Source organism: Rhamphochromis sp. 'chilingali' (genome assembly GCF_963969265.1).
Source record: "Rhamphochromis sp. 'chilingali' genome assembly, chromosome: 2".
Classification (NCBI taxonomy): Eukaryota; Metazoa; Chordata; class Actinopteri; order Cichliformes; family Cichlidae; genus Rhamphochromis; species Rhamphochromis sp. 'chilingali'.
Genome location: NC_137930.1, coordinates 45,132,507 through 45,276,685, shown reverse-complemented (window position 1 = coordinate 45,276,685; position 144,179 = coordinate 45,132,507). Strand labels below are relative to the sequence as shown.

At 40.3% G+C, this 144,179-nt stretch overlaps 4 protein-coding genes across 4 annotated transcripts; all 4 read left to right on the top strand.

The window, feature by feature from the left end:
* The first annotated feature begins 451 nt into the window (after positions 1–451).
* On the top strand, positions 452–5,183 carry cav2 (caveolin 2). Its single transcript, XM_080875626.1, has 3 exons — positions 452–697; positions 954–1,141; positions 2,178–5,183. The coding sequence occupies exons 1-3, from the start codon at positions 548–550 to the stop codon at positions 2,326–2,328; spliced, it is 489 nt and encodes a 162-aa protein (XP_080731752.1). The 5' UTR covers positions 452–547; the 3' UTR covers positions 2,329–5,183.
* Positions 5,184–9,145: 3,962 nt separating this feature from the next.
* cav1 (caveolin 1) lies at positions 9,146–18,049 on the top strand. The gene is made up of 3 exons (XM_080875126.1): positions 9,146–9,451; positions 10,410–10,577; positions 16,028–18,049. Exons 1-3 carry the CDS (start codon positions 9,416–9,418, stop codon positions 16,367–16,369), a joined length of 546 nt encoding a protein of 181 aa, XP_080731252.1. The 5' UTR covers positions 9,146–9,415; the 3' UTR covers positions 16,370–18,049.
* A 14,243-nt stretch (positions 18,050–32,292) lies between these two features.
* Positions 32,293–104,836, top strand: met (MET proto-oncogene, receptor tyrosine kinase). The gene is made up of 21 exons (XM_080876061.1): positions 32,293–32,546; positions 34,013–35,210; positions 57,863–58,066; positions 66,974–67,102; positions 67,192–67,365; positions 68,391–68,548; positions 69,164–69,278; positions 70,561–70,697; positions 71,149–71,313; positions 73,034–73,133; positions 81,557–81,766; positions 83,963–84,112; positions 88,921–89,074; positions 89,597–89,731; positions 90,752–91,030; positions 93,518–93,598; positions 98,999–99,180; positions 99,298–99,407; positions 99,676–99,841; positions 99,930–100,066; positions 101,747–104,836. Exons 2-21 carry the CDS (start codon positions 34,014–34,016, stop codon positions 102,024–102,026), a joined length of 4,263 nt encoding a protein of 1,420 aa, XP_080732187.1. The 5' UTR covers positions 32,293–32,546; position 34,013; the 3' UTR covers positions 102,027–104,836.
* Positions 104,837–120,267: 15,431 nt separating this feature from the next.
* On the top strand, positions 120,268–143,326 carry LOC308391556 (F-actin-capping protein subunit alpha-2). The gene is made up of 10 exons (XM_080874195.1): positions 120,268–120,363; positions 135,420–135,483; positions 137,034–137,085; positions 137,429–137,492; positions 138,451–138,657; positions 139,522–139,601; positions 140,794–140,872; positions 141,353–141,424; positions 141,657–141,719; positions 142,209–143,326. The coding sequence occupies exons 1-10, from the start codon at positions 120,325–120,327 to the stop codon at positions 142,347–142,349; spliced, it is 861 nt and encodes a 286-aa protein (XP_080730321.1). The 5' UTR covers positions 120,268–120,324; the 3' UTR covers positions 142,350–143,326.
* Positions 143,327–144,179: the final 853 nt, after the last annotated feature.

Below are 144,179 nucleotides of genomic sequence, written 5' to 3'. Positions count from 1 at the left end.
TCAACAGGTGGAACATTGTGCTCAACAATAATAACCAGGCTTTGTACATTACAAATTATTGTGGCAATAAACATCTCGGTGTACCTTTCCAAAATAAAAGGCCTGGAGCAAAGCAGACGTGGAATGTAGGTGGATGCATTTCCCAAAGCATCGCTGTTTGTTTTGGAAAAACTTCACAAATAACAAACCTTTTATATATATAAATATGAGTTTTGGGGCTGTGAGAAGAAAAGCCTTGCAGGCTGTGTAATAATCGCACTCAATCACATGTCTATAAAAGGCTAGTTTGTTTAGCCAGTAATTAACCCTGAGGACTGTTGGGACTCAATGGCTCATGATACAAGTCCAGTAAAGTGCACAGTGGCGTCTCTCATTGCTAAAATGTTGAAATGCTCCAGGGAAGTGACTTTGGGCTTGTTGTGTCTCCTCTGCTCCACGCTGCGCTGACTTCCGTACGGGGCGGGGTGCCACTGAGTCCGGCGCACAGCTCACAGCGCACCGTCACCAGCCGCTCTCCCTGCACCGTCTCCCGGCCTGACTCGACAAAATGGGTTTAGAGAAGGAGAAATTGGATACCAGCATAATTATGGACGAAGATGAGTTCAACAGATCGATAGAGCCCATTCTATCGAACAAGGGGAAAGTGTATACAGCGTCACCCGACAGAGATCCAAACGATATCAACCCACATCTGAAGGTAAAGTCTGTGCGATGTGTTGGGTGATACTTTGAAATTGAAACTACAAAAGGTGAAGGCTGTCCAGATGAATTATTTGTATAGCCTATTGCACTATTATTGGATGGTTTTTGTAGTCCAGCAAGATTGTTAATCTGCAGTATGAATACCTGGAAGTCGCTGCCTGCGCATTAATCCATCACATTCAAACACTTTCCTGCCTCTGTTTACTTATTATGTTTTTATTGCTTGCCCTATGACTTTTGTGACCTAACAGGTGGGCTTTGAAGATGTCATCGCGGAGCCCATTTCCACACACAGTTTTGACAGAGTGTGGATTGGAAGCCACGCCACCTTTGAGCTGGTCAAATTCGGTTTTTACCGCCTGTTGACTACTCTGCTTGCTGTGCCCGTGGCTTTCATCCTGGGGATAGTGTTTGGAGTGCTCAGCTGTGTTCACATCTGGTAAGGAGTTGTTCTCAGGCAGCAAGGTCCCGATGTTGTGCTAAACAGTATTTTCAGACAACAATATGTGAACACACAAATGATCCCACTGTAACAAGTTAATGTTGAGAAGCAGTGAACTTACAGTAGATTAGTAGAATATTTGTAGAGAAGACATCTTAATTCATAAAGATTAACTAGTATGCAAAATATCAACATTTCCAAGAGCGTTACGTTAATTATTACCTTATTCTGTTTACCTTGTTTAGATCATCGCATCAACATTATGAACTCCTGCGGCTTTCCACTATATTTGTTCTGTTCTTTAGGCAAACATTGACACAGGTTATTTTTACAGTCAACATCATATCCAGTGTGGCATTGAAACATTATGTCAGCAATTTGTTCTTATATTTGGAAAATTATGTCATGCTTATGTCAGCTCTATATGTCTGCAGCACCCAGGTGCTGCTAGGTTTTTAGCGCTCATGAGCTTCAACCAAAACCCAAAGAGTCTATTTGATGAAACAACATTTTATGTGGAGTAATGAACACCTTATGGAAAGTTGTGAGGAACATTGAGTTCCCCTAGTAGTGATGGAAAAAATGTCCTATGTCCCATGTCAGTTAGAGGGTGCTCTAGCAGCATTTGGAGCCTGTTTTCAGAGCAGAGTGGGACATTCTTTAGATGTGCACGGAGCACTGTAGAGTAATTTGTACATGACCTTTCACCTAACTGAGCTCTCTTGGGGCTTATAAGCTTAAGAGAAAGTCAGGCACAGGTAGGCATCACCAGAACAGGGCAGTGTATCAGGAGACCATACACAGGGGGTGTTAGTCCAAGGGAGGAAATAGCTTCACAATACACTGAAACAAACTTCAAAATGCAGTATGATGACCATCTTTCATCTTTTTCCTAGACAGGACCTATAAACTTTTTTAACAGCTGAGACAATAACAAGAGCAACTGTTCTGGCAACACAAATTAGTTTAAAACAGAAATCTGTGATGAAACCTCCATGCCTAGAAAAGTGACCCTCTGACCTTCTTCCTCCAGGGTGGTGATGCCTATGATCCAGAGCTTCATGATGCTCTTACCGTCTATCCACATTGTGTGGAGGAGTCTGACGGACATTCTCGTAACACCGCTTTTCCACAGTATGGGGAAAATCTTGTCCTCCATTCAAGTCAAGGCTACAGAAAACTGAAACTTCTGTCCCTGGGGAGAAAGAAATGTGCCGGGGGGACTGGAGTCAGTGACGAAAGAGTGACTGAAGCAAGTCGGATACATCAACTCTAAGTGAAATATGATATCCTGGTGGATGTTATTGCAAAGTAATATTCTGTAGATTTTTTTTTTTTTTTGAAAAATGTGGCCATGAGGGCTAAGTTTGTCAAACATATAATCTGATCTGCTTTTTCTCAGAACACATCAAATGAATGGTTTGAAACAGCAAAAGCACACCTGTGTTCAGTCTGAGCGAAACAAGGTTAAAACATTAGAAAATTAGAAATTTAAGATATGCTATGAACATATTTCACTAACCCTTTTCAGTGTATCAAGCAAAGACACAATGCAAATAACATGACTTGCAAATAAGCAAATCTGCACATGCAGTCATCTAATGAAACCCTCATATATTTGCAGACAGCTTGTGTGCACCACCCAAAATGGAGTTGTTTTGCTGATTGTGACCAAAAGATGTTTGTCATTCCATTCCTTTGTGGGTGGCAGAGTTGTAAAAATTGTTGCTGTTCAACCTAACATATTGCTGACTTGCTAAGAGATGTAATATTTTTGATTTTTTATCTATATATATTGTGTATATTATTAAGCATTCAGCTGGAAGTTTAATGTAATGAACCGAATAGTTTGCTCAAGAGCAGTTTATTGGAATATTAAGCGCTATGAAGCAGCTTGTTGCACATTTGCAGCCTTATTTTACTGTATCAGCAATAATAATGGGCATTTGCTTATGTATGGAGCATACAGTTATTTAATTATGTTATATAAACAGGATTGTAGATCATTTTAGAAGGGCCTTTCTAATTTATTATTTATGGGACAACTAGTTCTTGATTGACAGACACTGACATCAAAAGACTTTACTACAGTGTGATGAAGGAGTTCCGTATTTCATTCTACTGAAGCCTTGGTTGAGCTGAGTGAGACTGTGGTACATGCATTTTGGATAAGCTTAGTGAGCTGGGATTTGGAATACTTCTACAGCTGGAATTCATTTAAAAAATGACATGATTTTTACCATTTTGGAGTGGTTTTGATAAATGTTTAATTTGAAATATAAGCTTGCACAGCTCCTACTTGCAATGATCTGCACAGTCCAAAGTTTAAAATGTGTTATTGAGAGCATCAGTGCAGCAGTCAGGTCTGCGTGTCAGGTACATGCTTATATGTCTGTTTGCTTTTGTACTGTTTTCACTGTGCACTTCTGTCAAGTGCAAACCCACCTTAGACACTCACGGTCTAAAACCAAACTTTGGTATAGTTCGCACATCCCTTCTCATTCCCAGACCGTCAAAAGAAATTATTTCTGTCAAAGCCACTGACAGAACTGAACAACATATGTTCATTCCAGTAATGAGATGGTTGTTACATTTCCTCTTCTTTAGAAATCTGTGACTACTTTTGTAACAACATACAGGGAAGCACAGTGGGTAGCACTGTTGCATCGCTGCAAGAGATATGAATTTGCTGGCCAGCTGTGGCCTTTCTGTATGCAGTTTGCATGATCTCTTTGTGCCTGCGTGGGTTCTCTCCAGGTGCCCGGCATCCTCCCACAGCCCAAAGACATGCATGATGAGTTGCTTAGTGGTTCTAGATTGGTTGTAGGTTTGAATAAGCCTGGATGACTGTATGTCTCTATGCTAGCTCTGGGGTGGACTGGTGATTTATAGGATGTACTCTGCCTCCCACTCTATGACAGCTGGGATAGACTCCAGAACCTTTCCACCCTGCAGTGGATGGATGGATGGATTATCACACTGAAAATTCAAAATAGCCTTTAAGGTTTTGCATCAGCTCTCATAAAAATACCTGATTAGGATTCCAACTAAGGAAACGCTAGGTTATTTGCTGCCATTTGGACTGATCTTCAGAGCTTTAGTTTATAATCTTACACTACCAAGCAGTGAGTGATGGGTATACATTTCCAGCTATACCTCCTGTTTGGTGCCTCGGGATGAGAATGTATATGTTGTTGCTTGGTTAGTTGCTTTTACTGTTTGAAGTCTGAAAAACTTGACAGCAAGCTAAAACGCCTGTATACCTCTCACATACTGTATTATCTCACTGTTGTGGCTCATGTTATAAACAGATGCTACATCCAGGTGACACTGACCAACATTTCCACATATTTGAGTTTCTGCAGTCCTTTGTAGTCTTGTAACAAATATCAGAATTTTTAAGTAGATGCTATAGTTTCATTAGAAGCTAGTCGCTAACGTTGTAGTCTCTTGTTGGAGATAGTAAAATGGGTTCATCCGAAAGGGACACACAACAAAAGTTAAACTTGTTCAGTGCAATTAAGTTTATAGTAGATCACAATTCAGATTTTTCAAGGAAGATGAATCAGTTGAAATAAAAGCTACATTGGCATGTACTGGTGGTTGCACTGCTGGCTAACCTGCTGAACATTTAAATCAAAAAGCTGAACGCTGTATGATGCAATGCTTTGTTTCAATGCATTTTGTTGGGCTTTGTGGTCAGCTCTCGGATGACCATTAAAGTAGAGTTGTACAACTGAAGGTGGAAGACAGTTGTGTGCAGCAGCAGCATGAAACCACAACATTTTATCTGGGCTTTTTAGTCTAGCGCAGGCTATATATTCATTAAAGACAAAAAGGTTATAATACTGTAAGGTATTCACTTGTCACTAAAGTAAAACTACTTAAACTACTTTACTTTTAACAGTAATGATGCTACTTTTATGAGTTTGATTTTAATTTTTGTAGTTACTGTTTTACACAACATTGACACATTTTGGAATGAAACTCTTATTTTAACAATATGTCCTTCATGACAAAAATAAAGATCTTTTTTTTCCTTAAGGTAATTCTTCTGTGTGTGGTTTCTTCTTTCTGTCACAGTAGATGAGTGTGGTTTTGATGTGCAGGTGAGTGCCAAAATAGTCTCATAAATCACTTTGCTGAGATTTCATAACACACTTTCCTATACAAAGATGAGCTGTGCATTGATGGAACATGACCTGAGGCTTTAGCTGTTAGATTTGCACGCCTGCGTGGCATTAACACTCATAATGCTACACAGAAGTTTTTTGTTTGTTTGTTTTATGAAGAGTAGTCTCTTATCCAGACATTCATGATGTTCCCCTTTGACCAAATGAAGAGACTCAAACACAGTTCTCTCTTGAACTCTGTCCATCTAAAGCTGAGTTTTCAAATTATAAAATATTTTGAGGTGCAAGTTGAGCTGTTGTGTCTGGCATTTCTCTTTTTGTCTGATAAATAGCTTCAGCTAGCCAATCACAGCCCAGCCTGAAACACAACGCTGTATTATTGTATAATTACAAGGAAATTAAAGGAACGTCTGAATGCAGTGAAATTTTTTCTGGCGTGTTCCAGCAACCAGTGCCAGAAACAAGCCAAAGAGTTTCTTCGCTTTGACCTTTTGACCTCCAACTCTTGTTCTTTGTGGATTAAATCAACCCAGAACATAAGCAGTGTAAAGACAGATAAGCACTGATGCTCATATCCACAACTACAACCACTTATTGCATTTGTCTGGACTCTGGAAGGAAGCTAGAGCACCCAGAAGAAAATCCACAGGGACATATGGAGTTGAACATGCATACTGCACACAGAAAAGCCCCACCTGGCTGTTGGATTTGAACCCAGGACCTTCTTGCTCTGAGGTAATGGTGCTAAGCACCACACTGCTGTTGCTGCCCTATGCATATCATGCAATGTAAAAAATTTCATTTCATATATGTTTAAAAAAGCAATAATTTAAAAAATGATCCTGCATTAACCTGATACCCTTATGGCTGTTTATTCTCCTATCACAGTTAACTCCGTCCTGATACTCAACAATGTCTATTAGTATTGTTTCCACTTAATTTTGCGCAAATGCAAATTATAATAAGTTTGCTTGTAATTTCTAAGCAATTGACACTAATGTGTACTGAATCCAGTTCCTATTCCATATCCTCATGACTTTTTACCTCTGGCACTGGTGCTGGATGAGTTGTTTGAGATTCTGTCTTCTCAGTGTTCTGAGTGGCAATTAAGTGTTTTTAATATTCTCAGCATCAACTTAAACTGCATCATCTGAAATTTGCCACAGTTCACAATGTTTTTTGCACCTCAGCTTACATAAACAAAGTCATGCTAGTGCACAATGTGCAATCTCATTTGCACAAATGTTACTTAAATTTGCTAATATTTTCCACAGTGTTAGTAGCAGATTGTGTAAGCTTCTCTTCCAGGCTTCAGCAAAGTAACATCTTTGTTTGAAGCAGGTGCTCATTTGGTTATTTTGATCTCACTTCAGTGCCACACCCAGTGAACTCAAGGAGGCTAACCAGGTGTTTATTCATAGAATAGCTTTCTAAAAAAGAAAAAGAAAAAGCATTACAGTACTTCATAATAAATGAAAGCAAGAAGAAAAATGATGCCTACACAAGACTTGTTCTTTTGCAGAGACAATGAAGCAAAATGCAAACAACTGAAGTCTACAAAACCTTCATTGGTGCACTCTTTTATCTTAACATTATGCGCTAAGGAAACATTAGTGCTTCAGGTTTTTAAAAATAATTTTATTTGGTGTCTTGTATGACATTATACGTCTGCACTTTACTGTAATTGTATTAAACTGGAACCAACACAGTCCTGTATCCCTACATGGCGCCATGTTCAAACGTGTCCACTTGAACTCATTCCACTTGAATTTATTGAAGAAGTTTATACACCTGCTCATTGAAATGTTGAGGAAAACAATCAAATTGTCACTGGTGAGTTTGGTCAAAGCTATTTATTCACTTCCATACAGATTTGAGCATTTATGCATTACTTTTAGCCTTTTCAACAATTTAGACATATACTTATACTATTTAACCTCTAAATGCATTTTAAACATTTCTGTAATATTTTCTTTTTTTTCTTTTTTTTTTTGTGTCCCGTTTGGATCTTTAGCCATCAGAATTGTTGTCTTAAGGCCAAGAAAGATGCCAAGCGGATTTATTTTACCAAGTGGATCATCATGGCCTTGCCATATTGGTCCATTTGATTGACCTTTATTATAATTATGAATTTATTTTATTTTCAGTTGCTACAAATGGGACAGACATGACTGGGGGATTCTGAAATATTTTCAGCTTACAGTATATATTTGTCATGGTTCCAGCGTTTTGAGTTTTGGCATGTTTTGAGTTTTCTGTGAGTTTGTTTTGTTTTGGATTTTGTTCTTGCATCCAGTCCTTTCAGCATAATGTTTCCTTGTGCTTCTTAGTTTCCCTTTCTTTCCAGTCTGTGTTTCTCATAAGATTATGTCATCTTTTGTTATCATCTTTTGTGTTCCCTTTCTCCTCAGTCAGTCATGTCTCTGCAGTTATCTCCTGCAGATGTGTTGGTCTCAGTGTTTGTTGCTTCCTGCTTTATTCTGATTGTCACTCATCTCCTGTAGGTTGTGTTAGTTAAGCTTCCCATTGTCTCCTTAGATTCAATTCAGCTGTGTTTCCTGGTGTTTCCTATCTCCGTAATTACCTGGTGTGTAAGTTGCCTGGCTTTCCCTTTGTCTTCTGCCAAACTGTGTGTTTCTTTCTCCTGTGTCTCAAAGTTAGGTTTCTCCCTTTGTTCATTCCTCGTGTTATGATTCTCAGCAATAAAGCCACACAGCAATATTTTCTCAGCTATTATGTTCAACTAATAATTTTTCAGTAATGGTTAGGTCTTGTAATAATTCATCAATAGCTTTTAGCCTTTAGTTTTAATCATTCATCACTTTACCTACTTCCACTGTGTGGAGATACTATTAGCTATTACTGTTATTAATACAATTGTTTAATTACGAGAAAATATTCATCCATTTTCCCAATTACTCATCTACTTTAATCATTTTTGCCTCCCTTGTTTATAGATAACTTTCAATGAATTAAAAATGGTTTTAATTTTTATTAATTTGTATTATTTTCTTTCTTGCTCCTTAAGTTCATTCATGTTGCTATCACAAACAAATGCACACCAGTTTTGTTTGTAATAGTTTATTGGCGCTACAATCATCAATAAACAATTGAAATGAAGTTCCTGGAGATAGAGTAGATAGCAAAGTGTTTAAATTAAATAACAGAATAATTACAGGATAAAGATAGTAAATGAATAGCCCAGAGTTAATAAGAAATAAGGTGCTCCTCAAAATAAACAGCAAAGAGGAGTTACTCTTCCTTGAACTGAGATAAGCTTTCACACTGAGGAAGGCAAGAGCTGACATCTCTGTGCATGTTGCTCTAAAACTAAAAGCAAATGAGAGCTTTGAAAAATGTAAAAACAACTTCATCATTGTGCCAATCCGTTTCTTTTATTGACACGCCAGTGAGACGCACCTAAAATTTGTTTCTATTGCAGTCCCTCTGGCTGAAAACAGCAAGGTGCCAGCTGGCGTCTCTCCACGATGAGCTGACACAAGAATGTAAACAGACCAGAGTGGCCAGCACGACTTCAAAACCTGATGAAGCTGACACCTTGAAAAACTGGGTTCACTAACCAAAATATAAATGTGATCTTATGAAGCAGCTGATGACAGGCGTGACTTTAGATGTGCTGAAATAGCTGAACTACATATTTCTTTCTTCCCTCTTATAACCACTTGGATTTTTCCCCGTAGGCTAAGGTATGGCAAGTGTCCACACCTTGCCAGGTTCAATTAACTCCCACGTTTCACTGAACAAAAAACTTATTATACTCTGCTGTGATCCCTAAATATGAAATTCCATGCCGGCTACAAACACCCTTTCAGTCTGAGATCACGTCAGTCTCTCCTCCAGCCGAGCAGGTTCCAGGGTGGCTCTCCTGTCTGCTCACTGGTGACTCCCCAGCTGCGCTCTGCGGTATCCGAGGAAACACTGGAGGTTTCCCCGTACGCGCTTGTCCACTGAATTTTAGTCACGTCCAACAAAAAGGGCAGGAATAACTTCACTATACAGGACTCTGAGAGAAAGACCCCGTCCTCCCAGTTTGCATCCACGCCTCCCTCTCTGCTTCCTATATTATCTTTTTTTTTGTCTGTTTCAACGTGCTAATCTCTCCAAACGTGAGGACAGCATGACAGGAGGACCGAAGGACGGCGAGACAGAAGAGGTACAGTATAGCTCTCAGCTGTAGTTCTTTTAATTTGTGGTTGTTTGTTTGTAGCTGACATTTACTTTTCTTACAGAAGCTGATTATCCCCCCCCCCCCCCCCCCCCTCAAAAAAAGAGAAAAAAAAAGAAAAGAATGCGTTCACGAGGGGGAAATGAGTGCGCTATGTTTCTGTCCTTATCTTGCGCTCTGGCACCCAGTCATGAGCACTTCTCCCACACAGGCTAAGAGAATGCGAAGGTCGATGCAGTTTACATTAGAATGTGGGTGTGAGGATTTTACCTGTTAGGTCCTCTTTCAGCACAGTAACCGATTATTTACGCACAAACGTTTAAACTGTACATTTCCATGCGTTATACAAGGGGGAAACAAATCCATTTTTTTTACCGTAAAATTCTGAATTTCAGTCACAAATCTCCCCTGTCCTTTAATGCCAACTGAAGTCGTGTGGTGTGCGTAATAACATAAGGTGCTTGACTCGTAGGATTGAGGAGGCTCATAGAAGCCAAAGGGGTCTTTACGCATTTTAAATGAAGTTTTTGCATACGTAATGTGAACATATTACAAATGACATTGCAAATATAACTGAATTCGTGATTTTCTTTACTTTCTAAATATATATTTTTCGTGTAGGAAGAGTATTAATTGGATATTCGTTCATATTTAAAAAATAACGCCTTTGCACGTTTCTTAAAAGTGTTTCCATTGCCATGGGTAGACAACACGTTGAATCAACTGTATGTCATGTTAACATACTGGATTAGTGTCTGGGTGGTGAGGACCCCTTGCGGCTGGATGAAGGGGTGTGGTACTTTACTTTCTATTCACTTAAACCCATCCCTGTTTGTGGGGAAGCCTGGTAACTTGCAGCTCCAGTCGCTCTCTCTCTCAGCGCGCTACACACTATTCCTTCTCCTCTTCACCCTCTTCTCCTTCTGTCTCCCCCGGCTCTTTGCAGGAGTTTCTACATTCGCCGTTTATCCGAAAACAAGGGAACATATATAAACCCAACAACAAAGACATGGACAACGACAGTCTGAACGAGAAAACGATGGAGGATGTCCACACCAAAGAGATCGACCTGGTCAACCGGGATCCCAAACACATAAACGACGACGTTGTTAAGGTGAGTTAAACTTCAAAGACTGGTAACTTCTGAACTTTATGTTTTCGTCCATGGCAACCGAAACCACCTGTTCCCGAGTTTACACAGGGTTTACCTGTATCACAGGCGCTGCAAACTGAAATAATCTCTAATAAACGATGTCCATTTTATTTCTATGAGCTGTCAAACAAGTTATCTGCGCGTCGGACACGCATGCAGTTTTGCGCACCTTTGCTATGCGCCGTGTCAGTGTTACCACTCAGTGTCTTCCCCTATTAGGAAGAAGCTTTGCAAACGTATTAAAGATCATTGAGCTGCAGCGATACAATGGCATGCAGTCCCCTTGTGTGGAGTGGGCTTGAAACGTGAACGTCCCAACTTCGCTCCAACAGAGGAAATATAACCTATTTCCTGTTGTTGGAACACACATTTCCCACAGTCCTCGCTGCACACGCCTGTCTAATGGGAAAGTAAAATTCTGTCCATAACAGAGAAGTCTCGCCGGATAAATACTCAGTACTTATTTTTGTTAAAAGCACAGGGAGAGATGTTATAGCGGCAAAGGAGTGGTGCGCTGCAAGCCACCTGATTCATCTGTGTGGGAGAGAGGAGCAGCAGCCGTGTGCGCCCGGCTGTGCTCCTCTCCAGCTGGTGCATCTGGCTACATCAGAGTGGGGTCAAGCAGCTCCCTGCGTGTTCAGGAAGGGTCAGATCTTTGAAATGCCTGAACTCTGCCTTGTTAAAACAGGGAAACACCCAAGTGGGCGATTAGTATGAGGGGATCCCTCACCACTCCTTATCCTCCCTTCTTTCCTCCCATTCTGCCACTGCCCCCTCCGTTTCCTCCCCGCATGCCTATAGTTGCGTCAGAGGAGTGAGTCCATTTGTTTCTTTTTGTTGGCAAATACAAGGTTTTCAGTAGAAATGAGTGCCTGTCGCTGCTGATGTAACTAATCAGACCATAACTACTGAATATAACCTTTCTCTTTAAAGAATATATAAATGTGGTAAAGTTTCATCCCCTGCCAAATTGACTGATGAAAACATACTGACAGAACATTTTGATTAAAACAACCATAATACACATATACAAGGAATCCATTAAAAATGTTGTGCTCATTTAATTTTCTGTTATTACATGACACTCGTTTCACATACAACCTGCCCAAAAAGTACATTTTGTCTTCTATTTCTCGTTAAATATTTGAAAACACTTCGTTTTTATGGAGTTTATCACTGTCTGAGAGGCATGTGTGTTACTGCCAGTTTGTGCATTTTTCCCATATGACGCACAAGTCTATATAAAATGTGCCATGAACACGATGAATTCACATGTTTGTATGAAAACACTTTTACAAAATATTTGTTGCTGGGTTTGGAAAGAAAAAGACTCTCATTCTCTAGTTTTCCTGTTTGCTGCTTCTATCCCAACTTCTTCCACCACTCTCTGGCTGCTCTCTCCCTGCTCTATTCCATTGTGACAGTGAGTCAGACTCTCCTTCCAGTCTCAGAATAGAATGCAGCTTCACGATTGTCCCACCCCTCGCTAATCAAGCCAACAGACTGCTGCTGAAATGACCTGACAACACATGTGCATACACTGTAAAAATGAACATGCTATAGGCAGCGTTTAACGTAAGACGCCTGAAACCGTTCAGCTTTTAACTAGCAGTAGTAAACATCTATTGGTAGTAATAGATGTTTACTAATAATACAACGTAAACTGATAGTAATACTTAATACCTTGTCTTCTTGCGACATAGAGACAGTATCAGAATCCTTCTTTGTAATAAATTATACTTAAAAAAAAGACTTTCATATTGAGTTAATAAATCCCAACAGAGAAGCCTCTGGGTATATTTTATAACGAGAGGCCCTTAGGTACTCATCGCCTTCCTCTGGATTTTGAGAGTAAACACTGATAAGTTTGTACAGTGTGCTGTATACAGCAGCTCTGAGGTGCTTTGAGGTCAGTGAAACAGCTCAGCCAAGTGGAAGCGTGCATTCAGTATGCCCCGATGAAACACACAAGCAGGGAATCCCTTCCAGCGACGCTCGCTCTGCAATCCACCATGACCACACGCAACCCTCAAATGCCGGACTACCATATAAATCTGTAAAGCACGCATTCAAACACACTGCTTAGATAGCACACAGACGCAAACACACAAACACTGCATTCTTATAATCAAAGGTGCACTCCTGTTGCTGCTGCAGCTGGCCTCAATCACCTGGCCACATCAAACAAGTTCCATTACTGCCATGCGTTTGGAGTTTCTCCTGCAATGATTTTTTTTTTCCATTTGGAGGAGTTGTGGGATTTTATATGGGAGAGGAGGAGCTTAGGCCCAGCAACGAGAAGACTGAAAATGCCCCCAGTGGAGAAAGTTTTTTAGAGGGAGTTGTGAAAAGTTTGAGCTCTGGCAGCAGATCTGAAGTCTCTATGGTAAAACTGAAAGGAATGAAACACTCCCACTAGGACTGCAAAGTCTATTTTTGGTCCACTCTTAGTGGTATTTTTACTTATCTGCCTCATTCTGGGATTTTTAGTTGATTACAGATGCCTCTGGGTATGGGATCTTGTTGTATGTAAAGCTCACATGTCCTGCTTTGATAATGTCTGTGCTTTTTATTAGCCTGCGCACTCCGCTGTGGGCTGAGACATCAGGCGCTATTAAAACCTTTTTGAACTCAGTGTAGATTTGTTTCCGTGCAAATGGCATGCAAATTTAACAAAGCGTGTAGAGCTATGACAATAAATACATGCAAAAGATTCCGTTTTATTTTTACTCGTGTGGCGCCAAATAATAGCAATAATCATTCCAAGACACTTTTATATTGTGGTATAAGCTTGTGTTTTGATCCAAAACAAGTCGTGTGTAAATCATTGTGTTCTGCCACCTAAAATCAAACACACTGACCACTAAAACCCTGCAAATAGTTCTGTAGAGCACTACACTCTGACCTTCTTCTCCTGGAGCCCACTTTGTCTATTCAAGCATAGTCGACAGCCTTAAGACAGAGCTCCAGAAATAGAACATGACCTTATTTACTCAATAATACAGTTGCCTTGCTGACTGGTCACACATTGGTCTCGAGACGCTATTGTTTCATATCAAACTTCTCAATGGAGGTCCCCTTTTTTATTTAGCACAAAAGTGATATTTTCTTAATGTGACTTGCTTATTTGCTTATTGAACTAATGTTCTTCATTCAGGAACTGCTAATCCCTAATCCTTCTTTGAACATGTAAATAATTAGATTAAACTGCCTAACATAACTGGATAACAGATGTTTTCTATAAGGGATGCCCATATCACTTTTGGACAGTCGGAATTCAAACAGCATTCTTGCCAAAATCCCACTTAACACTCGAGTGGCTTACAAAGGAAGCCTCTCCTGAATTACAGCAAAGGTAGTAATGATAACTTTCCTCAGAATTGCAAATGAATAACAATACTTTAAAAAAAAAGAAGAAGAAGAAAAAACCCAGGAAAAACACCAAAGAGCACCGTTTTATGTCAGGAACTCCCCACCACCCTGCTGTGGTTGTTTGTGCCTCTCTGAAGAAGGCTCTCATTTAGTCTCAAAGTTCTGGAAACTGGCGCCGAGTTGGCCCACTTTAAAATTTGTAGCTGTGGAAAAATTAAATGGACGGCGGGCTGGTTTTGTGGCTGCAGTCAGTTTTATATTATAAGGCTGTAGTGAGCTTCGCCAGTTGGTGTTGTGAGAGACGCTTTGTGCTGCTTTCAGGATAAAAGAATTGGACTTACAAGCTGATGTTTCAAGGCAAGAAAAAAAGGCTGGATGTGAGGAGTCCTTTTGCTAGGACTGTAAAAAATATTACATTCACCCCAACATAAAGAATAACAGCATGGCATGAAGTCCTAAGACACTCACTGTTATGGACTTCAGTGACTGGTATGTGATTTGGAGCCGTGCATTATATTACAGATTTCTGATGTATGGATGCTGTTGCAAAATTAGAATCTTCAATCCAGTTTATTTTTTCCAGATTTTATATAAAAGTTGCACTCTGGTTGCTGTTATCACATTATTTGTAATACAAAATATTACATAATATTAAATCACTTGGAACATTCTTATTATATTGGCGAATCTTAACCGATTGCTGACAGTCTGCAAATTTACATTACATGTAACATAATAATGGCAAGAAAAGGGAAGATTAAAAGCAAAGTGAAAATATTAAAAAGATTTTTGAGGATAAATATTTTCAAGTTGACTGGTAGAAAATAGAAGGAAGGAGTTGCAGGAGAGCTATTTTTTAGATCTAAATTTCTATTTCATGCTACTTTAAACAGGAGACAAAGAAATGCATTATTTATTTAGCTTATACCAGTATAGCTCTCTAACTTTCTATATGTATTTTTTTAAATCTAAAAATTACCAGAAGGTTATATATTGTCAGCTCTGGATTAAGGGCAGTTACATATACTATTGCTATTATCAATAAATATCCCTATAGAATAATAAATACACTGCAGAAAATCTGTATCACTTTTTAGTAAGATCTGAAAGTGGTCAAGGTCAGACAGTTTGTGTAAGCAGGAGTCACATCTTCCAGATGGTGCATCTCCTAGGAATGAAGCACTTCACTTTTCCATTTCATTGTTAGTGTAACACTAGATATTATCTGCTTGACTTATTGGTATTGCAGCTATTAGCCCTCAGTAGCCCAACTACTTTGACATGACACAGTCTCCAAGTAACTGTAAAATAAATATTGATTTGGGGCTCAGAGGCCTAGGAAGAGGCTGACCGGGAGAGGAAGGTAGGTTGAATAAGCACTGAGATGCCACTTTTCCCTCCATTCTTTAAACACCAGCAATCAGCCTGTGCACATTTGCATTGAGTTTCCTATTAAAAAGAAACCTAACAGGAGATGGAGGATGTAGCAGAAGCCCAACAGCCCAACAGTTCATCTACCAGTAACATTTCCTATTTTTTCTGTGTGTCCGGTCATTTCCAATGTAGGAGGCACGGGAGAAAAAAGCCCCTGGGCTGATTTTCAGAAATTGAAGCTGATACCAGAGATAGCATTTGTGCAGTCAGTGTATTGGGTGGGGCAGATGCTGGATTGCGTACCAGTCCCTGCTAGGAGAGGTATAAATCTTGTCAAGAATCCCACCCTCCAACTCTGCGAAGCTGACATATTAACAGGGAGTGAAGTTGATTTGTGTGGAAATAATGAGCTTGGATTTGACAGCGTTAAAGTTTCCATAGTGGTTTCATTTGCGCCATATCAGAACTCTTGTGAAACTCTGTTGGCAGGGGATGAAGGTATTTAACAAGTCAGAGTGTTGAGTTTCAGCTGAATGCAGTGCTGATATGTTTTTCTGTGTCTTAAAATTCCATTTTTCACACAGGGATAGTTCACCGAAAGCTTTGTATTCTCATACAAAGTTTTTACCAGCAATTTCTAACTCGTCTACTTTCATCTTCCTTAGGTTGAATTTGAAGATGTGATTGCAGAACCCGCAGGGACCTACAGCTTCGACGGTGTGTGGAAAGCCAGCTTCACAACCTTCACTGTCACCAAGTACTGGTGCTACCGCCTGCTGACGGCACTGGTGGGCATTCCCTTGGCGTTGATCTGGGGAATTTTCTTTGCCATCCTGTCCTTCCTGCACATCTGGGCCGTGGTGCCGTGTGTCAAGAGCTACCTGATCGAGATCCACTGCGTCAGCCGCGTCTTCTCTATCTGCGTGCACACCTTCTGCGACCCGTTCTTCGAGGCCATGGGCAAGTGCCTGAGCAGCATCCGAGTCAGGATGACCAAGGAGGTGTAGCATCCCAAATCAGGAGGAGGATTCAAAAGAGGGCCAGAAGAATGGGCGCAATGGAGATGGGAGGGGAGTCAGAACAACAACCAAAAAAACCGAAAGAAGACGAAGAAAATAAATGGAAAATGTGTTGAGACTTTTCCAGAGTGGGGTGGGGGCTGGGTGGTTGTTTAGAGGTAAAGGGGTGCTGTGACATGGCACCTAACCCCACCTTTTTCTAACAGCTGTTTTCTCCTGTTTTTTCTTTTTCTGTCTACGTTAGTATTTTTTTTTATTTTTCACTGTTAAGTTTGTCAAGCAGGCAGCCAAGCTCCATATGTTGTTATTAATTTTGCTCCATCATGTAAATTCCTTCCATTCTTACTCTTTGTAGAGAGCCTTTCAAACGGATCGATCCGTGCAAAGAGGGGACGTCAGCATCTGCTGTAACCTCTCACGCTCGTGTTTGTTTTTTGGAGCCGTAGGGCAGAGTAGGATAGTCGGGAGGGGGGGGGGATGCTGGGGTTGCATACGTTCAAACAGGGAGAACGAGTGAACGCTGCCAAATTCTGTCTGACTCAGCAAAAAAGAACAACCACACAGATCCAGCAGCACAGAAGCACCCCTCCCTATGCCCCACACGCCCACTAAAGTGACCTCCCACCCCTCCCCTCTTTGCCCTGCTTTCCAGCAGTCTGACACACTGAACCTGCCCCCGTTTCTGCATGTACCTGCACCGCCATGCCAGCAGCTCACCGTCCACCGCGCCCGTGACACAGCCTGACTGAAGCTATCTGCATCTTCGCTCACTCGCTCTCTACACCAGCTTTTTGCTTCGCCTCTGCCTCAAATGAATTTTCTCAAGTCTGACAGAGAATGTCTGAACCTTACAGAACCTGATTTGATTTTTTACTCTTTTGTTAGTTTTGTTTTGTAAGACAAATTTAGACTTTTTATTTTTCATTCAGGCTCCACGTTTTATCATCATAGCTCCATAGTGAATGAGGTTTTTTTCTCTACACTATGAAAATGAAGAACTTGAGGAGGCTTGATTACAGTGCCATTGTTTTGATATCCTGTATGTACTGTGTGGGTGTTTATTCATAAGACAAGACTTCCAAAATGATTCCAGTGCACTAATCTATAGAAAAGTATTGGTAGTGAACAGCACTAATGAAAGTCTCCATGTTCCTCCATTTCCTAATACAGCAGAGTGCAAGCAGTTAATTTTGCACACTGGAGATTAACGCTGTGCAGTGAGGAGCTCGTGTGGAGATGTTCACATATTGTGGTACTTAGGTTAATGCATTGGAATAAAGACAATGTTTGGTGAAATGTGCCCACTCCCCATTTCGGTTTGCTTTTTTTTGTTTTTTTTGTCTACAGTTTTGTTATGTGGCCTTGCTTCTTGACTGTGGACACAATGCTAAATAGCATTAAAACGACACCTCCCACCCCAGGATGGGTGAATTTGTGGATGGGTGAGAATGGGGTGGAGAGAGGGTTGTGTTTAACTGAGACACTAAGCTCGCTTTGACTATATCACCTTTAGTCTACCTGCTGTTTTTTCACAGGGATGATAATATCAAATCGAGATGTTTTTTTTAAAGCTCTGAAGGTGATATTTTTGTATAAGAAATGATTTTTTTTTCTTCCTTGCTTTTACTGTACCATATCACGCTGTGCACATTAAAATTTAATATAATCCGTTGTGCATTTGTTTATGTTTTATTACCTACAGTTTTACAAGCATGGATAAAGTGATCACTACTAGCATGTGCTTCCCCATGAAAGTCAGAACCTAACAGTGGGCTGCTTGTTCTTTTATACTTGTGATATTGAGTCATAGCAAATCTAATTGTGTAATGATTCACAGTAGATACTCGGTGACTGGTTTCATTGATGTGCAGTGCAGAAACCAGCCAGCTGGGATTACTTTTGTGGAAAAAAAAATACATACAGTAAGAATGAAGCTGGAGTGAGAGCGGAACAGAAAAATCATTTCCAGCAGCAGTGCCCTGCAAACCCTCTCTAGTATTTATTTGTATCTCTGTCTCTGTAAATAAGGTCTAATGCCTCCAGTGTTGCCCATAAGCTGTTTTTCTCCAAGAGCCTGGCACACCATTTCCATGGTTACTTGGAAAACAAATAAAGTGTTGAGCAAAGCTCGTGAGACTTGAGTCCACTCTCTTAAATGTATTCAAGTTAATTTACAGTAAGCAAGCACATAATTATGCTGCCCGAGGCAGACCTGGATTCACACTTTAAACAGTATTGTTCAGCAGTTACATCTGAGGAATGAAGTCATGTTAACTTAACAGTGGTTCATTGTTTTAATATGTTTTAAGTTATTTTTAAACATGAAATTAATATTAAAAAAAGGAATCACTGATGAGCTGCTTAATGCTGCTAACAGCTCTATAATATTGCATCACAAAAGTATGTGGGCAAACAAACAAACATTACATGCCATGAATCTGCTGCTTTTAAAGCCTGTTTTCTACTTCCAGCACATCTTAGAACTCAGCTGCAGGGATTCAGCCACAACACTGGAGAAATAAGCCCCAGAGATGCTGGATGGAGTTAGGTCAGGGGTTTTCATCTTTCACTCTGTCAGGTTTTTCCACACCAAACTTGGAAGCCGTTTCTTTGTGGGCCTTTTTTTTGGGCACAGGGCCACTGTCCTATTGACAGACCTAAGACCTAACAGACCTAAGACCTAAGCTAAATCATGTTCCAAGCTGGATGTACATTAATGTCTTGAATAACACTGACAGAAAAAGTATTAGGTTATCATATTAGAGTTATGGAGAAAGCTAGATCCCCTTCATGAACCCCAGTAGAGTCGTGCCTTGTCCTTCACTTGTTAGGTAAACATGCAAATCATTACATTATTTAGCCACACAGGGATTGTTAAAAAGCTACAAACCAAAAAAAAAGAAAAACCCCAAAAAACATCCATTCGCTTCCGCTTATCCTTTTCAGGGTCGCGGGGGGCGCTGGAGCCAATCCCAGCTGTCATAGGGTGAGAGGCGGGGTACACCCTGGACAGGTCGCCAGTCTGTCGCAGGGCCAACACACAGGGACAGACAACCATTCACATTCACTCGCACATTCACACCTAGTGGCAATTTGGATTATCCAATTAACCTATCCCCACAAACTGCATGTCTTTGGACGGTGGGAGGAAGCCGGAGTACCCGGAGAGAACCCACGCAAACACGGGGAGAACATGCAAACTCCACACAGAAAGACCCCGGCCTGATGGTGGAATTTAACTCAGGACCTTCTTGCTGTGCGGCAACAGTGCTAACCACCGTGGTACCCCAAAAAAACAGAAAAATAATATAAATATATTTTAAGTTTAGTCTACAAATTTACAATTGTCTAACAGTACATCATCATAGCAGGGAGAGGATGGTAGAACACAGAGACTGGGGCATTGTCCCCCAGCACAAGCCCAGTGCATCTCTGTGCAGCAACAACAAGTTTATCTCTGATGTGTTTGGTGAAAAAGTGTTAAATTAACTGTAGCAGGTAATTTGCATTTTAAACTTCCTGTGAATCTCAATTTCATTTACATTTAAGATTTACTCTCTAGGTAGAAGAAATTACATTCAAAACCCTAAAATGCAAAAGCATGTTTTCTGAATATCTTTGACATATGTACATATAATTTAAATGATTTATAGGTAACATGCTTAAATCTGTTGAAACATCAATATTTAATTGAACAGGTATATTGGCTGATTCTTGCATTGTCTGTGCCTGAGGTTAAGATGGACCCCCATATACAGTGGGGCAAAAAAGTATTTAGTCAGCCACTGATTGTACAAGTCCCCCCACTTAAAATGATGACAGAGGTCAGTAATTTGCACCAGAGGTACACTTCAACTGTGAGAGACAGAATGTGAAAAAAAAATCCATGAATCCACATGGTAGGATTTGTAAAGAATTTATTCGTAAATTAGGGTGGAAAATAAGTATTTGGTCACCTCAAACAAGGAAAATCTCTGGCTCTCACAGACCTGTAACTTCTTCTGTAAGACGCTTTTCTGTCCCCCACTCGTTACCTGTATGAATGGCACCTGTTTGAACTCATCATCTGTATAAAAGACACCTGTCCACAGCCTCAAACAGTCAGACTCCAAACTCCGCCATGGCCAAGACCAAAGAGCTTTCGAAGGACACCAGGAAAAGTATTGTAGCCCTGCACCAGACTGGGAAGAGTGAATCTACAATAGGCAAGCAGCTTGGTGTGAAAAAATCAACTGTGGGAGCAATCATCAGAAAATGGAAGACATACAAGACCACTGATGATCTCCCTCGATCTGGGGCTCCACGCAAGATCTCATCCTGTGGGGTCAAAATGATCATGAGAACGGTGAGCAAAGATCCCAGAACCACACGGGGGGACCTGGTGAATGACCTGCAGAGAGCTGGGACCAAAGTAACAAAGGTCACCATCAGTAACACACTACAACGGCAGGGAATCAAATCCCGCAGTGCCAGACGTGTTCCGCTGCTGAAGCCAGTGCATGTCCAGGCCCGTCTGAAGTTTGCCAGAGAGCACATGGATGATACAGCAGAGGATTGGGAGAATGTCATGTGGTCAGATGAAACCAAAGTAGAACTTTTTGGTATAAACTCAACTCGTCGTGTTTGGAGGAAGAAGAATACTGAGTTGCATCCCAAGAACACCATACCTACTGTGAAGCATGGGGGTGGAAACATCATGCTATGGGGCTGTTTTTCTGCCAAGGGGACAGGACGACTGATCCGTGTTAAGGACAGAATGAATGGGGCCATGTATCGTGAGATTTTGAGCCAAAACCTCCTTCCATCAGTGAGAACTTTGAAGATGAAACGAGGCTGGGTCTTCCAACATGACAATGATCCAAAACACACCGCCCGGGCAACAAAGGAGTGGCTCCGTAAGAAGCATTTGAAAGTCCTGGAGTGGCCTAGCCAGTCTCCAGACCTCAACCCCATAGAAAATCTGTGGCGGGAGTTGAAAGTCCGTGTTGCTCGGCGACAGGCCCAAAACATCACTGCTCTCGAGAAGATCTGCATGGAGGAATGGGCCAAAATACCAGCTACTGTGTGTGCAAACCTGGTAAAGACCTATAGTAAACGTTTGACCTCTGTTATTGCCAACAAAGGTTATGTTACAAAGTATTGAGTTGTATTTTTGTTATTGACCAAATACTTATTTTCCACCCTGATTTACGAATAAATTCTTTACAAATCCTACCATGTGGATTCATGGATTTTTTTTTTTTCACATTCTGTCTCTCACAGTTGAAGTGTACCTCTGGTGCAAATTACTGACCTCTGTCATCATTTTAGGTGGGGGAACTTGCACAATCGGTGGCTGACTAAATACTTTTTTGCCCCACTGTACGTGGTCATACATGCTTTTTCCTTTTTTTTCCTGCCCAATGCATCATTTGAGTATATGCCAATTCAAAAGTGTAAAATTAATTTAAAGTTCTTGTGAGGATGATTTTGAACGGTTTGGTTTTACATGTAGGTTGATGTCTCTCCACTCACTTTGTGAGGAGCATCACTCAGCTTTTAAAATGCAACAGCCTCCTCTAGTGGAAAACACAGAGAACTGCATATTCGCAATGTAGACAATCAAACAGGAAACGCTCTGCACCTTTATAGTGTCTTCAACCTTAACAGGACTTAATAATGATGTTGTTGGACTTGTCTTTTTTGTATGGCCTTTATTTTACTTTCGGTTTTTCTGAAGTTAGTTTCATGATTTTTTTTATCCTGATCTATTATTGCACTTTGTATTACAATTAACATAAAGTGTTAAATAATTACAAAATATAATTTTTTTGCCCCAGTTATTTTGAGACATGTTGGTTCCATCAAATTCAAAGTGTGCCAATGTTTCTCTTAAAGTGGTAGATATTCTCAGTTTAAATATTTATATTCTATATTCAGCTGTCAATAAAATATGGATTTATGAGATTTGCAAATATTGCACTGTATCGTGTGTCTTTTGTCGTGTCTCCCTCCCCTCATCCCCAATTGATGCTCAACAGGGTTTAAGGAGACATGCTTGGCCAGTCAAGACCCTTTACCCTCAGTTTATTGAGCAAGGCAGTGGTCATCTCAGGGGTTTGTTTGGGGTCATTATCATGTTTAAATACTGCTCTGCAGCCTAGTTTCCGAAGGGAGGAGATCATGCTTTACGTCAGTATGTAAAATTACATCCCGAGGTTCATGGTTTCCTCAATGAACTGTAGCTCCCCAGTGCCGGCAGCACTCATGCAGCACTACCATGACCATTCACCTGGTTCCCACCACCTGAAACTAAATAAGTTTATCTTGGTCTCATCAGACAACAGTAATCTATGTCCTTAGTCTGCTTGTCTTCAGCAAACGTTTTTTGCCTTGTTTCTCTTTCTTGTGCATTATCTTTAGAAAAGGCTTCCTTCTGGGACTACAGCCATGCAGACCAATGCATGCAGTGATGCATTGTGCAGTGTATGGTCTGAGCACTGACAGGCTGACCGCCCCACCCCTTCAACCTCTGAAGCAATGCTAGCAGCACTAATACATCTATTTTCTAAAGACAGCCTCTATGACACTGAGCAAGTTTGAATGTGAGAGCAATAAAACCAAATTTAACACACGTGGTCCCCATTCACACCTGAGATCTTGTAACACTAACAAGGCACATGACACCAAGGAGGGAAAATGACTAATTGTTTAACAAATATGTCCTCAAACTGTTTAAGGAGGTCAGACTTCCCACTCAGGCACATAACATACAAATTCCACACGAAAGGCCCAAGTTGACTAGAAAGTTCAAAGAGGAACCTTGTTGCTGTATAGTGACAGTGCTAAATTTTGCACTACCATACTGCCTAAAACCATGAACCATCCATTGCAAAAAATATGTAACGGAGACAATACAAGACAGAAAAACTGCAATCAGTCTATCAATTGTCTATAAGTGGCTTTCACACATGTGTTAAGAACTGAGGTACCAATCTTTTCACTTATATTTACAACATTCTATGTATGTATCTGTATTATTATGAGAGTGGCCTCTAGCTATTGCCTGATGCATTTTCCCACTTGAATTAGGTCATTACTGGCTAAGCATACATAAACTTTTTTTCAAAGTGAGAACTGCAGCAGAAAAAAAATGAACAGCTGTCAGTAAGCTGTAAATGAATGAGGTATCAGACATGACTTAGACATGAGGTTCAGTCTCCTCTCTTCTCCTCAGGTCAGAATGACTAACCACCATCACAAGTGTTTGTCAGTTGAGAGGTGGAGACCAGGTGAAGTAAACCACCTGGAGGGCTGGAGAGTCAACAGCTGTTTCCTATCACAGCATAAAGTCATTGGTGATTCTGTGATTTGTTGGATATATCAAGAGAGAGACATTCAGCTTCTCTGAAGATGATATTTTGATCTCTACACTTGTTTACATTGAATCTTTTAAGACTCTTGGCTGCAAAAGTGCTACACCTTTAGGGGTTTATACAGAAATAAACATACAAAGAAGAGTTGTTTACTTTGCATTCTCCTTTAATACCTTTAATACTAGCAAATAAGTGACATTTATTTATATAGTGCTTTCGGGACGAGTAACAAAACACAAAAGACTTCAAATCCACTGAAGACAAAGCTGACAGAAATGAAAAGCACTCAAGACAATTCAGAAACTAGTCTTAATAATTTATTTTAACTCTATTATTTGTAGGAAGTCTATATTGCTCTAGGATTTATAATTTCTTTAAAGTCTTCTTTTCTTGCACTTTTCTACCAAACATTTTTAGCTTTTCCCCCTAGAATACATAATATCTCTTGCAGAATGTCACTGCTGGCCCAAAACCACCAGTGGATACTGTGACTGAACGTACATTTGTCTAGGAGATTTCATTGCTGTCCTGGTCTGTTAACAGACATCTGGAGCTGAAACAAATTTCAGAGGGTTTTTATAAATCAGGTCAAATCGTAAACACCATCGTCCGTGTTCTCTCCTCGTGTGTGTTCAGCAAACAACTCCTCAGGGAAGCTGCTACTGTCCTGGTTTGCCCCAACCTCACACACGAGCTCTCAGGCTGATTGCCTGTAGGGTGTCATGTCAAATTTGTCTAACTAAAAGACAAAAATCTGGTTTGTTTTGTTTTTTTAAAGATGAGTTTTAATTTAATAAAATATCACTCAATTTGATCAACGTCGTTTTTATATGTGTGACAGTCGCTGCAGCATCTCTGATGGTTTCCGAGCCCCATATGTTAGAAAAACGAGACACTCATACTGTATTTTAATGGCATGCTCTATTTGATCCCCTTTATTGCCCTGTAGAGAACATATTCCCTCGAGCCTCCTAATTTTGCAATGGTCAGTGATGTTTACAGAAGTTCCTTTGTAGCCATTCTTGAATGAAAACAAAACTTCACACACACACAAAGGGGAAAAACACATGATTTTTTTCACAGGAGGAATTTGAGTTGTTTGTTGGCCTGATGCTCTGTCAGCTGTTGCTGCAGTGAATGCTGAAACTGATAAAGCTATGACATCAAGCAAGAAAAAGGCTGGCAGAGAACCTCCCACTCAACCACAAAAGCTTGTTACAGATGTTCCTCTCTCCAGCACACCTGGTCTCTAGAAGTCAGTGACTGCACTATTTGAAACGATACGTCACTTAGACCTCTGAGCATAGCTCTTAAGAAAACATAACTTGATCCACTAAAGCTTACAAGGTGAATCCAGGGCATCTTCGTTTATGCCATGCATAGCTTCTTCTTTGTTATTTTTGTACTTCTCAGTAATTACCTGTCAATCAAATACTGAGAAAACGCGGTATCCTTGGAACTGGTCTTGATATATCTTGAACAGTTACAGTGGGGCAAAAAAGTATTTAGTCAGCCACCGATTGTGCAAGTTCCCCCACTTAAAATGATGACAGAGGTCAGTAATTTGCACCAGAGGTACACTTCAACTGTGAGAGACAGAATGTGAAAAAAAAGTCCATGAATCCACATGGTAGGATTTGTTTTTTTTTGTTTTGTTTTGTTTTTTTTTTTGTTTTTTTTCTAAATGACATCAGAAACAGCAGTATGCGACATTACGTGATGGCAGAGCTTCAGTTCATCCTTTGTCATTTTTTTTTTTTTTTTTTTTTTTTTTAATAAATAGGACAGGGGGAATGAATGAGAGAAAGAGGGGGAGAGAAAGAAAGAAAACCAAAGGGGAGAAGAGACGGTGAGAAGGGGGGGGAAGAGAGAGAAAAAAAAAAAAAAAGAACTAGGATAGGTAGGATTTGTAAAGAATTTATTCGTAAATCAGGGTGGAAAATAAGTATTTGGTCAATAACAAAAATACAACTCAATACTTTGTAACATAACCTTTGTTGGCAATAACAGAGGTCAAACGTTTACTATAGGTCTTTACCAGGTTTGCACACACAGTAGCTGGTATTTTGGCCCATTCCTCCATGCAGATCTTCTCGAGAGCAGTGATGTTTTGGGGCTGTCACCGAGCAACACGGACTTTCAACTCCCGCCACAGATTTTCTATGGGGTTGAGGTCTGGAGACTGGCTAGGCCACTCCAGGACTTTCAAATGCTTCTTACAGAGCCACTCCTTTGTTGCCCGGGCGGTGTGTTTTGGATCATTGTCATGTTGGAAGACCCAGCCTCGTTTCATCTTCAAAGTTCTCACTGATGGAAGGAGGTTTTGGCTCAAAATCTCACGATACATGGCCCCATTCATTCTGTCCTTAACACGGATCAGTCGTCCTGTCCCCTTGGCAGAAAAACAGCCCCATAGCATGATGTTTCCACCCCCATGCTTCACAGTAGGTATGGTGTTCTTGGGATGCAACTCAGTATTCTTCTTCCTCCAAACACGACGAGTTGAGTTTATACCAAAAAGTTCTACTTTGGTTTCATCTGACCACATGACATTCTCCCAATCCTCTGCTGTATCATCCATGTGCTCTCTGGCAAACTTCAGACGGGCCTGGACATGCACTGGCTTAAGCAGCGGAACACGTCTGGCACTGCGGGATTTGATTCCCTGCCGTTGTAGTGTGTTACTGATGGTGACCTTTGTTACTTTGGTCCCAGCTCTCTGCAGGTCATTCACCAGGTCCCCCCGTGTGGTTCTGGGATCTTTGCTCACCGTTCTCATGATCATTTTGACCCCACGGGATGAGATCTTGCGTGGAGCCCCAGATCGAGGGAGATTATCAGTGGTCTTGTATGTCTTCCATTTTCTGATGATTGCTCCCACAGTTGATTTTTTCACACCAAGCTGCTTGCCTATTGTAGATTCACTCTTCCCAGTCTGGTGCAGGTCTACAATACTTTTCCTGGTGTCCTTCGAAAGCTCTTTGGTCTTGGCCATGGCGGAGTTTGGAGTCTGACTGTTTGAGGCTGTGGACAGGTGTCTTTTATACAGATGATGAGTTCAAACAGGTGCCATTCATACAGGTAACGAGTGGGGGACAGAAAAGCGTCTTACAGAAGACGTTACAGGTCTGTGAGAGCCAGAGATTTTCCTTGTTTGAGGTGACCAAATACTTATTTTCCAACCTAATTTACGAATTAATTCTTTACAAATCCTACCATGTGAATTCATGGATTTTTTTTTTCACATTCTGTCTCTCACAGTTGAAGTGTACCTCTGGTGCAACTTACTGACCTCTGTCATCATTTTAAGTGGGGGAACTTGCACAATCGGTGGCTGACTAAATACTTTTTTGCCCCACTGTATACTAACAACTACTGGTACAGGAGCTTATATAGCCAATGTTGTGAAGGTGAGGACGAAGCAAGGAGATACAATTTTAAAAAAGAAAAACAGTAATCATTCAATTAAAAAAAAAGTCTGAGTTTTACATTTAATGGATCTGACGCTGAAGCTATAGTCCTCTAGTCTTTTTTAACTGGGTCTAATTCTGTGCTTACTTATATCTGTAGGGTAACTACTGAGTAACATGTACCAGTTGTGATGAGACAAATACATATGGGACAACTTCAGCCTCTTTAAAACACAAATGAAAATATACACGATAAAAAAAGAACATAGCTTGCTAATGTGATATTCAAAGATTTAAAAAAAAATAATGGAAAAATGTACGAGTGGTCAGAGGTATTATTGGGATTGAGATGCAACTGGATATCATCTGCACTGAAATGAAAAGCAAGCGTTTGAGTGTGATTTCACCAAAAGCGAACATAAAGAAAATAATACCAGGCCTAACATTGAACCTTAGGGAACTCCACAAATCATTTATGCGAGCATTTATTTGTTCGTTTTATCAATACAATAATTCTTACCATGCACTGTAGAGCTTTCACAAACTGAATATTGAGCACTTACCCATGAAAAACATATGAAGTCATTTTAGGCAGTTTTAGGTAATCTACACTATATATCAGGATTATATATTATAGTGCAAGAAGAATGACAAATTGTGTGCTGGCTAATATAAATATATTATCCCATTTGTAAAGCAGAAGGCTGTATTGCAAACAGAAACAAACCCTATTGTTATTGTTATCTTAAAAACTGTCAAAAGTGTGCACGGTCCTCATCTAAGAATTTGTATTAAGTATTTTTTGTTCATTCAGGCACTAAAGCACAAAGATAAGCTGGGTGTAGAATCATGTAAAGCAGTCTACCAAATTAAATATCACTAAAGTTTGCACATTTTAGCTGTCAAATTAATATGTCTTTGAAAAAAAAACTGGAAAAAAAAACCGAACAAAGCAAATAGACATTCAGCATGAAGGCCAGAATCTCTGCTGCACTTTCACGTGCTCTTAAGTGTGGTTTGTTTTAGTCAAAGCTTCCACACATAAACAACCAGGGTGGGAGAGTAAGAGCTCTCGAATCATTCTATAAACTGTTTAAGAAGAGGGTGACACAGCAGAAATGGAGATGAAAACAGAGAATCTTGCAAGCAGAGGAATTTTGCAATCTAATTCGATTGTATTGTAGAAACTACTTGCAAAAAAGAATAAGGAGAATGAGAATTTAAAAGTAGAGTCAAACTACTTAAACAGAGAAAGAGGGTTTTTTGTAATCATTTATAGACGTAGCAGATATCATACTGAAGGGATATAAAATGTTGCATTTGTATATTTTAAGTCATTCTTGGTTGTTTCCAGATACACTTAAATCTGAGCATGTCTTAAGGATGCAAACATTTTAAATCAACAAAGTTTTTTGTTTGTTTTGTACACAGTAGAAAAATTTATGAACTACGTGGTTTAAATTTTGAAGACGTTGGACACGCTTATTTTCTTTTCCTTCATTATTTTCTTACCTGCACTGATGGCCTTTAGTGTGTGTGGATATGAGCTGTGTTCTGACTCCATCCATGGTGAGTCAGATTGGCAGATACAGACATAGAACGTGGCTTATTGACTGGCAGTCCTGCCCATCTGTTGCGAGAACCATTTCCTATGATGTGTGAGATTTTAATCTTTTGATTTCCTTTTTCATTAACAGCCCTTATATCTGAGACACGGGTAGTGGAAGATGAGCGGCCTGATCTGTCTCTCTCTGTATATGAAAATCTGGAGTCTGGACCTCCAGCGCTGGGGTTTGATAGCTGGTGAGGAAGCACTGTAACCAAAAGGTGACTAAAGGTTCATTTTAGACAGGAAACAATATGACTAACAATGAGCAAGACCAGTGTTTGTAGAAGAAAACAGAGTGTTAAAGGCAATACTGTGCAATATCTTCTCTTTCTAATAGTAACTGGATTTGATGAACAAAAAAACACACTTTAAAGTATGAGGGTGATAATTAACCACTTTAAAATAACTTGTTTTCCTGGCATCTTTTAAAGCAGTCTGCTTATTTATTTTCTGCAGACTGAAAATAAATCCATGTGCCATATTGCTTAGGATCATGGTGCAATGATATTATTGTAATATGCTGTGTATGTGACATATGTAAGATTTATGTGCGTTAGATTGATATTCTGGAGGAACCTTTATAGCACTGTGCAGGGTTTTCTATTGAAGCTGATCATAATTAGCCATACAATGCATTAATGTAAGTACATATAGACAAATAGGGTGACAAGATGGGAAATTTTTAAGAACAGAAGCAAGACAAATTCCACTGTAGTGTTTTTTTTCAGGCATCAACATGCTGAACTAAGAATTATGCCCTGTGTTCATTTAACCTGTAATGAACTGTTCTGTTGCGTTCTTTTATGAATGATCCCGCTGATCAACTGAGTGATCAAAGCGGCACACTCTTAATCATAGCTCTTCTCCATGAGGTAAAGAACTCCGAGAGGTAAACATTCCATCTGGAGAATGAAACAGCCGGGACCTTTGATGGGTCAACAGCATCAATCAGAGTTTACTGTCCTGATCAGCGCTGAACCAGGGATTTTATTGACTGTGCAGGTGATAAATAACCTCCACTGAACTATATTTGGGTGAAGAAGAATGATCCACCTCCCTGGTAGTCTCTCACTTTTGCCTATGAGATTATTCCCTTTAGTTTCCATTCAGTAGCTTGTAAATTATTCTGGCAGTGCGGTCACTTCATGCTTTAAGAAAAGACGCCTGTTTGCTTCAAGTAACAGCAGATGGCGTCATAATAAGTCAGATACACTGACTGAAATAGATTGAAATAGATGAAATAGATTTTAAATGGTTTAGTGCAATCAAAATTGGCAAACAAAAAAACATGTTCTTTTTTTTACTCGACTTTAGCCCTGCAGAATTTTTTCTCCCATATCGTATGTTGACGTCCAAACATTGCACATTGCAAACATTGCAGCCCTTGTTGAAAAAGGCTCAGATTTGCTGGTCTAACACCAAAATAGTTTTTTCAAGGTTTTCCATCAGAGTTTGTAACCATGGCTGTGGAATTGGCTCTAATTCTTCCACACTTACAGAGGTGTACCACTGACATTTCGCAATAAGTACAGCTTTGTGCACTGGAGACCTGTCAAGACATGAAGACAGAAACAGTTTTTTCTCCACACTCCTTTAAACCAGCAAAAGGGTCAGTTTTTCTCTTCACTTTCACGTTTTGATCTCAGCCAAAGTGCAGCCTGGACCACATGAACAGAAAATAGAACTTAGTTGTTGTGTTGCAGGTGCTGTGGGTGCAGATGCAGATCATTCCTGCAGTGCACGTCATACACTGAGGTTTCCAAACTCTGTGTGTGACCATGGTTCACCACCAGACCAAGCTTTTCCATCATCGTCTTCTACTGCTACCCAGCACGACAAGAACAAGAGCCAAAACAGAGTTCACCACCACAGGAGCCACACAGACACACCCCAGGGGTATACACTCACACAAATGCACACGCCCTGTGTCGGACACACCCCTTGCCAAGCGCATCAGAAATGCCCCGAGGTATGGCAAAACACAGTTGCTCCATCAAACATTGGCTACAGCAAGCCAAGGAGTGTATGAAATACAGTCTTGCATGTGAGACTAAAACCTTTCTATCTTCTCATGCACAACAGAAGGTACTAAAACAGCTGAGCTGAACTGAAACTTGATCCTAATTGCACATAAATCTTGCTGTGATTTCTAGCTTCATTATGTTAGTGCATGAAATAGCTCACCAGAAAATAAAAACAGAAACTGTCAACCTAAAGCTTTGAAGCATCAAAAGTTGCGCTGTCCATTTATTATGCTCTACTTGTATAATCGGTGTTCTCAGTTTTAACTTTGAGCTCTTTTTAGAACTGTGTCATGTATATGGTATTTAGGATTTTGTTGCTTTATGAGTTTTTCCTCCTTTGACAATAGTCAATGAATGATGCACATTAACAGGTTAATTGCTCTCTAGTGTTGTCAGAGATAACCATGTCGTCCTCTGGGAAATCAAGGAGGAAGGCTTACTGTTAAAAACTGAGAAAAGTAGTAGGAGGAAGGGAACTATTACTCTGTCACGTTACTTTTCATAACTGACATCATTGAAAGAGCTGTAAATCCAGTTTAACACTGAAAATGTCACAAATTCCACCACTGCAATGCATTCTTCCCCATCTATTAGCTTCATTAAAGCCTCACTGTGCAGTGAGTGCAAAAAGCCACCACCTGTGCAGATCCACAGCAGACTCCAAACTATTAATTCTGCATACACACTCTCTGTTTTCAGGCTTTCCAGTCTCCAGTCCGAATGCCCTCCTTTCAGGAAGTGGGACAAAGGAATTTTTTGAGCTGCCCACTGTGATTCATTGCTGACACACACACACACACACACACACACACACACACACACACACACACACACACACACACACACACACACACACACACACACACACAGTAGGTTTAGCCTTTATTTTAACTTAGCTCATTATTCATGGCTGAGTTTTAACACGACGACCGGCACTCTGACTCAGAGGGCTTCTGGAGGAGAGTCAGGTGGAAGTTGAAAGAAGAACTCTTCTTCTAGAAAGAGTTTTGTTCACGTTTTCTTTGTTTTACTGGCAAGCAATGCAGCATCAGAAAATCTAAGTGTGCAGTTTTAAATTGGTTTGGTATCGTTTTTTTAGTCCTAAGAAGTAAAAAGGAAACAGATTTAATATATATATATATATATATATATATATATATATATATATATATATATATATATATATATATATATATATATATCGGCTAGTAAAGAATGTACTATTGCTTTAGTGCAAAAGAGCTGGAATTAAACAAATGTAGGTTGTTCGAAGTCACAAGATAATAATGCACAATTATAACATTTTATTAGTGCTTGATATTCCCAGCTCGAACACGTCGTTAATGCTTAGTTTAACAGCTCCTTCTTACATGGGTGTCTGCATTGCCTTATAGTCATAGACCGATTAGCTTCTGCAGCACCTGAAGAGCCGCACGGAGCTCCAGTGGAGGAAAGGAGGCGGGGCATTGCGCACCACGAGAGGAACTGAGATGTGAGCGGGTCTCTCTGCTGGATGCAGCCAGAGTTTAGTCCCACGCGTTTCAGCAACAGCAGGTCCACGGGCTTGCCTAAAACCGAAGGGTTTAAAACTAAATTGGAAGAAAAAAAACTTTGCAGGGGGTTTATTTGTTTCACCGGGAAGCGAGAAGAAGAATCCCGGGTCACTCTGGATTTATTGAGAAAGTCTCAGTCTTGAGAGATTGTCCAGCGGAATATGATTTGAATCAACAAGACGTACCGCACTGTTGCTCACTAACAGAAAAGCAGGTAAGTTTGTTTCCAACTCCGCTAGTTTCCAGGATTTTTTTCTTTCTTTCTTTTCTTTTCTTTTTTTTTTTTTTGGATATACTGTATATTCGTGGACCCTGACCCTCTCCTCCTGCTCTGTATATCGCAGCCTGTTTGGAAATGTTTTTTCTGGCCCCTCACACCATTTCACCAACTTCCCATTTGTGTTTTCTGAGCCTCTAGCCATGACTCACTTTCCTTTCAAACTGAAAACATTTTCACTGTTTTCCACCTCGCCTTTTGTCTTTTGGGGAAAAAAAAGAGAAAGAAACAGTCATGCTTAGAGGTTGTGATCTTTTTGTGTTTGGTGCAGGTGCACACTAATGTGCCCCCAATTACTCATAACAGATAAAAAGCAAGTCTTTGCTTCTCTTGACCCTGTCCTGGGATGAGAATGTTTTATAATAGAATCCTACATTGTTTAATGCTTATTTTCTTTGGCACACTATCGTCACCCTGCTGTGTTATTCCGTTTTTGACATGTATGAGTACCGCTTCATGTTTTCTGCCTTCAAGCACCTGTTAGTGCTGTCAGTGTGAAAATCTTCTCCGTGAAACATATGTTGCATCTGAAAGCTGAGTTTTCTCACCCAGACTTGCTCTACAATAGCAAATGAGCTCGTACCGTTCAGACATGATATAAATCAGGCAGATAGCGCACACTGGGGGGTTCTGAATGGTCTTACGCATAGCTGTGGGCATGAATATAAAACCCAAACTAACTGTGCAGCACGTTATTGGCTTATTTTGGTTTACAGCCTGGGTCTGTGTGTATGAAGCCACATCCAGACCGGGAGCATGAAAATGCGCATTTTGCCAATTCCCTCTGGTGTTGCTGTTGCCCCCCCACCTCCCAGTGGATTACCATTTAGTTGGTGGGGTTATTTATCATTTTGCTGGAAGGTGCCCCTTACCTTCTCCCTCCCACCTCTCTTGTTTTAATTGAGTTTATCTTTGCTCCCTTGGGTACTTGCTGTCTAAACTTAGGCCAGTGCCTGCTTCAGCGTGTAGAATGGCCTACACTGCTTTGCTTTGTGCTGTGGTCACATGGGAGCAGAGCAGAACAGAAGTGCTCGCCCAAGTCTTGTTGCTTGTTCATCCAGTGGTCAGTGAAGGCAGATGTTCAAGTGTCCATGATAAGAGGACTGATATCAAAGTTTTGTGTCACCAAAATGCCTCCAGTGACTTGAGTATGACTATATTAATTGCTTGTGGTGATGTGAGTAAACCCTGACTTTACTCCCTGACAGAGTTCTACTTGTGAATCTAAATAAGGGATTTGAATCTTCCAAATCAGCACAAACTGGAGCTTTTTCCCAAAAGTTCACACTCTACACAATTAAGGCCACCTATTCAGAGAGGCATGTGATGAATGCTTTAGTGCTTGTTGTTATAGCAGCGATGTTTTAATAATTCATTTCCCGTGTCTCTTATTTCTGGAACAGGATGAATCTCTGTTTGCTTCATGCCATCATGTTGCTGTGGGCTGTTCGCTCCAGCGTGCAGGGCCAGTGCGATAAATCATCAGAGGATACCAAACTCAACCTCTCGGTCACCTATGAGCTCCCATCGTTTACTGCAGAATTCCCAATCCAGAACATGGTGATACTGGATGGAGTCATCTATGTTGGTGCTGTAAACCGAATATATGCCCTGGCCCCAAACTTGAGAAAGCTGTCGGAGTACCACACAGGTCCGCTGCGTGCCAACGAGACCTGTGGCCAGAAGCTGAACGGAGCAAGCAGCAGTGGAAGAGTAGACAACCACAACATTGCCTTAGTAGCAGAGAACGTTTACGACAAGGGGTTGTACAGCTGTGGCTCAGCAGATAACGGTGTTTGCCGCCGTCACGTCGTGGATGATGGCGTGAGAAAAAGTGTAGATGAAGAAGTCTACTGCTTTGCCGACAATAAGAAACTAGAAACCGGGCAACCCGATGACTCAGATGTTGTAGTCAGCCCTTTGGGCTCCCAAGTGCTGAATGTGGAGAGCAATGTCATCAAATTTTTTGTTGGGAACTCAGAAATTCCGGGCAGAAGAAACATCTCAAGCAGTGCAAAACATCCCCATACCCTTTCTCTGCGGAAAATGAAGACAAGCCAAAATGGTTTTACTTTCTTCTCAAACAGATCATACATGGACCTAATTCCATCTCTACGTGGAAATTACTACCTGCGCTACGTTTACTCCTTCCAGAGTGGACCATTCACCTACTTCCTCACCGTGCAGCAGGTGAGCAAGAACTCTCAGGCCTACCACTCCCGCATAGTCCGCATGTGCTCCACAGACTCTGTGATTCGTCGCTACGTGGAAATGCCCCTTCAATGCATCAGCACCAACAAGCGACGGCGGCGCTCTGGGACAGATGTGAAAGTGTTTAATATCTTGCAGGCAGCCTATGTCACTAAAGCAGGAATTGACCCGGAATTCCAGAAGCTCATGAAGTTGGAAGAGGACGATGATGTGCTGTTTGCTGCCTTTGCCAAAGGAAAGCCAAACTCTAAAGACCCAACACCTAATTCAGCTGTTTGTGTGATTGCCCTGAAAAATATCAACGCCATGTTCAAGACCTACATGGGAACGTGCAACACCATAGAGCCATACCACTTCACTGGTTTAGACAACATTTCCTGCTACAATGGGGTAAGATCTGGGAATGGGAGGGGCTTACAGTTCAGTAAAAGTCATTGTAGACCAGAGGTAGGGGAACGCCAGGTCTCAAGGCCAGTGTCCTGCAGGTTTTAGATGCGTCCTTGATCCGACACAGCTTATTTAAAGGGCTAAATTACCTCCTCAACATGTCATGAAGTTCTCAAGTGGCCTTGTAATGAACTAATCATTTGATTCAGGTGTGTTGGCCCAGGGTGAAATCTAAAACCTGCAGGACACCAGCCCTTGAGGTCTGGAGTTCCCCACCCCTGTTGTAGACTTAGAGGGGAAAAAAGAACAATCCCATTTAAATAGAAAAAAATATTTGGAAATAATGTTTGTCTTGCTTTTTATAACTTCATAGCGTTTCTCCATTTAAAAAAACAAAGCAATGTCCATGTATTGTTTCAAATATTTGGTCTTCCTAAGATATAATAGTTCTTGCAGTTATGTTCCAGTACAAGTCTGCAATGACTATCGCTGCATTCACATGTATTTTTATGGCACTTTTTATGACTAGAGTGAGTTTTCCTGAAGGAAGTTTTAGAAGTGTTCCAGTGAAGTTTTACAAAGATGTCTGATTTTAATCTTTTGGAATTATAGACTTTACCTGTTAGACTAAATCCCATTTAGTTTGTTGGACGTAGAGACTGTAAGTTACTGGGTGGTCTCAGGTTCACACAGGCATTGTATCTACTTTGTGCTCGTCTAAGTTCCCTTGAGCAAGACATTGAAACATAACTTTGACCTCTGGCACCTGTTTTTAGGGGTGTACAGTGCAGTCTGTTGGTCAGGGGCAATTCTCGCATTGTTGTGGCTCAGTAATCCAGCACACTGAACATGAAATTATAGAATGACAAGGAGCCAAAAAGTCCTGACCTTCAACTTTAATTTGAAGTTGTTAACGTACATATTAGATAAAGACTGTACAGCTTGTTGTCATCTCAAAAGACTCATTCCACATTTGGAGCGAAAGAACAGCCATGTAGATTGTTTTTATGCCAAAATCACCAAATGTTCTTGCCCAATCTGTCCAACTCATGATATGCTTTTCATATGCTAATGAAATATCATTTTCTAAAATAAGCAAAAATAAGAAAGAAACAGAAAATGTTGAACAGCAAAAGATCAGTGTGGATCTTTCCGTGAGAGAGTTTATAGTTTCAGTCACTGAAAAGGACCGAAGTATTAAATAAAATTACATTTTCATTGTATGTTGATTGGATCAACATTTAAAAACATCTGCCTGATGTTGTGGGCCCTTTGCTCTGTTCTTCAAGTCAATACTGAGAAGGTTTTGGTGGTTAAGCAAATTTCCTGCTCAGAGAGGCTGCTACTGTCAGAGAGTGCAGTTGTCAAGTTAGGAGATGGTTTGCTCAGCAGCAATTTTCAGGTGGGTGCAAGTCAGAATAACATCCCCATAATGGGAGCCCAGGTTCCAGCATAAGACTGCATTGTAACGAGATGAGTAGCAGTAGTTACTTAACTAACTGCTTAGTGTTTTAATGTTGTGGCTAATGGATTTTTTTGGTTTCTTAAAATTTCTTTACTTTAATCTGATGTGGAAGGATCTCTGAATTAAATCTGAAAGTCAGCTGTAGCTAATATGCTAGAGAAGTCCCCCCTCCTCCATTGCTGTTGCAAAATTGTTGAAGCTGGTCATCTTTTCTGCTTCGCCTCTGTCCTCTGATCTATCAGCAATGGCCCAATCAATCGGCTGAATCACCTGATCAATAACGACATGAAGTTAACTGCTGACCACCCTGACAAAGGGCCTGTCAATATGTGTACTAGAGCTTGCCCCTCCGTGACTTCATCTTTACTTAACCTCGGCATCAGTCAGTACTGTATATCACCAGTCAGGCACTGGATTACCTCGATATATTATGCAGTGAATAGGTTGTCAAAGGGCAAGCACACACAGGAGTAATGAGAGAGTCAAGTGGAAACAGCCAACACACTCCAGAGGAAAACTGCTGTCAAAACACTGGGCGTGTGTGTTACTACAGAGGCTGTTTTTGTGTCACGAATTGGCTTTAAAATCGTTGGATTAGCCTTCATAGTAGCAACGTTTATTGCCGCTTGACTGCAAACCACAACCATGCACCATATCTGGGGTTAAAAAGCATTTCTGATTGATGAGGTTTGCACAATTGATCCTTTTTGTTATAGACTGTGTACTCCAGTGAGTGACTTTTGCATACTAGGCTGCTGTGTTTTAGACATTTTCTCTATCTTTCTAAGTGTCCTTCTTGTACAAAATAAAAATCAATAAACAGACAGTTTAAATTAGCTTGAAATGCATAACCCGTTCCAGTAAACAACAAGTCTGCAATATAGTGTAATCCTCATGAGCAAAGATTTGTTTACATTCAGCTTTTGCCATTGCTTGCATGCTTATGGCTTAACAATCCTATTTAATGAACCTTTAGAAATGGCATGTTTGCAGAACTGTGTTTTGAATAGTCTACATACTTATTCCATTCCATTTCCCTCACACAGACTTTAAGAATTGCAATTTAGTTTTGAACAATCACCTTGCTCTCATTTAAAAAGATTCAGTCAGTGCTAAGTTGCTAGCCTTCCATCTCCTGCTCCGTGAGAAGGAAACAGGAGACAACTGAATGTATCGGCCGTAGCTTGTTATCACCAATATCCGATTCAGCTCATCAAAGAAGGATAACTGATCCGGATCAGTGCATCCCTAGTCATTTAGAGAGTCTTTTGTTCTGTGGTCAGAGTATCTCCAGCTCTAGGTTTGTAAACTGCAGGTGCCAACAGTTGTTCTTTTGGTCTAAAGATCCATTGGACTGCCATTTGAACCAAAACATACAACTGATGGAGAACTGTGTCATGTGCTGGTACACATCGTGCAGCAAGGCTGCAGAGAAGGACAAGAATACCATCACTAGTTGAATTCTAAGACTGCAGAGTTTGGTGTCTATCCATGGGATGAGGAGCTCACCAATGAGGCAGATGATCAGATCATTAGTAATTGCACAAAGTGTGTGTAGTATTATATATTTATTGCTCTAAAAGGTGTGAGTACATGTCCTAATGCATGCAAATTCAACCTCATCCTGCTGACACGTATACAAACTTTTCTTGCTGTGTATCAGTTTTCTTCTGCAGGTCTTTTTTTCTGATGGATTCGTTCTTTTCTGGACACATTACCTCGACTAAATGTTCATTAAATGTTCACTGTTCCACTGCATCAGCAGATGCGAAATGAGCAGAAATGTAATTCATAAAACATTCCTCCAATGTGCTACAAGTGATCAAAATCTGCAAAGCTGTATCTTGCCAATCTGCGGTCTGATCTTTTAGTTCTGAATGTGGTGATTTTTTTTTCTTTTCTTTTTTTTTTTTTTGATGGGACCTTACAGACAGATATGAAGAGTGACACGTGGTTGAAAGGAGATTGAAAGCAGCTTTACGAATACATGCACATACGTGGTGGGTGGGTGTTTGTGTACATCAGTGCAGTCCTGACAGCTATCAGCAGCAGAGATCCACAGGGGAAAGTGAGGAATGCTGGGAGCAAGGGATGGTGGGGGGGCGGGGGGGATTTGAGGGCAGTGCATATCTGACTCTCAGTGAGCTGTGATGAATGGCTGGGGGATAACAGGGCATCAGCAGCTGGGTGGAAGATGATCCTCTAAACCCGCTGTGGCGGCCAGCCACACTGGCAGTGTCTCTGCCCTGCTTGCCCTGACCCCCACCTGTTACCGGCACCTGTGGGAAAGTGCAAAATGCATCCACGGCAAAACAGTTTCATCATGATGAGCGCAAATTTGCAAAAGTGCATTGGTGTTTAAAAATTAGAAGATGCGCTTTTAAAGTTTGTGTCATTGTAAAAACAGGACTCCCATTGGGAGAGAGCGGGGCGGGAGGGGGGAGTTTAAAAATGGAGAACTCAAAACAAACCACAGACCAGACCTTGTTGCTCTGTGCATCACTGCTGAACAGATGTGATTTTTTTTTTTTTTCCCCCGCTGCTTAACAGTGAATACATTTGGATCCTGAACCATTTATCTGCTGTAAGCTCACAAAGTTTGTTGAGCTACTGTGCGCGGGATCAAAACAAAAATCTTCCTGTTGCAAATCAAACAGCTCCCACCTCAATCTACTTCGGCTCCAAACTTCTTGAAAAGGAGACTCATTTATCAGATGGCAAACACCGAGCATACCCTTTTCTCTCCTGAAACCACAAACAGCAATTGTCTGTTTCCTCTCCTTGACAGGCTCCATAAAAACTGCTGTTTTGATCACTGAGTGAGAGTGCACTATTCCATTATTAGACATTCTTTCCTCTTGACTCAGTTGATTACAGGGTGACATCAGTTTTTGCTGGAGGTACAGGAGCATCTCCGTGCTGTGTAATTATCAGAGGACTCCTTCTGTTGTCTCTTTGTCATTCACTGCAGTGCACACATTTTGATTTAAAAGTTGATTTTAAAAACTGCGCCTCGTTCTTTCTTTTGCAACTGTTTTGGTATCCTGACACAGACATGCAGCCACTGTTGACTTTGTTTCATTCGTCTGCAAAAAAAAATCTGGGGTTTCAAAGTATCTCAAAGTTTGAAACTAGAGTTGCACAAATGCAGCAGTTCAAGTGCCGAATTGCTGCTGCCAGAAGAGCTTTTACTTTTGAATTTCTCTTTTATTGCTGACAGTCCTCGTGTCCTCGGCTGCCAGGTTAAGAAACAAGCTGTAACAACAAAAGGCTATCGAACAACTGTCCACCTGATGCTCGTGCTTTAAGTATGGCGTAGAGTCATGGCTCCCCTTAATAGATTTATGACCTATATTCAGTGGCATATGGCAGGTAGACTCTGTTATCAGGAGGTTTGTGAGAGTTAAGCACAGCCATAAATTCATGAGCTGCAGACATTTGGAGGATTCATACTTAGGCACACAAGAGGTTATTTTTGTCAGTTGCTCCACCAAACTGTGTGTTTCTGATGGAAGACTCCCAATAGGGATCTGGATGAGGTTGAAAGCTCAGTGTAAGAGCATGTTTGAAGTTTTTAAGTGCTGGTTGTCAGCTCAGACGTGCCTCTTAACTCCATTTCAGGCAGCAAGATATGATAAATGTTGTAATGATGAGTGGCCCTCTTTTCAGCTGTCTTTGTGACAGAAAAAATCTGCTTTTTAATTATTTCTGCAGGCTTATTTCTGTCTGCACGCTCCTCTCAGTTGCATGAAAGCCATAAAACTGAAAAAATAATAGATAATGTTAATCATGAAACAACTGAGCAACCAGGAGCAACTTCTATTTACTTTAATATTAGTTTATAATAAATTAGATCTATTGAGGTTGTATAGAGCAATTAAAAACTCCTAATTATCAACAGGTAACTGCTAATGAATCCATGAATTTCTTCAAAATTGAAATAAATACGATTAGAATTTGTGTGCATGCTAAATCCAAACAGGTTTTTGAGTGCTTAATCATCCAGTCTCATTCTTTTAACTAATTATCTTCTAAACACATATGCTAAAATGTAATCTCAGCTCAGCGATTGAATTTGATTAGTCAGATTTTATATTTCACTTGTCCTCCACCTCTGAGAGAAATTCACGAATATCAAAAGCACTCTTTAAACTATTGATCCGGCCCCCAGAATGTGCTGTGTCCTGACAGTATTGCTTTTGAAAAAGACACGCGAAGCCATTTTCTGGGGTAATGTAGTGTGCAGGCCCGTGGCAGGGATTTTTGAGCCTTTCCTTAAGTCTACTGAGGGAGCAGAAACACTTGAGACTAGAAATAAAGAACAGCCACATTCGGGGTCAAAATTATCATCGGATTACCATTGATCTGAGAAAACCCACCAAAGGCTGATTGCTTTTAAATTGAATTTTGGGCCTGATTGATTATAGTGCGAGTAATATAATTCCAGGAGGGAGACAGTTTTGACCGACGATCATTTTAATTAAGCTTCTTGTTTAAATGAACAGGTTTTAAGTGGTGGCTTGAAGAAAAAAAAAAAACTGGCAAACAAGCTGCTACAGATACTCACCCAGTGATATTTTGTTATGTGTCTGATTATAAAATAGTAAACGTCATTTTATGTGGTTTCAGGAATTCACAGGTATTTAGTTGCTAGATGAGATATAATTTCATTATATTTGCAGATAAAATTTTTGTATACAACACTGAGTACGTACTGTAACAGCTACCTCATTAAAATATGGAACACAAACACTGCTGGAAAGTGTTTTGTTCCTTATTGCCTCAGTTTTTAATCATTAAAAACTCTATTTCTTCTACTTTTTGCACCTACACTTATGAGGTTGTTACTTTATTTTACAAATAAAGGTTAACATAGTATAACTATAAAAGTGTAACTATAAAAAAACACTAATAACTCACATGACCTACACAGGTAATTTCATTAGACTTGTCTTTTTTGAAAAAATGTGCCTGAAAACTACAAAACAAACTGGATGTAGCTGAATTGTGTCCCCAACAAAGTAAGTGGGTAACCTTTATTTATTCACAGCTTGTAAAAACACAGAGAGGTTTAAGTATGGGGGGGGGGGGGAACAAATGTGTATGAAACTGTAAAATGCATTATGTCAAGAAAATACCAAGACACATAAGAAATGTAATGTATCTAATGTGACAGCAATTACTGAGAAATCAATCTTCACTTTACGTGTCCCAGATGTTTCATAGATTTTTTTTTTTTTTTTTTGTACTTTTCCACTGACCTAATGAGAGTTTCAGGTGATTAGATCCACAGCTGTCAGACAATAGATGGACTTATTGCTGCAAATCTCTCAGTGGTGCTGCTGATTCACTGGGTTCTGCAGTGAATGTCATGATTTTCAGCCCCACATGCCCAAACCTGCTTATGACATCACTAAGCTGGTTTTTGTTCATTTAAACATATGCATGAAACAGATGTGGAAACAGCAGGCTTTATTAAAGCAAAGGACATTATAGTCATCATTTAATGAAGTCACTTAGTTGTTGTTGTTTTGTTTTTTTTTTTGCATGTGTGTTGGGAGGAATTTTTACTTTTATTCACAGAGGACAGTGGTGATGAACAGGAAATGTGGGGAGAGCACGTAGGGGAGTGACATGCAGTAAAGGCCTGTTGGCTGGATCGACTCCATCTGGCTGTGATGAGATTTTACTCCAGTGGTATGTGCCCTAAACATTTGGCCATAGGGTTGACCTAATACACCATGACACTTGAACAATACCTAAACATTTACCACTAATGGCAGCCAGAAAATGCATTATCAGTGACTGTTTTCTTCACAAGCTATGGTGGATTTAGCTCTTAAAGAATTTTCCATTTCACTTCCAGGATAGACAGACATGTAACAGGTGCCCGCATATACAGAGTAGAGAGAAGTGGCGGTAACAGAATTACAGAGTACAGACAAATGTGCATGGGTTTTCTCACAGCGCTCCATTTTCCTCCCACAATCCAAAGACATGCACAGTAGGCTAACTGGCAATTCTAAATTGGCATAAGTGTGGACTTAGGTGTGAATTGTTCCCCTTTGACAGAACAACAGGCTTGGATACTCACACCCAGTGATTCTGAATAAAAAGAATTGATGGATGATATGATAAAAGGAAATGATCTTACATTTTTGTGGTATCTGATGAGTCTGTATGTTTATGTTACTTTTGGTTTGTGGCACATGCACCTCCATCCTTTACACATTCTGCGTTACCACTCATGCCACAGATTGTGTTCACATGTCCGGGCCTGTTCGTGCCATTGCTCAGTTGGGTGCAGAACCCGCCGCTGCTCACAGCAAGTGGGTGCGTCTCCGTCTGTGTACAAGAATCGACAAAAGAATGAAAATAGCAAGTTCTTGTCCTGTCCTGTCGCTCTCTTTTTACTGCTCGTAGGCCAGTGTTTTGATAAAGAAGACATTGCATGAGTGATTGTGAGAACGATAAGATCAGAGCTGTGTTCCAGTAAGTTGCATCTATCTCTTTACATATGTTAACGCAGAGCTTTTGTGCGTGTCTGGACACCAGGTAAATAAAAAGCAGAGCTGGCGAAATAGGTTAGGTTTGCTAACGGATCAACTGAACACAGCAGCGTAAAAATGAACAGAAAATAGGATATCCACATATATGATTCAGTGATAATTGTAGGGACAGAAACTAAATCATCAACTATCCTTTGAGTGATTCCAGCTGCTCAAAAATGAGAAAATCATATATTTTATTGATTTCAAAGTCTGTGTGAAACTCTGATCTATGGGCAAAAAGAAAAATAGAGAAAATAATCAAGCAATTTGCTGATAGTCAAGATGTTCATTTGGCTATAAGGGTGAATCCATAATAATGTTCAACCCATGTAAAGTACTTTTTGTGTACCATGACATCTTGGGAAATTCTTCATGCCCTAGAGCAAAACATTCTGACTTGCTGTGAGGCGGTAAGAGCTGGCAGCTCTGTATTCCTCCATTCTCAGAAGGGCATTGCATCACCTGACAGCCATGTTGGGACAGGTCCCCTCTTCAAAAGGAGAGGCTTGGTCAGCACCCACTCAGGAAAAAAAACATGTATCCGATGTCTTGGTTTCCAAAGTTTTACCCTCAAATTAACCTCACCTTGGAGTTGTGCCAATCACGACAAGTTGTGCTGCTACTGTGAATCATTAATTTTTGACCAATACGTGACTAACGGTCACCTTACAGAATCTTTTTTTATTTTCTTTCAGTTTTTTTTGCTTGTTAAAGATAAAACTGTTGTGCAAAAGTTTGCCTTTTTTTTTCTTTTTCCAACGCTTGCAGCGGTGGTGGGTCATTGTGAGCCTGTTCACGTCTGCAGGCATTTCCAGGCAATTTTCCACATGATTCCACATTCAGTCAGTGTTAATGTTTAGTTTGAATCCAAATTGTTAATTATTAAACCAGGAGTTCAGTTTCTTGTTTTGATGGAAGAGTGCGTAAATTGTTTTTGCATAGTCTTTTGTATGGATACCTTATCTTTGTTCCCTAGATAAAGACGGGTGTAGTAAATATGCAAACGGTTGATGCCTGCAAGCTGTCTTTCAATAAGCAAGGTAGGAAATTACCATCAGCCAAACAGTGGTAAAATTAGGCCACAGCTGTTAGGATTTTTATTGCTAACTACAACGGGGATGAAACAAGCAATTTAACCCCTTAACTTATTTTATTTTCTCTATTTTATTTTAGAGTTGTTAAATTCATGTTATTTCTTCTTGAACAGCAGTGTGAACTTTAACTCTTCCTTTAATCTCAAGGATGATTACACTTGGAGACGTTTACAAGTTTTTTCTTTTTAAGCACACATTTATACGTTTTCTGTAAACATGCTATCAAATGGAAATATTCTACATGCCTTATGCATCATTTTAACTTTCAGGAAGACATATATGGTATCTTTGGAAATTTTACAGTCTGCACTTTAATTTAAGACTTTAAACATTTCTAATTTTGTTTGGAGGCACGGCATGAATTTGCAATGACCAGTTTGCATGTGACACTGTTTTCAGTGACGAGAAAGAATCTGTGGAGTGTTTTTCTTTCTTTTGTGCGCTTTTTAAAACAATTTGATGACCATTTTCAGATGTTGATGTTTAAATAAACCCAACTGCGAAACCAGTATTTTTTTTTTTTTAATGGTTATTTTTGAAAACATCTTTTTCTGCGGTTCACTGATATAATTCTGAACAAATTCTTTGTTTTTCCAACCAATCATTGGTGATCACTGTCACACTCATGTCATATTTCTGTTTTGACACGGTGATGCAAATTAGATACTTTCCTCATATGCCATGCCACTGAGTCTTTCATCTCCAATCTGATTTTTTTTAAATGCTTCCTTTACCAGCATGGAGACACTTGCCAGCAGTGCCAGAAGCCATTTATGATACACTTGTTTAATGTCAAATATGGAGGCGTTTTGCTCCGTGGAGCTTGTGAATCAAGGCCTCCAAGCTATTTCCTAATCAGCTGCATGCCTACTACTCGTCTATGTCACCACATAGTGATATCCTGCTCTGAAATGAAATAAGGTATGTGTCTGTCAGGAGCACCCCCCCGCTTCCCTCGTGCTCGAAATAAAGGACCAAAAGCCTGTCCTGAGCAGTGGCCTCACCTCGACCCCAGATCACTCTTACTTCCTTGACTCTGGGTCCTTCGGGCTTTGTCATAAGGTCTGTCTCCCCCTTTGAAAAGCTCATAATCGCAAAGTTCACTGGAGCAGCAAATGATCGTGGCAGGCCTGCAGCCACATTAAACTGGAAGGACAAAAATACAATTTTACCTCATCTCCTTATTTCTGAAGATATTGGAAAAAGGCAGTGTGTGTAGATTTTCTTTCTTTCTGATTCGAGTCTGGTTGATGAGCTCCTTGATACCATAAAGGCCCATTGTAAAAACTGAGGCTTTTCTACCTCTAAATGCATGATAGCTCAAAAGAGTCAAACCAAAGTGAAATCACGACCCGTGGAGTCATCTCCTTTGCCCTGTGTGGACTTCAGTCCTGCAAAAAAAAGAAAAGAAAAAAGATGCATATTGTCACTGGATATAAATTGTGGCTCTCAAGCTTTGCAGATATTGGTTTTGTGATTTTTCACTCAGCCCAAATGAAACAGAGGGGAACTGTATTTTAAACATTTCCCAATTACAAATAAAACATTAACAGAAGTGACACCATGTCATTCAACAGGAAGGTCTCACCACACATTAGGACTGATCCTTCTCCATTCCATTCAACCAGTAATCCGCACACAATGCAAGCAAGGGATTATGCCAGAATGTGTACTCAAGTAATGGAGGAGGTCGGAGAACAAACCCTCCCCTCCATCTCACTGTCTGCACACTTGTATGGCTTTTATCCCCCTGCTGTGCCCCTGAACAATGCACCACAAACAGAAAAGGTATCTTGCCAATCCCTGGGACACCGCAGATATTGTCTTTGCAGGCTTTGATCTCACCTTCCTCATCAGGGATCATGGTTTGAATCATTTAGCGGGAAGTGGGTAAGCTCACACCTGAGGGCTGAGTAGCTTTTCTTGGAAATGAATACTGTGTTTTACAGTTAAAAGCCACGCTCTGTACACAGCTGGAGCCTTCCAAGATTGTTTTGATCATTTTAGTTTAAGGACTCTTTAAAAAAAAAAAAAAAGTTATTTCCCAAAACAACAATTTGCTATATTTAGTTTGTGAATATAGAATTATTCTTCATTATGCCTGCAAATTTGACTCAATAAATGGTTTTATTGCTTAGGGAACAATCTGATTACCAGTTTGCATGCGAGTCAGACAAGCATTGTGTTTGCTAGGCTGCATCATACACCTACATCTTAATTTTCAAAGTTAAACATGGAACCAAGCCGTCATCATGGCACAGTCTTACTTGGATCCTCCATTAACAATTTCTGGCTTTCCAAACCTGATCCCTGAAGATCTTTATTTGTGCAAGGCGGTGAAAAGGAGGGTTGAGCAACTCTGCAAAGTTTGATGCCAACTTCCAGGACTTTTACAAGTGAGAAAAGTAGCACAATGCTGCATTGTTGTGTTCAAGGGCTGCTCTCTGAGGACAGACGCAATGCTAATATTTCTTTTGTTTGCTTTGTCATGCAGTCTTGTGTCTCAACTGCACAAATGGCTGCCACCTGCAAGCTGTCACGACAAGCTATGAAATATTTTATGGTGACTTCACAAAGATCTGCATCCATAAAGTAAAGCGCCTGTTTTCAGGTTTTTTTTGACAAGGTTTTGTGTGTGTTTTCATGGGATTTCTTGATTATATTTTGTCTTTTTATCACGAAAGCAGCTGGAGTTCTATATTTGCTTTTCTGTCACTTGGAGAAAAGACGCAAATATGAAAGGCCATGCAGCTGAGCAATAAAAGCCATTTCAGATTTAGTTGCGTTTGTTTGGTCCTCTTCAGCTGAGGCTGATCTGAAATCTCTGTGTGTAGAAGCACAGTGTGTCTGCCAGCACTATAGTGCAAGTGATCTTAGCTCATTCAAGACCACACTGAGTTGAGGAGGCCTGCGTGTGCAGACCTTATGTTGACCCTCAGCTGATAAGCTGTCTTGCTGCGGGAGCACAGGCTGGTGTTGTTTACAACCTAAGGTTATCAGGCTGCTCCTCAACGCTTGTGACTCGGTTATCAGGCTTCTCCTCAACGGCTGCTGTTGGGCTGCAGCTCTCCAGCTGCTGTTTCTTTTCCACATATGTGTGTAAGTCCTGCTGCCTGTAAGATGGAAGTTCACCTCTGAAATCTGAAAAAAGATGAGAAGCAGAGAGAGGCACTTGTAGCTAAGAATGTTCTGAGCTTTACATGGTAGCAAGAAGGGCACAGGAGCCGTTTTTGGAAATTTCGGTTCACAGTGAAGTCTTCACTGTGAAGATTCTGCCAAGTGTCTGCACCGGTGGATGGATTTGATTATTCCAGACTGCTGGGAGGAGGAATTTCAGGGAAAAAAAAGATATTTGGCTGAATAACTTGTCACTTTAAATCTTGTGTGCATATCCCTGCTTCAAAGCCGATGTTGGCCTTCTCAGCATAAAGTGCTTGATATTTTGACATTTTCAGTGAAGCTGTTTTTAAGCCTGCCTCTCTGACTGAAGTAATCAGTGGGAAAGGGTAACGCTAATGCTAATAAAATAATGTAAGTAGATGATTAGCGCTCCTCGAATCTCCCTGAAAAAATCTCGACAATAAATCAGCCTCTCCTTCATGCGTATTTATGCCTGTAATTAAGAGCACATGTAGAAATGGCAGCTGCTTCAGTAAATACAACCAATCGTTCCACTCGGCTGTCAGCTTCAAGATCGATGTGATCTCAGAAAGACGTTAATGCTCTAAAATAATGTCTTGAGTGACTAATATCAAGGCTGAAAAAGCAAAAAGCAATGTGGTGCTCATTTACACCCTAAAATTAACTTTTGTCATTCCTCATTGACTTACAGCGCCGTCAGCTAGTATTAGGACAGGGTGTTTGGAGTTGTTCACATCTATATGCACCCACATTATACTTCTTGCCCTATTTTCTTTGGGGGCTATATAAAATGATGAGTGCATTTAGACAAAGGTTAACAAATACATATTTTCTGCAAAGGCACCCAGACTTTCTGATGGTTTCAGTTTATTTCTCTTGGTTTTGAGATATGTGTCTCAGTTTTGATTCTAGTGGTTACACCATCTGAAAAAAAGTTACATTATCTGTGAAAAATGTCTATTTTGTAACTATTCTCCTCAAGGGAACTTTACTTGTGAAATCTCCTCACAGCCAAGATGGGACACTAGTATAGTGTGCTAGGGTGCTAGGGACATTCACAAAGGAAGAGACTATCATACTGTGGCTATCAAAGACCAGGTAACGTCAGTGAAAATCACTGAGATACTGTAGCAGTTACAGGGGGCGTAACTGTTGGCTAGTGGGGGATAATCACATTTAATGAATCTAAACTTTGAGGTTAGTGATTCCTGCTGACTAGCATATGACACGGTGGTGTAAATGGAAGAGGATTACCTGTGCAACTGGAGCCTGAAATGTCCCCTAGCGACCAACTGTCAAGTACAAAGTAGGGCTTCCACGATTAGTCGACTAATCACGATTACGTTGACTATTAAAATCGTGATTAGTCGACTAATTTAATAGTCGACGCGTCGTTTGAAGGTTTGTAAGATCCCAAAAGACGCAGGAATAAGTAGTAGTATTTAAGAGTGTAATAACGGACTGAAACAGAAGATGGCAGCACTGCATGTACAAGGATGCCAGCTGCCGTTAAACCCCGAAGAAGAAGCTGTGTCCCAGAATTCATAGCGCGGACCAGCGCAGTTTCCAACAATGGCAGCAGCTAGTTAGTTTTAATATTACTCTTATTATTCTTTTTGGGTCACAAAATAAAGTTTAACATATTTTCAGGCGAGAATGTAGCTGTGTAAACCTCAAATATCTGCTCAGTTCATCAAGACAACACATATTTTCAAAAGCGCTCCGACGTTTTCGGAGGCGTCTGTTACCCACTAGCTCGTTAGCTAGCCGGGGTTCAAGGCTCAATAGAGCCCGTGAGAACACCGGACTCCAGGAAAATTGTTTTCAAACCCACCGCTGTCTTTCGCTACTCAGGTTAAACATGTAATATAAGTCACTTAGATAACTTAAAAATGATATTATTTGGCTTTTTTAGTATTTTATTTGTTCCTGCGTAAATCGGTTTGGCTGAGAAATAAAGTTATAGTTTTTACACAGCTGACAACTGATTATCAGAAGTGTGAGATGCTCGAGAATCTACTCCGGTGTCCTGTTATATTTTAGATAGCAAGGAGTTTATTAAACTCCACCGAAACAATCTGCAAATGTCATTAAAATTTAATAAACTATCATCTTGTCTTTATTTTTAGTTAGCACATACCTTAAACACTTCAAGCTGTAAGCTAATGATAGTTATATAGATGCATGCTGGTGCAGTAAGCTGTATGTTTTACGTCCAATGGATGCATGATCTGATTAGTCGACTAATCGCAGAAATAATCGGTGACTAGTCGACTGTCAAAATAATCGTTTGTGGCAGCCCTAGTACAAAGTGACATGTGGGCAGGGATTCTAGTTAAAGCATTGCTTTCCAACTGTGGGGTAGACCTCACTGATGAGACCAGAGCCTCTGAACATGGGGGTGGACCATTTGAATGAATAGGAGTTTTGGCAGTGAATAATAAGCTACCAATAAAACTGTAGTAGTACTTAACAAATAAAAGTCAAAGGGTAAAGGATTAGTCTACCGTATTTCCCGGACTACAAAGCGCACCTGAATATTAGCCGCACAAGCTAAAATCAGGGGAAAATCCTGTTTTGTACATACATTAGCCGCACCTGACTAAAAGCCGCAGGTGTTTCAATGTTGACTTATCATATGTAAGAGAATGTGCACAAAGGGAATTGTCAGGAAAGAGATGGCTGTTTGGAGACACACCCCTTTTATTAATATTTTGAAAAACAAGTTATGGGTACATATTTGCACATGTAGTACATAACAGTAACCTACAGCACACCAGGAAAATAGATTCGGACTACCTTTTAGGCTCAGGTGCAGTGACACGGCTGTAACAAGAAGAAAAGTCAGTCATTCACCATCTTTCTCTTCTTCCTGCGCTCTAAAACCACCAAAGTCCTCTCCTCCAATGTCGGATACAAACAGGCTCAGGATGGCTTCGTCATCCACTCTCCGCTTCTCTCCTTCGTTGTCACTTTCAAAACCAAAGAAATCCTCGTTGTCAGTGTCAGAGTCGAACACCCTCAGAAGGGCCGTGGCGGTGTCCTCCTCTCCATCATGCAGCAGTCCAGCCCTTCAAAATCCGTTGGTGATCGTGGATGTTTTCGCACTTTTCCACGCTGTCAGAATCCACCGGTGGAGTTGGGCATAACTTGCTTTTCGCAAGTTTATCGCCGCTCGTCATCCACGCCTCCCGCTGAATGCGTAGCGCTACTTTGAAGTTTGTTTTTCGCGCTACTTCGTACGGCACTACGTTGCCTGGCGGACGGACATGTGACTAACATACCACTCTTGAACCCCGATCCTTCCGCCAGGCAACGTAGTGCCGTACAACAGCGGAACAAACAAAACAAATCGTCTTACGATATCACAAAAATCATGGAAAATCCATAGAAAAGCCGCACCTGACTAAAAGCCGCAGGGTTCAAAGCTTGTGCAAAAAGTAGCGGCTTATAGCCCGACAATTACGGTAGTTAGTGTTTGACATGATGTTTCATGCACAAAATGCAAACCAAGCATGAAAAGCCTAAGTTTATATGGTGTTAAGTATCTCCAATATCCAAAGCTTTTATGAAACACCTAGGACAAGAGCTGTATGGAACAATACCTAATATCAGTCACGCATGGGGAAAAACGACCCATCTGTTACTGAAATACTATAGAAATTGGTCTCGTACAGCAATTGCAAAACCTCCTCCTTCTGTATGTGTGAATTCAAGAATGTATTAAGAAGTCGATCCCTCTGCTTCCCTTTTAATCTCCCTTTTTTTACTGTAATTGAAGCTACTGTGTCAGTCTGACCAAAACGTATATTTGAAGGTCAACTCTGGAAAGCTCATCTGAAGAATGTGCCATTGCCTTTCGGGAGAGGTGGAATCAAAGACATTCTCAGTGAGAAGAAAAAGTATCTTTTGGCTCCCAGTCTTCAAACTCAGCAGTCCATCATCCTGTTCCTTATTTTGAATTGTGCAAATCCCCAAGAAGAAGAGGAGAGAAATATGTTGATTCATGCTGGAGAAGAAGTTGCTCTGTCTCACAGAGGTGAAAAATCATCCCTCGCCGTGTTTTCTGAGATTATATTTTAGTCTTTGACTGGAGGGAGAGGAGACAGGATAATTATTCATCCGGCCAGGTTTCAGACAGTTAAGGTGATTTACTAGGGCTGAGAGACTGGAAGCTGCATTGTTCCTTTGTTGGAGAAAACACACACAACCATACACACACACACACACACACACACACCAGCAGATTATTTAGAATGAACTGAATCTGTGTGTGTGGAGGGAACTAAAGGAAACAGAAAAAAGAGAGGAAGGCAGTTAGTGGACAGAAGAATTAAAGGGGGATGAGGAGCAACATTTAGCTCAGGGACAGCTAATGGAGAATAGTAGAGGAAGAGTAGCTTACAAACACTTTCAGCATTTCCATGAAACAATAAGATTTGTTTTCATTATCTTGGCTGAGCAGAGAAAATGATATCCTCCTGCCTGTGTTGTGTGAGAATTTTTAGTTTAGTCAGGACAGGAGGTGATTTGTTTGGCATATTAGATAAATAAAGACAACAATCAAGCCATCTTTCCCCTTTCTTCATTATAAGAGTGACTTTCGCATCAAAGGATCAAAAATTGTCATGAACTGAGCGTGGCATGGCCTCTGAAATGCGTTCATGAAATGTAATTTTGTACTATATATAGTGAGTTAGAATAGTGTAAAAACAATACATTACCTCATTGTCACTTACCACACTGTCGTTTTCCTCTGTGTGGAGTTGTCAGCTAACTCTCGGGCAACTTAAATTTTTTTGGTTAAATGAGTTCTCCAGCAGTGCACAGCCTGCTGACTTAGTTCAATTTTGAAGTGACACCAGACATGACTCACGTGTGAATCTTCACTCACCCAGTTAATCAGAGCTGGTCAAATTGGTCCAGTTGGCAATTTTTCTGTTGCCAAGTAATTATTGCAAATGTACTTTTTACAGCAGGAATGCGAGCCACGTGTTTAATATCCTGACAATGGTGATCTGCTTTTACAGCTGCATACAACTGAGTGTCATCCTTGTATCTGTAGAAATCGAATAGTTGGCCGATATACTGCTCAAAAAAATGAAAGCAACACTTAATAGGTTCTTAATAGGGGAAAACCCATGCTTGATGTCTGTATCATATGGATTTTGGAATGTGTTAGGAACAAAAATTATTTGACATTGTTTTAAATGAAAATGATCAACCTACAGAGGGCTGAATTCATAGATACACTGAAAATCAAAGTGATTTTATTCCAGCTACTCAAATGGTACTCAGTAGTTTTTATGGACCCCCAAGTGCTTGTATGCATGCCTGACAACATCAGGGGATGCTCCTAATGAGACACCAGATGTTGTCCTTAGGATTACCTCTCACATCTGGACCATGGCATCACTGCGCTCCAGGATGGTCTGAAGTGCAACCTGGTGGTGTTGGATGGATCAAAACTTAATGTCCCAGAGGTGTTCTGTTGAATTTAGGTCAGGGGAGCTCGGGGGGCCAATCAGTGGTGTCACTTCCTTCATCCTCCAGGAACTGCCTGCATACTTGCGCACATCAATCACTGTTGTACACCTGGAGGCACCCAGGATGCACTGCTCCAATGTAGGGTCTTACAATGGGTCCAAGGATTTCATCCCAATACCTAATTGCTGTTTTCCAGCCTGTAGAGGTCTGTGTGCCTCTACATGAAAAAGGCCCAGTGATAGCCTGGGTCCTCGGCTGAAGACGACCCAGACTATCACTTACCCATCACCAGTCATGGTGAACGATTTTAAGGGCGCCGTAAAGACGCTTTAACATCTATCACATGTGCTCAGGGCTAGCCTGCTTTCATTAGCGAAGCACAGGGCAAGAGTAGTTGACCTGCCAATTCTGGCATTCTGTTGCAAAAGCCACTCGGGCTCCACAGTGAGCACAGAGCCCACTAGAGGACGTCGGGCCCTCAGACCACCCTCATGAAGTATCTTCAGTCACACCAGTGGCCAGCGGGAGGTCATTTTGTTGGGCTCTGCTCATCCTATTCCTCCTTGCACAAAACATCAATCCTACTGATGGGTTAAGGACCTTCTATAGCCCTGTCCAGCTCCACTACAGTAACTATCTGTCTCCTGGAATCTCCTCCATGCTCTTGAGACTGTGCTGAAAGACACAGTAAAGTATTAAAGTATTACTAGTATAGTAATATATAAAGAAATATAAGAAGAACAGGGGGCAGAGATACTCCATACACAGAGAAGGAATTAGAGTATCATTAACAACTTTAGTAATTGTTTCAAGTGACAAAAGTGACTAAAATGGTTTGGGAAGTTTGCTGAGGCAAAGTTATTCTTCTTCAATGTGTTTAGACAAGTTAATAATTAGAAAAGCATTGAGTTGAGATTCAAATTGATCTTACTATCCATTGAAATTCTGCAAAAATATAACAATTAGCAACAGCTGTTAAACTAAAATTAAACTTTTATAGCATGTATGGCACAACTGCAAGATGGTAAGTTTAGAATAAGTGCTTATTGACATCTTCCTAACTCAGTGTAATTGATTTTGAAGTTGATTGAAAAATGTATTGCTGTTTGTTTTATTTGGTTATCCATATATAATTAAACAATAACAATGTTTTTTTTTTTTTTTTTGTTTAACACTGATTCAAAGCACATGGGGGAAGCTCAAGAATTCTGAGTACTACATAACCACAAGCTCTACAAATATGCAGTGGTTGTTCAGATTAATAAAACTCAAATATGCCATACTTGTGTGGTTTAAGTATTTGGTTATTGACAAATACACATATGCCTCACATTTTTAGAAGACGTGGTCACATTTCACTACAATCGTCACATATTATTCTCCCTGTCTTCTGTTGGACCTGTTTATGTGTGCAGATGTTTTTCTCTACAACACACACTTTCAGACTGTATATTGGTACCAGCCACCTGTGCATTTTAAACACACACACACACACACACACACACACACACACACACACACACACACACACACACACACACACACACACACACACACACACACATACATACATACATCATGGTTGTTACAGCTGTTGAGATCAGGTTGCAGAGTATCGTGCATACTGACTCCAGGTGGGGTACAGTAATGTGTGTCCCAACATAAGTGCAACAATACCCTGCTGCAAACATACACACACGTGTACACAGACATTCTGGGCCCATACGTGCGCACATTGCATTTGCTTTCTATTTCTCGAAAAACTGCATTCACACACACCCCAACGACAGCCAAACCTCCCTGCTGTCTGGAGTGTGCAATCGCACACGCGATCAAGAGGTCAAAGGTTATTTGAGGGAGAGTGCCAGCTGAGAGGCCAGCAGTGACACAGACCTCCTGAATTTCATGAGTGCAAGTTTGCTAACACAGTGTTATACCCCCACAACAACCGTTACATTTTTTTATATTAGCAAAAGTGCCTTTAACCTTTTTTTAATCATTTTCCCCTGGATTGGCACTGAACACACTGTCATACCGAAAGCCTCTGCTGGCTGTAACCCAGTCCATGCTTTATAATTCAGGTATTAGTGTATCTCTTCACACTGGACCCAGGAGCAACAGCGAGAATATGAAAGTGACATTGAAGCCTATGTGGATCACCTTTCACCCCTCTCTTGACTCTCCTGAGCAGTGCCCCAGGCTTTTGGGAGCTCCACAACGCCGAAACCCTATCGCAGGACCGTTGTTTTGGGGACAATAACTGCTGGTTAAGTACAGAGCAAAAGGTGTACAGTATCTCATGTATGTGCCCCGTGGTGCCTGTTACACGACTGGAAGACATGTTCACAAAATGGCTTGAAAGATGTAGAACATCTTGCCAACACCATAAATCTTCTAAAAGATGAATGTAAGAAAAATGTGAAAATGTTGGTTTGAACTTAGAATTACTAAGGTCATTGATTAATAACACTTTTATTAATACTGACGTTTGATTGTGGAAATAGTGAGGTGCTCTTTGCAGAGTTCCTCTGAGGTTCCTCTTTTTTTTTTTGACTGTCAGTTGTTGAAATTGCACTTCTTCTAACTGGCAGTTACTGAATAAAAATATTTAATTTAAGTCTCTATCAGACTTTAAGGGAAACGTCACCCTCTTGCAGAACCTGTTTGACTCTGTGGCAAACTCTCTGTCTCTGTGCCAAGAAACAGCCAAGGATAACAGCAGCGGTGCTTCAAACGAAGCTTGTCAAAACAGTCTTTTCGACTGTCCAATTTCATTGCTTTGATCTTTCAAAAATAATTTAGCACAGGGATGCCTCCCAGACCCTTTCTGCTCTATCACCCAACGTCCTATTCCACTTCAACAAACACCTAAAGTCCTGTTTGTTTGCTCTGAAAATAATCAGCCTGGGGCCTGTTTTTTGAGCTGCAGGGTGTAATCTCTGTAGTGATCGTGACATCTCCATCTGCTGTAGTTTTAGGAAAGTCGGTAGAGTTTTCGCCGATTCATATGTGCTCAGTGATATTGATGTTCTGCTTGGAGTTGTGATCAAATGTATGAGAAGGGTAGACTTTGTGAAGGTGTTCTTACACATACACATCAACAGATAAAAAACAGGTTTGTGTCTTGTTTGAAGAAGAGGTGTTTCTCTTGCCTCAGCCCTTACACTGTCCTGTGTGTCTACTGTCCTACGTGTCCATGTACTTATCCAAGTCTAAATCAATTTCAGTCGCAAAGTGTCATTTCTGAAAAAATGTTCCTCTTTAAAGCCTCGCAATTCCATCCATATCAGCTGGCTTCATCACCTGCCAGCTGTGGACTTAACAAAAAAACAGCCAATCTTTCTGCCAGCTTTAAATTTCCTCCACATTTTTGCTGGTTTTGACTTAGCCATTGTCTCTGTAATTGCAACCACTGGCCTTGAGGATATTTAATTTAACCAAGGTTTGTTGCAGCATGCTTGTAAGTCAGCCAGGTTTTTCTGCTTTCCTTGCCTTCCTCTCCGTGAGGTCCTGTTTATCTCTGTTTAAGTAACATCACTGAAATTGAACAAAAAACCTTCAGATTTATTACTTCACCATTGTTCTCCCGAGTTTCAAAGCTTGACACTAAACAAATGATGCAGCATATTTCACACACACCGCAAATAACAACCCAAGCTTACTTTAGATAGAACCAGAAAAGGATAATGAGCCTGTAAGTGATTAGCAGTTTTGGAGGCAGCCAATTAAATTTTTGCCCTTTTGTGCACAATAAATGGTCACTACCAAAGTCATGAACATTTCTGTGTGGCATTAAGTGGTAGACGTTAACTGTTAGGGCTGTACACACCGAGGCACTGAGACTGTCTACAAGTTTCAGCAATCATTCTGCTTGTACGGCCTGCCCATTTTTGTGACTACAAAGAAAAGGTTGTCAACCACTGAAGTTGAGAAGACAACAGAAAGTGGAGGTCTGGTCAAGCAGCCAGGTCAAGGACCTTAAGAGCCACAAGAGGCCCGCCACTCTCTGGGTCATTAATAATTAATGAAACCCGAGGCTAGGACAGAAGGCCATGACTAAACACAAGAGTCCGAACAGTGAGAGCAGCGCTGGGCAGTAAGAGGAGGGGGGTGGTTATTGAAAGAGAAAAGACCCTGAATCCAACTCTGGCTTCAGTCCGTGCTTTCACTGTATGCTCCAGAGGCTCCAGACACAACAATGTGAACAACCCAGCAGCATTTGCAAACTAAGAGAGTAACAGATTTTGGTTCTAAACTCACGAGGACAAAGAAAAACAGGAGGAGGGTGGAGAAAGCGAGAAAAAGTGGGGTTTCCCAGTTGGAGGGAGAAAAAACTGCACATGGAATGAAAAACAGCATGAATATCTCCTCGCTGTTTCCCATGAAATCTTCCAGTCCTCAAACCTCTGTTCAACAAAGCATGTACTTGCCCTAGAGGTACTATCACACTGAGACCTCCATTACGAGCTCGGTTTGATGAAAGAGTAGCTAAGAGTGGGCTTAGGAGGTTTTGGCTCCTGACCCTCCCCCAACTGAACAGAAATGAAATAAGATAGCTCAACATGATATTATATAACAAGTCGTTTTTTAGAATCTGTTTGGACAAAGAGATCAGATCTCGCTTAAAAGTATATTGTTTTATTTTTCTGGTAATCAGATTTTTATGGTTATGCCATATTTTTCATTCTTATCCAAATTTACTGATTTTAATTATATGTTCCATATCGGATGTTTTTCATTGTTGAACATGACCACACTGGTATTTGACATTTCTTGGCTACATCATATATCCTATCAGTATCATGTCTCTAACCACAGCAAAAAGTACTTTCTCCACTATTATGTCCATGTATATTATTATTATTGTGGCACGCTAGAGGAAATTTTCTCCCACTGACTCCTGTGGTTTCTTTGCAGACTTCATCAGATGACTGCGACCCCCATGAAGGAATCCACGAAGGAAAAGAGAGCACATATCGCCTACAGGTGACCCAGTTATACGAGAGGTTAGAATACTGGCACAAAGACTTGACAAACACCTTGGTGACCTCAATTACTGTGGTGCCAGTCCACGGTCGTGCTGTGGTATACCTAGGAACTGCTGATGGACGTCAAATACAGGTAAACAAGTCACCGTCAGTGTCTTAATTTGCCTGTCAAATGCATGCAATGTATTCTACAGGCCTGCATTTATAATCTTAAAGCAGTTTCCCTATCTCACTGTTCATGTAAATGTGCCAGGATGTTGATCGATGTCGGGTGAAAGTGTCCTGCAGGAGACACAGTAGAGAAAACAAGTCCAGGTGTCTTAACTAGAAGCAAGTTAGGGGAAACTATCAGCAAGCTCCAGAATCTTCCAGTTTTTCACAGTTTGCTTACCTTTGAACTATGCTCAGTGAGCTTTCAAAGAACTCTATGTTCTAACTAGTCATCTGAGCAAATACCGTCCCTATTTAGGCTATTAGTGCTCAGACCAGCAGTAGATTCCACGCCTCTGGTCATTCTTTTTAAGGATGTTATTGGATGACTTTATAAAAGAAAGGCAGAATTTCAAGGTCCTCAGTTTATTAATTTAATTTTCTTAAAGGATGTGTGATTTGAATTATAGAGCCAGATGTTTTTAAGCCAGAAATGGCCATATTTGAACAGCAGGGCTAAACTATCAGCTAATGCTAGCTACACTGGTTAGCAAGTAGTTTCCACAATCTCCATGTTACACATATTACGGAAAATTAGTAAAATATGAAATATCAATAAATTAATACTAGACTGTGATCTAACAAACTAGAAGCTAAAACTTTCTCTGAGAATTCAGAGAATTATGTTAAATATACTTTCAAAATCATACCTTATAAGCACAGCTAGCAGCAATAAAAACACAAAAAATTAACAGTACTTTTGTGGCTACACACCTCAAAGAGGTCGCTACTCTGGTAATGCATACACAATGCATACAACGTAACTTTAAGCCTTGATAGAAAAGTACAAAAACACAAGTTTAAAAGGAATCACATTTAAGACTAATAAATACCACATGCAGTCATTTAGTATTTAATTCCAATGCACCTGAAGTTCAAATGAATATTTAGCCTGTAAGAGGTACTTTAGCTAATTAGAGTCATGCAAGGGCGGATTATCAAGGTAAAACATAACATTTTGGCTTTCAGTTTAATTAAGTCAATATGACAAGCCTGTGTAGCTGCATCTTGGACTGTGACTCACCATCTGCAGCTACTTTCAGTTTTCTTGTGGTGCTGAAGTCATTTACTCGGACAATAAAACTATGCATGCAAGGGTTGCAGCTGAAAATACAGCAAGTGCAGCAAGTGGTGCATTGGTGTGTCTGTAAAAAATAATAAAAACAAAAAACTGTGGCAAATGGAATGAAATGCATAAAGTAAACACTAAATTACCTCACGTGTTTTTGAAACACAAGAATGAGAAGACGCATGGAAAAGAACAGCAAGAAAGATGTGGAAAAAAGGGCTGACAGCTGCACGGAAAGGCAGCGCAGGATGGAGGAAGGGTAGAGACGATGGTAGTGGGGCGTGAGGGGGGTTTACAAGTCGAACGACACGTTGATGGTGAACGGCGAGTTTCACTGACACGTTCTCTCACACGCCACATTTCTACTCCCTGAGCGTCCCGTGCAGCTGTTGCTATGCGTTTCTGTACCGTCAAACACCACCACTCCAGCCCCTCCTTCAGTTCTGTTTTTGCGTTTTTGTGGCTGCCTGAATTGGATGTGGTTCATTGTTTTAGCTAAAAGTCTGAAGAGGAGACCAGCTGTATTGCACTGCAAAGCTCGCCATTTCATTTGTTATTGCGTACAAATATCTTTTTCTAAAAACGGACCAAAGAGGGACATTAAAGTCAACAGTCAGGAGGGAAAGACGCTGATCAGGAATAGTGGTTAAAAGATATTTCCAAGGCATGAAATCCAAATGAACAAAGAAAACTTAGTGAAAATCATTAGGAAGATATTGTAAGATCATAAAAAAATGATGAGTAAACCTTTTGCTTTTTGGATTGATCTTCTCTCATTCATGCTTTTACCTACTTTTAACCCGTGGAGTGCAACAGTCTTGCTTGCTGTGGGTTAAAAATTTCCATCAATCAATTTTTTAGCAGAAGAAGCACCTTCCCTATAAAACATCGAGGGAAACTCTGGTTTTCTAGTCACAAAGGTGGGAAATGTATGGGTGCAAACATTGCTTGTGAATTTTAGATGCACTTGATTTTGACACAAACTACTTCAAAGCTATTTCAGTTGCTCCTTTGTCACAAGGGGTCATAAAATCAGGTATCTCAGATGTTATTCCTAACAAAACCACAAAAGGTTGTGTCTCCACCTGGAACCAAACCACTGTAGTCCCACTTCACCGTTTATCTATTCTAACCACTTTGTGTTTACCATGAAAATTTTGTTGGCTCATTGGCTCATTAGCTTTTCTAGTCCTAAACTGGGAAGGCGTACATTTGAACTGATGACCTTCTGGCCACCTGGTCAGTCTCAGCCCAAGCTATGCAACAACAAGACAAGAAGCTGTGAGAGGTGGTCGTCTTTGCTATAGCAGTTCATTTCATTGTTAGTGCGGTAGAAAGAATATGTCAACTTTTCATGTATTTCAGTTTCCTGGTTGTTCCCAATGGACAAGGTGAGAGGGAGCATAGGGTAGAGGCAGTGAAAGAAAGAGTGTTGTTCACCCCGATGGACTCCATTCTGGCTCAGGAAGTGTTTCCCTCGACTTCAGTTAGGCCACTGTGGGAATAACACAGTAGCTGTGTTTATAGGCCAAATTTCCCCCCTGCCTGCTTAATACAATAAGCTGTAATTTACGCCGCCATTCCCTCCAGAGAGATTCCTCTTGTATGGCCTTGTCCCCAGAGGAAAGCTACCTATTATATTCAATGATACAAAGCTAATGTTGATCATGAGGCCCAAACAGTGGGAAGAATGATGCAGGAAAACCAGACATTTCTGAGGGTGAGGGCGAGGGCAAGCCGTGTATCAGCCAACCAACAAAATCACATTTAAAATTTACAATGCACAGAACTGTAGGGATTTACGGGACACTGACCCACACAAACGGACAGAAGATTTACTGATTTATTCATGTTTCTGTTTTCTCGTTTTGCAGTAACTTCTCATTGAGGGACTCTTACCAAACTCAAACGAGGCAACAAAGTATGGTTAGCCAGTCATTACATGTCAGGTCCAGATTGATAGAGGTAACAGTGTTTCTGTGTGAGCGCTTCAACTGAACCAGGTCTGGATATCAACAGTGTAAATGCAAAGCAACTGTGTAATAGTGCATTGTGTAACTTTTTTTGTACTGAACCAGAAATGACAGCTACAGTGGGGCAAAAAAGTATTTAGTCAGCCACCGATTGTGCAAGTTCCCCCACCTAAAATGATGACAGAGGTCAGTAATTTGCACCAGAGGTACACTTCAACTGTGAGAGACAGAATGTGAAAAAAAAAAATCCATGAATCCACATGGTAGGATTTGTAAAGAATTTATTCGTAAATCAGGGTGGAAAATAAGTATTTGGTCAATAACAAAAATACAACTCAATACTTTGTAACATAACCTTTGTTGGCAATAACAGAGGTCAAACGTTTACTATAGGTCTTTACCAGGTTTGCACACACAGTAGCTGGTATTTTGGCCCATTCCTCCATGCAGATCTTCTCGAGAGCAGTGATGTTTTGGGGCTGTCGCCGAGCAACACGGACTTTCAACTCCCGCCACAGATTTTCTATGGGGTTGAGGTCTGGAGACTGGCTAGGCCACTCCAGGACTTTCAAATGCTTCTTACGGAGCCACTCCTTTGCTGCCCGGGCAGTGTGTTTTGGATCATTGTCATGTTGGAAGACCCAGCCTCGTTTCATCTTCAAAGTTCTCACTGATGGAAGGAGGTTTTGGCTCAAAATCTCACGATACATGGCCCCATTCATTCTGTCCTTAACACGGATCAGTCGTCCTGTCCCCTTGGCAGAAAAACAGCCCCATAGCATGATGTTTCCACCCCCATGCTTCACAGTAGGTATGGTGTTCTTGGGATGCAACTCAGTATTCTTCTTCCTCCAAACACGACGAGTTGAGTTTATACCAAAAAGTTCTACTTTGGTTTCATCTGACCACATGACATTCTCCCAATCCTCTGCTGTATCATCCATGTGCTCTCTGGCAAACTTCAGACGGGCCTGGACATGCACTGGCTTCAGCAGCGGGACACGTCTGGCACTGCGGGATTTGATTCCCTGCCGTCGTAGTGTGTTACTGATGGTGACCTTTGTTACTTTGGTCCCAGCTCTCTGCAGGTCATTCACCAGGTCCCCCCGTGTGGTTCTGGGATCTTTGCTCACCGTTCTCATGATCATTTTGACCCCACGGGATGAGATCTTGCGTGGAGCCCCAGATCGAGGGAAATCATCAGTGGTCTTGTATGTCTTCCATTTTCTGATGATTGCTCCCACAGTTGATTTTTTCACACCAAGCTGCTTGCCTATTGTAGATTCACTCTTCCCAGTCTGGTGCAGGTCTACAATACTTTTCCTGGTGTCCTTCGAAAGCTCTTTGGTCTTGGCCATGGCGGAGTTTGGAGTCTGACTGTTTGAGGCTGTGGACAGGTGTCTTTTATACAGATGATGAGTTCAAACAGGTGCCATTCATACAGGTAACGAGTGGGGGACAGAAAAGCTTCTTACAGAAGAAGTTACAGGTCTGTGAGAGCCAGAGATTTTCCTTGTTTGAGGTGGCCAAATACTTATTTTCCCCCCTGATTTACGAATAAATTCTTTACAAATCCTACCATGTGGATTCATGGATTTTTTTTTCACATTCTGTCTCTCACAGTTGAAGTGTACCTCTGGTGCAAATTACTGACCTCTGTCATCATTTTAAGTGGGGGAACTTGCACAATCAGTGGCTGACTAAATACTTTTTTGCCCCACTGTATAACGCAGCCCTTGTTCCTGCAGGGCCCTGTCAGTGTGTTGGAGATATGCTGGACATGATTTGTTGTGTTTCCAATACCACAACTCTCTTTTTTGAGTATAAATAGTGTTGCAGAGTTGATGTGGAAAAAAATGTGTGTAGGTGGGTGAGTGTATTATTTAAAAGGTTTAATGGCACTGGTGTAACCGCACACCCTATTAGAGACCCTGTTCTGTGCAGCTTGCTGCGAGGTCTGTAATTGCAGCATAACCACAAGTGATGAATGGTGTTCCAGGTGTTGGGTGCGTGTGCACGTGTGTGGGGAAAATTGATGTGCTTTCGATCATTTCTTGAAGCTCTGTTCATATTTGATGACATGTGGTCATGTATTGCATGTAAGTACAGTAAATTGTATTGCAAGCATCAAGCTAACTGATTGTCAAAAGTGTCAAAAGCATTCATTCTAACCATCCATCACCTTTTGGAGGTTATGGCCGCAGCACCTGAAAGCACTGGAAGGATCTGTAAAATCCCCTGGCTTCCCACGTTTGGAAAACTGTGCATTCACAGCAGTGGGGTGTCATACACTGACTGGCCACTTTATTAGGTACATGGTATGTTCATATCTAATCAGCCAGTCACATTTCAGCAACCCGTTACATTTATTTCACTTCAATTCAGGCAAACAGCTGCCTAAAGGTGCTTTATATTGTGAGGTAAAGCTACGATAACACAGAGAAAACCCCAACAATCAGACGACCCCCCTATATGTGTTTTGGCGACAGTGGGAAGGAAAAACTCACTTTTTACAGGAAGAAATCTCCAGCAGAACCAGCCTCAGCGAAGGGCAGTTGGGGGCGAGGAGAGGAAAATGGGACAAAAGACATGCTGTGGAAGGGACGCAGAGATTAATAACAACTAAGAACTAAGAACACAAAACTGAGGATACAGTTGACACAGGTTCAGCAAAATGAATAATAGAAGACTGAAAAAATGTTGCCTTGTTTGATAAGTCTCTTATCTTATCAGGTTGATAGGGTCAGGTTTTGACATAAACAATATGAGAGCATGGATCCATCTTGCTTGTATCGCCAGTTATTGGTGATATTCATGGTGGTATAAAGGCGGCAGACTTTGGCCCCCTTATTACTAAGTGATCATTTTTCAAAGCCCACTGCCAACCTAAGTATGTAGATATTCTGATGGGCTCCTTCTGTGTGACAAAGCTCAAACATTAGTCAAACTGGTTACTTTAACATGGCAGTGAGTTCACTGTACTCACAGTGGTCTTTACCGTCACTAGATCTCAACCCAAAAGAATACCTTTGGGATGTGCTGGGACAGAAGATTTGTCTCTCGGATGTGCTGCCGACAAATCTGCCAAATCTCCAAAATCCCTGAGGAATGTTAAGGGTAGAAAAAAGTGCCTTGGTACAAAGGCAGGGTACATGAAGTACTGCCAGACTATCAAAATGTGGCTAAAAGACAAATCTGAGACATTTAGATCAAATGGTCACTAAAGTTGAAAAAATGCCAGCTTCAGTATGAGGACACCATGTTTTTTCAGAGTCCAGCTGTTGTAAGCAAACTTCCCACTCCATTCACGGATTTCTATAGTTTCATTACTGTGTCATTGTTAGTGTTTGAATACACATAAATCATGTTAATGATAAACCTTTGGAGTTAATTTAAGACTCTTTTGTGGATATTGTGTTTTGCATAGGCTTAGTGAAACGGGTACTCGGCCGTTTTGTTTACTAAATAATGTTCCAGACACGTAGCTCTTAGAGAAAATATCAAAATGTATAATGGTGTTTGTTGGGCTGGGTTTTGTTTTTTTTTTTTCAACCGAAACAATCAATTGGGGAAATGTGGCATTCCATTTATTTTAACACATGTTGTGTTGGTAATTATATTGCAAACTGCTATAAATAATTGTCCAGCCATTTAGATTTTCTGAAATTAGCTAATAACATTTATATTGAGTCCATTCACATTGGTATATTAGGTTAAGACAGATTATAATTGCCATTGGTTACACATGTGAAGTTCCTGTTTTGGAAATTTCGAGTATACATAGAGTGTGTGTGTCAACTCTGCTTTGCACAATAGATCTTTTAAAGTGAGCCAAAATCCAATGAAGAATTGCCTCAGGAAAGATGACACATTCTGGATCGTTTTCCTTCATGTCAATAAAAAGTCAATCTTCCAGCGTTGCTATTGTTCATATAATGTTTCCCAAGTTTCCCCTGTTATGAATAAATATAGCAATAATGAAAAACAGAGGTGACAAAGGAAAATAACTCCACCTCCACCTACTTATCAGGTGTCCTGATCTGACTTGAGTGCTGATTGCTTAAAAAATGGGGGTTGGCTAGTGGTGGGAGGTGTGTGTTGGGTGCTAACGCAATGTATTGTTGTACATTTGTTTTTTTTAAAAAGAGAGAGAACTGCTTAAGTCCTGTTTCTATCTTCTCTTAGAAAGTAGTACTCTTGTTACTAGATCATTTTGAATGGCTACATTTTTGTTTGATAATCGTCTCCGGGTGGCTTCTTCTTCTGATACATGTTGCAGTCAGTTTCAGCTTATATAAGCAGTACCAGAGTTGGGACTGTGATGATGATGTTGTCGTTATACAGACGTGAACAAATTGGTTGGTACCATCTCTGAAATGACTTGTAACTGCCATCTCGTGTTGTTTATTCCATATTTAACACATATCTGACTTTATTTTTGATTTCTGATTCAGTTAAATATTTGATACAATTAAAGAAATGCAAACACGCCATAATGATAATAATAATAATAATAGTAATAATAATAATAATGGATTGCATTTATATAGCGCTTTTCAAGGCACCCAAAGCGCTTTACAATACCACTATTCATTCACTCTCACATTCACACACTGGTGGAGGCAGCTACAGTTGTAGCCACAGCTGCCCTGGGGCAGACTGACAGAAGCGAGGCCCCTCTGGCCAACTCCAGTAGGCAGTAGGGTAAAGTGTCTTGCCCAGTGTAGTGTCTCCACACTGCATATTTTCAGCTGTTCCCATGGATGTTCAATAGAAGATTAAGATCCTGGCTCATGGAGGGCCATTTAAGTAGTCCAGTGTTTATTTTCCAGCCATTCTTGAGTGCTTTTAGCTTTCTGTTGTGGGTCCTTATCCTGTTTTAGGACCCACAACCTGGGGCTAAGCTTTCTGACGCTCCATGTTCACAGTAGGTACACTAGGTGTCCTTTGTTAAAGCTGATAGAAAAAAAAATCACCACTTTTACCTCAGTCCAAAGGAATTTGGGGTTTGTCAACATGCAGTTTCACTTTTTTGTATTTTTCCGGCAGTAGAGGAGCCCGCTTGGTTCGTCTTCCATGGAACCCGTTATTGTTTAACATGCAGAGGATGGGGTGATCAGATAGTGACAAGATTTTGAATGGCTTTCTTTACTCTTCTTCTACCATCCACACTATCACTTCTGATGAACCCGGGTTGTAATTCTCCTTCTGTACACATCCTGGAAGGTTGGCTTATATTTTGTAAGAAAATTGGCAACCGTGGTCACAGGAGCACAAAACCTCTGGAGATAGTCTTAACCTTTAATATCTATAATCTTCTGTCGGAGATCCACAGACAGCTGTCTCCTTTGCTTTCTCTGGTTAATGTTCAGTATGTTGCATACAGTGATACCTGATTAAGCAACAGCCAAAGTAAGCTGAATGGCTGATGAAAAGCTCAAAGACACCTGTGTTGATAATTAAGATTAAATACTTTGTTACTTTGTTAGATTATTATTGTAGAGTCTTTGCCTTACAGTATAAAACACATTGAGGTGACTATTATTGCGATTTAGTACTATAAAGATAAAATTGAATTGAATTAAACTTTGTTTAAAATGTGAATATTATGCCAGGATTAATAGTTGCTTTATTGGTACCAACAAATATGCCCATACTATTTTAGCACGTCTTTATAAAATATTCATACTTATATTTTTACTCTGTCACAGGCATGTAAGTATATGACAGACATCGGTATGAACTGAAACCCCTTTAGGATAACTGCAGTAATGTTTCCCTCTTTTAGGTGTTGTTCTCCCGATTTGCCTCTCCCCATGTCAACATCCACCTGGACTCGAGACCTGTCACCGCCAGTGTAGCACTGCTCGATGCTGACCATTCAGATGGAGCCATTCTGATGGCCACAGGAAACAAGGTAAACCACTAATTATGGAATGCGCCTGTGCCTTTTTTGTTTGTTTGTTTTTATATTAAGTTCTTTTGTTCTGAATTCTGCCCACCTAGATCACTAAGGTCCCTTTAATTGGCCCCGGCTGTGGTCAGCTGACCACATGCATTTCGTGTTTGTTGTCGTCAAGAGTGACAGAATGTGGCTGGTGTGATGGACGCTGTACAAGAGCAAGCGAGTGCACCTCCTCCATCTGGACCCAGGACTACTGCACACCTGAGATTACCAAGGTAACCACAGTACACAAAGGTTGTGCATGTTTTGCGTGTTCATCATTAGCCACAGGCATGATTTGGTCATCCAAAATGAGCGCTATTAAAGCTCATTGATATTTCAGTTTTTAGGTTTCTTCTATATGTTCTTCAGTGGTTCTGAAATAAAAAGCAAACTTAAGTAACTTCTCCTGACTGTGTTTCCTTAACCATGTATCATACAATCACACCATGCTGTGTTCATACCTTACACAGACTGTCTCTTACTCTTCTCCTGCCAAATACTGTTCATGTAACCTGTCTGTTGAGCCTTTCATCTGCACGTGTTTGAACTGTATTTGTATAGTACTTACGAAGGTTAAGGTGCTTCCTGAGAGGCAAACGTTTTACAGCTGCACTGAACTACTAAACTCTGCTCTGGCATTGTCAGACTCAACTAAGCTCAGCTGGATTCCATTCTCTCTGACTTTAATGCTACACTCCATGCTGCTACTCTGCCTTCATTTAAACGCACACACACACAAAAATGGCAGCTGACCTCCATTGCCCTAAATGTACCTCTAAAAGCACCTTTTGTGCTTGAAGGTCTTGCTTGAGGGTCGGCCTCAATCCAGAAAAGCTGAGTGGATGTTTCTTGCACAGCAGTCGTTGCCTGGTTGTTACCTTCTAAGTGTTGTTACTTACTCTTCTGCATCATGTGCTCAAAGAGTGTGTGTGTGTGTGTGTGTGTGTGTGTGTGTGTGTGTGTGTGTGTGTGTGTGTGTGTGTGTGTGTGTGTGTGTGTGTGTGTGTGTTTGTGTTTGTTTTGTTTTTTTCTAAGAAGGAAACCAGTTAGTTGAAAAAGCTTGGTATTGAGCAGTTTTTAGAAATGGAGAAAATTAAGTTCAGAATTCAACTGCACACTTCTTTACTTTCTACATCTCATCTCAGAACATATTTGTAGTATTGCACATGTCTGTTAAGTTCAGGGTCCACATCTCAATTTTATGGGAAGAAAAATGTCAAAGGGATTGTTTAAAATATGTTCTTTATGAATGCATTAGGTTAGTCCAGCCTCTGGACCAATACGAGGCTCTACTGTAGTGACGATTTGTGGCAAGAACTTTGGCTTCGACAAGACAGATAACTTCAAGGCTTCCATGGTAACCGTGGAGGTGGCAGGGGCTTCCTGTAAACTGTCCAGGCAAGAAAACTCCAACAGGTATGCTTGTGTTTTGGTAAAGAGTGTTTTTTGGGGATGGGAGTGTTAATAAATGTTGTGCATGTGTTTTGTGCAAGTTGCACTGGCCTGCTGTGACGTATTCAAACAGCACTGGTTCTGCACAGTATCTGAAAAGCCACCTTTTAGAGGAAAAGGGAGAGCCAGAGTGTATGTTAAGTGGTGAGTGTTTATGAAACAAAGGGACCACTACACTGGTGTCCTATAGGGGGAGAGCACATTTATTAGGGGTTATTGTGTTGAAGGAAGAATGTTAAGAAGCCCCAAACACCCCCACCCTTAACTCTTTTGCAGCCTGCAACATTCAACACATGACTCCCTTAACTGAAAAATTGCTGGGAAAAATCGCTGAATGCAGACTTTCCGCTTTCCCAAATCCACTGGGGCCATGTCCCATTCAGAAGAACCCTTTTGCTACAAACAACCTCATTACAAATTGGGGGGAAAATAAAAACACTGCCCACACAATCCCATGAAAATTGTGTCTTTGTGCATTCCTGCAAGGCAGTGGATGATCATTGAATTAAGCTAAATGCCGGCTGGCTTGGCAGGGTATAATGCCTGATCTATGTGTTGTTTGGGGGGGGTTGGCTATAGGTGGACTGAGATGCACTGTTCCCCAGTGTTTAATGGGAACCTCACCCCATCAGGAGACGTTGTGAAGGTCACCAGTGGCCAAAATGTGACCAAGTTCAAGGGTTTCAATTTTGTGGTAAGACTACTTTTCTCCTTCTTTTTGGTATCACTGTTTTGAAAATCTCAGTACTTTACAACTGATTCTTGACATGTAAAAATGGAACATGGTGATATCACATGTTACCAAGTGTACTTGATGATGGTAAAGCTGCTGTTTAAAACTGTTTAGGATTGATTTGTAATTCTTCGGTTCCTACGATTCTTAGAGTCAGTTTCAAAAACTATATATTTTTTACCCACAGAGTGGGTAACAAACTTTATACATACCCGTTATTAAAATGCATCTTGGGCTACAGCCTTGTGCAAAACAAATGGGTAGTGATAACTGCACTCTTATGAACTGGTGCATCACTGCTTAATTTCCCTGGGGTGAGAAATGTCAGACAAGTAAGCTGTCCTAAAATATCAACCGAACTTCTTGTACACTGCTAGAAAGTTAACTTGCTCTCAAGTTTTCCAAACCGCCTCAGAAATCCATCACTGATGATCACATGAACAAGTACTTGATATATTGAAAATAATAATTTATGTAATTGTAATATTACTCATATTCACGATAAATAAATTCATATGTAAGGTAGAGACCCAACAGTAATACAAAGAAACCCCCAACAATCAGACGACTATGAGCGAGTACTTGGCAACAGTGGGAAGGAAAAACTCTCTTTTAACAGGAAGAAATCTCCAGCAGGCTCAGGGAGGGCATCTATTTCCTGCAACTGCTTGGGGTTTAGGGGCAGGAGACAGGACAAAAAACACACTGTGGACACAGAGAAATGAATAACGCATATGCATGGTGAGTGAAAAGATCTGAGAAAAAGTAGTGCTCAGTGCAACATGGGAAGCCCCCAGCAGCCTAGGCCTATTGCTGCGTAATTAAGTGAGGATTCAGGGCCACCTGAGCCAGGCTTAACTTATAGGCTTTATCAAAAAGGAAAATTTTAAGCCTAATTTTCAAAGTAGCAATGTCAAAATCCTGAGCCCAAACTCAGAGCTCCTCTTTCAACATGATATATGATAAATATGGAGAAAACCCAGCTCTTGTAAATATTTAGTTTACCCTCCATCATTAATAACACCATTCAGTTGATATTGCAGCAACATGGAAGAAGATCTGATAGCTAGATAAATCTGAAAATCTGATATCGTGAGCACTAAAATCTCCATGTGTTCTTCATAAATCCTGGGTACGTTCATACCTTTACTTTGTAGTCCAGTAGTGTTCATACCACATGTTAATGTTAATGTCAATGCCAGATTTAAAAAAAGTTGGTGGTTGTCTCCTTCTCTACCTGTAGGACCCTGTGATCAGTGACATCTTCCCAACATTTGGGCCAAAGTCAGGAAACACCATGCTGACCATTACAGGAGCAAACCTGGATACGGGAAGCAAGCGAGAGGTGACAATAGGGAATGCAATCTGCAACGTTCAGAGGTACGATCACTCTTTTTTTCTTAATGCTACCTTTGTTTTCTGTTTGGCTTACACAGATATATTGTCTGTATGGATAATTTCAAGTTAGCTTTTTTAGTTGTGGGCTTTTGGGGAGGGTTTTTTTTTTTCATGTCATCAGAAAAGAATATACAAGTGTTTATTGTGCCTTAGCATTACTTTCATTTTAGGGAGACTTTTTTTGCCTAGCATTAGCCTTTGCAGAAAGGCTAATAAAATTAAATGATCTTTTTTCATTATCTCTTGTTTTTCTTGCTCTTGTCCTCATTCTATACTTTTTTCTGCTCTACAAGCAGAATTACCTGCAGGACCGATGAGAAAAATGCATGAATAGCCTCTTGGACAATGCTTACCATTGTACATACTAAAAAAACCCAATACATCATTTGTTTTTACTCACTCACCCTGACCTCATCTTTATCACCACCATCAGCTGGTCATCCAACATGGTGACTTGTAAGACGCCACCATATGCGGTTCTCTCAAGCCAAACTGTGAAGCTGACAGTGGATTCGGTGGAGCGCCGCGCCCCTATGCAGTTCACCTACAACCAAGACCCGATCATCAACAACATCCAGCCCTCACGCTCCTTTGTGAGGTTAGAGTTTAGTTTATTAAGATCCCCATTGGCCCCTGCGATAGCTGTAGCTACTCTTCCTAGGCTCTGACGAACTTTTCAACAAAAAAACCTTTTTCATATCTAAAACAGTCATTCAAATGATTCATAATGAATTCTGATATCATTTATAGCCACATCTGTGTGATGGCCAGAGTTGAACTGCTTACTACATATTTAAGCCCATTTCTTTAAAAAAAAAAAAAAAAAAAGGTGGGAAGCAATGATTTACAAATCTCATAAATCCATATTTTATTCACAGTAGGGCATAGAAAACATTTCAGCTGTTTAAACTGAGGCATTTTACTATTTCACAAAAAATATTAGCTCACTTTGAATTCGAGGGCAGCAACATGTCTTAAAAAGGTTGCAATGGGAGCAACAAAAGGCTGGAAATGTAAGTGGTGCTAAAAAGAAACAACTGCAGTTGTCAGTTTTATTCATATAGCTTAAAATCACAACGACAGTCACCTCAAGGGGCTTTGTATTGTAAGATAAATACTCTATAGTAATACAATACAATAATTTGGCATCTAATTAGGTCTGTTGGCAATAGGTCATTATCATAATTGGGTATAAAAGAGCATCTTAGAGCTTGGAAGAGTTTCTTAGAAGTGTAGACGGGCAGGGTTTCACCCATCTGCAAAATACTACACCTTCAATTGTGATAAGTGATGCAGTGGTGTCACTGCATGGGCTCAGGAACACTTACAGAAAACACTGTCTGTGAACAAAGTTCACCACCATGTCGTGATAGCGACACAGTGATACAGAGAAGAAGCCATATATGAACATGATCCAGAAAGGCTGCTATCTTGGGCCAAAGCTCATTTAAAATGGACTGAGGCAAAGTGGGAAAAAAAATTCTGTGGTCACATGAATCAAAATTTCAAATTCCTTTTGGAAACATGGGCCAGACCAAGAGGATTGTTATAATTCCTCAGTTTAAATGCCTGATGGTTAGGTGGAGCAGCTGCCTACTGAATTGGCAGCATGCACATCTGGTAAGGCACCAAACAATGCTGAAAGGTATATACAGGTTTTAGAGCAATTCATGCTCCCATTTAGACAATGTTTTTTTTCAGGGAACATCTTGCTTATTTCAGCAAGACAACAGTAAAATGTATACTGCATCTATTTGAACAGTATGGCTTCATAGCAGAAGAGTATGGGTATGGAAACGGTCTACCTGCAGTCCAAACCCTTCCCCTACTGAAAACATTTGGAGAATTAATAAAACAAAAAGTACAACAAAGCAAACACAGGACAGCTAGAATCCTCAATCTGACAGAAATGGTAAAACATTCCTCTCACGTTTTCTCCTTTTCTATCTTCTATTGTGAATAAAATATGTTTGGGATTTGTAAATCAGTGCATCCTGTTATTATTTAAATTTTACCGAGCATCCCACCTTTTTTTGTAAGTGGAATTGTATTTATTTTGGATATCAGTTTGCAGTCTCAGCAAATTTCCTCTGAATATAAGCTGAGACATATATTTCTTGACCCAAGATGAAGTACGAAAGAGTGAGTTGGCGTTTCGACTGCCGATTAATGCTTTAGTTTTTACAGCAGTAGGAAATGAGTGGGAGGTGATGAGTGGCTAAACTGCTAACGCTAACAGCTGGTCACTCCCTGTAGGATTCTACTGTTTCCCCTTCTGATGCTAATGCTAATATCCTTTCTCTCCCACCTCACTGTAGCGGAGGCTGCACAGTGTCGGCTCACGGTTTTTTCCTCAAGTCCGGCCTTCAACCCATGATGCTTGTCTCCATTGGTCAGAATACTGAGACCTTCCATGTGGTAAGTACAATTCGGATTTAAACATTAAAATGAGAGTTGTCAGTGAATCTATATTTAAGTAGATGAAGAAATGCAAGTTTGAAATTTGGTTTTCCACTGGTTTGAAAAATACAGTCTAGAGATGATGATACTTTGGAGATGGCCACCTCTCCTTCCTTGTTTTTGTACATCAGTTCAAACGTCAATTCAACATAATAGAAAAAAGCCACTGTTTAAAGCTATGTGGTTTTTTCAAAAAATCATGAAAATGTAAACATGAATATGTCATGTAAACCTTTTGGTTCCTAATTTACGTTTCTGAGTTTAGGTCTTGAGGCTTCTCATATCCTGGGCCGCATTAAATCACATGATGAACAGCAGCAGGCGAAATGGAGAAAAATAAACATTCCAGTGCCTCACTATCACATGCATGGTATTGCCATTATGCATACCCACGCTTCCACAAACCTCTTAGAAGAAAAAAAGATTTCTCCACAATAGTAAAAAGCTAAAGTTTCAGACAGACATGAGAAGAAAGGAAATGGAAAATCCACAGTCTGATCTGCAGGATCCAGCTGCAACCTCTGACTCATGCACAGTAGCAGAAGCAAAGCCTTTAGGATGCTCTGGCTCACCTCACCTCCGTCAGGTTTTATTCCACTTATTGCACGAAAGTGATACACACACACATACACGTACACACACGCACCACTTTACAGTGAAAGCCTGGAGGTGTTTTAAATTATACAACACCTCCACACACGTCTTTCACCACGCTGTCTGTGGCCCTTTAAAATTGCTAAAATTGATGTATCTCAATTATAAAAGCCTTAAGAAGTTGTTAAATGTATATAAAATGTCATCCAGGTCATAAGTCAAAGGCAAGGGACTGGTTTGAGTTACAGTGACATTTCTACTGACTAATCCGGCCCATTAGACTCTTGATAAATGACATTTTATAGCTCATATATTATATCACCTGAACAAGAGGATCATATTTGAACAGAGGGAAGCTGTACAATGTAATCATTAAGGTTAAATGCACTTTTTTTCTACCAGTCCACATGGCCTTAGTGTTATACTTCCTGCATTTGAGAGTATTTGAGGGTCTGCCTGGGTCCAAGTAAATGTCATCATCAGAAAGTGAAATGTGGCTATCCACTTACCCTCTACATTGTTGTGACTGCTCTGACTTACCCATGCAGACATTACGCTATCCATGCATTACGCTACAGGTTATTAAAATGACTTTGTCCACAATGTGTGCAGCTGAGATTATATAATTTCATTTAGGACATCTCACCGAAGTGCCAGTGCAGTTACACTGTGGTTCACTGCAAAATGACATTCAAACTATTTCACATTGTAAGTCAGAGTGTTTTTATGGATGATGTTACTGAATGGGATGGACAGTTTTGCTTCACTTCCCAGCAAAAAGATGAAGATCTTCAATGTAAAGCACAGGCGAGAGAAAGGGAAAAAAACTTCTTGGCGAGTGTTTTGCTGTCTTAGCAAAGTTTTCATGTTGCAGCCAGAATAATTCAGTCCTGTCTGAAGTAACAGTGCTGACCGCATAAACTACCCAGCGTGGTTTCCGACGATGTGAACTTACTGATCCTCTGATCCACTCTCATAGTGCACTTGGATAACAGTCTCACGGCTTGGGTTTCATTGCAGTTGCTGTTAAAATGATACCATTTTTTCTCCTTTAAGAGAGAAAGTAAATTAAGTAAGTTTAACCTCTTCTTGTCCTGCCAGCTGAAACTAAACAGAAACTGTTGCTCTTACTTTCCTGTAACTTCTCCAATTGCATAATCGGTTGGAAAATGGTTCTAAGAAATGTTCTTTGAGACTAAACGTGGCGTGTTTTTCTGGTGGTTCAAAACAAACAAACAGGTCCTTTCACACAGGGAATGTGTGCCCTGTCTCTTTGTGTGTTGTTTGCTTTAGGGAGGCGGTTTAAGGGCAAGAAGTGTAATGATGTTATCTGTTATCCTGAAACGCTCCTGCAGGTTCAGTCAGGAGATAATAATAAGCTTGCTAAATACACACGAATACCTGAACAAAACACCTACTCTAATGGAATAAGACCTCCATTTCAAATCTTAGTGGCAGAATATCCTTTTATCTGTCTTTGTTTTTCTGTCACACTTTTAAAAACACACACGCACACACAGTCTGCACTGTCTCATCTTTCATTTTCCCTTTCTCTGGTCATTGACCTGCGTTCAGGTCATCACTTGATGGGTCTCAAGGGAGCTCAGGCTTCATTACACACCAACAGCATGAGCAGATGCAACTCTGAAATTAGCCTGATGATCCAAAATTACTAGTTCCTATTCCTACTTCATCCATCAAGTAGACGGACCTCCCAGTGTAGCTGTTATCACTGCGTATTTTGTTGGCGAACTTCCACTGAGTTCCTCTGAGAGACAGTAGGTTTTTTCTTGGTTTTTTTAATTCCTTTATTATTTTTCTTTCTTCATTAGTGTTTCTCTAGCATCCAGTATGAGGGGAAAAAAAGACAATCTGTCCACTTCACGTGCCAAGATTTGCCTACTTCATGTTATTTTGCCTTTTGAGTTACACTGACATTCTCTGTTCTCTTGTCGACACATTGCTTTGCTTTTTTAATTTTCTACCCTGTGTGAACAGTTAGCAGGGGTGTAGATTTTTGACTGACCAGTGGGTGATGCCACATCTCTGTTTAGTTAATTAAATCACGTTTTACTTCACGTGCACATCAAAAAACAAACATTGCTGAATTACAGTTTTGAAAAATGCAGTCATCAGTTTCAGTTTGTAGCAAATTGTTACAGCCAAATGTGACTGCTGTAATTTCATCTGTAGTTTTATGGGATGTGTAGGGCCATTTTGCTTTTTAAAGGGGTTTTTTATGTGTCACCTGGTCCTACGGTAATGGAAGCTTATATGCGGTTGGTCATGGTCTAGTTCACTTTAAAGGTATTAACACATTTTGTGACAGTGTGTGTGTCTAAGATGACTGAAGGCATGTTTAAGTGAACCTTCGACCTCAGAGATTATCGTTCATTTTGAACCGGAATAACAGACCAAAGAATAGCAAAGACGAATTTCAGGCTTTCCTGGAAAGGGCAAGAGAAAGCATGAAGTGAAATGCTTGTATAAAAAGGGCTATTATTACTAATGATTTAGGAAGGGATCATGCCCCATAGGGCTCCAGCTGTCGCCTGTTAAATTCTTTCCAGTAAACGGGATGGGTTAAGCCATAGCCTAGGAAAGGACAGTATAAGTGTGTCATTGTAAGTCTCATTGTGCCTCATTGCACGGATCGTTCACAAATGGACAACACAGAAGTTTCTATCGCCAAGAGTAATGTGAGCCGGCGTGTCATGGCTCTAGAACTGTGTTCATGTGATCAGCTTAGTGTCCGAGAAGCTGTTAAAGAATGAAAACCTGCCATCCAATCAGATGAGATCTTCAGCCCTGAGATCTTCACACTAAAACAGGTTGTAGAAAAAAACCAAGACCTACTGAGAAACCAACAGCAGAGATTTAGGGGTCTCAGCTAGAGCCAGAGCATAAAAAAACAGCCAGTGTTGACTTGATATCTGGCCTTTAGATCTCCAGTAAAGCCCAGTCTCAGCCAATCTCAGCTTTCCCACAAACATCAAAGAGATTTCTTTTATGCTCCATCGTGAAAAGCTGGCATGGTCACAAAGTCAAAGGAGGCTACATATACACACAAAAAAACCCAGCAAAATGTCATCTGTGAATTTTCACATTGCTCCTAACACAAAGCTCGGGGAGTGGAGTTCATGATGCCAGGACTGCTTTGCTGTACTGCACCATCACAGATAGTTTGGTTTAACTGGAGGCTTCACCACAGCCAGACACCTGTTGCCTGAATTCACAGATTGGCTTGTTTCGTGTCAGACGCCTCTTCCTATCTCATCCTGGAGGAAATAATCCTTCCAGCTGACACCTGAATGCCTCACAGTTTCTTTACTTTCCCATGTTCCTGTTAGACCTGCGCTGTTGCTAAAATATGAGGCCGTAAGATAAAAGTGGTACCAGCCATTTATCAAGAAAAAACAGTTGTTGTCAACAATAAACAGGTAATTAATGCCAGATATGTCAATCTGTGGGTTAAAACATATCAAACAGTTCCAAAACCTGATTTTGAGGATTTCAAATAAACTTATGTTTATTTGATAACCCATAAAGTACTCTTGCAAAGAGTTCATTATATTATAGATAAACATATTTAATGTAGTGTAGTCCAGCTCAGCAACTGAAAAGAGATAAGTAAGAGCATATATAAAAAGACAGAGTGTCTTAGGGGGGTGCAAAATGCATTATATAAAAGGCAAAATAAGAAATAATAAAACTGACACTAAAAAGCTGAGCAAAGATGCAGCTGAAGTGAAGTCTTTAAACCCAAAGTGTATGACCGCACAACGCAGTGTGGTAGGAAGCAGCTCTGGTATAAATCACTCTTGATGTGACAAGCACTTTTGTACGTGGGAGCTCCGTTATGACTTGGCTTTTTCACAGGCTGTTACACTAATGATCCTTCGGGGACAGCAGAGGTTTTTGGGATCGCTGGTTCTCTCATCACCCCACAGTAAACCTCTTGGCTCACTTGCTGTCCAGCTTGCCCAGCAATTGTATTCACAGCTGCTCCCAACTTAAAGCCCGTCACCTTCTCTCCTTAAATAAGAGGAGACATCAACCAAACAATGAATCTGACTGCAGTTTCCACTAATTCACAGGATATTTTTCCTTTCACTGCACCCATGGGAGGCAAGGAGGAGGGGGTTTGCCCTTCGTCCTATTCTGTCCGCTCCTTATTGATATGTAAACGAGAGAGGCGCATTGGATTGCTTTTGTTATGAGACCTGGGAGCTACCCTCACACACTAACACACACTTTATGTTTGCTTTTTGTGTTTTGATTGTGTTTGTGCACTTTATGTCTGCGTTTAAGCATTTGCAGATGAACATTTCCTCTGCATGTGTTTGTATGTGTCCATTTGGGCGACTCACCAGGGAATCAGATTGGCAAACGTGTGAGGAAGTTTCAGCCACACTTCAACAATACTGCTGTTCCTGCAGTCAGAGCACCTCTCCAGGGAGGCAGATATCAATCAGTATGTTAGAAGTCAGATTTCAGCCAGTCTGCCAAGTGATTTTACATATAACAAACTATACTGACTCCATAATACATTGTTTCCCAACTGGTCTAACCCCATGAAAAACGCTGGTTCTTTATTCTCAAGTCATAGTCTTAAGAATTCAGATCTCCCATTGTGAAGAAAATACACTGAAAATATTAAAGTGTAAAGGGGCCTATTCTATAGTTCTTCTGATTATTTGCTCCTTGAGAACAAATGATTTGAATAGCGGGTGCATGGCGATTTCTTTGCCCACACCCATGGAGATGATTGCTTTCACTGATAGATTAAAAAAAAACCACAAAACGTGAAGAGCAGTGAGCCGCTGCGTCCGTGCACGCCACCATCTTGTAGCCAAGATCATTAGAGATAAGAAAAAACAGTCCACACAGGGAGTGAGTCACTCATCTACCATTGCGTTGAAGATGACAGTTTGTCACTAGCAGTTATTCCAGGTTCCAGTTGCATAGATAACCCTCTAATGTATGTACTACCAGGTGATATGCTAATCACCAGTATCCTGCTCTCATTGGCAGTTGCTTCAATTGTTTGCCTTAAAGTTTAAAAAGAAAAAATCTCCGGACCTGTCTATTTCACATCACCATTGGTTTTTTCACACGTAATAATTTCAGATTGCAAAATATCATTGACATTTTATGGCTCTGCATTGCTACATTACTGCTAGACACAGACAGAAATAAAGTAAAATGATAATAGGTCCCATTTAAAGTGCACTTGGAGCTGATTCAGGTTTCCCTGTTGCTTACAGTATAGGGAACCCAGCCTACTGTTTATTAACTGGGAGCCACTGAAATAATTGTGAACTGTTTGCAGTATTCATTTAAGGTTTTAGTCCAGTATTCTCACACAGATACTCAAAATTACTAGCAGCTGGCTGGCTGTTGGTTAGGTGCAGAGAAGACCAGGGGTAAGGTGTCTATCCATACAATCATCCAATCCAGCCTCTGGCACTTATTCAAATCAGTCAGTCAGCAGTCTTCATCTGTCTCAAGCAACACAAACACACACTTTGGAGGATGGAGTGAAAAAGACACACACACCCTAGCTCTAATGGGAGGAGCCAAACATATAAACAACATGGCACATGATCCATTATCATAAGACTGTGCATCTGCAAGCTGCTTTGCAACCCATCTCATGCTGATTTAAATCAGCTCTATTTTATGCTGTTACTGCTCTCCTCATCTCATTCAGTCAGAAAAGCATGGCAGTCGTGGAACAGACGTGTGCTGCTGAATTTTAGTCTTCATTTGGCTGTTGTGGTCTACCTGTTCTTTGTTATGCTATTACTCAGTGATTATTCAATGATTATTGACATGTCTCTTTAAGTGTCACATAACTGGCATTCAAGGCTGAAAATACAAAGGATGTTAAATATGCTTCTTTGTTTTTCAGGGGGGGGAAAATTGCACTATTGCTTTAGAGCAACTAAAAACCATCCATGGCATATCCTACCCATTTTGGCCCTGGACACTGTCACAAGAGAGATTCTTTATTTCAAGAGTTTCACTTCCTGTATAAATAGAAGTTAAAAATCTCTGTGGTGCGTCTCTGTGTCCCTAAAGAACTTCATTAAATGACAGTAAAGACTCACAAAAACATCCGTGTGCCTGCACAGCAGGTGTTTTTCCACCTCCCACTCCTGCTCTCAAGGACACATCTACTTTTGTAACCCAGAAGATAAACACAGTCTATCATTACCAAAGAGCAAATATCAACATTGATCTTTCAGCACACAGACAAGCAAATATGGTTTGTTCTGTGAGCACCTACATGGAAGCATATAATGCCATCACACTTTCTAACGGCTTTCTGTCACTTGCATGGGTATTTGCTTTGTGTAATGGCTAAACCCTTTCTTTTATTCTCTAAGCTTGACCTCTGTACCGGAGTCTGGACATAAACCTAAATCCAGTGTTGTCTCCTTTAGTCCAAAAAATAAAACAGCATGGTTACAGGGAGAAGATAAGTTAGCAAATCATTGTGTAATCATTATTAGCTTAAATGTGAAGGCATGTGAAAAACTTTCAGATTAGTATTGCAATTGCAGTGATATGTACAGAAACCAACATGCAGATGTTCAGCATAGTAGTAGGTTAGTGCTGACCTCTGTCGTACTGTCTTTGCAGTGGATTTCCCTTACGTGAGTCTGTGGCACTCTAACATTTCATGTTTCCCTTATATAAGCACACCGTGCAACATCATATGGATATACAAAGACACAAAGTCCAGCTTTAGACCTTAAGTCAACCACATCGTGTTTAGATCTCTGCCTGGAGATGTCAGCCTCAGTGTCTCAATCCCTGTTGGATACCTTTATTAATGTTAAACAACATGAAACTGCCACACCTCAAAGGGCTGTTTTCTATTTTCCAAGCTGTCTGTCTCTCACTGGGGGCCTTAGCGAGCACAAAAGCTGTGAGGCCTATGTGGGTGGAATCCAACAAAGGATAAAACTCTGTTGTGCCCCTAGGCTACACGTGTAAACACAGCAGTGGCTGACAGCAGGCACAGTCCCATGTAATGTGTTGAGTGTAAGAGAAGCTCCCAAATGAAGAATTATTACATCGTTGCTCTACAGAGTGACTGAATCAAGAGCTTAACCCAGTACCAAGTATCAAGAGTAGTTGAAGAGTTGCATGCGTGCAGATGTGTGTCTGTAATTTTAAAGACTGGGTCAGAGAGGTGCCAAAAATCAATTTGTTGTGGTTTTTTAATGGTTGCTGCTCTTTATGTATCATTAAAGGTTAAGCTTAGAGCGAGCAGTCAAGAAAGGGAGTTGGTTTTATGCAGTTTGGACTATTTTTGAATGGCCCTTTTTTTCTTTTTTACACTGTTTTAAGTCACAACAAGAAGCTGAGAATAGATTTCCATAAATCTAAATTGGATCATTTGAATGGTTCTTCTGTAGTCAGATACAGAGAAAAGAAATAGTACATAAATCTGGAAAAAGTAAGATATATTTTGATATAGTGTCTACAAATAACTTGGATTCCTTTATTTGTGAACATGTGTCTCTGATCACCCAGACATTATTATCTTAATTCCTTGCAACCTTACATCAGAGCTTGTAAGCTTCTTAATAAAAGAAACACCCTGGAGTTTAACAAGGAAAGTGTTTTTTCCCCAGAGTACCTGAGTAGTTTGCTATGGTTTTGGTTTTGTTCTGTTTTTTCAATGAACTAAAATGATCTTGAAAGGTGTCTGCATTTCCACAGTGGTCTAATGCATTTTTATCTGTCTATTGTCCCACCTGTCTTTCCACCAGAGCTGTGTGTATGGTGAAAATCAGACTTCCATCCAGTGCACAACACCCTCTCTGGTCAAACTGGGCATGCAGCCGCCGGTCATCACCAGGGTGTCATTTGTCCTGGACGGCTATTCAACTAAACAGTTGGATATGATCTATGTGGAGGACCCGCTATTCCAGGACCCTAAGCTCACTTCTAGGGACAACAAGAGCATAGTGGAGCTCAAAGTGAGGAGATTTGCACAATAAACCAACTTTTAACATTATGAACTTTCAATGCAGTGTTCAGTGAAAAATGACCCGGCTACAGTCCATAGCTAAGAAAATCTCTTCCTATGTGCTGCAACAAATTTCAGTTTCAAGTTCAAGAAATGCTTTGCTCGCTTGACAAGAGCAAGACAAAGGTGCAGAAGAAAAATAGAACAAAAACAGAAGAAATCATTAGTGTTTGTATTCTATTCTGTATTGTTAAGTTCACCAGTTAGATTGACAAGTTTGAGACAGGTGGAAGTTCACACCCCATAGTTCCTGCGCTTTACCTTCCAGTGCTCACACGCATTCACACGTAAAGCCCCCCATGGTCCAGGTCAAGTGGGGAAGGAAACAATACTGAAAGAAAAACAGGATGCAGAGTCAGTTTCCCATCATTTCCATCCTCCACACCAACATCCCCATCCCTCCTCCACTGTTATACCTCTCTGTGCATGCTCTCTATTGACTTGCATTGTTGTTGCTGCTGAGGGCAAAGCTTTTGACATATTAATGCTGCTTTTTGAACACCACAGTCCCCCGAGTCTGTTGTAGGAACACAATGAAATACATATTTCTCCCCTTGTCCCTTTTTTTGTGTTGTTGATGGATTATGGCAGCTGTGCTGAACTTCTTGCATGGGACCCTGGCTGCTTTCTTTTTTTCTTTTCTTCTTCTTCTTTCACTTTTTTCCCAGACATGACCTTGCCCCTGATGCTAAATCCACCAACACCCCAACATATATCCCCCGTTCAGCCCAGACAAACCTCCCATTTTTACCCACGGGGAGGTGGTACCAGTCATTGCACTGAAACAGACCGCATTTAACGCCATCTGATAACCCTACTTCACAGTGGCCTCAATGAAAGAGGCAGATGCTGGGCTCATTTAGCACCATCTGATAACTGTAGCCTCAAATGGCTGCAAATAACAGCCAAATAAAGGAATATTTACCTTTGACTGACAGCACTAGTGTGAAGCATGTGAAGGAACCGGGCTGTTGGCTTTGGCTCGTGGCCAGGCTCTTATCACTATCCTGATCACTTCTAATTTTCATTGCGACAGTTTATTTAGAGGGAATGGTACTGTGCTGTTGTTTTTAACAACTTTAACCCCTCTTTGCAGTGTCTATAATATAGTCACGCTATGGGGAGGAGACACAGCATTAGAAGTGTTTTGGATAAACATGTATTGTCTTTGTGAGCAACGTAATTGCAAGTGTGTGTGTGTGTGTGTGTGTGTGTGTGTGTGTGTGTGTGTGTGTGTGTGTGTGTGTGTGTGTGTTTGCATAAGAGGGAAAGTGTGTGAGTGCAGGAACAGGTGTGAGCTACCACTCTGTATCAAATTGGAAAATCCCAAGCTGTCACGCAAGGAATGTGATCATTCTCTTTATTGCCTTCTGTTGCACTCAAACAAGTGTGTTTATGTCTGTGTGTGAGCCAGAGGGAGAGGGGAAGAGAGATGTGAAATCACAAGAACGAGCAGAGAAGACGCAGGAACAACAGAATCCTAGAGTAGGAAATGAGTGGAGCCAGAAGAGCCAATTAAGCGCTAATATTTTCTCACAGCTTTCCGTCAAAGAGCACATGCTCACTAACTCAGTTAAACGCACTCACACTCACGTGGTGAGCAGCTGCGTGTGCCTCGAGTCACATCTCAGTGGGGTGTTTGTTGTCATCCCACTAGGGTTCACGCAGCTAGAACCCTAGACAGTTGCTCTGTCTTAATCTCATCAGCTCCAATAAGATGTCCAGTTTGTGTTCACTGGTTTAAATCACTATGAGTCATCATTAACTTTGTGAAGAAGAAGGATGCACCTCATTTGCTTTGGCATGCTTTCCTCTGGTTTCGGTGCCTTCTGCTTACAAATTCCAGTATGCCCTCAAAAAAAGCCATGAATTTGCCTCTGAAATTTGGCTCCAGGCAAGAGAATTAGTTCTGCAACTGCACAAGAGAACTGTAAAATTAAGTTACTAGAACTGATTAATGCTAATTAAATATGTAAACCTTTATCTTAGTATTAAAGTATGGTGCAATGTTGTTGAGTCCTACTTCAATCTTCAAGTTGACCAACCTTTGGAAAATTTTGATCTTAAATGTCATTTCTTTTTCCTATTCTCGCTCCCTCCTTAATCCTTCTTTTCTCTCTTTCCAACCCTGTTCTCCCTACTGCAGGGCGATCGGATGGACAGGGAAGCAATGAAGTGTCAGGTCCTCACCGTTTCCAACCACAGCTGTGAGAGTCTGACTCTAGTCGGAAACACTCTGCAGTGCATCGTACCCACTGAGCTACAGGTTGCCACAGCCAAGGAGCTGCAGGTGGAGGTGAGAAAAATGTGCACTACACAGGCACTAAGAGACTGATGTTGTTATGGCTTCACAAATATGGAATCAAGTTTTAGTTTGAATAAAAACAATAAAAATGATATTTATATTCTGTTTATTACCAGCCCTATGTGCCAGATTTTAGTTTTTTCGATGGTCAAAAAACAAAAAATAAACACTTACACATTAGTCCCTAAAACCTACAAAACATGCATGCGAGACATGCAGTTTGTGGGGATAGGTTAATTGATTAATCCAAATTGCCCATAGGTGTGAATGCGTGAGTGAATGTGAGCATGAATGGTTGTGTGTTAGCCCTGCGACAGACTGGCGATCTGTCCAGGGTGTACCTCGCCCCTCACCCTATGACAGCTGGGATAGGCTCGAGGATGGATGGATGGATGAACCTACAAAAATCCTAGAATTAAAAATTTAGACACAAGTGCAGAAAAGTAGAGAAACCACACCATGTATAAGTACACTGGCAGCACATCTCTATACCTCCACTCAAAGTGTCCAACAGTCAGTTAACACCTCAGTTAATAAAACCTTTTTTTCACTGAGTTCAACACAAACATGCATCCACACACCAGACTTACACATAACCCCCCCTTGCTAGTAATAGCAAGCTAAATGTTTCAGTCTGTATTCATTTCCTTAAAGACAATGCACGGTGCCGTGACCTGTCTCACTCATCCAGTGAAATATTGGCCAGAGATAAAGAAGTATGTTGGTTGTAACAAACCAGCTACTTACTGGTCATAACTAGGGATGGGTACCGGTGTCCGGTGCCATGATGGCACCGGTTCTGACATAAACGGTAGTAACCAGACCGAAAAGCAGCGCACATTTCGGTGCTTTATTTCGGTGCTTTTTTTTCCTGAGCTGTGATACACTTTAGATTCTAGCCAATCATTTTACGTTTCCGAGGATAGTAGGCGGGGCCAGGTACGTACGTTCTGTTAGAGCAGAGCTACAGATTAAAAATGTCCAAGGCGAAGCGGTCAAAAGTCTGGCTGTACTTCACAGCAAAATATGCAAACTCAGCAGCAACAAGTGCTTTAAGCTGATACTGTGATACTGTCAAAGGAGGTAACACCTCAAATCCGATGAAACACCTGGCGATGCATAGCGTTTTTTTAAAAGCCGAGAAATGCGCCGTATTTGATAGCTTGCTGCGAGACCTCACACCGAGCACATCTACTGCGGGTGGGTTGCCTGTTATGCAACATCCCCCAAAAACACGAAGAGGAGAGTCCTGGCCCCTAGCCCTGCCAGTGTAGCAGAAATGATGACGGATGATGATGCAGCAGCAGCCGTTCTTCTCTGCGTGAGTAGCTAATTTACGTTGAGTAGGCTAACCACGTTATTACATTAATGCATGTAAGGTGAACTAGCAAACATCATCATAGCTACATGCGGCTGTCTTCTTGTTTGATGGCAGATACTCCCTTCACCCTGGCTAAAAAGGCTAAAATGACCAAAGAAAAAGTGGAAAACAGTTAAACATGAGAGGTTTTTGGACAAAGTTTGTGTTTTTTCCATTGTTTAAGCACTGCTTCCAGCCAAGAGTGATACCATATATGCCCCATAGCTGCAGAAAAGGCTAACATTGTTATCTTTTTACAAAAAACAGCTGAACATGAGAGGTTTTTGGACCAATTTTGTGTTCTCCATTCTTTAAGCACCGGTTTGAGCACCGTTTGAGCACCGGCACCGTTTCAAAAGTACCGATTTGGCACCGGTATCGGATAAAACCTAAACGATACCCATCCCTAGTCATAACCCTGATTCTACCTGCACAAATGCCCGAGGATGATGAAACAATTCTAAAAGCTATTCTGAGGTGAATAGATTTGATACAACAAAAGCCCATAAAACCACTTGTGGTGCATTTTTATGAAAGCTCCCCTCTGTTTGTATTATTGGGCTCACAGGAGGAATTTCAGCAATAAAAGGTATCATATCATATAACAGCACCTGCTTCTGAAGGAAACGAGGGTGACTCGCCACAGAGCAGTAATATATTCTGATGAAAGATGGAGAGATTATGTGCAGCTTTTTTTTTGTTTCCATTAGTATTTTATTTACATTTCATTACATTTTGTTTTAATACCAATTAACTCAGGTTTAAGTTGTTTTTATATCATTTATTATCATTATTATTATTTATTAGTAGTAGCAGTAATAACAGAAATTATAAAATGAAAATTAGCATCGCTGTAGAAGCCATCAGTTGGCTTTAACCACACCATTTTGCCATTAGTCCATTGTCTGCTGGGAGGACTCATGGGAAACGCTACATTCCTTCAGTGTTCCAGATCATTTACAGGAAACTTCAATAAGTCTGCTCTAATGCAGTCCCTAATAAAAAACAGCTCAGAAAGAGTCTTTTACACAGTGTGTTGAGTGAACAGCCTCAAACACCAGCTGTCTTGTCACTTGAATATACATCAGCACTGAGGTCACTTCTGCTCCTACTATACACTCCAGTGTGCTCACTGAGTTTTGGTCATATTAAAAATGTTGCATTTTTAAATATCAGATTCTTAATTGATACATTTTTGAGGCTCCTTTGGCATGTTCTTGGGTAAGTCTGCAGGCTTTGCACAACTGTGTTTGGACTTGAACTCTATCAGTCTGTCACATCATGTCTTTCAACAAATGTTCTGTGGCATAAGTCTGGATAAGGTACTCCAGTGTTGTCATGGCCACAGTTTCAAGTCGTATGATCTCTCTTTATTTGGCCGCATTCATCCTTCCCTCACGTCTGACCTGTCTCCCTGCTTGTGCTGTTGAGAATCAACCTATAGCATGATGCTACTATCCCCATGCTTCATTACAGTGGTGGTATTGGCTGGATGATGAACAGTCCTATTAGAGTTTTATGCAACTGCCTGATGACTGTTGTCCTTCAATTTCAACTGCAATTTCTCATGTAGTTCTTTGGACTTCAAGGTTTGGTTTTTATCCTGACATGCAGGATTGTTAAAGAAAACAGTATACACCTGACCACAATCTGTCCAGAATTATTTTGCAGATATTTAGTTTCTATTTTTAGCTGGAAAATGAACCTGCAACACTGCAAAGTGTCGTAAAAGTGATGTTGTTCGATATAAAAGTAACATATATCACACCATGATCATATGGCACATTAAGGTTCTTACTCGACAGATTTTAGAAAGTACAACTCAATTATTTGTTTCTCCAGAATTTGAGTGTTTTTCGTTGTAGCCAACAGCCCTTCAATCATCATAGTAGATTTAGAAATGCCCGCTCTTGTGATGCAAACTAATATAATTTGCTGAGCTATAGACCTCTTCATGTCATCCTTAGAGATAACATCCACTCGCCTCCAGACCGAAAGCTATCTAGCTCATCACTGTTGACTTGTGAACTGGACTTCAGAGGAAAGCTTTTATCTCAGGGGAGGGTCAGCCAATATCCTTTAGCGCCACAAGCCTTCAGACAGCAACACACGCACACATACACACACACTTACACATATTCGCATTCATATATCCCCTACCTTCAGACATGTCCAGACAGTCTCATTTACACACACAGACAGACAGGCACACACACTCACAAACACACACACACACATCATCCCATCTGCAGCAGCAAGCAGCAGTGGAAACCTCATTTCCACAGAACCTAATAATGGCAGAAGCAATATCACTGATGTAATCTGGCTGCAGACTGTGGCAACAGAGTGTGTGTGTGTGTGTGTGTGTGTGTGTGTGTGTGTGTGTGTGTGTGTGTGTGTGTGTGTGTGTGTGTGTGTGTGACTGAGTGCCAGCTTCACGTTTTTAAAAGCTTTTGTGGCATGCATGGCCATATATGCATGCATGACATTGCATATGTATCATGTCTGCTATGATAGTCATTATTATTCAAGCTTCTTCCTACAGACACCATGGTGCAGTCTATAAGTATTAGAAAAATGACCCTATGCAGCTGTAGGAAAGTTAATTTGTAATAAGCTTAAGATGAGGGATCATGTTTAACATTTAGAAGCAGATCCTTCAGTGGTTTCCAGTCCACACACACCAGCAGTGTTGGGCTGCAGAGGTCATGAGTTTTTTCATCTTTTGTTAGGTTGTTACTCTGAAGAAGTGTATCACTTACAGCTCAAGTAATCACAGCACTCCCAGGTCATTTAACGTTTCTTTTATACTAAGAAATACAGTAAAAGCATCCTCCGAAGACCTAAATGGTCCCACTTTGTCGTAGAAACACAGAACAATGAGGTGCTACCTCAAGCAATTGCTAGAACTGTGAAAACGTGTACAGGAAATCAGTCAACCCAGTGGTACTTAATTATCGTTTAAAATGCTCGTCAACCTCATGGTCAGGTGTGTTAATAAACCCCAAAAGAGTAAAGAGCAGAGCCAACACAAGAGAAAACACATGCCTGCTTCTTATGATGACATAAATGCAAAACTATTTGTCAATAGAGCAAGGGCTGCAAGGCTATTTCAGGAAGATAACTTGAGACATGGTGAGAAAGGCTGTATTCATACAAAAACTATGCATAATGAGCCCTGTCTCCAATTTGAAATGTCAGGAACTCGATTACACTTACAGTGGTAACACTGCTGCTCACCAACACTGCTACATCGTTCTTCCAGCATGTAACTGTTTGAGAAAAAATGTCTACTTTAATTGTCATACTGAAAGTAATATTTATTAGAAAGTTTTAAATTAATTAAGTGTAAACTGTTTAAAGTAAACAAAGTGCACAAAGTGGGGCCTCTAGTGAGTGACAGTTTGATCATATTGTTTATCCCATGAACCATTTTCAGTGGCGTCAGGCAGACTCCATCAGACATCTTGGCAAGGTGACGCTGGCACAGGAGCAGGACTACACGGGCCTCGTTGTGGGCTGCGTGTGCGTCAGCTTGCTGTTGCTGCTGCTGGGATCGCTGCTGATGTGGAAGAAGAACAAACACATTGATGGTAAGACCAAAGAGGGTCACAGAGCCCACGACACTCTGGGTTTTGAGGCTTAGAGCCATTTGATATCACCATAACACCATTATTTTTAATGTTATCTGCTCCAAAATGTTATTTTAATTATGACATGTACTCACAAATCCAGACAGTTTATTAAATGACCAGAATGCCATTTTCCTTGAAAATGTTTGATTAGATTGCAGCAGCTCACCAATGATTTAAGAAAAGTGTTAATAATTTGCATATATAATACATAATTGCAAATGAACTTCAGTGTGTTTCTTCTAACCTGTGTGCATGTGTGTCTGCTGGGTTTCATTTTGCCTGGTCGGTTTGACGTTTAAAAGTTTGTCTGAGGGGCGCACTGGTGGAAATGCTTCGCCTTTCTCAGTAATTCGTCTCTACCTCCCTCCTGTCCACCCACCCCCACACACCCATCTTTACTCTCCTTCTGTCCTTCCTCGTCCTTCCATTCCACTGAATTTTCCATTACATTTTCTACATCCCGTTGCCCTTTGTCTCTAGATCTGTCTGAGGTGTGGTATGATGGCCGGGGTCACATCCAGCATCTGGACAGGCTGGCTAACGCGAGGAGTGTCAGCCCCACTAACGAAATGGTCTCCCACGAGTCAGTCGACTATAGAACAACCCTGCTGGAGGGTACGTCAACCAGATAAGCCCCTCCCCACCTGTCAACCTCTTCTCCTACTCCACCTTTCTCCCTCCTATCTACTCTGCTTCCCTCACCGTGGGGCTAAACGCTAATGCTAGCCATGCATGCCTTACTGTACATGCTGTGAATTAACAACCCTTGCCTTGATGAATTAAGCACTTTTGTCCATTTCAAGGAAGCATTTTATTGCTCCGCAGAAACGCTTTCTTTGTAGCACTAGAAACAGACAGGTAATTAACCATTTGTGTCAAATCTCCCGAAATAAAAAGACTAAAGAGCTCTAAAGAGCTATGTCATCTCTCTGTTGGTTTGTGATTGATTCTTTGATAATGCATTTGATTTGGTTAGTTATTATCTATAAAAATCAAATAATTTAAAAGTATTATCATGATACAGATTACCATTCCAAACACATTAATTTTAAGCAATTATCATTTTCTTAATCTGTCACCATGGCCTGTTTCTAACACACAGCCAACACAATTGGTGGATGATTGTAGAGTTGTTGACCATCAGGCAAAACTGTGGTTCTAAAACTGTGTTTTTTGTTCTCTCAGTTTGCATCCTCAGGCTGTGAGAGGCTTGTATCATGATATTTAGTGTCATGGTCAAAGTTATTTTCCAGCTGCTAAAATGTGACTTGAAAGGCTTAAAATCTAAGAAGATAGACTTACTAATGAACTAAAGCTTGCCCGCAGGGACAGGTTGTAGGAGGTTGTTTGGTTGTAGGATCAGTAGCTGAGCTTAACAGCTGTGTCCACTCCGTTTGGCTGTTTTTTGTTCTGGCTTTTAAATAAAATGTGGGTAGTTTGGAATTCATTTTCCTTCTACTATAATCATTGAAGAAAACCTTTGTTTTTCCTCCTCTGTTGACCTCAATTACAGTGTTAAGTTTCTTTCTGCCTTCATAGCCATCCTTCTCTGATCATATATTGCAATTTGACATCTCGAGGCACTGCTGATACAGTCACTGACCTCTGACCCTACCATGTCCCTTGCTTCTCCAGATCAGGGCACCGACAGGCCCGAGACATGCCGAGCAGCTCCTCCTATTTATGGGGGCAATGGGGAACTGCTGTCTCCCAGACTGGGTGCCTTAGGAGGTGGGATAGGGATGGGTCTGGGGATGGGAATGGGGATGGATGGCGATTTGGTATCACCCCTGCTAATGGCGCCGGTCCACATCGACCCATCCTGCCTCCACCCAGACCTACTGACTGAAGTGCAGCACGTGGTGATCGCCAGGGAGCGGCTGCTTCTCCATCTCAACCAGGTCATCGGCAGAGGTGAGAAGCAAACATTTCATTGTGTAGAAACTGTTGTGTATGAAGATCTAGTGCAAACTGCTGTGTCAAATCTTTTAATGAACACATAAAGGATGTGTTCCTTTCCTTGCATTGATGCAAGGAAATGAAAAATAATGATAGATTGATTCATTTCAGCTGTTTTCCGCAGCTGGAAATGAGCATCCATTATCATTGTGACCATTCAAAAATGCAGTGATAATTAAGTACTCACCAAAAGCACTAACCTGAAATCAAAATGAACTGTTGTTAGTGTTGTACAGCATGCCTAAATTGTGCACTCTGATGAAATAGTGCACACTATATATAATATACACAATACAAGGGTGATTAAATTGACCTCAAAACAGCGCCAGTGTTTATAATCTCGCAGTCTTGGTCCAGTGTCAGTTTGCATTTATAGAGAAAATAAAAAAGTATCTGGACTCGAGGCATAAAAATCAATCCATTTGCTATGCCTTTGTGGTCGGTCACAAATTAACACCCAGATATATACAAGATGAACACAGCCAAAGTAACACAATCTAAATTTGTATTATGTGGTTCTTTTAACAGGAAGTTTGTGGAGATTGACTTGTTTTTGTCAGTCGTAACAAGAACTGAACAGTTTTGGATTTACATTTTGTTATGTTACATCCATTATGCTACGCTATGTTACGTTATGCTACATTACATTACGCCACGGTACGTTACAATAGGCTATGTTCCATTTAGCTAAGTTCCATTATGTTATATATATACTCAGCTCTACATTACGTTTCATTACTTTACTTTACTTTTAGGTCCAGACACAGAAGCCTTTTGCTGTGAGAGTGCTAACCACTGCACCATTACACCACTCTCCAATTAGCTCTGTTATAAAACATTCACTCTATTGCATCTATGTATACTTTTTTAGTAAGGTTCAAGGTTGTCTTCTATTGAGATGTGTTTATTTACCTTTATGTTCCATCAGCGTATAGACATCACAGTCCATTTAGCATTCACCAATCTCAACATTTCTATACACATGTGTAACTTAAACCTGTTTTTCTGAAATAGAGAAATAATACTGTAAAAAAAATTATGAGCAATTTTCAAGATTGTGGTTGTTGTAACGCAAGAATATATTTAGGATTTATGTTAAGCTATACAAAAGTTAAAGTTACCCACAAAGGTTTTAATTGCCTGCATTATCAAACCGCAACCCTGACATGCAGACACAAAATCACTTCACATGGTGACATTTAAGTAGGCGGCTCACAGTCGCAGATCAAATTCAGTTTCAAGAGGAGAAAAAGACCCAAACCCCTCCGTGTCACCCACAACAGCCCTCTGCCCCCTTGGCTGAATTATCCCCTGAAGTCTGGATTTGGTGGCTGGAGTTTTTCAAAGTGGCGTAGGATGATTTGTTCACAGCTAGTATTCCCAGGATCCATTGTTGAGAGTTGTAATCCAACACCAGCCATCTGCAAGGACGTGATAGAAGCACGCCGCGCTTATTTAATTCCTGCACCCCTCCCCGTCTGGGGCAGGCCTTCATGTCTTAAAGCAGAGTTATAATTCAATAAAATGTATAATAACTCAAGCGGGTTTGGCACTGGTTATGAGCTTATACGGGGTACTAATGAATACTGAGTTACTTGGAGGTCTAAGGTTTAGTGTGATGGTGAATTTGCTGTTTCGAGTGTGAAACACACGAGAGAGGCTATTTCTTCTTTTTTTTTTCTCCATGGATCAATCAAATCACCTCGATGCTGTTGCACCAAAATTTCATTTTTGTATGTATGCAGAGGACAGACATGTTTGTTATTCCTGGTACTGCTGTGAGGCCGATTAAAAGGGTGCACATGGCTAAAATCATTCTTTCGAGACAAAGGCTTATTTAAACCATGATATTCATTGATCGATGAATGCTAAGTGGCTAATTTAGTTGGGGTGGGGGGTGTCCATTTATGGGTAAGATTTAGAAACTGCGGTTTACCGACTGAATCTATGAGTACATCAAGCCATGAAGCAGAATATCTGACCTAAATTACATTCACAGACACGCGCGCAAGCAATTGGAATCTGCTTGTCTCAGTTTGCTTTGATGGACCGCCAAATTTCACCTTCATGCTTTTGTTATGTTTCTGAGTCACGGTGAAAAGTAGGATCGTCAAATTTTATGTCAGCTTGGGCCTCAAGGGTTCCAGTAACCCATTATAGAAGCATGACCTTAACAAACTCTTAACTGTTTTCTAGCCAAGTTTGTGATTAAATCATTGTTTTATGGCACAGTGGTAACAGATCTATTACCACTAATGGTGTGGCCTCCATCACAGCTGGATCCTATTGTCATTGGACCTGAAAGTGTTGCATCCCATTTATCACTGTCATTTGTGTGGGGTAAAGAAGTGCTATTTGTTAGTCCTTTACAGGTTTAAACACGAGGTTTTCATTTCCCCGATGATGACTGACTAATGCTGTACGTCGTGTTGTAACCTGCAGGCCATTTCGGCTGTGTTTTTCACGGAACGCTGCTTGAGCCAGACGGGCAGAAGCTACACTGTGCCGTCAAGTCCCTGAACCGTAAGTACAGGTTTTTTTTCATCAATGTGTTAGCTTTGGTTTTATGGTGTTTTTTGGCGGGTGGAGGGTCTTTCAGTTTTTTTATTTCTTTCTATAGTGTTTTCTTTCCAACAGTGATAAGTGAAATATTTAATTGCACATTTTTTAAATTATTAAACCAATGGTACTGTTTCTCACCTCACCGTTACTATGTTCTTTATCAGCTATCCTTAAGCTTGAATAAGGTGCCTGCATTTCAATGAACTTGTATACAAATACACACATATACACCAAAACCACTTCATTAGGAATACCTCTGCTGCTCATTAATGCAAATGTGTAATCAGCAACTACACAACCTTTTCAGTGAATGAACCAAAAAAGAAACAATGGGGCGGTGGGGAAAATGTCATTTTGTTGTCAGAAGTCAGAAAAGAATGGCCAGATTGCTTCAAGCTGAGGCAACAGTAACTCAAATAACCACTCGTTACAACCAAGAAGAACACCTCTGAATGCACAACGTTAAATTTTGAAGCAGATGGACTCCAGATCAATCTTCTGCATCACCTAATTAATACACTCTCTGACAATATGACACAGAGTTTGGATAGAGTAGTTTAACCTGCTCCCAACCAGCTTATGGGTTCACTCAAAGTTACCACAGTGCTTTATCCAGGTAAAAAGACAACCACTTTTGTGACTTTTAACCCAATATTTAGGCCTCAAGAGCCTAATTCAGAAAATATGTACAGTATGTAAACAAATGCCATTGGAGTGCTCCAAGGAGCATAACCATGTGTCTCACTCTGAAAATCTCACTCCAAGTAAATGTAATTAATAAATAAGAGTCAGGTGTGTGCAAACTGAGGCTTCCCTGGTTAAAATGCATCATGACCCCTCCTTCACCCGGCACACACAGACTAAAGACACTGTTGTTGTCAAAACGGATTTGCATCCAGCTACAGTTATTCAATCATTCATCTAGTTATATTATATTGCATACTTATTGTATGATATCACCGCGCTCCCAATGGCATTAAAGATCTCATCTCATCAGAAGCCTGAATCCTTTTCAGGCTTGAAATGATGGTGATGAATGAGCATTCGATAGTGAGGACAGCATTAGGGTCCCGGCTAATCGTGTAACCTGTCAGTTGCAGCAAGGGAGATTGATGCAGGAACAATATGGGGAAAGGACCTGTGCAGCTGCTGGGGGACACAAACCACAAGGATGGTAGGATAAGAGGTAGTAGGATAATTTTCGGTGGTAGGACAATTGTAGTGAACGTGCAATTCAATTTTGTTGCAGTCAGTAGCTTAAACTGATTCCTTTATCCTAATGTAGCTGTTACTATGATATCTAGTTGAATGGCAAATATGTTTTATGACAAGCACGAGTAGTTTATGTAATAGAGACATTCTCCTCACAGAAAAACTTGAGAATCAAAACTGAAATCAAATGTCTTCTCTTTCTGCCTTTGGGGTCTAACCTCAGCTGAAGGCTAAAGAGCTTCCATTTCTAACTAGATTATAGCAAAGTCAGCAGGGCTAAAGTGCAAGACACCAGAAGCAGGGATGCAATTGGCAAATGGGAATGGGTCAAGTCTGGGGTGAATCTTCAGGGAGGGTGTTTTCTTAGATGGGTTTCTATCAGCATTCTCTTTCCCCAAAGGTATCTAAGGAAGGGCTTCCCACTGATATCATGACAGGAGAGTTGCACCTTATCATACAATTATCATTCCTGCCAGTTTCCAAATGTCAAATGTTCATAAACAAAGAAAACATTTAAAGAGGGCCAATTCAGCCCCTTAATCTTTTTATTTTATTCTGGGCCTTGATGCAGCAACTAAATTCATGTTTTTAGTGTGAAATAAGCTATTTTAGCTCCTCTCCCCTTAAGCCAACTTTCTTCTCATTGGCTGCCCAGTTCAAACAGAAGGGTTGATCATAAGATGGGTGGGGATGAACGGCTGTATTCGGGTCATTCCTACTATTCGGTGCCATTTCAGTGTGATCACTCTTCATCAAAAAATACAAAATTTTGAATTATTTTAACATTTCATCTAAAAGAGGGATTTTCAACCTATAAGAAAAATGTATTGGTCCAGCTAAGGATATTATATTATAATATTTTTTAAAATCAAAGTCTTTACCCATGACGTGCCAAATGTCCACCCTGTTACAGGACATTCAATTTTCTATTAATAACTGTTTTGAATACACAGTTATAGTAATATTTACATTTTCTAAAAGCTACAATGTCCCTTTTTAAAATCTGCAAGAAAATTTCAAGGAAGTATTTTAAACAAGCATTATATTGAAAGAAGACAGGTTCAGTTTTAAGACACAGTGTAATTTCAAAAGATTGTTTTTAGATTCAAAGGGAATATAAAAAAAAAATTGGCTCCATTTTTAAGTAACTTAATTTTGCTGATTCATTCCCTCCCAATAACCAAAGAGACATGCATTAAGTTTGTTGATTTGATTTAATTAACAAAAGAAACACACAGGTAACAGGGTGGACAGAGGAGAAACAGGGTGGACAGGAGGTAACAGGGTGGACATAACATCAGTGACAAAAAATACCACCTTAAAGAAACTTTGAACACCTTCACCATGCCCGTCCAACCAACACAGGTAGATACATGTCCACATTAAACAAGCAAATTTTTACTGTACACCCAACATAATGAACATTTTTCTCACACATTTTACCTATGCAACAGACCAGCAACTCCAGTTTTTTTCAACGAAATCCCACACTTTCCTCTCCAGCTGAACTGACCTCTTATTCAAAGGTGTTGGTTCTTTCATCAGACACACAACCTGGTCATCCCTATACCAGGTTATGTCCTCACATGGACTTGGCCAGTGGAACTTGTTGGTCCCGTTCTTGTGCATGCATTTCACTTTAACATCCTCTTCAACCTCCAGAATGATTCCTGGGTAGGGTTCACCATCGTAGTTGATAATGCACCACTGACCAATATGATCTTTTGTGATGTTCTCAGGCCGGGTTGGTCCCTCAGTGCAATGTGGACTTGCCTCTTGACTAAGGCTTATCTCCTTCAGGCCATAGCATTCACAGTCCAGTTCACCTTTGTCTGCCTGGCAAAGGCAGGTTATGTCCCTGTATTTTATTGTTCCTGGAGAGAAACTGAGTACTTGGTGGATTTTCATGGTTCCTTTGACAGGCACAAGTGTCGGTCCATCAATAATTTCTTTTACTTTCCTCTCAACATCATCTTCTCACACAAAAAAAAGTTCCACTGAAGTGCCCATGTCTCTCAGCTTGTGAAACATAGCTTCTGCGTTGGGGATATCTCCTCCATGGCGGACAATTGTGTCAGCTGACCTTTTAAGGGTGGCTCCAATACCATCTGGAGCCCCCTTTCCATGGCTGGCCTCAAAAAAGTTCCAGCTGATGTTTTTGAACCCTTTTTTGAATGGCTCTTTTGAGAGCAGGTAAAAGTTGCCCTTTTGTTTGTATTGTGTAGCTGGACCATCGCTGAAGACATGGAGGTGTTTGATAAGAGGGTATCTTTCTCTGATCATGTCTAACACAGGGTCAAGATGGGCCCATATCGCAGGGGGATCATGCCGCCTGGAAGGTGAGATAGAGCAGAATGTTACTGGTGACTGTTCAGCTGCAGTGTACAGTACTCCAGTATGTAGGGTTGCCTGCTGGTGTGACCCTCCGAAGTGGACTGCTTGTACTTCTTGAGAATACTTACAGGAGTAGTTCTCACTAAAATCTACATGTAGCAGACATTCATCGTTTCTCAAATTTTCTCTCAGTTGTCTGTAGGCCCTATACTGCCATCGGATATTGAAGACGTGCCGCCTAAATCTGAGTAGTCCGTCATGAAATTCCCCTGCAAGTGCATCCTCTGTTGTCATGACAGTTGTCTTCACTGTAATTGTTGACTTTTTACCAGATACCTCTCCATCATTTAATTTTTCATTCTCTTCTAGAGACCACTTGGTAAAGGCTATCTCTGTGTTGTTAGGAGGTCTCAAGAGTGTGTGTGTTGTACTGAAACAGTCTTTGCACTCACCGTATGCACAGACTTTGGATTTAGCATCACACATTGTTGCATCTACCATCTCTTCAATGTGTTTTGTTGCTGACAGACCTTGGACGTACAGGGCATTGGCCATGAACTGTAAGTTCTCATGTGTCCTGCACTGACAGGTTTCACGATTAGCTTCTGTGGGCACCACAACCCAAAATGGTCTTAAGGTGCAGAAACAAGAATATGAGACCTGATGCTCAGTTTCTGAAAGAAACTTATGGTGCAGATTCTTCAGTGAATCAGTTAGCAAACGTTTCTGTTTTTTTATTTTCTTTTGAGTTACAGTTTGCTTTCGTCCTGTTGTCATCCGACTGACGTCATCTCTTAAGAAGAAGGCCTTTATATTCTGCTTGCAATCAACCCAAAAACTAAACTTCTATCATCTTACGTCCCCCCTGTTACCATGTGTCCCCCCTGTTACAGTGCATAGCAATAACAGGGGTGACGGTAACAGGGGGGAGATTTTATGCTAAACTTAGCCATTACTACTAGTATGATGAACAACAAGCTAGTACATGGTGACCACTAAGAACCATTTTTAACATGTTTATTAGCCATATTATAAAAATTACAAAAAAAAAAATTGTTTCCACTATTAATAAGCGTAACAGGTTGGACGTGTTATGCTTTGCCACATTACAAAATCTTGCTAAAACATTGAAAAAAGGGTTGATTAAAGAGTGGTACTTACTCGTCTTCTTCTTGAAAGTTTTCCCTCCAAAATATGTTACATCCGGGAGTGTCATGTGACTAAAAGAATAATCAGGTGATGTGTTCTATGGAATTCTTATCAGAGTAACAGGGGTGACAGTTGATTCAGGGACACAACATTTTTTAAAGATTTTAAGTATTAAACATGCATTAATAATAAAAAAGAACATTTGATGAGGAACATTAGAAATAAGCCAATCCAGAAATGATGAAAAATCTAGATTTTTTTTTTTTTAAGTTATATTTGTAACTGAAGTCGAGCAAGCATGACTGGGGACATAGTACTTTAGTGACTTGTGCTAAAATAAAAGTAATTTACTTTTAATGTATTTATCCTGTGTATATATCAATGTGTTCTATGGTAGAGGGGGGTTAAACATACAAGAAAATGGTTTAGAAATAAGCATTAGACAAGTTTTACACTAAATATACCATATTATGTCATTAGGACTCAAATGGCACCGAATAGTAAGAATGACCCATTCATAATTTAAAAAAGAAAACCACAATAGGTCCCCTTTAACTGTATTTTATTTTGACTTTACGGGGGGAATTTTAGAAATGTTTCATGATAAAAGTCAAAAACTAACTAAGCTAACATGAAAATGATGTCAACTTGTTTTTTTCTTATCAGGCATCACAGACTTGGAAGAGGTGTCTCAGTTCCTGAAGGAGGGGATCATCATGAAGGACTTCAGCCACCCCAACGTTCTCTCCCTGTTGGGTATCTGCCTTCCGCCAGAGGGCTCACCCCTGGTGGTTCTTCCGTATATGAAACACGGCGACCTGCGCAACTTCATCCGTGATGAGGGACATGTAAGGGCCCACATATAAGCATGTTGCAAATTTCTGCACCAGAACTTTAGTTCATTTCAAGACACATTTCACAAGTTTGATGATGTGCAACAAGGTGACTGTAATTGATTCTTCCAGAACCCAACAGTTAAGGACCTGATGGGCTTTGGGCTGCAGGTGGCCAGAGGGATGGAGTATCTGGCCAGCAAGAAGTTTGTCCACCGAGACCTGGCTGCCAGGAACTGCATGTGAGCTGGCATTTACTCATTTAGCATCAAGTGATGGTGTTTTAAATATAAAAAGGCACAACACAGCAGAAAATAGAAGTAAATACAGGTGGGAAGAGACAGAATCAAGAGAGCAATAAAGAGTAGAATAAGTACCTTATAACAATGGCAAGTAGAAAATAGTCAAAGAAAATAGTACTATAATACTATAATTAGTATAGTAATAAGTTAATTATTTCAGTTATTGTTAAAATGAAGTAAAAAAGGCATTTCGTGTTTTCCCCGACAGGCTGGATGAGAGCTACACAGTAAAGGTGGCAGACTTCGGCCTGGCCAGAGATGTTTATGACAAAGAGTATTACAGCGTTCACAACAAGAGTGGAGTCAAGCTGCCCGTTAAATGGATGGCTCTGGAGAGTCTGCAGACGCACAAGTTTACCACCAAATCAGACGTGGTGAGGACTTTTTAGCAGTGTTTAACTGTTTACATCAGAACAACAAGTATGTCATTAAAGGGATAACAATGAAACTCTCTCCATGTAGTGGTCTTTTGGCGTATTGCTATGGGAACTCATGACCCGCGGAGCTCCGCCGTATTCTGATGTGAACTCCTTCGACATCACGGTGTTCCTCCTGCAGGGGAGGAGGCTGCTGCAGCCCGAGTTCTGCCCTGATGCCCTGTGAGTGTGCGCACATACAGTATGCAGAAGTTAATTTAAATGGAAAACCAGTGCGAGTACAACATTTCTTTTCTAAAGGCTTCTTGATTCTGATTGCTGAGCACTTGTTGCTGTGGTATGTGAAGTGCTGACCCATTAGTGAAAGAGTTACTGGAAGTGTTAAGAAAACCTTTTCTCTTGACACAGTCGAGTTTTTCCAGTTTTCTTTGGAACAGTTCACATTGGAACTGCTGCCAATCACTTGTCAAACCAGGACTGTTTAGACTGTTTCAAGCAAACTTACCTGAAACTCTTAAAATAACAAAAGAAAATCCTTTTTTTTTTTTTTTAAACTCAGTCATTTTCAGCAAAGCTCACTTAACACTTGCTCTTATCCATTAAACTCTGGCCTGTGAAGCAAATGCCAAGAATGATCTCATACATCCCAGATAACATCATAAGGTGCATAGTGTGTGTGGACGTTAGAGGGGAATGGGAGTGTTCAGGTGAGGAGGCAGAGGCCCAAATTTCCCAAGCTATAAATTAAACAGACGTCAGGAGATGATGCACATCTGCAAATATTTGTGCAATGTTTCATCCACGAGTGTTCACAGGATGTTTTGGGTCCCAGATTATGGCAGACTTGTTAATAAGGAGGTGTTAGTTCCTGAAGTCTTAACATTAAATTGTTTTGGGGGGTTTTATGGTTATTTTGCTTTGGTGCAAATAATAAAAATGGATATTTTAGAGCTACAATATAATAAATAAAGTCATTACACCAAGAAAAAATATGCAATAACTTAACCAAAGTCACATTCAAGATCTCCAGAACTGACTAAACTGCTAGGATTGCTGGGAGCCCACCACTTATTTGCTGGGCCACATAACAACAGATCATGTGATTTGTCCGCCCAAAAAGATGTGTTTACAATATCTATTTATATTACAGAAATATCAAACATTACAAACACCTTCTAATGCTTTTTTTGTAGCAGGGGCTACACAGTTCACGTTTCCCGTGACCAAGAATTCACCTCTTGTGTTTGTAGAAAGAAATGCCTCGTCGCTAATGGACATAAATAAACAGCAATCAGACTCGGTACAGAACAATCACTAAGTGTTTGTGTTTGCGCAATTTTTTGGGGCTGCCCTCATACACTGGTTTTCTAAATTGGCACTTCTTCAAAAAAAAAAATAAAACAACTTTAGAGAATTTGTAAAGTAAGCATTTGTCTCCAATTAGTGTAAATTAATTTTCCTCTTTTGTAGAGCCCAACCATTACATCATATCATGGCGGATATTATGAGTGAATTTTGGCCTCTTACAGACATATGTATAAATAAAAACAATCAGAAAGGTCCTGTGGGCTGTTTTGATATCTTGTCCATCACATAGCTTATACATATAACAAACATACATACATAGATTTCTTTTCACCCTAGAAATCCTGAATCAGTCAGGCTCTACTGCTGTGCAAGTTATTTCAGAAGCCACATAAACAAAGACTTCTTAGAGAGGAGCAATTACATATAATATACCCACATCAATACAGCAGCTTTTAAGTCTTTACACTCTACATCTCAGATGCTAGCTTTTGACATTTCAAACATTTTGCCAAATCACTGTACAGTGTACAGGTGTAACCACATGGTAATGTCCTGCCTTCATCATGATTTAATGTCTCTCTTCTCTGCTTTTAGCTACACGGTCATGATCGAGTGTTGGCACCCAAAGCCTGAACGACGGCCCTCATTCTCTGAGCTGGTTTCCCGCATCTCTGCCATCTTCTCCAGTTTCAGCGGCGAGCACTACGTCCTGCTCAACACCACGTACGTCAACATAGACAAGATGAGCCCCTACCCCTCCCTCCTCTCCTCCACCGTTTCCTCCTCCTCATCCTCCTCTGAGCCTTCAACATCCACTTCCCTGCCATCCCGCTCCCCACTCTTCTGTCAGGTGGCCCAAGACTGCTGCACCTGAAAAGGGAAAAGGGAGCGGATGATGGATGAGACTCGGAAGGAGGGATGAAGCAAGGAAGAAAAGGTGAGGTGATGAAGACTCTGTTTGAGAACTACTGTATGTATTTGCCAAACACTGGACACTGCATGCTGAGGGAAAACAGACCTTTCACTCACTGTGCATTGATTGTGGCCCTTTGACCTTCTCAAGCGTCACCAAATGACAGTGGCCTCCAAGAACTTTAGGGCTGACCTTTTCAACTTTTGTCAATCTTTTCTGACCTTTCATTGACCCAGAGGAGCAAGAGGTCAAACGTCCTCCATCGTGTACAAGACAACTACAATGCCTCCTTGGAGATTTCCGGTAGACAAAACGGCCATCGAAGAAGCACATCTCAGTGACTGATGCACCCACACACAAACCAGGGTAGCTTTCTACTCCTCTGTGGGTGGCATGTGCTTCAATGAGTGGATGTGGCTCAGACCTTTACTGCATCTGTAATGTGAATGAGTGACAAATGGCCACGTAGTCATGTTATATATAAAAGTCACACCTCCACAAACCGTAAACATGACTTCATGTTACCTGAGAGACAATCTAGCCTGTGCTCTGATGGGTTTTCTGCCTCGGGTGTGTAAACTGAGGCATACTGGAGGTTAGTGGCAGTGTGTAAGTGTACAGTGGGATGTGTACAAATTCTGCTGCCTGTGTGCAGATCACTGGATGCTTTATTTGTGTAATTGTCTTTGGACCACTAGCTTTCTGATGGGTAAAAATTCCCCTTTCAGAAATGTGTTTCACCTGTGGGGAATCCCCAGATGTTTCTGGTGGTGAAATAAAAGCCTTTTTTTTTTCAACTTGAAACTTATATATCAAAAAATGAATAAATAAAAATGCAGCTCACTTTGATGTTTTCTTGGAAGTAAGAGTAATAAATGAGAACCGTGCAAGTCCAGGGAGTTTTGTTGTTGTTGCTTACTGTATGTCGAGCATCTGTTTCGTACGGCTTGCATTTTATTGACAGAAAAACTGTGTACAGTGTAGCTGATAAAACGGGTTCGCAGCCACAAGGTTTTTTATCTCACATTTAATTCATTCAATCAAAGCTCATATTTTGATGCCTTGAATAACTTTTAAATTTTTTGTTGTGCTCTGAAGAATCTCAAGTTATCACACTTCAAAGAGTCCCTGTGTTTGTCTGGCCTCAAAACAGGACTGTCATTTTATCTGACTGCAACTGACCGCTGTATATTCTTTTATGATCGCTCTGTTTTGATGTTTAACAACCCTACCCGTGTATTTGAAAAAATCTGTTGCCTCTTGACTACAAATGATGTACAATTTAGACTTTCTGAGAAGCATGTGATAGGGTTTGATATTTCATTCCATTTACTTCTATTCATTTCAGCACAATCTAAAAATTAGAGTCAGACCAATATGATGCTGGACCGATGTTATAAGCTAATATTAGCTTATTACCAACATATTGGTATTGCTGTGTAGAACCCAGTATAAATTGGTTTTTTGTTTTGTTTTGTTTTTTTACAGTCTGTAATGCAAGAACAAGATACTTGAAGAATTGTAGAAAATTTTCATCCTTTTCTTTCTGTTTATTCTGGAGAGCATGGGTTCGGAGATGCAGTTCTCTCACCACACTGTGCAGGATATGTAGCAGAGTAGCATCGCAGCTCAAGAAATGGTCGGGTTTTGTCTCTGTGCAAGTTGTGTTTGTGGAATACACAACAACAACAACAGCCCCAGTATTATATCTTTAGGTTGTATTTCTGAGTATACTGTATATATATATATGAACAGAAGCATTGAACATTGGTACCTGCCTCAAAGCTTCTCTCCCAGCTAGAGCAAGAGGCAGGGTACAGCCTGGACAGAGGCTGGGCTAACACTATTTTAAATGTTCTGTTCTGTTTGAATGTGCCAGTTAGTCAAATGTATAAAAACGTATTGCTGCATCAATTTGCCATTGTAATTTACTCAAGTCCCTAAATCCAAGTGGTGACATTTGTGATGACCATTATATAACAAGAAATGACTTCTTTTTGTGTTATACTGGAATATACAACTTGAATTTGAATTATACGGTGTGCTGAAATTAATGGAATTAAATGGTTTCCTGAAAAAAGAAAACCAGATTGTCAGAAATGCAGCAGTTTGATTTTTTAATTGGTTAGCTCTCAATTCGAGTAATTTGTCACCAATGGGCTAAAACTTCACTCATGTGGTCAGTGTCCATTTTAACATTGCTATATGTAGCAGATTTTTGTTTTTTGCTTGTACGTTGTTGTTTAAAAAAAAAAATCTGAATGGCCGCTGATATGATTGGGCCATTAATGGACAGTTATGAATGTTTGCTATGACAAGAAAATTGCTGTACTATATTTTTGTATTGATGATGAGCCTCTTCTTCGCTGGGGTGACCAGGGGTGAGTGAATCATGCCACAAACAATGATTAAAACCACTTGTATATGAACCACTGCCGTTAGGTAAATACAGACAGAGACGTGTGGATTCGTTGTGGGTCTGTGTGGATGCTCGTTTAGCTTCATTGCTGGTAAATCATCTTGAAAACGATATAGAATGTTGTACAAACTGGAGCCGCCTCACAAAACTCAAAGACTGCTGTCTCTTAGATCATGTGATTTTCTGATGCTTTGTTTGTTTTTAACACTGTCTGTTCTGTGTGTGCGTGCGTGTGTGTGTGTGTGTGTGTGTGTGTATGAATGAATTCGTCTATACAAAAAATCCTGAAGGTACATGTTCCTATGTAATGTCAGTTGAATTCTGTCAGTGTAATAAAGCTATATTATCAGAATTCATTTACTCTTCTTTACGTCCTTTGCTTACCGTTGAGTTGGCCATGCTTTTTTTTTTTTTTTACTGAACAAACCGTCCTTTGAGGTGAACATAAAACAACCACAGAGAACTGTAATTACTACGCAGGGTACTGCTGCATCATGCTTTCCATATGTAGCCAACATGCAGCTGCTACTGAGTCAAAAATGCTTCCACAATGAACAATAAAGGTATTGTTGGTGAAATCACACACTGTACGCATATTTGAGAAAACCTGTTTGAAGTTTTGTTTTGTTTTTTTAAATGATCCTTAGTTAGGCACAGACAGAATAGTTGTTCTCAAACTGTGTGAGAGTGATACAGTGCCTGCCTTCAATTACTGCCTTTGTTCTGACATTCACCCTTTTTTGTTTCTACTGCCTGTAGGTGACCTCTGACCCCTCAACTCTAGCTTCCCTCTTTTCTTTCACTCATTTTATATACCTAGTCTAGACTTTCCCCCTTCTCTCTCTGTCTAACTGAGGTGACAGCTTGACTTTCAGGACTGGGTAGTTTTGTGCCGTTACACAGCAAATAGTCTCAGTCCAAGAGCCACAAACCTCTTCAGGAGCATCTTCAAGAGATGAAAAGGTTGTTGCTGGTGTTTGACAAAAGTAAATTCGATCTAATCTGTATTCTTTTACTGTGAATTGTGTGCTGACTTAAGCAACATTTTCTTGGTTTTTACTGTTAACTGTCACTTTTAAGTTGTGGGGTGGAAATGACTGAAAAGGTAAAGGTTAGCGGTTCAAAGCTTGGCTACTACAGACTGCGTGTCAAACTATTTGTGGGTAAGTGTGTGATTAGGTGAACAAGGTTTGGACTGAAAAGGGTTTTCAGCTGTATTTTACCATTTCTGATTCCAATGAATCAGACAAGTTCTTAATTAATGTTTGTATTCATATTAGAATCCATAAATCTCTGCAGATGCAAAATAAACTATACTATACTAGCCTCTGAGGTCAAAGTCAGAATGAATGGATATGCATTTCATGATTATTGTTCGTTTTTTTTCATATATATTATTGAATTTCTTGTACATGTGGTTGATGACTGTGTGAAGCTGCTGCCATTAACTGTGTTGATCTAAACTGTGTTCAGATCAAGGAACTGACCTCACAGCTCAGTGTTCACTAGTGGTGCTTGTTTCAGTCATTGAGCAAATGTACTGTTTATAAGGGTGGAGAAACCTGCAGGCTGCTAAGACAGAAGTGACTTGGATGAGTGGTGACACGTTTTCTCCAACTAAAAACGCTACCTCCAGATGAACAGAACCAACTTTTTGGGATGTCTTTAGATACCTTTGCAAATGTCATTTGAAAATACTACTTGTGCCCCAAAAATTATGTTATTGATCAAACCTAACCATTTTCTTTTGCAAAAAAAAAAAAGCATATTTTTCTTACAAAACATGAACTTTTTATTGTATATATGCAATATTGTGACTACAGTACTTATAATGCTGCATTGAAAATGCTAGGATGCAACGGTGTAAATGAATAAGAACATGGTGGCCCACGCGCACAAACACAATGTGTTACAGTGTGAAGAAAAACAAAAGAAAAGCATTCCTTCATCTTTGCAAGATACATTAAGGTGCCGTGGCCTTCAGGGTCTTTACTGCACTGAATGCACTCAGTGACACTGTGTGGGCTTGATGGTGAAACTTTGATTAATTTGTTTCAAACAAACGTACTTGTTGAAAGTAATATGTGCGACTTTTTAAGGCCTACAGCAACAAGGTAGAAGGTGTGGTTTAAAGTTTTTCTTTAGTAAGATGAGTCACACAATCTGTTGTAATATGCCACTGTGGATTTTTACCTAGTAAGCAGTTTAGTCCTATTGTGTGTTTATGCATTTCATGTTTGTTGAAATCGGGGATAAGATTATAGCTTAAATCACTGATTTAATAGTATTATTATGACCATCTATCAATTATACAGAAACAGCAGGACCTACGTTTGCTTAACAGCTTACATGTTGTAAAGTTTTGGGTTTTTCTTTATCTAGCCCAGGGGTCGGCAACCTTTCTGATGGCGAGTGCCATTTAAAATTTCCTCAGAAGTCAATGTGCCATATGATTGCATTAGCAATACATTTAATAACGCTCTATATTAACAGTTACACACTATATAGAACAACTTTATAGAATTATATTTGTTCGCAGATGTTGGCAGCTATCAGCGAATAGTTATCAGCTGTTTTGCAACAAAAAAAGACACTTTTTATCCATAACAAAGACTCCATAACAGCAAATGAACTGTACAACAGAAAATATGAATGCTATTTATGGTCTCCTCACAACAATGATAAGAAAAATAAACTGGGTCAAAATGGCATGTTTGTTAATACACTCTGATCTCTGGTCTCCCACTCAGAGACACATGTCTCCAAGTGTCCAGCATTCAGACGGTTACCTGAGGACACTCATGTGAGAGAAAATCTGCTCACACAGACATGTAGAGCCAAATACTGTCAATAAGGCCTCTGCAATGTTCTGAAGACAGTTAAACTTGTCAGGTAGTGATGTCCAGCAGGTGAAAATATAAGCTCCATGAACACGCACAGCTGTGGATTCCAGCTGCTTCGATGTTATATGTATGATTTCTATACATTTTACGTCAGATAAAAACTTTGGTTGTAAGCTTCAGATAATTATTTATTAAAAGTGAGAGATTTTAAATGAGAATAAGAAAGTATTTCTTTGTGCCCCCCTTTCCCTGTTAATGCCCTACCTGCCCCCCTGGCAAAACAGTTCATTACTTCCCTTCAACTCATTCATGTCACCTAAAAGGTAAACCTGTTTCTCCATCACCTGTTCAGCTCTGATGATTCAGTAAGGACATCTCCTGGTTTCATCCTCATGTTTCCCTCTCACCACATATCCAAACCAACATCATGACCAGCAGCTTTTACAGCTGTGGCTCCAGCAAACATCAGCTGATACTAGAAATGAATATTAAATAAATTCTAACAACAGCTGATCAAGCTTAAACATGCTGCTGTTGTTTAGCATCCGGCAGTTTCCTCTTTCTGGCGCAAAGTGGGCGATAAACAAACAAGAGAGAAAAGCCGATCAGCTGATCATTGATCAGTTTCATGATTGAAGTAGCAACAGGAGAGGGAGGGGGGAGAATGAGAGAAGAAGAAGTAGCTGTGCAGCGTAAAGAGACAGGATCAATCCAGCTTTGTGTCTCTATCCATTCTAGCTGAAGTCCGGGACAAACTGTTCCTTTTCACCTCAACACGAAACAAGTAATATTTTCTCTTAATGCGGGACGATTCCGTGTTTTTACGGGACGGTTGGCAACTCTACTAACTAACCTTATGAATAAAATAAAGTTCACTATCAGTAACATCATAGCAACTGAACAGCTGTATAGAAACTCCATCATGCTAGCTCAGGCAGTACGAGTTATTGTAACAGACTGTAAAAAGTCAGCACAACGAAAATAAACTCCACCTAAACTTGGTTTATATCTGACACAGAGAGACTGCAGGTCATAACTTCTTACCTGAAGTTCAGTTCACCTGACACTCGGACTGGCGGCCGCCTCGGGTCTCTCCTCCTCCTGCCTCCCCTTTCTCTCATCCACCTGCTGGCCTCCACCACTTGCTAATGGTACTGAATCTGTGGAAGCTGCCATAGCCACCACCAAACAACCGAGTTATTTTTACACACCGGCCAGCATCTGGCCAATCCACCACCTTTCATTGTTTATACCGTTACAAAGAAAAAAAAGTCACCGAGCAAATGCCCGGTATGCCCGATGGCCAGTCCAGCTATGGTCGTGCCATCAGTTAACCCTGGCACGCGTGCCTAGGGTTGCCGACCCCTGCTCTAGCCTATAATTAGAAATCATCGTTTAATAAGGACAAGTTGAAAATCATCAAAGTTATACAACGTTAAATGTGTATAAATGTTGATACATTTCACTGAGTCCCATTAAGTCAGTCTATACTAGGATGGTATAACTGTCTTTTTTTACCTATTTCAGTTATAAGACCACCGTTTGTTTGTTTTTCTCAAACCTAAAAGTCGATATAGGCAAAGAGGAAGACAGCTATGGTGGAAATTTCCAAGACACCAGGAGAACATGGACGTGATGCAGGTATCCTAGCTGGCTTGTTCTATTTTCTTTTCCCTAAGGCTTTAAATTATCCTAATAAAAAGCCATGTTAATCCCCAGCTAATGCAAGCATGACATATGTCTGCCTCTGCATCTCACTCTAAGCATTCATCTCACTCCTGCTGCACCAGGCTTGTCTTGTCTTTCATCCCTGTTCACTCAGTCTCTCACTCTGCTGCCTTTAATGCCACTGGGTTTTTCTGACTGAGGCCGTGCTTTTCTCTGTGTGTAAGCCTTCCCAAATGAATGCATGTTAACCGACTGATTGAAAGACATTTATTGGCTTAAAAGCATGCTTTTAAGTATATGCACCCTTTTTCACCAGGGGCGAAGCTCTACATGTTTTGACTTTGCAGAGTTTTCCACTGGATGCCCTTCCTGAAACAATTCTGCAGAGTTTTGTGTCTCCAACTGGAATCGAACCAACGACCTTTCACAGCTGCCAACTGCTATTAATATTTTTTCTAAAACACAAATCTGAGAATTACCTACATGGTAACAAACACATTATCCCTAATCTGTAAGTCAATTTGTCCACTCCTTCTTATTAATCCCATCTAAAGTCAACAGCAGGCTAATTTAAACCCTCTTTTACTCGTGTGTTTGTACTGGATGCCCTTCCTGGTATTTGTGTCTGTATATGTTCGCCTGTCTCCTCTTGTAAGTGAATCACGGCCACACACATGTTCAAAAAGGGGACAGGTGGGACTGTTGATAGGATCACAGTAAAAAGGTAAATGGTGCATGTTTTTCCTGCTAGAGTCATTAAGTGAGTCAGAAGCACAGGAATGTAGGGGACACCACTGATCTCAAACACACACATCTCAGACTTGTGTGTTCATTCCCTGTTAGATACGCTGCTGTGCCGTACGACATTTCTCCACTTACATATAGTGAAGTTATTCTTTAAATGTTACTTCTTTTGCTCCGTTCTCTGTCAAGATGATTCCACGCTGCTTCAACAACGTGGAGGTCCTGGTTCTGGGGAGGCTAATCCATAACTTATAGTGTTCCCTAATGTGCTTTTCTACCCAGGGATGCATTTAATGCATTGGCAGCGTTTTTTTTGGGTGATTGTCATGCTGAAAGTAAAGCTGTTGCCATCAAAATTCCATCAATTTCCCAACATTAAGCTCCCATGCACCCCAACGCCAGAGCCTCGACCATGTTTTACCGATGGCTGTGGACACTCATTGTTGTACCTCTCTCCTGAATCCTCTGTGCACACTGAACTAATATTTTCTCATTTAGATTCATCACTGTTTCCGCTGATTATTGTTGTATTTCTTGTGTAATTTGGCATATATCAGCTTTTTCTCCCTTGCTTAAAGATGGCTTCTTGACAGCCCCTTTTTCATTGAGAATACTTCTAATGAGGTTTCAGTGAACAGTAGATGGAACAGCTCAAAGGGGCAGATGCATCTCAGATAGCGTTTATCTGCTATCTGCTTCTGCTGAGGAGCCAGATCTGCCTTGGTGCTTTAAACAGCACACATTCTTGAGACAGCCTTAAGAATCAAGCATACACCATTATGTAGTAAAAGTTAGGCAATTTGCGTGGAAAGAACAGCATCCCCAGGCTACATCTGTAAATCATTGCTGGGTGGCAGCCCTTCCCAAAATCACTAACAACAGGGATTCCAAAAAAACCCCAAAAAACTGTGAGCTTAACAAATATCTTGTGCTGTGCTTCTGTGAAAAAGCTGGTAATAGAAACATGCAGTGGAAATGTATAGAAGGTTCTGTATTGAGCACCAGAATCATCACTGCTTGAGTATAAAAGAAGTAATAGTGAGAGTGGTTTGGTACTCAAAAGTAATTGGACAGATGCAGATGTGATGAGCCGGTCAAACTAAAGCCTCACGCTTGAAATTTTTGGTTGGACTTTGGACACACAGACTTCAGTTCACTGCAACCACCTAATGTGAGGGGGGATCTGTGTCTTTCGCAGAGACTGGGTGATAATCATCTTCTTTCTCTTCACTCATATAGCTGCACGTCCTGTTGTTTCCGTCGACAGTGAAATCATTAGAGAATATCAGTGACTAAACCATAGCAGATGCACTGCCATGCTTGGAAGATGTGGCGATATGGCTCATAGGCTGTTGTTTTTCTCTCTACACCTCTGTATGGAGTGTCCAACTAAACACTTGTAGTAAAAGAGCAGTTCTGTAGTTCTTTTAATATTGATGAAAACGTCCTCAAGTTAAAGATTTGGCACTTTGATTTCATCTGTGTAAAAAAGTAAATTGTGCACACATGCACAAATTTATACACCACCTCAAACACTGATTTAGAATATTTAAAGGTAGAATTAGCATTGTACAAAATTCTAAATGAAACCTTTATCATTTAGGTGTAATTTGAGTAAATAGTAACATGTTTGTACTCCACTACGTTTTAGCTCAGTTACTGCAGCAAATCCAGATTTGAGACACCTTGAATAAACAGTACTCCAAATTAATCAAAAATAAATAAAAATATGCACTTTTTTGTCACTAGTGTTAAAAAAAGAACACAAACCACTAAAATGTTTAAAATCTGTCGACTGCTTAACAGTTACACTAGTTCAAATTTCTTTAATGTCATTATAAATGTTTTGATATTTAAAGTACATTGGTTTGGTATAGTCAGCTAAATGCTCTGTGACAAAAAGTGCCTGTTTAAAGGTCTTCTGTCAGGCCTGCAGAGGATGAGTGTATGATACTTGAAAGTTCTTAGGTGAGTATCACTGTAACACAAAAACACACACATACACTCATTCTTATCACCAAAGTCATGCGGTGCCATTCTGACCTGCTGAGTCAGCTCACACTCATTAAAAGTCTTTAATGAGTTTGGCTTGAAATGAAACCAGGGAGGCTGATAGCATGGGCCAATAAAGTAAACCCACCACCCCTTAAAACACACAAATACCATGGATGCAAAGATTTCTCATTGTATACATTAATAACTTACTGTATTTCATTTGTACGATGTAAAAAAAAAACTTAACTCCAGAGCAGAGGGTCTTGTTGTTAGGTTGTTGGCGCCCCCTGTTGATAGTCCATTGTTTTTGCATGGATTCTTTTACATAGGCACTGGGTAAAATAATGAGAACACCACATGAAAGAGAAACATGTTACCTTTGATGTATTTGTTACGCATCCAGCTGCAGCAGCAAGTCATAGAAGGGCAGCCAACCTGCAGCACTTACTGGTTTTAAACTACTATTAGTGCTTGACTGAATATGTGGGTTCATAAAACAGCATGGGACAACTTACAGTTTCAAAGAGGCAAAAATCAGTGTAGAACAGAAAGGTTTACATACATTGCTTTGTTGTGGTAAAATAAATAAATTATTGTTCCCTCTTCCCTCTGCTTTTTAATTTTGTATCAGAAGTATCTGCTTTGTCTTTTTTTACCCCCCCCCCCCCATCTGCCCATATTAGTGATCTGCAGGAACACAAATTATATGACTCAGTCTCTCTGGTCTCAGGAGGAACCTGCTCTAAATCAGGACTGCACAGGTAACATCAGCAACAAAAGAAAAAGCAGAGCGACTCCCAGCAGAATACGTTCTAAATGCCAAGAAGCTCAAAGAACAGCATCAGCACCTCTGTGTCCCGTAACACCTTCATAAAAGGTTTGCATTTTGAGCTTTATAGAGGTCAGATTTATGACAGGCTTACCATTTTAGGAACCACTTCTTTCCAAGCACATCACACAGAGACACTAAACCTGTCTGTAACATGCTCCAAACCTGGAGCTCTGAGCAACTGAAAAAGTATTACAGCAGATGAGTCACCTTTCATGGTATTTCAGAACATGATTACACTGGGATAAAGCCAGCAGCCCACAATGTCTGCTGTCATTTATTAAAATGATGGAGGAATTATTGTGAAATGGAAACCGAGATCATAATATGGGCACTATATTAACACTTCAGGCTGATGCTACTCTGAAACAAACTGCTAAAAAATCACAAGAGCTGTTGTATGTGAACCGAAAAGAGAAGTATGGAGTTTTTTGTGAGCATGACCAATGCCTCCATTAAAGCATGTAATTCTCTTGTTAAACCTCGAATACATTACTTGAGCGTTTTTTGCATTATTTACAACACCCTTATTGCCTGTGAAACATATGGACATTTTTCACAGGGTGTTTTTCAAATTGAAGAGCACCTTACTTTGGAAAATACAATTATTACTAGACTCAATTTATCAAAACCACTCTGGCTTCAGCGCCTAAAATGTGAGCTCCTTGTCGTTTTTCACATTCAGCTGCGAGCTGAGTGAGGCCTAAATCCATAATTCAGCATGTGGCCCAGCCAGTGTACTTTACTGAGAACATCTTAAAATCAGACCGGCATGCTTTTTGTCAAGGTCCTCTGGTCCTCCTGTAATGACATGCCATTTTCTATCTGATTCTTCTCTTTGTTTTGTCTTTCTCTCCTGTCTGTATGTGCACGTGCACTTGTGTGTGTGAGTGTGCATGAATTTTCTCTGCAAGTTTGTTTCAGGGTGAGGTTTCCTCCATGTGTCCCTGCGCTCCTGGATGACGCACATGGAAACTGTTGTCAATTAGCTCACCTGTGTGAAATTGACTGTTACCTCTTTTTACTTGAGGATGAAGAAAGTTCTCAGCTGATGCTACGCTGTTGGACATGCTGTGATAGTTTTGGCTTTTGTGCAGACATATTTATTTCTGAGCTTCCCTGACGGAGAATTCTGTAAGAAGCCATCTGTGAATTTTTCCTTTGGCGAGAAATCTTGCAGAAAATTTCGTTTACCCCCAACCCATCAATAAACCTGTGAAACTTTTATACCTTTGTGTCCTTTGAGTCCAGGTCCAAGTCAGAAACGTGATAGTTTACAGCTGAAGATTTTTACCCCTGCCTCAAATAGTCCTTATTTACTGTATCTTAATCTTAAAAACATTTCTTTTTAACCTGCTGTGACCTGTTTTCAGAGCTGTTTCAAGAGTTTTTCACTGCTTCAAAGGTAAGAAAGGCAGTTGATATTCACTTTAAAAAAAACTGACTTTCAGGTTGGTTGTTGGATGTCAGGTTGAGATATATTGCTCAGTGGAGAAAAAAAGTAGACAGGAAATGATGGAAAAAGCTGGAGAGTGGTGGCAGAAAAAACACCTTATATGAGCAAAAAATTAATTCAGGAAAACAAAGAGAAATGACGAGGTATACAAAAATGATGACCTGATAAAGACTCGAGCTACAGCAGCCAACTAAACACAAGAAGGGTAAAGTAACAAGGAACAGGTGAACTTAATACAATACTGATGAAGGTAGGAAAAGAATAAAAGAGCACAGAAAATCACATAAGGAGCTCAACTTTAAAACCAGATAGGAAGTAGACTGAAAGAAGGACTAAGGCCAATCTCGTGCATAAAACAATGTAATACAAAGGGGGAAACAAGAACTGAGGATGACGGCAAAAAATGTTTTTTAAATCAACAAAATAAAGGATAATACCACCTGAATCATGAATATTAGAAATACTGTAACAATTTAAAAACAGTTAATGAGGCAGCAGCTTTATATCCCAGCTTGGCTAGGAATATATTGCTCAAATTGACTCCTCACTAGAATAACTCTACAATCACTCACACAAAAATGTAATCACTGTGAAATGAGCTGATAATCAGGACTGGGAGTGAACTCGTACCAAGGAATTCCAAGGGGGTGCAATCACAGCCAGACTGGTGTTGAAAGCCCATATCTGTGGCTTAGCAGCGCACCAGAGTCCCAGAAGGCCATGTAGAGAGTGAGCAGTGAGAGTGGTGTTTTAAAAAAACAGTAGCTCTCCACATTTAAGCCAGAAAAATGTTTAACTTCTTACGTATCAGAACATGACAAGGAAAGCAAATGGGCAATGTGAATAAAAGAAAAGATTTTAGCAGTTACAAAATCAGGGCTGTTATGAATATACCAATGATCCAACTACAAAAGCTCAAGCTGCTTTGATGCAACGTATGCAAAAGTGCCATTTGGGGAAGTTACCAAAATATTCCCAAAGATCAAACAAAGATTTTCTTAAGCAAATTAAGTGCCTTGGTAGTATGTTTGCAAGCCAGTGCTTTGAGGCCAGCACTCACATTTATATTAAGCCTTCACAAAAATAGCAATAAAGATGAAGAGAGCTTTGTTAGAGCATATAGAGGGACTACCACCAGTTTTTATGGTGCATAGTCTGACTTGATTATCTCTACTACTATATACAGTCATCATATACAGTCATCCCCAAGTTCACATTTACAGGTTGGCAACTATAAACAGTAGGCCTGTCTTAATATACTATGTTGCTTTACTTTCCTTTCTAGGGGCCATAATTGAGAATATTCACCAAGACTTGAAACTAGGGCTTGAGATCATGTAAAGGTCACAGATCAAGAGAGCTGAAGAGATGTTTTTCCTTCTTCTAGACTTCTAGGGCTGGACTTACACTATATTGGCAATGGTATTCACTTGCCCATCTAAATAATTGAATTTAGGTGTTCCAACCACTTTCATGGCCACAGATTTATAAAATCAAGCACCTAGTAATGCAGACTGCTTCTACAAACATTTGTAAAAGAATGGGTTGTTTTCTGGAGCTCAGTGAATTCCAGCTCGGTACTGTCAAAGGATGCCACCTGTGCAAAGTCCAGTCCAGTGGAAGCAATTAGAAATAACAGCACCTCAGCCACGAAGTGGTCACACATATAAAATCACATGTAAAATCACAGAGCGGGCTCAGCATATGCTGAGGTCCATAATGGGTCACCAACTTTCTGCAAAGTCAATAACTTCAGACCTCCAAACCTTATCTGTCAGATTAAGAACAATGCACAGAGACCTGCATGGAATAGGTTTCAGTGGCCAAGCAGCCCCATTGAAACTTTACATCACCAAGCGTGATCCAAAGCGTCAGGTGCTGTGATGTAAAGCATGCTGGACTCTTGAGCAGTGAAGACGTGTTCTCTGGAGTGACAAACCACACTTCTCCTTCTGGCAGTCTGATGGATGAGTCTAAGTTTGGCGGTTGCTAGGAGAACAGTACTTATCTGACTGCATTATGTCAAGTGTAAAGTATGGTGGAGGGGGGATTTTGGTGTGTGGTTGTTTTTCAGTTGAGTTCAGCCTCTTAGTTCAATTGAAACTTTTTGGGAACATGACTACACACCTGTGCACAAGGAAAGGTCCATAAAGACACGGATGAGCAAGTTTGGTGTAGAAGAACTTGACTGACCTGCACAGAGTCCTGACCTCAACCTGACAGAACATCTTTGGGATTAATTAGAGTAGAGACTGTGAGCCAGGCCTTCTCATCCAACATCAGTGGGTGACCTCACAAATGTGCTTCTAGAAAAATGGTCAGAAATTCCCATGAACACACGCCAAAGTTTTGTGGAAAGCAGCCCCAGAAGAGTCGAAGCTGTTATAACTGCAATGGGTGAGGAGTCAAGTGATTACCAAACAAGTCTTTTGAGATTTTTCTTCAGGCTACCACATGTCAAAAAACAACTTTCAGGCAATCAGTCAAACAGCTGTTGAGACAGATCACTAAAACATAACATATTATATATATATATATATATATATATATATATATATATATATATATATATATATATATATATATATATATATATATATATATATATATTGTTCTTCCTCTACAGCCCCCCCCCCCCAATTTTTGCACATGTCGAGGAGCGTGTCAGGCTACATTTCACTGTGTGTTATACTTGTATAACTATGCATGTGACAAATAAAGAACCTTGAACCTTGAAATAGTCATTAGATTAGTCTGGTGGGGAACAAGAATTCACCTGACTGTTGTTGAGATATTTGGGTCCACTAGCGGAATAACAACGAAAAAGAAAAAGAAAAAAAATGCCACCCCCATTCAGTGTGCACAAAAAAGCAGTTTGCATATATGTGTTTTGTTTTTTTAATATTTGCCAAAAACCATATCCTCATTTCACCCAGAGGTCTCTAACCTTCAGGATTAAGCCTCAGTTTTAGTTCAGCAGTGCACACTCTCATCCATCTGTGCTGCTGCTGTCCTCATTTCAACACAGCAGCTTTTGAACTGGCACGAAAACAGAGTACTAGATACTGTCAGGAGGTGCAGAAATACAGTCTGCAGCTCTTTGATGACCTGCCAAGAGAGCATTTTTCACATTGATATTAAGATGGCAAGAGAATGGAGAGGGACACCATCACTCAGCATGGTATAACCAAAATGATACTTGTACACAAAAGTTGTGCTTCTTTTTTATACAACGGTTCATCCTTCAGTACATCTAATGCCTCACCGTTTTTGACTCTTCTGGGTGGCTATTGTCTAAATGTGAACAGTGTAATGAGTATCTAAGGTGACTAACCAGTGACTGGGGTGATTCATAAAGCAGCCTTCTTTTCACATGCAGAGAAACTGTGTTCTCAGTGCTCCCTTTGGTCCCCGGAGGTGATGAGTAGCTCCAGTGTCGACACAATGGCTGCACTGCAGGCCATTCAACTCCTGTGCAGATTACAGGGTTTTTAAAAGCTCCCAGTATGATCCTGCACAATTATTGAGCCACTTGTCCTGATGACAAGGCCTTATTGGAAGAAGATACTGACTTACTGATTATAGCAGTCATCCATAAGTTACGTTTGTAAATATAAGTCGCAAAACTCTTTTTTGAGGGTTTTGCATAAAATGAATTTTAAAAAACAAATAAAGAAATTAATCAAACAAAAAAAGTCATGGTTTTAGAGTGAAACTGAGGGCTGCTGATGATTGATGGCAGATATAGTAATGTGCATTAGAGAACATTACTGTTCTCTTACAGTGGAGTCATGGATGAAGGAGCATAAGGGATGGACAAACTCAGGCTTGTTGAAAGACATGGATTACCATTATCAAGTCACCGCTGTTGCTCTATAATAGTGTCAGAATACAGTTTCAACTTGAATACCAAAGTGACCCCACCTAAACAAACAGAGAGCAGCAATGTTGGCATGAACACTCAATCTTTTCAACAGACAGATAAATTACAGTTTGGAGGTAGAGAGAAAAGATGAGAACTTAGCTGTAAGGCAGCAATTTCGTGCAAAGCTCAAATTCAGAGACTTAGCAGGAGCTCTAAGTGCACATCTGAGCAACGATTTTATTATAAAATCATATCTTTAAAAAAATTGTTGTGTGGAGCCACAGACATTTCAGTTACCTTACAGCAGACGTGGATAGCTTTCAATCAAAATAAGTTACTGTTTTACACAGCACTGTCTTGTGCTTAGGTCACAGTCTGTGCTCCAAAATAGTGCAACTTTAGGAGATTCACCTCTGCTAAAAGTTACTTTCAGTATTTAGGACAGCTGATTAGATTAGCTAGAAATGTTGGCCCATTAAAGTACTCTGTAACTGAAGTAAATAGATGAATATCTTGAGTGTTTCAGTTTGATATAAAATACTGATAACATCCAACTTTAGCTGCAGTTTCCAAAAATACTGACTCGATGAATTGCTAACAGGTTGAAGCTTTATAATTTAAAAGTAATAACTTCCCCACAACTGCCAGATGTTGTACATCTTATTTCTTGATACAAATGGCATCCATATGTTTAAGTGTGTGTGTGTGTGTGTGTGTGTGTGTGTGTGTGTGTGTGTGTGTGTGTGTGTGTGTGTGTGTGTGTGTGTGTGCAGATGAATGTATGATTACATTCTGTTGATGAGAGTCATTTTTACTCTGTTTCCATCTGGGGACCAAAATAATGTCCCCACAAGGTAAACTATTTATTTCATGGTCACATCTTGTTCTTATGGTGATGCTAATGTGATCTTTCTTTCCCCCAATTTGGTAATGACTGCTCGGGTTAATTACAGAGGATGTCTAAGTTATTACTGTCCTTAAAAAACCTCACACTGGTAGTAGGTTTGTGTGGTCCCAAATAAATTATTACATAGAATGGGAAGATTCAATGATCAAGACTTCAGTGACTAAAAGAAAACACAAAGACGAATTTATAAAGGTTTCTATTGTTTGACGAGTACACTCAATTATTTAAGCAACCAAATGATATAAGAATGATTCAAGTTTCCGTAGTAACATTAAACAGACCTCTGTGTTTCTGTCACTTTCAGACCCTGCCTGTGTTTCCCTGGGGGTTCTGTAATAAGTAACATTATCTTTGTTTGCGTTCCATGTGCAAGCAGATGATTCAGAGAGCGACTTTGTAAACTTTAAAGAACAGTGTTAGCACACCATCTAGTGGGGAAATGTGCAGCATACACAGTGTGACAGAATCTCTTTGTAATCATTGGGGATTTCTAAATCGGTGTAATCATCAACATTATTAGTTTACCTTAAACTGTAATATTAAGGCTGAACTCCACAGTCCCACAGTTACAAGCAGAGTCCTTCCCTCTCTGTTACCGGGTTTTTTGCCCACTAAAGAAATTAGTCCTCTGTGTACATGAAAAAAACACAAATATGTTCTCAAATATGTTCTTTTAATACAACTTAATATTTACTGGCTTCTGCAAATATAAAGCAAATATCCATCCATCCATGTTCTGCCACTTATCATCTCTGCTCATGCTGTTGCAGAGGCAATAGTATGAGCAGAGATGCCCAGCAAGCTACCTCCAGCTCTTCTTGGGGGAGAGAGAGGTTTTGCCAGGTAAGCTGAGAGACACGAGGTCCCCTGTGTCTCCCATCTGGATATACTGTACCTGAAACAGTAGTCCTGATGCCCAAACTCTGTCAGCTGGCTCCTTTCACTGTGGATGAGCAGCAGTTCTACTCTGGGCCATGCTATGTGATAACTAGCCAAATGTGATGAGAACCAGGACCCCAAAACCCTTTCCCAGATGAGGATGCCAGGAATCCCACCCTCCACTCAGGCCCGGGGAAGATGATGGTTATGTCGACCATGGGACTCGGCTGGATTCTGCCCCAATGAATTACTCCTATTGGGGTCTAGTCCTTTGTGGGTCAAGGTGGAGACCTTGGTGGTGTGGTTGCTGAAAAGAGCCTCAGATATACTCACTCTACAGCATTAAAAACTTTAATATGCTATTGATCCCCAGAAACAGTATGTATTATTTGAATGAGTAGTAAAAATATTGCAAATATCATATAATTTAAAAGTTATGTAGAGTACGTTTGCAAATTGATAGTGAATTAGTTCACTCTGAGTTGAAACCTTTTTTGGAATTAACCACTGAACTAAGCAGTGGCTTGGAGCTTCCTCTTTCACAGTCAGTACAGCAAACTTCGACGGAGCATCAATCAAAACCGAACCGACGTGGGAACCACCCATCCCGTGACGTCACTGGGCTCTGACAAGCTGGTGGTGCCGGAAGAAAAGATGGCGGATCATGAGGAGCAGCTATCCGACGAGGAAAAGGTAAGATGCGGATTTAATTCTAGGTTAAACCTCACAGCGTGAAACGGTAACATCCAAAATCTGAGTTGCATATGGTCCTGGCTCTCGGTGCATCCTGGCGTCGACCGGCATTATGAAATTTGGGGAAAACCCAGGCCTCAGCACAACCTCTGCTGCTTCTGCTCTTATTTTTAGCTCAACTTCCGCTCATTTGCGAATTTCAAACGGAGGCTCCTTGTACGGTCCTGACTCAAAATAGGAACCGTGAACGTCTTATACACTCACCTATGCTCACCACCCGTTCTCTTTTCACCCGGTGGACATGCCATTTCACTCACGGGTCTCTGCTTACTTGTGTTATGGAAGTTTTCATGCACCATGGATCCGCTAGCTAGGTTAGTTAGGGTAGCATAGCCGCAGCCTGCTAACAGACAGCCAGACTTACTAACACGCCCTTTCGCCTGTTGGGTGCCCCTTTTCTGTCTTTAGAAGTTAAAATATTGGAAGCGGTAGAGTGCCGGGTCATTTTATGAAGAGCAAACTGTAAAATCAGCAACCGTATGCTATAGTCTAGCTAGTTTGATAACTCTCGCCCCTCTAAGAAGTAGCAGAGAAAGGTGAGGGAACTACGAGATCCCCTGAAGGATATGCTAGAAATTAAAAACTGCTTTTATATTCTGTCCTGTCGTTTGAAAGTCTGTTTCTACCGCTGTGAAAGCCTCATAGCAACCAGTGTTGTTTCTAAAACTGTAGCAGAAAACTGACTCATAATTTAAGCAGGATTTACACCAGTGACGCCCATGCAAGAGTGCTGCAGGTTTTTCTCATTTCCTTATAAGAGGACATGCATAGCTGACAGGACGTGTGCCTCAGCTAAGGGGTTTGCACGAATCCTTGTTGGACTGCTAAATGCATTTTTTCGTCGCTATATTCATTATAGGCTTTGTTAACAAAGTCAGCAGTTAGCGACGAGCAAATTAATATGGCAACTTTTATGCAGGGTATTTATTAATTAATTGTCAGCCTTATAATTTATTTATTATATTGTAAGGTATTAAACTATAAAAGTTTGCAAATGTTTATTGTAAACATTTAAAATGTATTTAACATTGTTTCTAGTGTTTATTTACTTGCCGGACTTCACGATTTAAATGCATAAATGCCTCAGCAATGAATAGATAGTACGAAGAAGCCATAGTTGGAGGTTAACATACAGAACGGTGTATATAAATGTGTAACTGGTAACCTGTGTTAAGGCTCTCCTCATAAACATGTAGTTCTTCCCATTAACCTTGTTAATATCGCAGTTAGCCATTAAAAATAAATCTTTAATAACTCTTCTGTTTCCATCCTGTGAGTTACGTAACACACTGTTCAGAGTAAGAACAGAAGAAGGGTTTGTTTCATTTTGCCCTGTTCCACATCAAACTATAAAAGTTTCCAGAGTTCTTTTTAGCAATTTAGCAGCTGCATTTGTATAAATGTGTTACACTTTACAACTCACAAGCATCTGCCATTAACCAAGATTCGAATTTATAAGTGACTGTATGGTTTTGTTTTTTTTTCTTTTTCTTTGGCCATGTACTACATTACATTTCAGGACCACCCGAAATGTTTTTTTTTTTCAGGTGTGTTCACACAACATGAAGCTGTGGTAAACTCATTGACAGCATTGGATTTTGGTTTTGCGAAGAGGATGGGAGCTCCTTTAATCTTGTAACCACACTGGTTTTGACAATTGTTAAGCCACTTTCATATTTTGACCAGACAGTTTGATTTTTGCAGAGCTGAAAGAATGATGATTGGCTTCATGCCAGGCTGACTGGTAGTGACACCAGACACGAAACCAGTGTTATGCAGTGTTTACCTGGGGGGAAATTGCTCATTTCCTTCTCCGAATACAAGTGGTATGAGGCCAAGATGCATTATGCATCTATTCATGGTGGGTGCGTTCCATTAAAATCGTAGTGTACTTTAAAGGGCCGTCTCCGGTGCATTCGCTCCGAGCAGTCAGCCATCTGCTCTGGGCCCTTAGCCCTGTTTTGTAAAACACTGAGGGGAAAAAAACTTGAGGGAGGAAATGAACATTTTCTTCTGCTTGACACAGTGACAGTGGGGAATAGTTTCTATAATTTATGATTTAGTGTGTATATCCCTTTTACTGTCCAGTCATGATTTGTTGAATAAAAGCAACTCATCCACGTGAGTGTTGGTGACCTGCCAGAAACTCTAACAGTGAGTAAAAGTGACAACCAATGGTACTTTCCAAACTCTTAAGTGAGAAATCTCCCTATTTGCTTTTGTGGGACTCCGCACTTACTCTGATGTGATGTTAGTGAGATGACTGTTTTAAGTTGTGGTGGAAGGAGTTGCAGTATTATTTTTGATAGGTCTGGAACTTTGTCATATACAGTAAAGAATTTGGAGTTTTGCTCTGGGAAAATACTTGTTAAATGTCTCCCTGGAGATTGAAGAATTTCTGTCCTGCTTGTGTTGTGGCCGTTAGCCTCATTTTGGTATTCATAAAAAAGAAAAAGGAAAAAAGCTGGAGCTCCCTGTTTGAAAATTAATAAAGAGACTCTGCCATTTGTAAATGATTTAACAGCAAGAAGAGTCATCTCTTCCACAGTTACCAAGCACTGCTGTGAGACTTCTTGAGTCATTTGGGCACCAGCCTGCAAGCTTCCTGATATCAGTACAGAAAGAACACACAGTATTACAGGAAACTGTTGTTGCACAATCTGTTAGCAGTCAGTTCTGTTGCCTGAGTTTAAGTGTCTGGGTGTCTTAAGTGTTAAAAAAAAAGCAGTCAACTCTATGATCAGTCAACTTTATGGTTTTGCTTATTGCTCAACACAACATCCTCACTCAACCCCTGGCTAGTAAATCAGACTTCTATCAGTACAGGAAAAAAGCTCATTTAATTACTTTCATATAGTGCTTAATCTTTAATAACAGTATGAATTATTAGCAGGTTTATTTTTCAAATTAATAATTTGAATTAACAAAACAATTGGTGACTGAAGCTTTACATGTTAGACTCCTTTGTGCATGCGGTAGGTTTTGCTGTTATAAAGTTGTTGCTATAAACACTGGTTTCAAAAGAAAAGATAAGAAAAAAAATTAGTTATCATGTTTTTTTCTCAAGTGATTTGTGCTGTTGGGGACCCATGTGGCCAGCCAATCAAGTTGTTCGACATATTATTATTTTTATTTTTTAACAGCAGTTAGGATGACGATCTAGTACACAGTAAATTAATTCACAGGCCAGCCAACCCGTTTACCTAATAACATGTACTTACCTTGACTTTGTCGTAGGACTATGGTAAATGGAAAAGATATTTGTAAGAGTAGTCTGACTTTCGGTGCTTTGGTTCCTGTTTCAAGAAAGAGAATTAAGCTGTATAATCGGCTGTGACAAACTTCACAGCTGAGGCAGTACTGTCGAATGCCATTTATATAGGGTTGCAAAGTTTTTATTATATTTTGTTCATTGACCCTTTTTTGTTCAATTAGTAGTCCAAGATATTCAGTTTCTATTAAAATATGATAATGGAAAGCAGATCAGTACACTTGAGAAGCTGGGACCAGCTGAATTTTTGGGGGTTAGAGTTGAGGAGTAACTGGAAGTATTAATCGGATACAATCACTCAATAGTTGAAAGCATCACATGGTAGTTTCAGCATTTTTGAGTTTCGGTATTTAGTTCTTCCTCTTGTAAGTTGGGAAGAAATAGCTTTATACACTGTGAAAATAGCTGTTGGTGTTTTTTTTTTTTTTTTTTTTTTTTTTTTTTTTTTTTTTTGAGGTTTACAAGTGTTTCAGTTGTCAGCAAGTACACATGACGCACCCGTGCTGGTGAGCAAAAGCAAACAAAGAAGCTAAGCAAATGTTATAGTTCCCCCTTTTGCCCACTAAAGGGACACAGCACTCCTTGAAGCAGAATGATGATCCAGACTGATGGGAGCCATAGAGGATGAATAACAATGCAGATTTATGTTTTGATGGTGATGCGACCATAAATGTGAAAGGAGCACCACAAAAATCGAATGAAACATTTTAAAGCAGAATTAGTTTCGATTTTGTGTAACAAGAGAACTGGACTGTCATGGCTGATAAATGGTAAAGTTAGGTAAAGTTAACATGTTTAATTGTCAGGGAAGACAGAAAAAGGATAGTTGCTTGATTCCTACCTGGGGCATCAGTGTAAATGATCCATGTTGTGACGGTGCAGAAAGCCATTATGGTTAAAATTATGCACCAAATCCTGTGTATAGGATAAAGCCTGTTGTGATTTTTTTTTTTTTTTTTTTTTTTTTTGGGGGGGGGGCATTTGTCTGGCTGGATCTCAATAAAGATTAGAATGGCAGAAAAAACTGTGTCAGAAAATATTTAGATATTACAGTAATTTACATTTTACAATAAATTACAGAGAACAAGATGCTTGCAGAGTTCTTCCTCTTCTGGGAGATGCATTACTCAGATTTTCTCTTGAGATCACAGTAACTCATTTGGGTTTTTTTTGTTGTTGTTGTTGTTTGTTTGTTCTTTTGTTTTTCCAAACTTGAGTAAAAAGAGCTATAAAGAAACCTTAAATAAGGTCATTATCATCAATAAACTAAGAGTGAAAATAAATCACCCTTCATTTCATTTGAAAGTCCCAACAGTCCCAGATGTGTCCCTGAGCTTGGCTTTGAACAGCTGTCTTAGACCATGGGGAATACATAACTAACGGCCAGAACTTGGTGGTTTTTCCATTTTTAACAGACAAATTCAGGAGTCCTGTCTGTATGTGGCTGTAGCAGAATGAATGTGGAGATGTGGAAAGAGAACTCATGTATAGTTGTGTGGCTTCACATTTATACCGTTGTCTCACATCAAACTGGTTAAGGCAGCTATACAGAAAGGAGTAGCTTTACCCTGGTAGGTCTGCTGTCTGGAAGTTGTAATGCAAGCTGCTGGTACTAAATGTGTCACATAGTTGGCTACTTGGAGTAAAATGATCCTATTCCTGTTGTGAGCAAAGGTGACATAATCTGCAGTAGACAAAGCTGCCTATTCACTATTAGTACAGTTAAAGGTTTACTCGCTAACTGCGACCAGAAGTTTGCTTCTTGCCATAGTATTCATCATATGTACAGTGGGGCAAAAAAGTATTTAGTCAGCCACCGATTGTGCAAGTTCCCCCACCTAAAATGATGACAGAGGTCAGTAATTTGCACCAGAGGTACACTTCAACTGTGAGAGACAGAATGTGAAAAAAAAATCCATGAATCCACATGGTAGGATTTGTAAAGAATTTATTCGTAAATCAGGGTGGAAAATAAGTATTTGGTCAATAACAAAAATACAACTCAATACTTTGTAACATAACCTTTGTTGGCAATAACAGAGGTCAAACGTTTACTATAGGTCTTTACCAGGTTTGCACACACAGTAGCTGGTATTTTGGCCCATTCCTCCATGCAGATCTTCTCGAGAGCAGTGATGTTTTGGGGCTGTCGCCGAGCAACACGGACTTTCAACTCCCGCCACAGATTTTCTATGGGGTTGAGGTCTGGAGACTGGCTAGGCCACTCCAGGACTTTCAAATGCTTCTTACGGAGCCACTCCTTTGTTGCCCGGGCGGTGTGTTTTGGATCATTGTCATGTTGGAAGACCCAGCCTCGTTTCATCTTCAAAGTTCTCACTGATGGAAGGAGGTTTTGGCTCAAAATCTCACGATACATGGCCCCATTCATTCTGTCCTTAACACGGATCAGTCGTCCTGTCCCCTTGGCAGAAAAACAGCCCCATAGCATGATGTTTCCACCCCCATGCTTCACAGTAGGTATGGTGTTCTTGGGATGCAACTCAGTATTCTTCTTCCTCCAAACACGACGAGTTGAGTTTATACCAAAAAGTTCTACTTTGGTTTCATCTGACCACATGACATTCTCCCAATCCTCTGCTGTATCATCCATGTGCTCTCTGGCAAACTTCAGACGGGCCTGGACATGCACTGGCTTCAGCAGCGGGACACGTCTGGCACTGCGGGATTTGATTCCCTGCCGTTGTAGTGTGTTACTGATGGTGACCTTTGTTACTTTGGTCCCAGCTCTCTGCAGGTCATTCACCAGGTCCCCCCCGTGTGGTTCTGGGATCTTTGCTCACCGTTCTCATGATCATTTTGACCCCACAGGATGAGATCTTGCGTGGAGCCCCAGATCGAGGGAGATTATCAGTGGTCTTGTATGTCTTCCATTTTCTGATGATTGCTCCCGCAGTTGATTTTTTCACACCAAGCTGCTTGCCTATTGTAGATTCACTCTTCCCAGTCTGGTGCAGGTCTACAATACTTTTCCTGGTGTCCTTCGAAAGCTCTTTGGTCTTGGCCATGGCGGAGTTTGGAGTCTGACTGTTTGAGGCTGTGGACAGGTGTCTTTTATACAGATGATGAGTTCGAACAGGTGCCATTCATACAGGTAACGAGTGGGGGACAGAAAAGCTTCTTACAGAAGAAGTTACAGGTCTGTGAGAGCCAGAGATTTTCCTTGTTTGAGGTGACCAAATACTTATTTTCCACCCTAATTTACGAATAAATTCTTTACAAATCCTACCATGTGAATTCATGGATTTTTTTTTTTCACATTCTGTCTCTCACAGTTGAAGTGTACCTCTGGTGCAAATTACCTCTGTCATCATTTTAGGTGGGGGAACTTGCACAATCGGTGGCTGACTAAATACTTTTTTGCCCCACTGTATTTTTTTTATAAAGGAAAGAAAAAAGAAAAAAAGTGAGGGTGTAGATGCCTTTAATGATGTACACTTTTAGTTTGCCATCAGGGTTGCAATTTTCTAGCACAGGTGATGGATGAAGTCCAAAGAAATGCTGTGAAAGGCACCAGTGGGAAGAAAGGAAAACTTTCACATTCATTAGTGGAGATAAAAAAATGATTTCATTGTTTTCAAATTTAATGGATTAAGAGTTAACTAAGATTTTTTTAAAACTGCATTTCTTGTAATGCAATGAATGTGAATGAATGAAAGTCAGTAGTGTAACCCTGAACAAAAGGACTAGAGCAGGTGACAGATATGAAAAAGAGAGCACATAGTTCATAATTCACATACATCATAATTACTTTAAAAAGTCATAATCTCTTGCCTGTCTGCCTCTGATAGTATTTATCTCCATCATCACAGATGTTAGGTCTTGTTGGTTCAGCCTAATCTTGTGTCGACCAGCCACCACCTTCTTATTTTGATCAGCAGTGGGACATTTCTGTTTAGCCTGCGGCTACCTGACAGTCTTCCTCATCTTTCTTGCATCCTGCTGTGTTCTCATTATCCATAAATTTTGATCATCCAGGCCCCCAGCATTTGCCCCTGACAGATTGGGTTGTCTGTTCTGTAGCATTTAAAGCGCCACAGATTTCTTTTCCTTTTAAATCTGGGATATTGAAATGGCTGCATGCCAAGTAAGGGAATCAAATTCACGGACACTGTAGAGCTTAAAAAAGGCATTGGTAAATATATTGCCACAGTTTATTCCTGCTTTTCTATGTTATTGTCATTAGTTTAATGCATCTGGAATTGCGTGATAATGATTAGGACAAGTGTGGTTTCAATGTTAGTGGGTGTCATTTGGGATTAAAGAAAAGGCTCTTACTAAGAGGGTGCAGGATGAGAGTGTCTGTTGTAAAAAAGCGGGGTTGTTGGGTGGTATTATGAGGATGAATATACAGTGAGCAAGTTGAAAGAAAGGACACCAGCTGGTGTCTGGACCAAGAGAGTACAAAGACACAAGAATCCCACAACACAGGGGGTGCCTGTGCTCCTCATTCTTTGTGTGTATGAGAAGCTCCAGTATTATTGTTCCAGCTTTTTGGTTAGCTTGTGCCTGTACAACAGCTTCTCATGCTGCACCCTCTAAGAGCCATTAGAAAGATAAGTGATAAAACTGTTAAGGAGTATTTTAAAAAGCCCTTTTTTGCACTGAAAAAAAGTTTGGGTTGTAATCAGACTGTGATCCAATCATGCTGCTTTTTTCTTTTAACTGCAGTAAGCATTAAAAAGTTGGATATGAATTAGAAAGTGATTTATCCTAAGCTGTGGAGATATGTAATAATAGGGATGCACTGATCCAACATTTATTTAACTCAAAAAGATGGAACGGGTATCTGTGGTAATGGGCTGATCTATTTATTTTCAGTTCTGTGTTGTTTGAGTTTATGTCACCATGCAGCAGCTAGTGGTTTAGCTAATGTAGCACAGAGTTGGGTCAAAGCAGAGCGACCGCATTTGTATTTCACACCTCTTACACTAACAGTTTTTTTTTCTTTTTTAATGCTTGCATAAGTATTTCACTTAATCAGAAACTGTTGTGAAATGCATTGATATGACTTAAGCTCAGAGTAGATGGTGCTTTGGCTTTTCCCTCTACTTGGAAACTCATTTATTTTAACTTATTGTGTCTGGTCACAGACATTAAATAGGGTACAATCTACAAGAACCTTGGTTCAGGTGCAACTGTGAATGACAATAGTTTGCAGTATGACTGTCACTGGTGCAAAGAAATTAGATAAACAACACCCATATACTTTATCAATTATTTTATTTATCTTGTGTCTGTCACTTATTATTCTACTAATAAATCATTACATTTATATTATTAGACATATTTAATAGGGGTGCAACGATATTCGTATCGATATTGAACCGTTCGATACAGTGCTTTCGGTTCGGTACGCATATGTATCGAACAATACAACATTTGTAATTTATTTTATCAACTTTCCTTCTGACGATGCTGTCTGTGTTGAGCGCTCAGTGAATCTGCGTTCGACTACTCCGCCTAGGCTGCACTGTCGAGCGCAGATCCACTGAGCGCTCAACACAGACAGCATCGTCAGAAGGAAGAGCGCAGGGCAAGCTAGCAAGACAGAAGTTAAGCTCTCCTTGCAAGATGGACCTCCCCCACTCTCATTCAGATCTGGCGTTTGGAATTATTTTGGTTTTCATGTGACGTATGACCCTGAAGGTAAGCGAGTCATGGACTAAAGTAAAACAGTATGTTGGATGTGCCACGCAATGCTTAATTACATGGGTGGGAACTAGTGTGTTAGCGCAGTTAGCTCGTTAACGTGTTGGCCGTCTAGCCCCATGCACGGGGCGATCGGCGGTAGCTCGTTAACGGAGATTTGCCGTGTTGTGGCGTTAAGGTTATTTCAACGAGATTAACCTGAAAGCACTAGTGGGAACACAACGAATATGACTGCACATTTACGCCGACATCATCCTAGTGCAAAGACAAAAACAACAAGCATGCTACTAACTTTAGCCGAGTCATTTAGACAGCTGTTAGCACATGATTCTCCTTATGCTGCTGAGAATATAGCCCAGAAGAAGCGGATAGTATAGCTTTTATTTTGGAAAGAGACATTTCTCTGTAATAAACTCTCTTTTCCAAAGATGAGTGATTCCTCAATCAGATACAGGGCTCGCAAAATCGCTAGCCCGACGTCCTGGGGCTAGCGATTTTTTTCAGACGGGCTACCCTGCCCGTCGGGCTATTGTAGGAAGGAAAAATATATGTCAATGCTTTTGCATTCTTTCGGAAATGTAGCTGGGTAATTATGTCATTGGCATCGGTGAGCCACTGTCAATATGTGACATATTGAAATCGCGTTTGAATTTGCGCTTGTTTTTTTGCTTTCACTTTGCAATCGTGCGAACTGTGTATAGAGAGCGACAGCACTGATCAGTGAGTGATGATAATTTGTGCACCAATTCCTCTGACATCGTCTTATTAATCGTTAGCTTACTATGCAAACATGACAAGTGAAATCTCCCGCAGCTTAAACATGTGAGAGGTTGATCGCGCAGAGAATCGCTGAGCTTATGTGAGTGCGTGTGTAAAAGTAGCAGTATATATATTTTAGTTCTGCTGAGCCAAATAAGACAGGTCGGGGTGAAGAAGTGACAGCCAAAGAAAAGCTTACCACAAAACGGAGAAGTTATGACAAATGAGACTATAAGGCAAAAAGAAAGTGCAGCTTTATGGTTTCATGGACAAAAGAATTTCTGTGGCTGCAATATGACGAGCTATATAACCAGGGGTGCACATAAGTGGTCCGCAGGTGCGCATTCGCTGTCAAAATAAAAAACGCGCACAAGGGTTAGGGTTAAATTTAAAAACTGTACTTTTGAGTTAAAATATATATTTATAATTTTAATAAATGACAAATTAAAAAGGCATGAACATTTTTTGTATCGAAAAAATATCGAACCGTGACACCAAAGTATCGAACCGAACCGTGAATTTTGTGTATCGTTGCACCCCTAATATTTAATTGCTATATTTTATTTTACAATAAAATAAGGAAACCAGCATTTAAGTTGAGCCTGACGTGACTTGGTATAAGCAGAATACCCCAAGCCAAGATATGCACAAGGTATACAATAAATTAGCATGAATTCAACTAGTTGCACAGCAGTGTATCAGAGTTCATGCACTAATGCCTGGGAGTTGTTAATATAATTCCCTGTAGAGATTTTTTTTACTTGAGTGCTGCCCATTGTGGCACAGTAGCAGTCAGTGCTCAATGATGAAAATAGGTCTCAGAGCCCTAAAGTGTCCCAGCATATCTGTGCCCCGGTGTAACGCACTGAGAGAACACTTAACATTGCGTCTACAACAAAATTTTATTGTTGACGCAATGTTAAGTGTAAGGTAATTACAATACGTAATTACCTCGATCAAAGAGCAGGGCTCTAGACTAACTTTTTGCCATGGGCGTACCGGTATGCCTAACTTTTTAAAGTTAGGCGCACACAAATTTTATAATAATTTATATAATATAATGTGTTTTTCTGGATACACTGTGCTTTTTCAGCATTCAAAGATTGATGACACCGTGTCAGAGCACTGGCTATGAATTTCAGAAGGATCAGGCCTTAACTTAACAGAAAAGTTAGCAATAGTTCTTTTCCTATTACAGCTACATCCACCTCTGTCGTGCCTAGGCTGCTCACTAGGGCTGGGTATCATCACTGATTTCTATAATCCATTCGATTCTGGTTTTCAAAGTCCCGATTCGATTCAACTTAGCCTCAGTCAGAAATATTATAATTCTGATCATTTATCAGTACTGACTTCATCAGAATTGTGAACATCACAGCAGATGCCTTTGTGTGAAAGTAACTGAGAATAAAACACAGAAAAACATGAAGGAGATTTTCCTGGTCTGGCTTTTTATAGCAGATAACCTTAAAAATATTCTACAATGTTCTGCATATAAAGTTTAAATTTCTTCAGTATTGAACAACAGAAAAAATAGGCTTTCTTGTCCGAGGTCATTTAAGTGAAAAAAAGAAAAGAAAAAGACAGCAGCCGACAGCGCTGTAAACAACGGTAGACTGGTGGGTAATAAGCGAATGAATAATACAGAAAACAGAGATTGGAGACGGGAAACTGTTCTTGAAGTATAGAGAGAGAGCTAGCTGTGCATGGAGTGTGATTTTAATAGTCGTGGAAGCAAAACAGCAAAATTCATGACGACATTGATCAAATGTGAAGCGCAGTTTGCTGCTTCTTTTGCTGCTGGCTCGGCGAATTTTGGTTGGAGAGAGACAAAACCTGCAGCTCAGAATCAGCGCAAAAAGACGTAATCACAGCGGACCCGACGCAGAATCGCCGAGCTCCGACAGCGTGTCCGTCTACGGGCCGCCCGAGAAAGACAAAGTTGATTCTGATGCGTCGGTCCGCTCTGTGTTTACGTCTTTGTGTGGAGTCCGTGTACCTGCTCTCATTTGCTGTTTGGTTGTTGTTGAAATGGTTTTGTGAGCTTTAATCTGAGAATCTGGCGTTTCTGGCCAAACACAGTTATATTTAAAAGTCGATTCAGGATTTAACGAATTGATATCGCTTTATTCAAGCTACTCACCTCCCACTTCCACCTGCACTTTCAACTGGACCACGGCCAATCAGAGAGGTCCCGCCCCTTACTATCTGTGATTGGTTTAGTCCACGATAGGGGCATAATGTGTGTCTGTTGTTGACCAAAGGGAAGGTTGCAGATTTTTTTTTTTGCTACCCGAACAGTTGGTCGCACAGGTGCAACCAAATTATTATTTTTTAGTCGCACCACTGAAAAATTTGGTCGCAAATGCGACCAAATTGGTCGCACTCTAGAGCCCTGAAGAGGTTATGTTTGTGGTACTGTTTGTTTGATTTCAGAAGCAGAATCAGTTTCAAGTTTGGTATGTAGTAGAGTTGGGCATTTCAAGCAAAAGTAGTAGTCAACATTTACTGGGAACTATGCAATGGTTCTTTGAAGATCACCCACCATGCTAAACTGCTCTTAAATGATTGTGATCTGTCATGGTACTTGGTAAATGACTCATAAATAGATCCTTATTGCTTGTCTGAACAAAATGTATCCATGTCAACGTTTTCCCCCCACCCAAATAAACCCAAAAGGCCAGCACTGAGCTTGAAAAATTCTCTTAGTGACCATACCAGAGCCTTGCATGCTATGCATGTTTGATGATGCTCTGCTACATGCGCTGCAGGCAGTGTTGCTCGGGTGGTGGAGACTCAGTGCAATAGTAAATCAAGTTTGAGGTACTCGGAGGAAGAAAGAGGTGATGTAACAAGCTTTTAAAAGTCAATACCTTTACTTGTAAACTAATAGAGCGTCTCCATTCTCCTGCTAGTGAATCATTTTAAACCACAGTATGCTCCCTTGGTCTTAGACTTTCATCTCCATTTCCTTAAAATGTGGTTTTTAGCATGATTTAATTGTAAAACCATCCCCATCCCTCTCACTAGCTGTAGGTGCTTCACAGTTAATTGTGTTAAGTTCACACAGTAAGATTCAATTATCTGCAATCAGTGTTACTTGAAGTACTGTTTCAGCTGTTGAGTGCTTGGAAATCTGTTTTTATAGTAAATATTCAAATAGTTTTCTATTCAGGTGTGTGTGTGTGTGTGTGTGTGTGTGTGTGTGTGTGTGTGTGTGTGTGTGTGTGTGTGTGTGTGTGTGTGTGTTCCCTGCTTCTTGTCAGTGGCGTACTGGGAAGCCCACTGGCCCCCGTGTGTCACCATGAATAACACATTCACAAAGATTTATGGATATTACCGTATCACATTACAGTAAAACTGCAAGACACCACATGAAAATAATGTAGAATAACAATTTTTCTGACACTGAGATGGTATATCTAATGTCCAGCTGTAATTACAGCTCCTGCTGAACTTAAGCACTATTAATAGACTTTATTGAAACCAGATCAGGCTGAAAGGAGTTCAGTTTGATGTCAGATATTTGAACTAGTTAATGTGCTTACAGATTGTCTTTGGTAGTAATTAATATATGTGTGTGTGTGTGTGTGTGTGTGTGTGTGTGTGCTTTTTCATTATTAATCTGTGAATATAGTCGTACTTCCAGCAGTGCAGATCAAAAATCCACCCTAAACACATTTACTACTCAAAATTGGGTCAATTCTGATTTAACTACAGGAGAAGTGTCCAGTAGCTAAAATTATAAGTGCCCAGTCAGCAACATGACAGCTCTTTTAATTAAGTTCCCTAAAATATTTTGGAAACCCCACAAACGCGTCCAGCTCAGCTCTAATTCCAGCTTTAAAGAAACCCAACTCATCCCCCTCCAAACCTTGTAGCGCAAATGATTCTGTCTCGAGGTAAAACACCTGTTGGTCTTGAATAACAAGCAATTTTTGCCTTATATGCATTGCTGATCCTATGACATCTCAGCAGTTGACTGGATTTGTACTTTAATGGATGAATAATTAGCTTAACTGACTGGTATTTCTGTTGCTGATTAGCAAGGGCAGCAACAAATAAACATCCAGTTTAACTAATCGCACGCATATCCAGTGCTTACATGTTTCACCCTGTAAGTGCTCCTGTTTTAGATGACAGTGACTGCATTTTAATACAATTAAGAACATGGATATGTGATGGCTTTGTTTTTCTACTTAGCTGATATAACTAGACTAAATAACATGTAAACCTGGTTCTTAGAAAAAGTGTGTGTGTGTGTGTGTGTGTGTGTGTGTGTGTGTGTGTGTGTGTGTGTGTGTGTGTGTGTGTGTGTGTGTGTGTGTGTGTGTGTGTGTGTGTGTGTGTGTGATGCAGTCTGTTTACACTGCCGTCCAGTGTAATGAGGGAAACCCAATGCAAATTAGTCTTCCCGCAGGGATTTCAAGTCATAAACACACACAAACAGTTTTCCGCCATCTGTTTAGCAAAGACTGTGTTTATCTGTTATGTGCTCAAATGCACATGAATTTTTTTGTTGTTTAATGTAACTGGGTCATGATGATCTCATGACAGATTAGACTAATGCAGATAAACTTTGATCTCAGCATAAAAGAGAGACACACACAGACACACGTTGTTTCCCAAGTGCCTTCCTTTCTCTGAGCATTGCTCATTAGCAAAAATCAATCTGCTGCTCTCTGTGAGTGCCTAGCAGTAGTGTATATACACTCACTAATAAGAACCCATAGGACCCACACGTGCACACACATTCTCTCTCATATGCACACTTTCTCTGATATACCAGCTTGTGAGATGAGAGGGAACCTGGCTGAGCTGCCGTCCCCTGCCAATGATAGAGTGAGGTAGAAATGTATAGGGGTAGGGCAAGAGACCGTGTGTGTAGTAGTGCTCAGCACATTTTTATTTCCTTATATGGTTGTAAAGCAAGCAAGAGAGGGAGGGGCTGTCAGCTGGCTGTCAGTTTGACATGTGACCTGGAAACAGGAAGTGCTGTGGTATAGCAGAAGAAGAGAAGTATAGGAGGTTAAAAAAAAAAAGACTGTTCGATGCTGCTCAGATATTCTGGAGACTGAAATGTCAGAAAAACCTCACTCCACCCTCCAAACCAGTGAGACAGTCATGTTACACCCTCTGTTGGTGGCACTGTGTACACATGTTTACACTGTGAATTTGAGCTAAATATGAATGTCACATTTTAGCCCCTATTTAAAATGCAGGCAACACGCTGATATTTCTGCTGTTTATATCAGACCACTGACATGTAACCTCTGCCTTCTATCTTTGGTTTTAGGTGCGCATAGCGGCTAACTTTGTCATCCACGCCCCACCAGGAGAATTTAATGAAGTTTTCAATGGTGAGCTTTCTGTTCTTGTTCCTCTGTATATTCTTTCATAAGATTAACAATGATTACATTGCTCAGAACTTGTAGTTTAATGCAATGTATGAGTCTGCAATCACCAAACATAAATACATAAAAGTGTATTTGAATAGCTTGACTTATGTATAAAGAGACTGTCTGCAGCAAATTCTGTTTTGTTATAGTTTCCAGTAACTCTGTATTGACAAAAACTATTGTTAAATGTAAAAGTGAGGGAAATGAAAACATGAAAGGCAAACAGTGAAAATGTGATATAAATAATTATATGGGTAATGTTTACATTTTTTATCATCCGTGTCTTTTGTTGAAAAGATATTAACTTCAACTTGTGTTAGAACCTAGATGTACTTTGGTATTATACCATTTTGCACCATCAGATGGTGTAATGAGTCACCTTTATTTAAGTGGCCAAATCATTGAGCGTATATTCTCATTCTCTGGCCCCCTGGAAAAAGCAAGCGCCTCTTGAGGAATTGTGGTTAGCTGGGAAAAATATCAAAAATGTCAGCGGTGCTGACATTTTTAAAATACTGCCTGGTGTAAATACAAAAAAAATCGGAATACTTTGTCAGTCCTAGAGGAAATGATTTGGTCACAGGTGCTCCAAGACCGTAAAGCAGCCTTTGGTACATGGTTTAAAGCCGTGCCAACTATGTTCTAAGTAAACAATTAGAGACTTGTTTTAGTAAGTTTTTATTTTTAGTCTGACAGCTTTTGTCAACATCAGAGCCAGGAGGCATCAATGAAGTGTGAACTGCTCAGGAGTTACAGAATGCTGTATTTGTGTTTCTGTTGTGTATGCCCTAACCCTTTTACATACAGTATAGCTGGCTACATTGAAATAAATAGTACAAAAGGGAGTCTATACATGGCCACCCGTTCAACCATCATTGGAGAGCAAGTCATGTACACACCATTAATGTACATTACAGTACTGTGTCAGTGCAGCACTGTTTTGTGTCTTTGTGTAGGTTTCTCACACTAAAATAGTTTTGGTTTCAGTTAATACAGAGGACCTAAAATAGAATCCATTATTTGGATTTTATGGCCACCAGGAAATTAAATTGAGACTGTGATGTTTTGCTCAAAATGTGTCTCGCCCTGCAGCACCAGAGTTGACACCACACTGTCACAGTAGTGCCCCTCGAGACAGTGTGTATGTGTGTCTTGGCTTTGTTAACGACTCATCCTGGCCCGGTACATGTCGTCACCTCAGAGGAACGCCTTTGGGGTTGTCTGTTTACCGCTTATCACAGCCTGTCAGCCACACACACTCATATGCACACACTAAAAACAGTCCCCTGTTGCAACTTTTCCCCCTTTCATCTCTATGTGATTATAGCCTTTTCCACTGAGCTAATTTACCATGTCTGCTTCACTCCCCTGGCATAGATGCTGCAAACACTGACTGCTGGCAGCTGTGACTTTAGTGTTTGTGTGCGTGTCATGGAGATGATCTGCTGTTCCTGTATTCTTTCCTCTTCTGCCACCATTAATAATAATAATATGACAATTTTTCCTCTTAGATGTGCGATTGCTGCTCAACAATGACAATCTGCTCAGGGAAGGTGCAGCGCAGTAAGTCTTCCCTTGTGCTATTTCCACAATTAAAAAATTTCAGATGTTAGACGGAAAATACAGATTTGCATTGCAACAACTGAAGATGAAAGAGGAATACAACTTGAGATTCACAGACCAGACTAGTTTTAGTTGCTTAGGTTTTTACACCTGACCATTTCTCCCCTGTCCAACACGTTAACAGCAAGAAGAAACCATTCAGTTTACATCTAAGAGTTCTAGACCTGGACATGCTGAATAGTTACAATTTAATCAACATATATTAAGATTGAAAAGTTTTAATAACCAGCAAGGCGGGACTCCTGTGTTTGCGATCTAACTAACTTGGTATCTCTCTCCGTAGTGCATTTGCACAGTACAACTTGGACCAGTTTACCCCCGTGAAAATCGAGGGCTACGAAGAACAGGTGAGCTCATGCTTTGCTTTTTGACCCTGAGGTTATGGTAGCAATACAGAAGCTAAAGAACAGGACTTTTATTACTTTTGGCATTAGTCACTTTATAGCTCCAACGCACAGTTAGATACTGCTATAGTTGATGCACATCAGAAGAATGAGTGACTCAGTTCATAAACTTTTTCCATGTGGACCAGGCAGTCACAAGTGTGACGTTCCTGTAATGTAAAAGCACAGTTTTATAGAGATCTGTTTCTTTAGCTCATCCAGCCAAGACTATCATCAGAAATAAAAAAGTGACACTTTTCTTGGACTTCAGGGTTAGAAGAGAGATGGTAGCCTCCAAATATATTATGGTTTAAGTGATGCAAAACATAGTATAATTGTATCATTGGCATTAAAAGAGACAAATAAAATTGGATGAAAGATCAAACAAGTCTGAATCTTCTCCTTTAGTTCCTGCAAAACAGGATCACATAGCCACTTTTATTTAAATGTCACTGTTTGCTTGCTGTGCATTTGTGTGAAGGTTGAACACTGCTGAATGAATGTGGCTGTGTTGGCTTTAGTAATGATTGCACTGTCTTATGTAAAGATGTCATCATGTCCCTCTGTTCCCATATGCTGGGCTGAAATTCCCCTGTCTGGTGCCCAGCTAACTGAGCTAAGTGTTGAGGTGAAAGGCAGAAGATGGAAAGTTCAGGCTGATGCCTGTGGTTCCTATTGTTCTCCGTCCTCCTCTTTTCATCCTTTTGTTTCCTCTTCATCTCTCCTGTCTCCTTAGATAATTTACCACAGCTCTACTTCTTTATTGTGCTGTTCTCTTTCCATACATGTTCTTGTCAGATTATTTATTAATTTTTCTTTCTTACATGTTTTACTTATTTTTCCAGTGCTCTTTCATTTTCTATTTCTTGGCCTTCCCACAGCTCTCTTTCTCATTCCTTTACCCCCCCGCTTTATATTTCAGGTCTTAATCACAGAGCATGGTGATCTTGGGAATGGCAGGGTCTTGGACCCCAAGAATAAGATCTCCTTCAAGTTTGACCACCTGAGGAAGGAGGCCAGTGACCCACGGCCCCATGATGTTGACAGCTCCCTGGAAGGCTGGAGGAGTGCCTTGGACTCTGCTGTCAGGGCCTATGTCAAGGAGCACTATCCGAGCGGTGTCTGCACCGTATGTTCAAGCCCACTCTGTTACCAGAATAACTGAACTGCTCACCTCAGAAAGTTCATTTTTTCATTGTGTGTTTAAAGCTATTAGTTTATGAAAACATCAAGCAAGAGGGAGTTCTCCCACAGGATCTGACTCTGGAGTTCAAAACACACGTTACAACTATTACACATTGCTCTAAACTTAACAGCAGAGGCTTGTGTGTAATATAGATGACTGATAATTGGGACTGAAGCTCACTGTTCTCTGGTGTTTTCCTACAGGCTTATAAAAACAGATACATTTAAAAGTCACACACAATTCAACAGAACTGCTCAGAATACAAACATAAACCAGAGCTTTTAGGACCAAAATCTCTTGCCTTTGCATAGTGATCCTCTTCATTCGGAGATCTGTTTTCTATTAAATTAGAACTTTAGTGGCCTTCATTTTGTTTCCACTTGCATTTCAAGATTAATATTTTGTTTTATACATTCGTTTAACCCTTGGGGATTGGAACAGGAAGGGTATCTATTTATTTTTATTTTTTAATCCCTTGCAACAAATTAGCAGCTAAAAGTAGCCTAATGTTATTAGTGATCAAATACAACATGTACAGTCAAATTTAATCAGTTTCAAGCAGGAAGCAGTAGCAGGCCAGTATTTAGATAAGGCTGTCTTTTACTTTGCAAAACAGCTGTTGTCCTACTTATTAAATGTGTTGTGTATATATGACATCCTCTAAGTACCATGACAGGGTCAGGTATATAATTTAAGTTTTGACTATAAAACCACCGTGTGGTGTCAATTCTGCACACGTTGAGCAGTGAAAGTGGCCTTGAGTTGCATGTGAAATCTGAAAGTGTCTTTTTTGTCTTTTGACTTCAGATTTATGCGAAAACCATTGATGGACATCAAACTATCATCGTGTGCATTGAGTGCCATCAGTTTCAACCAAAAAACTTCTGGTATGTGTAAAACAGTCAAAACATTAGTGTGATATTTTCCCTCCCTTATATTTTCTGATATTTCTTGTGTCTCCTCCCTTTCTGCTTTCAGATGAATCTTTTTTTTCAGTACTAGTATTTAGGCAGATGATTTTTAACCTTAACAACAACTACATGTTAAATACAATAAAACCATTGAAATCCTCAAATGTTTCTTGAAGTGTTTAAGGACATTGCAGTAATTGGCACATAACTCTGGACTGTTAGACTCTGTTGATTTTGATCAGGTTAATCTAATTGGATAAGAACTGCACCAATCCTCTTTGCTGCTGGGTCTTATTGGTCTTATAAGTGTTGGGTGTAGTAATCCCAAAACTACTGTACGTGACTGCTGTAATGGTTTGAAAGTGAAATAAATTTTATTTATTTATTTTTTGATTTGCAAATCACAGTGAAAAGGATCAAAACTTTCACATGGAGATTTTGTATCTAATGAAAAAGACATATTAGAACTTAATGATTCAAAAATTTGTCAAAATCTGTAAATATCATTTTTCACTCTTCTGTAATGCTTGCACCCCCACACTAAAATAGAAGTGCGTTTTATTGAAAAATTGGACACTGCGATTTTCACCCTGCAAAGGGTCACCCAGTTGGCCGAATTGGATGGGAGGTCGGTTCTGACCTCAAGACCGCATATTTGATCAGAGCACTTTGTAATAAGCCAGAACTTCAATGTAGTATGCAAATTTTAGTCAAATTAAGAAAATTGGCAGTAGAGTGTCCAAACTAATTTCCATGTCTGTTCACTACATATTAGGAGATGGTTCACTGACGTAAATAGCTGTTGGTCCATCATTAGTAATGCTTTTACTGACATAACACAGAGCAACTCTGTGAACAAGATGTAACACGTTACATCTTTATGGATCTTAACAAAACTCTTCTATGTCATCTTAACTCAAGAAACTCTTACATTGCTTTAAATGAAGGCGCACATTAACTGGTTTTTAAATGTGATGCTATACTTCATACTGTGAATACCTTTCTTACTATCTGTATTGCCACTGTTGTTGACCAAAAACACAAAGTCATATACCTTTTCTGTTTATTTTTCAGTATAGGCGATGACAGTTGAGCCAATGTACTGGACAGTTAGCTGAGTCAAGTAAAAGTGACTGAAGTGTGTTTATCTTTCCTTCTCGTTGTTTAGGAATGGACGCTGGAGGTCAGAATGGAAATTTACCATCTCCCCCTCCACCACCCAAGTGGCAGGAATCATGAAAATCCAGGTATGTTATCTGAACAACAATCTTTGACGTAAAACGGACACACTGTGTTGTGTTATGCATGTCAGCACGCATACTCAAACTCACGTTTACTGACAACATTTGCATGTAGACTTTAATCAAATTCAGTTTCTTTTTTCTTCCTTTGTCATCTTTCTTTCTTTTTTCTCTTTTTTTTTTTTTACCGTGTTTTGTTTATTTATCACAAAGTTCAGTTAATTTCTGTTGCACCCTTGTCTACTTTTTCCCATAAGCTCAGTACTAAAATTTTGTGTTCTTGGTTTTTGTTGTCGTTTCCTTCACTCCCCCCCCCCCTTTTTTTTTTGGGGGGGGGGGGGGGGGGAGTGGTTTGTTAGACCTCTTGAGATTTGTTTGTTGGCACACAGCTCTTTGATTTTTTTTTTTTTTACAGCTCCAATCATTTCATGGCACAGAAGAAATTTTGGTTAGAAATACACTATATATTTCCATATGTATTTCTAGGTTCATTACTATGAGGATGGAAATGTCCAGCTGGTGAGCCACAAAGAGGTTCAGGAGTCCATGTCAATTTCTGTGAGTATTTCTGTGAAGTCCAAGCAGAAGCTGCAACGATCATTCCCCATACTTTTACATTTGTATGTATTTAGGGTGATTACTTGTAATTTTATGTTAGTAATTAAGTTTTGACCTGGTACCAGCTACCAGGGGAGGTTTTCTGCTCTGTAGTTGCAGTGTAGGTTTTAAAGTTTCTTTTTTGTTGGATGCCTTGTCCTCTCCCCTCTTCAAAAGAATGTCATGTTTTCAGAATGAGGCTGCAACTGCAAAGGAGTTTGTTAAGATCATGGAGGCTGCAGAGAATGACTATCAGGTATGTTAGGAGATTTCGTTGAACCTGAACTTTCACCTTAGATCAGAAGTCCTCACAAATGATGGAAACATTTTACAGTTATTACTCCAGCACTTACTGCCACACTAAAATCTTTTGTTGTTTGGCTTTAGTTTTGTGTGATAATCTGTTACTTTTAGTTGTGAGGAGTTTGTGTTACTCAAGTCAGGAGATAATGAAAACATTTTACACGTTCGCAAACTCGCAGCACAGGAAGTCAAGTTTTAGAGTGACAATGAATAGAAAGCTGAGTCACTTGGATGAAGCTGGACATTTTTTTAGAGAAAGCTGGACTTTCACAACAAGGCCTGGAGAAAACTCTGACATACCCTAATGTGGTTATAAAACTCCATTTTCCTACACCACACAGACTTCTTCAGACCTGGGGAAAATTTAGATTTATTTGAGTATTATTATTATTTTTTAAATCCAGTCCCCTCTCTGTCTTCATCCTTATTTCATTCCTTGTAGACGGCCATCAACGAGAATTACCAGACCATGTCGGACACTACCTTCAAAGCCTTACGCCGCCAGCTTCCTGTGACACGTACCAAGATCGACTGGAACAAGATCTTGAGCTACAAGATCGGCAAAGAGATGCAGAATGCTTAAAAACCGCAAAGATAACAGTCAGATCCCCACTCCCCGCCCCCAGCCCCTCCATCCCCATCCAAAAAAATGTTGCATGACTGGATAGTTGTATCGTCTTTGTACAAACAATTAGAGAAAACGGGGGCAAAGAAAGGTTTGGTCTCACAGACGTCACATGACACATTGGATGACTGTTTTGATTTTATACAGACACTCTCCTGTATACTGAATTTGTGATCGTATTTGGGAAAATCTATCTTGAGGAAACTTTGCGAGTCATAGGACACAGGGTGGACACTTGTTTGCATAAACACCCTTATGAAATAAAATATCATGTGTGCAGTAAGTATTGCATCAGTGAGACCACACCTTTTTGTTTGGAAAATCTGTTAGAATTTGCAATAATGGTGAAAACAAATTCATTTCTGGGAGAATTTTTGTCTGCATTTACAGAGGAAGTCAGTTACTATGGCTGAAACGAACAACTCCCCACCCCACACCCCTCGTGCCCCCACCACCACCCAAAAAAAGAAGTTTTGTGTTCATTGACTGATATATTTGGCACAAGCAGCCACCACTGTCAGCCACTCAATGTTCTTGTTCTCTCATTCTGGTACTTCCCCCTCACCCTTTGTCCTGTGTGTGCGCTCTCCAGCTTGCAGCACTCCTGGCTACCTTTTGACTTGATATCGTCTGAACTCTCACTCAGTGCAGGGAGTTCTGTGACCACTTAACAAGCTTAATTAACAAGTCATCAGTCGCAAAAGTAATTTGCATAATGTCCAATTTACAATAAAATTTAAAAAAAAGTATCACTTTCTCCTCCAGTGCTTATTTTTATTAAAAACAGAACCTGACTGTATTATATAACAAGGCACATTGTAATATATACCTGTATGAAACATCCTGTCTGTCAGTTTGGTGATTTGTTTCCATGAGATTAATTGTAATTCAGTCACAATTATGTTGCATTAAATGACAAATTTTCTATTTACTGACTCAGTCATAATTTCTGATGCTATTTATTGTGACATAAATGGGGAAGAAAATTATAATATTGGGGTAAAACAGATAAACAACCACACATGTGCATCACTGATTTAACTTAAGGACAGATTTTTAATATGCAATTAATTGTTTTGTTTTTTTTCCATATTCCATCAGTCTGCTGCCATTAAAGATTAAAATCTTTACATCACAAGTGATCTACAAAAGAAAACTGAATTGGTACTTGGTGCCCAATTTTTGTTTTACATTTCATTTGAAGATTTGGGACCCACTCCAAGGAAATTTTGAACTTTAGACATTTAATTTATGGCAGTTTTTTATACCTTTTCTGCATCCATTTATGATGGAAATGTTTTTATCCATATACAGAAAAACAAAAATTGGGCACCAAGTACCAATTCAGTTTTCTTTTGTAGATCACTTGTGATGTAAAGATTTTAATCTTTAATGGCAGCAGACTGATGGAATATGGAAAAAAACCCCAAAAAACCAGACTTACTGATTAATTGCATATTAAAAATCTGTCCTTAAGTTAAATCAGTGATGCACATGTGTGGTTGTTTTTACCCCAATATTAAAATTTTGCCTTTTTATTATTTTAGACAAAACAGGGATAATAAAGAAAAAAAATGTTGCACCGAAATTTGGCAGCAGGCAGAGATCCCAATATGGCTGTGGGGAATAACAGCTGCATGTGCAGTATGAGGAATTTTTCCAATTAGATTTGACGGCTGACAGACTGCTGATTTTATTCCTAAGGCAGGGTGGTTGATAAGTGTATAACAGGTTAAAACTACAAACAAGGTGTCATGAAGCAAAGTGTTATGATACATAATAGTTTTT

Excerpts from the sequence above, each read along its gene's own strand:
- cav2 (XM_080875626.1), top strand. The coding sequence starts at position 548 with ATGGGTTTAGAGAAGGAGAAATTGGATACCAGCATAATTATGGACGAA. Across the intron at positions 698-953 it reads ATATCAACCCACATCTGAAG|GTGGGCTTTGAAGATGTCAT; the intron begins GTAAAGTCTGTG and ends GTGACCTAACAG. Across the intron at positions 1,142-2,177 it reads CTCAGCTGTGTTCACATCTG|GGTGGTGATGCCTATGATCC; the intron begins GTAAGGAGTTGT and ends TTCTTCCTCCAG.
- cav1 (XM_080875126.1), top strand. The coding sequence starts at position 9,416 with ATGACAGGAGGACCGAAGGACGGCGAGACAGAAGAG. Across the intron at positions 9,452-10,409 it reads AGGACGGCGAGACAGAAGAG|GAGTTTCTACATTCGCCGTT; the intron begins GTACAGTATAGC and ends GGCTCTTTGCAG. Across the intron at positions 10,578-16,027 it reads TAAACGACGACGTTGTTAAG|GTTGAATTTGAAGATGTGAT; the intron begins GTGAGTTAAACT and ends CATCTTCCTTAG.
- met (XM_080876061.1), top strand. The coding sequence starts at position 34,014 with ATGAATCTCTGTTTGCTTCATGCCATCATGTTGCTGTGGGCTGTTCGC. Across the intron at positions 70,698-71,148 it reads GCAATCTGCAACGTTCAGAG|CTGGTCATCCAACATGGTGA; the intron begins GTACGATCACTC and ends CACCACCATCAG. Across the intron at positions 71,314-73,033 it reads CCCTCACGCTCCTTTGTGAG|CGGAGGCTGCACAGTGTCGG; the intron begins GTTAGAGTTTAG and ends ACCTCACTGTAG.
- LOC308391556 (XM_080874195.1), top strand. The coding sequence starts at position 120,325 with ATGGCGGATCATGAGGAGCAGCTATCCGACGAGGAAAAG. Across the intron at positions 138,658-139,521 it reads ATCCGAGCGGTGTCTGCACC|ATTTATGCGAAAACCATTGA; the intron begins GTATGTTCAAGC and ends TTTTGACTTCAG. Across the intron at positions 139,602-140,793 it reads TTTCAACCAAAAAACTTCTG|GAATGGACGCTGGAGGTCAG; the intron begins GTATGTGTAAAA and ends CTCGTTGTTTAG.